This window comes from Haemaphysalis longicornis, unplaced genomic scaffold, assembly GCF_048455015.1.
Source record: "Haemaphysalis longicornis isolate Haplotype H1 unplaced genomic scaffold, Haemaphysalis longicornis Haplotype H1 scaffold_9, whole genome shotgun sequence".
In the NCBI taxonomy this organism is placed as follows: Eukaryota; Metazoa; Arthropoda; class Arachnida; order Ixodida; family Ixodidae; genus Haemaphysalis; species Haemaphysalis longicornis.
In genome coordinates, this window is record NW_027526460.1 from 152,466,380 (window position 1) to 152,610,558 (window position 144,179).

General features: G+C 47.2%; 1 protein-coding gene across 1 annotated transcript; it reads right to left on the bottom strand.

The window, feature by feature from the left end:
• Window positions 1–37,321: 37,321 nt before the first annotated feature.
• Window positions 37,322–75,765, bottom strand: LOC144153499 (gastric triacylglycerol lipase-like). Its single transcript, XM_077685135.1, has 5 exons — window positions 75,686–75,765; window positions 53,925–54,132; window positions 44,340–44,457; window positions 41,182–41,332; window positions 37,322–37,429 (listed from the first exon to the last, which is right to left on the bottom strand). Exons 1-5 carry the CDS (start codon window positions 75,758–75,760, stop codon window positions 37,322–37,324), a joined length of 660 nt encoding a protein of 219 aa, XP_077541261.1. The 5' UTR covers window positions 75,761–75,765.
• Between the last annotated feature and the right edge of the window lie 68,414 nt (window positions 75,766–144,179).

Below are 144,179 nucleotides of genomic sequence, written 5' to 3' on the forward strand. Positions count from 1 at the left end.
GAGGCAGTATTCGGCATGCTTGAACTAGAGGGCCCTTACACAAGACACGTTGCGTACTCTGAGATAATCGCGTCCCGCATCAATAAGTAACGGCACCCTCCCGGGTGGCTATGTTACCCTTTGTGACGATGCCAAAAAACCCGTCATCATATCAGATTCCGGCAAGTATTGGTATAGAAATGCGCGTCACAGGAAGTCGGCATCCGAATACTTTCTACCGATTGAGGTATCTCTTTGGCGTCAATCTCCTGCAGCCGTAAGCCCCGTCATATGAGGCAGCCCTATGGGTCCTTCTAATTAACGAGGCATCAGAGCGGATGCTGGTCTATGACAGCGTAAATGGTCTGCTGTAGACAGGGAAAATTTAGAAATTTGTCATATATTAAGGAGACACTGATTTTGAAAATGCTGAATAGTTCTATTCTTTTTTTCACAAACACCAGCTGGCATAAGCTACTCCTTTGTCTCACATGTTGTTCTTCTGCACGACGATAGTGCCCTAACCTACACTCGCACTCTTACGGTAGGGGTGCGAGTACGTAGCAGGTGCACAAGTATAGTCTTGGCCTGGTGGAGTTGTGCGGTGTGCAGGGTCACACTAAGACCTCATTGTTGCGCTTTGTGTACAAAAGCTTTGACACGTAGATATGTAAATTTGCTCTTTGCGCTTCCACCAAACGTTTCCACCATCTTCGTTTTCGTGACCGCAGCACTGTAACGAAGCACAGAACAGTGTACGCGGCTAAAGGTGGAAACATGAACTTTTGAAGAAAATACCCCTGAAATAGGTAGCAGGGACAATTTAATAAAGTTCAAGCGCTCTGTTTTCAATCCTGATCAAATGTCAGGTACTTCCTAAATAGCAACTCAGTGAGAAAGAAGCTGGCAAAACCCGCCAGCATACATTTTCTCTAAGCTAATCGAGTGCATCCCTATTCGCACATTCTTTTTGATAATCCCCATGGATTCCAGAAAGCCAAATCACGTGCCTCATTCGCTTCCATTGCCGCCTAATCGGTACCTTGACACACACAATGCACTTTAAACTGAGATTATTCCGGCCTTCGTTATCAAGAACTATTCAGTCTCCTAATGTTAATTTATTCCAAAATACCTTCCCTGCTGATCCCTTACCAGTGACGTGCGTTGGTACCGTTTCCTCTCTTGTAAACAGTAAGAGTTGCTAAGAATGTCACCGCTTTCTTATTATATTTTTATGTGTGCCCCTGGAGACCAGTCTCGGTAATATGCCGATTTTTCAAGCGTTAGTTCCCTCGAATAAGCTGCATTCAAATGATATTTTGGGCTTCTTCGGGACTAATCAAGCATTATCAGCCATACAAACAGCAATCGACATTAGAGTGATTTCGATAGGCTCGAACCCATTGTTAGGTGATGTTTTAATAAATATATGGCATACATCCCTTTAAGTGCAACTTCAAAGCCAAGATTTTCCATGCAGCGTCAATGGTAATACGCCGTTCACTGTACATTTCTGTGATTATCTTGGTGTCTATATCATGTAAGGCCTTTTGTGTAATTGTTACTTCACAGCTACCTTCGCGAGGGCTTCAAGGTCACAGGGATCTTGAAGGATTGACCTGAAATGAGTCGCAAATTCAACTAAATTTTTGCGCCTATCATCTAGTGCAATTCGTATATTCATTTTTGTCGTTGGTCGTGCGATTCGCACCATAACCTACCTTTACAACCTCACTCCTGCACAGTCGCATAAAAATATTTCGATTCCCCTTACACGTAAATTTTCCGCCGTACCACATGTGAATAATTTCCCATCTTGAATACGAAAGGATTCGTTTTTGTTTTAGTGGGAAAGCATCAACGTCCACCGAGTGGCGAAGACCACATCAGTATAACGGCTCTTAATGTGGCCGTCCCCGAGGAGAAAATAAAGTGAAAAAGTAAGAAAAAAACCAACCGTGAACTGCGTGCCACACTGTACAGTACACTACTAGATGTGGGTGACCTCTTCCGGCTAAGTATAGATAGATTCTTCAGACACAGGATAACGCATCATTTAGAGGCAAATGACGCCAGTGGTGTGACGTTCCACCCTAGACCATACTAAGTTCATGAACGCATCACCATGAACACGTTACTCCTGAATCGTCTTCATTTCCCGGTGTGTATGAGTCGTACCCAATTCGTCAGCACGGTCGGACCAAAACAAGCTTCCACTATGACCTTGACGATGGGGAGTGTCTCCTCGGACCGCACGGGACCGTCCGCTAGTCGTTTCCACACTGGTGTCGAACCACACACCTCTCCAAGCGGGCGAAACGCCTGTTGAATCTGCAGTGTAAATGGAGGTGGTGCATGCTTACTGGACTCTTATTAGGTACTAGGTCTTGAAGTAAGAATAAAAAACAACGAATTACAAGTGACATTCTGGAGCATTGCTCAGACCATGCAAAGCGTTAGTTCACTACTTCCTAGATTAAAAATACCGTGTTTGTCACCCTTCATAGAGCGATTATAGAGGATCTGACTAGTAGCAGGCCCAACTTAAATCAAGGCAGCGCATTAAAAATAACAATGATTAAGAAGTGTGCTCAGAAACACTCAACTGGCCAACTCCCACCGAATTGGCTGACTCAAACGCACTATGGAGTGGCAGTTTTCTCCAGCCGCGATAATGGGCCTCGTTAGCTTCTTACAGTTTTGGCTATTCTTGAAATGGTGAACGGTATCATTTCTAAGGATAATTTTTGTCTTCACTTTTTTGTCTGTTGTCAGCACAGGCGTGCTTCGCCTATTGACTGTGATATCGGATGCCCTTTTTGTCGTGCAAATATTTGCCTGTTGCAACTATGCCTTTACGTGTCGAAGCTGCCAACGCTGTTATCACACTCGATGAGCCTGCAAGGAACGAAAACACGCAGATATAATGACCGCTGGTGACCAGCCTTCCCTACGTCCGTGCAATAGTGCACAGGTAAGGTGCTGGCATATCTAATTCCACCAGGTTCGCAAAAGTGCCTCCCGGCTCATATCCCCCTATCATTCGGTTCTCCGCAAATACCATAAGACTGACTGCGATTGTACGCAAGATTGGAATGTCAGCCTAAGCGAGGCGCAAGGCAAATGGTTTCGTTATAACGACATAGTTCGAAATAAGGCTTGCAGGCACACAATCCTACATACTGAAGCCGATGGTTGTACTGCGTCTTGTGAAGGGTGGTACGCGCCTATAAACTGTGCTTAGATGCGCCCAGTATGCGTTTAGGCAGCCCACACCTTACTGAAGAAACAAAAGGATGTCTGTAATTCGCTTTTATGTACAATGAATAAACGGTATGTGAACATCGATAAAAAAATTAGTTGAAGGACAGCGAACGTTGCAACGTAGCTCCGCGCCGCGACATTGTGGTTCTCTTTGCTGTTTTATGAAGTCCTAACACGTCTCTTTGAAAGAAGTGCAAGAAAGCTGATACATGATTTGTCTGAAGTGCACATTTAGAAAACTAGTTTAGTCATCGCTTTCTGTGTGACATAAAGCTCGCCCAAATTTATAGTATTCCTGGTCTATCGTTATTTAGGCTAGCCGGGATTTGCTACTGCTCGCTGACCTTTCCAACAACGACACCCGGAGAGGCGCACAACTGCCAACCAAGAAGACTCGAACATACGCAAGTGGCCGAAACTTTTGTACCTTTGGCCCAGCAATTTGGACACCATGTTATAGGACCTGAGGATAGGTAGTCTCCTTTTACTGCAGTACGCACACAGGTAGCTGGGGATGCCAGACAGGCCAATTTGCACACTGTTGAAGCAAAACATCATGCTTTTATTGCGTGCGGCTAAAGCAAATCCCTAAGTTCTGAGCAAAGTGTGTGCTTGACAAGCACTTTAGCCGATTATTTTCTTTATTTAGGTTGGCTAATGGAGTATATTGTATTGAAGCTAAAAGGCAGGATTGGGCCAGTGTTGTCTTTACCGTTTGTCTATTTGTTTATTGTGGTCATCTTTCTCGGAGCAGTTTTAACAGATACGCGATGTCAAAGTTTTATTTACAACAACATATTGAGTTTGCATTTTTCCATTGTGAGTTACATACTGTCAGGTTTGCAGAACATGAATTAAATAAAATGAATAATGAATAAAATAAATAGAATGATAAAATAAAAAAGGAATAATATAAAATAAACCAAACTCTAAACAATAGTCTTCGGTGCGAAGTTCGGATCAGAGACAAAAAGCCTCCTTATCAAGCAGTTGGCTGGGTCAGCACTTTCGTAGGAGCCTTTCTAAAATATTCCTGTAAACCAAAGCTCCATACTAAGCAGTGAGGACAGCGGGGCACGTCATTACACTGTGATGAGGTAAAAAAAGCAGGCGGAAAGATTTTGTAAATCATCGAACAGATACGGAAAAATAAGGTAGAAAAAGCAGGCGAAAATTATTTGGTAAATCATCGATGAGATACGTAACAGAAATAGTTGCATGCGTAATTCATACATAGGCGTAAATGAGAAGAATCGTTGTGAAACGTGGCTAAACCAAGTTCGTCAAGCGAAAGCTTGGTTGTCGCGCTGAGAGCGTGCAGCGGATGCGCACACAATTACTATGCCAGACAAAATACAAGCCATGCTGGGCACAGTTTCCGCTGTATGAGTGAGCGTCCAGTGAGCTTGGCTCAAGCCAGCGCTTTTTATCATTTTCTGATGGGAAGCGGCCTTAATCTTTCCCCCTATCCCTCGCTCCTCAGCCCTCTCCTTGGAACGAACGAGCGTTAAGGCGCTTTCACAACGGAAGCGTTCGAACAGGATGAAGACGAGAAGGAAGAGGATGACATTAAACTTCATTTAACATTGAACGAGGCTTTGGCCTAACTTTGGCTGATCTTGAAAGTGAGATGGAAGCGACGAGGGGTTTTCAGGGTTTGTACCGGGAGGAATGGAGCTTTTCCTCTAAAACACGAACTGTATAGGCTTATTGATTTTTGTAGTGATAGCAACCTATTTTCAGCAATTGGTATGCCGTAATTTGTGGCAGAATTGAGAAATTCATCAGGGGTTTCACTGCACATGTCCTAAATGCTGTTATTCGCAAGTTAGGTTATGCAGCTCTACAATAACTGTTGTGCCCTGATTTTTCTCATTACACTTAAAAAGGAGCAAAAAAATATTTCATTAAAAAAATTTTAAGGACATGTTTATTAATAAATGGTCGTGTATGGGTACCGAATGATTTCTTACATGTTGCGCGTCATATTTTTTCTGCAACGCTTGTTCACGTCGGCAGGAGTGGTGTTATCCGAGAACGAGTGACAGTAGGTAATGTGAGAAAAAAAGCACCTTCAATATCATAACTTTTTTTGGGGGTGGGGGGGGGGGGGGTTTGAGAAGAGTAAAGTGAGCAGCATTGTTACAATTCAAAGTAGTAGAGAAATCCTATCAGTGCCCTTTTGAGTTTGCTCATTGTACTCAACTGTTTTTCACACATGAGAGGAAATCTTTTTACTGCTGAGATTATTTCAATGGGGGATGTTTACTCTCAAGAGAGTAATTATTGATTGATTCTGGGGTTTAACGCGCCGACGCAACGCAGACGATGAGGCGCGCCGTAGTGGAGGGCTCCGGATTAATTTTGACCTCCTGGGGATCTTTATCGTGCGCCGAAATCTCGTACACAAGGGCGTTTTTGCTTTTCGCCTCCATCAGAAAAGCGGCCGCCGCGGCAGGGAATCGAGCCCGAGACCTCGTGCTCAGCAGCGCAACGCCTTAGCCACTGAGCCACCACGGCGGGTAAGAGAGTAATTATATTAACCGGCTGATTGTTCGCTCTGAAAAACACGACATTGGTTTTTAACGACCGGATGCGCAGTGCAATTAATTCATTACCCTTCGGAAGTTCGGTACTACTCCTGGGGCCTGTGCACGGCGAATAAATGAACAAGTTAGTATCATCTGCATCGATAACCTGTTTATGAGCGCGATTAAGGTATATAACGTCAACATTGTAGATGTTAAAATGTACTCGTTCAATAATCGAGATTGCATGCCTGTTAGAAATCATATTATGCTGCCTATAAAAATGTGTGCTAAAATCGCGTTAGGTAGAAGTCTATCAGTCTTCTAAAGCAATTGTCTTGGATATTTTTAGTAATGTAGGTAGTAAGTGCAGTGAAATGCTTTATCGATATTGTTACGGGGAAAGAGAAGAAATGTTATATTGCGTTTTGTACACAGCACACTGGTTCACTAATAATAGAGGCAGAACCGGTGACACGCGCTAGCCAAGTCTGAATCCAAGCATCGTCGTGGTTCTCTTCCTTTAGGGTTAGATCATCGCCTTCTGTATTTTTACAATGCCAAACGCATCAGCCCGGACCGGCCAACCAAGCCATCTCCTTCTACTCCGGCCACTCTCCCCCAATCGCCAGCAATACCAGTGCTTTTATCACGTGACCGGTTCATGTTGGGGCGACGCGTGGTTGAAAACGGCAACCAAGCTATTTTGTTCTGCCTCTTATCATAAGGGTCACTGCAGTGACCACCCATATCTTTGTATGAATGTGAGATTGCTGTTTCGAACCCCGCCTTACCGCCAATACCGCTGCCGTACGCCAAAAGTGGCCGCAGACGCGGTGGAGGCGCTTGAGACCGTTGCAAAGTAACGCGGCGCATTCATCACCTCCGCTCGTTTGTTTTCTGGCCGACTTGTCTCCTTGACAGCAGCCAAGGCTAAAAATGACTGCTGGTAAAGTTGATTTAAGCACCTTGGGGGCTCTGGCTGTCGGCGGCTTATGTTGTCGTCGTCGTTCGTGGTCGTATTTTCATGTGGTCGCAATACTAAAACACCAGGACACTCGTTTCCCAACGCCTCGCGCTAGAAATGTTTCATCTTCGCGGGAAAAACGCGTACTAGAAGAACACACCTGGACACTCTTCCTTTTGCGCTTCCTTTTTTTGCTTCTAATTAGCTCAGTAGTCGCGTTAGTCTTAAAATTTGCAGTTCTCGGTTTCCAGTTTCCCTTCTCTACTGTTATCGTAATTGGGATGTCGGGCGCCGTGTGGCACGAGAGAGATATACAATCTTTGAATACATGTATACACTGCATGCTTCGCCCCTCCCCAGGTTTCGTCTTAGCGGAGATGACCCAGTCGTTTTTATTCATTAGACCCAACAAAAAAAAATCTATCAGGAGGTGTAAGTCTACTGTGAATCTCTGGCGAACTATACAGGGATTCAGAAATAATAATAATAAACAGCGACAAACATGGCGCTCGGCAATTTTTATTTGGAATAATTTTTAAGGGGTGTGGGACTCAAAAATTTAGAAGGAAGTAATAGATAAGAAAAGCGCTTCACGTTTGTTGGTTCCGCAAAACATGCACGCCTAAATCACCTGAAATGCCGACGGCAGATGGGCGGGTTTTGTTCTCTGGTTTGTGCTAATGAAACTGCGGTGAAGTCTAACTGAAACTTTTACACGCATTAGGTTGTTGTCGCAGAAACGTGTATAGGCAGAAAGAAGAAGTATTGAGCTTATTTTATAACCGGTTAAAATTAGTGTATTCGTTTTAACTAAAGCTCTGGCATAATCTAAGATGAACCTCAGACGAAAATTGTTCCCGCAATACTCCAGGAAATAATTCCATGTTATATCATCTTTCGTTTTGTACCATATATTTTTTTGTTTGCTCCCAATGTAAATAAGCCCCTCTCGCCGCGTGTTTTCCGCACAAGGCGCATCTTTACAGCCGCTAAAACATTCGGAGCCAGGTCAGTTTGAAGGAACTGCAAATTGGAACTCTTGCAATACGCTGCCACGGTGAGCCTCGAAGCGAGATTCCTCTCGAGCGTATGCAAAAAAACTTAGTAAGTATAACTTCTGTCGGCGAGCATTGCTAGCTTCGATATAGCTTCGAAGTTTACTGCCGTTCGTCTAGGACGCGCCACGCGCACGAATAAACTAAACATCTAGTTATTAATGGGTTTCGCGTTTGCACGGTTAAACAAAAGTACCTTTTTTTATAAGGCGACGCATGGACGGCTGGTTTAATGGGAACCATATTTCCGCGAATGTCGCACTTTATCAACGAATGGGTTCGAGGTAATTGGTACTGCATGATCAGCAGCTTTAAGACCGAAAATTCTCGGACGGAGGGCGCGACGGGCAAGGACAGCTCTTGTCCTTGTCCGAATGTCCTACGCAGAAAATTTTTCCCGCTAAAAATTGTTGACCGCAATTTTTTTAATAACACCGGCAACGTGAATGTCGTTCTTGGTATTTTCACTTTATTACCAAATAAAAATCTTTCCATGCCTAGCATTGCTTGCCGAGTACCCCCACAGCCCGGATCGTGCAACGCCCTGCATTTCCCCAAAAAATGCACAATTGGCGGAAATAACAACTTTGTTTTTGTATTAATTGAGTAGATTGAGATAATTGTTCCAACAGAATTTCGAAAAAAATAAAAAATATATAGAATGAAAATTTACAACAGGGAAGTGACGAAAAAGAAAAAAATGTACAGCTCTCTCCAAAAAACAAAGACTAAGCTAGAAGCATGGAAACGAACGTTCTATATACAGACGAAAATTTGAGAAAATTGGCAAACCGTGTAACGCCGTGCATTTGCACAAAAATGCAGGATTGGCGGAAGTAACTACTTTAAGCATTATAATTGCGTAAATGGACGTAATTGGTCCAAGCAAATTTCGAGAAACCAATTAATAAGAATAATTCAGAAAATACGAATGTCACAAAACAGCCCTGAGAGAATCATAAATACGCATCTGATACATTTCCTCCAAAAAACGAAGGCTAAGCTAGAAATACCGGGAAAGGAAAAATGAATAAAATATAGCAAAATCGGACGAACTACGCCTTGCATGTGCAGAAAAAGAAACGTAAATGGTGAAGTAGAGGCACTACCACAATTTACATCATTGCCAAAAACAAACAAACGAAAACTTGAAAGCAATAAACCAACATAACGTCTTTGTCTGCTCATAGCCAAATCTGGCTGCAAAGAACTCGCAATGTGGCCAAGCGACATAAGACCTGTACGCATTAGTAGACAATTCGTGCAATTTCTTCCCAATTTAAAGCGAACGGTTTCATAATAGGACCGATGACGTTCTGTCAAAAAAACTATGCGTTTATCCATAGGAGGAGGGGGTCCGATTCCCGGCTGCGACGGCCGCTTTTCTGATGGCGGCGAAAAGCGAAAACATCCGCGTGTGCTCCACATTTCGGCGCACGCTGAAGATCCCCAGGTGGGTTAAATTATTCTGGAGCCCTCCCCTACGACGTGCCTCATTGCTATATGAAGCGCCGGTGCGTTAAATTTCATAACCACTCAATCAATCAATCCCCATAGAAGGGTTGTTCGACCGAAAAGCTCTGATCTCTGGACACACGGCGAGTGCGTGAAAGCGGGTTTCAATTGGGTCATAACTTGAAAATCGCGAAAAAGTGGAAGTTTTCAGTAAGACAATACGCGCATCGATCACGAAGAAGGAAAAAAATAGTCACCTTTATCTCATAAACCACAGTATAGGTATGCATTTAGGTCGTTCGTATATGTCTTTACTGAGCGTGCGAAAAATCACTCCATGGGTTCGTTCTTCGTTTGCCATTTCGGTCGTTGGAGGTTTGACGATCGATTGGACGCACTTACACCTAGGGTTCGACGCTCATTTAGCTTTCGCGTTTCTCTCAACTTTCTTTAGGAAGGATTGGTAGTCATGTTGTTTCACCTACAGAGCCGATAATTAGGCCTTTCCTTTTAAAAAATGCACGGGAATATGGGAATTTCCCAGCTAAGCTGGCCAGAAAGATGAGAGCTAAGTCTGGTTGCACTACATTGTGTGCTTTTTATGGCGCTCTAATATTCTGTGTAGGCTAATGGTGTGTCATACAGTCATTCTTGTATTCTATTTGTACAAAGGGGATGGAGGCGGAAAGCGAAAACGCCCGTGTGTTCGACATTTCGGCGCACGTTAAAGATCCCCAGGTAGTCAAAATTAAACCGGAGCCCTCCACTGCGGCGCGCCTCATCGCCTGCGTTGCGTCGGCGCGTTAAACCGTACAATCAATTTGAACAGCTGCCGTCAGAAGTAATTAGAGCACAGGAGCTGTGGCCGAACCACATAGGAGCGCCGTGTAGCTACAACAGCGGTAAACGAAAGGAGCAGAACACGCATGCGCGCCTGCAGACAGTGATAGCTCATCTATACTTGTCAACGAACTCTTAACGCGGCTTCGAGTATTATTCGCAGCATACGTCTCAGCGATGGCGCTGATAGCACAGGCGGTATCTGTCAGCGGGCTCACACGCTTTAGGCGCACGAAAGCTGCTGGAGAAGCGTCGCAGTCGCAGGGATCTGAAGTGACAATTTTTTGCTTTCTAATATTTTTAGCTGGGTATGCTATCAGCGCCATCGTCGAGACCAGTATACTGCGAAAAACGCTCAAAACCGAGTTAAAAGAATTCGTGGGTTCAGAAGTATAGATGGGCTATCGGCGTCGCCAGGCGCGCATGCGTGTTCTTCTCCTTTCGTTTACCGCCGGCGTAGCTGCACGGCGCTCCTATGCGGTTCGGCCGCAGCTCCAGTGCTCCAATTGCTTTTGATGGCAGCTGTACAAAGGGTACCGATACAGACTACCGATATGGAAGCTCTTCCTGAATAATTATATATGTAACATATGTCGTTATTATTAAACTCATAATCTCAATGTACAATTTCCAGAAGGCTGTTCTAAATAAAAAGTTCTAAATAAAAAAGAACAAAAAATTGCAGTGTAAATTTTGCTGACCGTTTGCTAAAGTTAAGAGACAAGTTAAATTATGGTTCGAAGGCAGCGCGCGTCCGTCAAGGCACCGTGTTCCCGAGGTTCCGCGGTGCGTCCGCACAGACACACGCGGCGGCTTATCGAAACAGGTTGCACAGAAGGACTCGGTTTTTGTACAGCGTCATGTGTAACGTGAAATATGCGTCGTCTTGTTCGCGGATCAAAAAGAAATGGCCGGTTTCTATGGTGACCGAGCTCTCGGCATGAGGTTGTGGAAAGGGAATCGAAACAGGTGGAGGGTTACTATGCCGACGAGCCTGATACTTCTAGGGGTCGAAAGGGGGAAAGGGGGACAAGATTATCACTGGTGCTTTGGTGGTCACCGAGAATCATTTGTTGTTTTGTTTGTGGTCGTTGCCGCGGAAATGTTCCGTCGGCGCGTCAAACCTGCGCCAGAGTTTTTAAATGCATTTCTGGTCATGAAACGTCGCCGTCACGCTAAGAGAGCTTCGTACGCTGCCCAGGGAGGCCGCGCCGCGGCGCTGGTGTTGATCGGAGGGCAGCCGGGGGCGTAGCCAGAGCGCGTTTGGCAGGGAACGGACCACGGAGTAAGATAAAAGAGACGCTTGGCGCCTTATCAGCAGTGCGCTCTCGCTTTACGTGTCGTGGGCCGCTCATTAGACTTATCATTTTGTGAGTGGCGAAAAAATTTGGTGCAAACGGGCATGCTGCTACTGCGTTCCTGCCTGCCGGTCTGGCTACAGAGCAGCGGCGGCCGCGCGATGCCCTCCGATCTGCGGTGGCGCCCCTCGCGGTAGCCTTTGTCCCCGTACGAAACTTGGCCGGGAGTTTCATGACCAGAGAAGCATTGAAGGACTCTGCCTGTGCCATGTACAGAGTTGTGGTTTTCCGAACACTTCAACCTCGGAATCGTGCACTTTTACCATGGGCTGTTGCATTGTCCCTTTCTGCGTTCATAACTTCGCAGAAAGAAACCTGGTGTCTTGTTTCACGAGATCACGGCGGATGGCGTGTTACGTCTGCAATGGCTGGCATTCATCGCATGCAAGGACTGGGTGCTTAATAGTAACTCCAATTCTGCTTTTGTGTGCAGCAAGCTCTTCACTCCCGCGGAATTCAGAGCCAACGTCAAAACCAGACATCTGAAGAAAGGAGCGGTGCTCATCAAACTGCCGGTACGTACACTTCTGTCGCCGCAAGGGGTGCCACAGCAAGGCCGTAATGCAAGCGGATCCACCAGTGCAAGTGGATTCTGCGACAACGGGGACGGCGTCGAGCTTCACGGTGATGTCGCCCTACCATGGCTCTTACTCTTAAAAGAGCATTCACCAGCATCTCGAGTGTGTCGAAGGAACCTGAAGCGCAGCATGAAGGTAGCCCGTTAAAGAAAAGACGGACCGAGGAAGTTCCAAAGGCTACTGAGGTGGTGTCCATTTCCTCTGTGGACACCCACTGCGCCCAATGGCCACGCACTGCTTCAACAAGCCAAAGTAACGCCCCAATCACCGCCACGTTGCATACAGTAAAATTGCATGGAAATTTCTCACGTGCCGTAAGCTCCAGTGCCTTGAAAGCGTCCAGCACAAACCCGACACCTGTCGCTCCACCAACTAGAGCCCAAAAAATATGCCAACCATTGCGGAGCAAACGCGCAGTGACCCAGCCATTGGAAACAAGCAAAGCGCGACTGTTGGCGAAGCGGACCACCGGCACGCAAACGTCGAAATTCATACCTACCTCTAGCATATATGTCGAGCGAAGGAAATGGAAGGCTAAGGAGCGCGCACTCCGAGCGCAGATAAGAAGCCTAACCTGTTCTCTCGACCGATGGAAGACAGAGCTGCAAAAACTGAAAGAGATTGTCATGTTAGTGCATTCTTAGGTGTTTTAGACGCAGCGGAACGGAAGGGTGTGAGGGTTACGCTCCTCATGGACCTAATTTCCAATTTCAAGAGAAAGCGGCCTTCGTGGCCTGACACGACAATCCGGGATTGCATCATTCTAAGAAATATTTCCACAAAGGCCTATGAGCACATTAGGTCCGAGCCGCTCCTCTGCCTACGATGCAACACAACCTTGCAAAAGTACATCGGGTACACGGCGGGAGAAGTAGGCTTCACGTTCTTGGTTCGTCGCCGACTGGAAGAAGACCTCCAGCACCTCACTACCCCTCAGTCGATGGTCTGCAGCTTGGTGGTTGATGAAATGCACATAATGCAAAAACTTACCAGAAGCACCACAAGCAGCGGACGCTTTTATTGCTCATGTTAATATGAGCCCCGAGCCGAGCCACCTTGTTCCAGATGACGACACCCTCGCAAACTCTCTGCTGTGCTTTCTGCTATGTGGCCTTTCCGCCTGTTATAAAATACCTGAGGGGTATTTTTTTCGAAAAGCTGCACTGGAGCAGACCTTGCAGAAACCATAGTGTACGTCATAAAAAAGACTGAGGAACTTGCTTTCGAGATTATCCGATTGGTCACCGACAACCACAGGATTAACGTCACGGCAATGGATATTTTCTACCAAGGACGGGCAACACCGGTGACTGCTCACCCACCCGATCCCTCAAGGTACCTTTTCCTCGCCTTTGATCAATGTCACATCCTCAAGAATGTGAGGTCCCGATTTCTTGCGAAGGAGATGGGGGCTAACAAGCAAAGAACTGCGGCTTTCTTGAAGCTTCTATACAGAATGCAGCAAAAATCAACAGTTAAACGTGTCAGGTTCCTCACCCGAAAGCACTTGTAGCCCTCCAACATCCGAAAAATGCGAGTTGAGATGGCTGTGCAACTGTTTTCGCCCCCTACGACAGCCGCACTGCAGTACTTGAAAAGTCAAGCTGGCCATACTTGCGGTCTTGAATTTGAAAACGTAGGTCCAACTGTTGAGTTCATGCAGATAATGCGCAACTGGTTTGCCTTGATGGATGTGAGTAATATAGCGCAGTATCTCCACACCAACGATCCCGAAAACCGGCATTTCACCGACCCGTATGACGAAAGGTTTACCTGGCTGGAAACTACCTTCCTGAACTACACTTCGAGCCTGAAGGCGAAAAGCCTCGCCGAAAACTACCCCAGCAAAGAAACTGAGCATGCACTCATACTGACGACCACCTCAAATGTGCTTTGCATCCGTTTTCTTCTGAACGACAGGGCCTTTAAATTCGTCATAACTCGAACGTTTTCGAGTGACCCTATAGAGTCTCTGTTTGGTTTTCTGTGGAGGTCCGCAGTCTGCAACGATGCATTGGACATGAGGAACGTTGTGGCCTGGAAAAAATGCTTAAGACCGGCATTGCGTCTTCCTCAATGCACAGCAACGTGAACACCTCGATAACGTTTTTCAGTGCCACGTCTATTACCAGCAATAAGGTTCACATCAAAAGTACTGGAAGTGGATTCTTTCCCGAGGAAGCGGAGCGATGCCTGTTGGAGCACTGCAGTAGTGCATTCCAAAGGCTGCCGGATCCTGAGGTGGACAGCATTGCTTTGATGGGGGGCTACCTTGTTCGTGATGTGCACGAAAAGTGGAACTGCCAGGCCTGATTTGAGCTTGTGGAAAAGACGAAAGCGGATGCTCCTGTGAATGGACTCACAAAGCACCAAGACAGGGGTGGACTTAAGTACCCAAGAAGTGAACTTGTGGCAGTGATAATGGGTCTAACGAAATTTGCGGAGGCAATGCTTCCTCACCGCAGGACCATTACGAAGCCTCTTGACGAGAGTGTCAAATGTGCTGTGCGGGTGCTAAGGAACATTCCCGTACTTGCCTGCGAAAACGAAGAGGAAGGGCACAGGGAGGCTTTCCTGGAACTTTTATGTAGAAAGTTCATCAAGCCTCTCCTCACCAACCATGCTGCGAATACCACACACAAGAACTCTGTTGTGATGTCAATATATTGTAGTGATATTGCCAAGAGATTTCGTTTAGCTAGAAGATTAATGCAGGGTTGTGTGCTGCAGTTTATAATGGCGCGTGCGTCTACGCATGCGCGCCATGCTTCTTTGTGCATGGGGTAAGCGATGCGACAAGTGCACATAGTGTGCGTTCGGTGAACATGGACGAACACGTGTGTTATGCTCATCAAGCCGTCCAGCCCTTCGCATGCACAGGGGAACTCGGTGGAAAGCGAAAGCAGCTATCAAATTTGGTGGACAGTTCGTACGTGACACACTTTAGAGCAGTTGTGTTATCGGACGGGCGGGATATGAGTGACGAGTGGTGGTCGGCTACAGCCATTATAATCCGAGGCACCTGTTGCGGAGTCAACGGCGACCGATCAATGCGGGGGTCCAAGAAACAATAGCTCAAGATCGAAGAGCGAGCGTGGATGGTGGCCCCTGTGTTTGCGCATGCTGCGCTTCTTCATTTGCGATCATCGACACAATCCCTGCCGCCAAGGTGCGCAATCCCAGCTCGGTAACAATACTGGGAAGCTGCGAGTCATCATTTAAGTGGCACCAACTGAAGCCAAAACGCTCCCATGATCCGAGTCAATGCCGCGATTACGAAGATCAGATGGATCACCGTCTTCATGGAGATGTAGGGCAGCACTTAAAACAGAGTACTTCAGCAGCATCGTGCTCGGATCACCGTCTTCACGGAGATGTAGGGCAGCAGTTAAAACAATTAGAGTACTTCAGTAGCATCATACTCAATAACGGGGGTTACGGTACACTGTTAGTACACCTTCGGCTAACCAAGTGCAATCTTGATTGATTGTAGAGTTCAACGTGCCGACGCAACGCAGGCGATGAGGCGCGCCGTAGTTCAGGGCTCCGGATTAATTTTGCCCATCTGTGAGAAATATTTCACGTGCGCCAAAATATAGTAAGCACGGGCGTTTTTTATGTTCGCCCCCATCAGAACAGGGGCCACCTAGGGCCGGGAATTGAACCCGTGTCATCGTGCTCAGCAGCACAACGCCTTAGCGATTGAGCCCCCGCGGCGGGTGCAGGTGTACTCTGAAACGCCAGCTGTCGGAGTACGGGTTGTGTATCACTATCACCAGAGCTTGGCGGCAGACTTAAAAGTGGGCAGGCCGCTGAAGTGACTTTTTAGATAGAAATGGTGTTCCGCAAATGAATTTCTCTTTGATGAAGAGTTAAGACGACGAAGAGTCGAAACGATGGGAGCCGGAGAGGAAATAACAAAAGACCAGATGTTCCGGACACCTGGTTACGGTAGTTTGACGTACATTTATTCGTCGTTCACTGGGTTGGCGCTCCTTTTCCGCGGATTTTAACGCGCCGATGGCTCTCTTGTGAATATGAAGGCGGCGCGTTCATTGGGACGACGCACTAGCGGGATAAACTTTAGAAAGTTGTGCGCAGAAGCCTGAAGGTGGCGAGTCGTTGGAGGGACTTTGTGGTGCATAAAATTGCTGCTGACAACCCGGGAGCTGGTCACTCGAGCTCAGGAATCCCTCGTGCTGGCGACTCGCTTGTAAAAATAGGACATTTTGCTTGAAGTATGACTTGCAAACAAAGGCGTTATGAACTTTTTAACCTGTTAGCAATGCCCCGTGTACTGCCGATATTGTCTTCACACTGTTGGCGTTACTAGGATGTTCGGCTAATTAAATTCCAGCTGTCTTCATAGGCTACGGCTATACGTTTTCTGGGAATGGTACTTCTCGTTAATTAAATTACGAGTAAGTAACTCGTAATTGAACGTAACCAATTTTCTTTCATATTGTAGCAGCCATGCGATATGGAGTTTTCAGTGGTGAATGTTTATACCATAAGATCGTTTTCGCAGACACGATGAACTAAACAGTTGTTGAATACCAGGAGAGACAGTTCGTTTCGCAAAACAGGATGTTTCCGAAACCGGATTATCCAAAGTGTTGTTTGAGCTGTAGTAAATTTTTATTTTTATTTCAAGTTTCAAGAGGAAATATTGACGGAAACGTGAAGGGATTATGGCTGAACGAGCCACAGGACGAAAAGCATGCATGCTGTCTCCGAAGTTGTATTTTATGTATAATGAATCACCTGGGTACTGACAACTGAACGGTACATATAAAAATTAAATAAAATGATCCGCTTTTACTACACTAAATTTACAATCGCTGAACACCTATTTTCGTTGCCTTACCCCAGCAATTCCTAATGGTGTCCCCTTTCGAGTCGCAACATTGATTTTCCGTGAAGCAGCCCAAAACATACTTTCCAGCAGCCTCCTGCAATAAATACGTTTTGGCACAGTAGTTTGTTAAAAGGTGGAAATGAAACCGAAAAAGGTGTGGCAATTGTCGGTGTTAACAATCTTGAAGCATACAACGTCAGAGAAAAAACAGCAGTTCCGTCAGATCACCCATGACCAATTTTCTTGTGGGTAACTCCCGCCTTTCTGTCACAATCAAGCAACATCGAATATTTCATATGACTCAAGCTTAATCTTTATAGAATATTAGCCTTCAGCAATATTGCGCTAAAATAAAACAGCAAGCTTCAAAGTACTAGCAAAATCCTCAACAGTTATTATTTTAGGGGGAGCAGCGGGCGTTCTTGTTCTTCCAATAACCCGGTACGTGTAAGCGGGCAGGCAGAAGCGCTACCACGAGAGGGAACAGCATGGGCTGCGGAACGTGTTTCATTTGGCGCGGTTCCAGATAGATTTCTCTGTTGAGTCGGTGCCCGCAGTTGGTGTCTCAGATGCTATCATGGGGTATCTTCCGGGGCCGTAACTTTCGAATCTGGTGCTGCCGTCTTGCGGTGACGCTGTGAAGCGTGTCGCAGAGCGGTCGGAAACGCGTCCGTAGTCGCTGCGGGGAAGCATGGCCGCTAGGAGGCCCAAGGTGATAAATCAGTGTCGGGGAAGGCCGCATTAAGTCAAGTTACTCCGATCAGATTGTGAAATGCGCAGTCTTTCTTCCGAAATAATGATTGAGGCTGCAGACGCAGCTTCCCAGACGTTTTCAGGACGCTTTTAGGCGCGTTCATAGAATCTGGCTGGTTGCAGTTTAGGAGTCTGGTGCGACGGGCTTGTCTGGTGGCGCGTGTGGGCCGAGTGTGCAGTGCGGTGCGTTAATCACAGCTGGAAAATTTTGCTGGCAACGCCAGTGCTGGAAGCGGTATTGCCCCTGCTTCGCAAGTGTCGATGCTGTCCATTCGCGGTGCTTCTTCAAGGTTCCATGGGAAGGAAGCTTTTGCGAGTTGCAGAAAGGCCCGGATAACCGGCGCTCAAACTTAACCAATTCATGAAGTCTGCATGGTCACCTTGCAGGGTTTTCACATCCGTGATGGAGATGCTGGTGCTCTGGCCATGCGTGAGGACAACGGAGTCTGTGCTCGGTGGTCTGTTGGACGCATTAAATCGTCGCTTCGGGAATATTTTGTACGCGACGGGATCCAAGAGAACAGATTTCTAGCGAGCTGTCAAGGCACCTGGGTCCTCGAGGCCCATATCGCCCTCTACGTCCATTCCCGTTCTGCGGGGTGTTGCGACCCTTGGTGCGTGGCCGATGGTGGACTCGGTATCTGTCCAGTCGGAACGAAGGAGGGCGAAGTGGGACGGAGCTAGGAAGAGCATTATACTGTATTTGCGGATTTCGAGTTTCTCAGTGAACAGTGGGCTCCGCTGCGGAGTGCGCGGGGTTAATAAACACTTTCGTGTACATCTCATTTCCCATTCCCCACGCTGTGGCTAAAAGTTCCCCAAGTAAGAAGAACGTGATAGTTATCACAGGCTAACCCGCACTCAAACTGAGAGAGCACCCGTCGCTCCCACACTCGCACAGGAGATAGTCCTGTCGACTTCGGTGGCGCTATCTTCTGGAAGAAAAACGCCGTCAGGACCACCATTGCTGGGCGTCAAAAAGCGGGAAAAGACCTGTGGACGCTTAAACTGCTTACACGATTGGCGTCCCGCGGACCAATGTGCACAAGTGTCGTTTCGCCACACGTCTAAGGAGAAGCAAACAAGGTCGCCTGCGCCCACAACAGAAGGACAGGGGTTGTGTGAAGCGCTATTATTATTCGCGGGGCCGTTTTCGATAATTAGCCGCGTCGTCAGGTGAACAGAAAGGTTTGGGCAGTGGGAACAGCATTAGGGTGACCGCCAGGTGATGTGTTCATTCAGCGATCGTAAAAGCACTTATCTCGCGCTCACTCGAGAGCGCAGTGTTCTGGCTGCCTGTGGCTTCGCGGACGTGTGGAGTTGACAGACCGGTCCGAAATTCGATTCAACCCAAGGCGTGTTTGCTATTCGAGGTGGACCCAAAGTCCGTTAGCTTCACCGGTCACCTGCAGGGAAAGTAGAGATTTGCGACTTGGGCAGCCCGGCGAAGCGTGCACTGGTGGCAGCGGAAGAGGCCACTGGTTGAGGCGAGTTTACATTGGAGGCACCGTTTGAGCCATTTACGGGCCCTCAACCACGGTACATAAAGGAATGGCGATGATTTTGACCAAGTAGACGCACGTGTGAATCTTGGTATCACTGGCATCGTATTCTTAGCTGGAGACCATGCAGGCGTCAAATTCTTCATCATCGAGCTCCGCCTGGATCGTCTTGTAGAAGGTCTTTCATCTCTTCGCAGTCGATGTGGATCAGGTTCATCGGCGTATAAAGCTTGATGGCTGTCGTGCCGGCATTCTACAGGAGAAGCAGAATCGTCGGAATGTCTTTTGTGATGGCGATCCCCACAAAATCGCAGTAGCGGTGGAGCTTTTTTATGGTGGAACAGGCGGCAAAGCCTGGCGACTGGGTGGCCAAGGGGTCCAAGGAACACCTTCCCGAGCCGGCGGAGCGATCGAGGTTGGTGGTCCCTGTGTTCGTGCGGGCTGCGCTTCTTTATTTCCTTCAGCAAACACCAACGTCGTTACTGTAGGGCAAGCGCCGTTTCGCTGCTTACTGGAAAATCAGCGCGGTACTTTTAACGTGATATATTCTTAGACTAATGGTCCAAAAATTCGTGGCGATGAATTCGCTTGTTCCCCTTCTGGCAAACAATCGTGTACATGTAGTCAGGAACTCAAAATTCACAACTCAATTGACGAAGGAAGAACAGAGGTTTGCCTAAGACCACAAGTTACATCAGATGTACATTCAATGACCAGTGCCATGCGCCACGCACGTTATATCACCGCATGGGTAGTCGTGCACCTTTCACATATCAAGAAAGTTCCTTCAAGGTGAAAAAGAATGTTGTGGAATCAAAGAAAAGGCTTGCGGTTTCGTCCCCTTCACAATCTGGCGGATGCATCTCTGGAAGCCTTTGCGCCCCTCTCATCACATTGCCCGACAGCCAAATACAACTCAGAATGGTGCTCTGCGCAGACATAAAGCTAAAGGGCTATAATATAAAATAAAAGCCCAACCCGTACCACATACGTGTCACGGGTGACGCCAATTAAAAATAAACAAACTGGACCGAGGTCAACTAGAGTTTTGAAGAGAAGGAAATACCCACCGAAGTGGAAAATAAAAGGGATAAATGCTACACAGCGACACCACGGCCAGGAGAGCGGGCCCGGGGAGACTCCCCTGATCTCCCCTGGGACGGTAGCAGGAAAGGTTGGGATGAGGGATGCGGATGGTGGTAATAAGGAATGGGTTATGGGAAAGTGGGTGGGAATGGGGACAGCGAGGTTTTCGTTCTAATCCTTAGAAGTCTGACTCCTAAAATAGGCCTTAGAACTCAGGATGGGCGTCAGACGGTTCCAATTGGAATTCAGCGGACCCCACTATAGGTTCCAACTATCTGAGCTCCGACAGCGAAGAACAGGGAGAACCCGCGACGGAGTGACGACACCTAATCTCCGGACCCTTTTCACAACCAGCCCCCCGGCTAACACCCACCAGGTCCCCCGAGTACTCAAGAGACACCTGCCCAGCTCTGCGCAGACAGCCGCCGATGACAATACCGGAACCGCAAAGGCCTAAATTTAGTACTATCAGGTGCATCCTGAGGTTAACCGATAAATGGAGTCGCGTCTCACAAGCGTGAGGAAAACGCATCCTTTTGAAAGTATCTAATGTTTTTCTCTTGATCCAAGATGACGGAATTTCGCAGTCTTTTACCTTTCCATATTAGCTGGCAAACCATGCTGAATACGTGTTCCGAAGGCTGAATTCCGAAAGTGAGTACGTCTGTTCCCTGCCATTTCTGTAGGCTAAAAAACAGAACAAACCATTTTGTATTCGGCTCCATTTGTTGCTAATTACTGCTCTCGCCGTGGTCACTTACGCACAACGTCGTTTTTTTGTTCACACAAATAAGAGCACCCTCATGACCTCCCCTCAAATGTTCGTTGTTTAATCTCCCTCCATACTCCGGTTCTCAAATCGCACTCATTTTTAATTTCAAATCCTGTCAGTGAACATTCCATTCCGATTCTTTCATTCCCGTACATTTTCGCTACGCTCGTTCCCCGTACCCATCTCCCACATCTATTCTTCATCCAATCTACATCTCATTTTAAAGCTTTTTTTACTTTTCTTTGGAGCACAGGGCTGGCTAGAGTTCTGCAAAAACTCCTTTCTGTGTGGCACTGATAATTTTGTGCCCATCATCCGACATGTTTTCATTTTTATGGATATTTTTATGACTATTTGGCGTAGCAAGCCAGCGCAACGACTCGAATAACATCGCTGTTTTTTATTAGGTTACTCTTTATTTATTTATTTATTTATTTATCTAATACCCACAGCGCCAGGGGCATTACAGTGGGGGGGAAGAACACAACAAAATAACACAGGGTTGCAGTTCGCCGCACACCGACCTTACAGTATTGCAAGCGCACAAAACATCTGTACAATGCAGATATACACCACAAATAAGCACCTATAAAATCGTTAGGTTTATACAACGCAAATAGAAAAACACTCAAAACAACCAAACGCGTTACACCAACTTAGAAAAGAACGAATCATTTGGTATAACCTATACAATGTCATAGGGCAATTTGTTCCAGTCGCGAATAGTCTGGGGGAAAAAAGACGACCGAAACGATTGAGTTTTGCAAAAGTATTCCCTTACCTTAAATGGGTGATCGGTACGTTTTTATGTGTAATGGGGAGGCAAGAGATAGTTTTCACGTACTATGCCTGTTTGACAATGATAAATTGCATGAAAAAGTTTTAATCGAAATTTTTTGCGGCGGGTTTCCAACAAATCCCACTTTAGCTGGTCTTTCGCTACGGTCGCACTAAATCCAACCCCCGATCTGCCGGAAACAAAGCGCGCAGCTATATTTTGTAACCTTTCCAGTTTCTGTTTATCGCGGACTGTCGGCGGATCCCATACTGTGCATGCATATTCCATGATGGACCTTACGTTTGCCTTGTAGAGCAGGTCTTTAGATTCTAAGGGGAAGTCTTTTGCATTCCTACGAAGGACACCCAATGCCCTACCCGCTCGAGCTGCCACATAGTCAACCTGGCGCTGCCAGGTAAGGTTGCACGTAAAATAAACACCTAAGTATTTGTATTCCATTACTTGACATAACGGTTCGTTGTTCATAACATAGGAGATTTCATTTAGGCTTCTTTTCCTTGTAAGCCTCATATGAACTGTTTTACGTAAATTCAAAGTCATGTTCCATTTTAAACACCACTGACTGATTTTGTCAAGATCACATTGAAGGGCATGTAAATCTTCATCTGCTTTGATTTCTCTGTACAGCACGCAGTCGTCTGCAAAAAGCCTTATTCTAGAATTAATTTTGCAGGTCATATCATTTATGAAAATTAAGAATAAGAGCGGAGCCAAAACTGAACCCTGTGGCACGCCTGATGTAACGTCCGCCAAGTTTGACTGTACTCCATTTATTACGACAAATTGCCTTCTTGAGTCAAGATACGCTCTTACCCAGTTTACTACCTGCGGATTAATATTATATGTAGTCATTTTGTCAATAAGCAAACTATGGGACACAGTGTCGAAAGCTTTCTTTAAAGTCCAAGAACACGCAGTCTACAGTTGATTTATTATCTAAAGCTTGAGCTATATCGTGAGCGAATTCGGTCAGTTGAGTTACACAGGAGAAACCTTTGCGGAAACCATGTTGTGCAGGGTTAAGCAGGGAGTTATCGTTTAGGTGCTGTACAATGTTCTTATATAAGATATGTTCAAGAATTTTAGAGGCAACGCACGTCAAAGATACCGGTCGATAATTCTCAACATTGTGTCTAGGACCCGATTTATGAAATCGGACTATACAGTTAAGCTTCCAGTCGTGTGGGATTGAGGACTCAGCTAGCGATTTTTCAAAGATAATTTTCAAGTATGGGGCAAGTGATCGCGCGCAAAGTTTCAGATAGCTATTGGATAAGCCATCAGAGCCACCCGATTTGGAAATATTTAATCCTTCTAATAATTTTTCAATACCACGCGTGCTGATCTCGATGTCACCCATTTCACTTAGCCCACTATAAGGAATATGCCTATTTTTACCGCCGGTTGATAACGGGCTACTGAAAACAGAGCTGAAGTACTGAATAAGACACTGTGCCTTTCCTACATCGTCATGTACGGCAATACCATTTACAGATAAGGACGGAATGGACACAATGTCTTTCCCATTTCTTTTAACGTGTTTCCAAAAATCCTTTGGGTTTTGTATTAATCGCGATTGCATCGTCCTGAAAAAGTACTCTTTGGCAGAGCGAATGGCCACTTTGGCCTCCTGCGTTATTTTTGCCAATTTTATGCGATTTTCCTTTGTAGGTGCCCTTTTAAACGTACCATACATCTTTTGCCTTTTATTTGATAGGTTTCGTAATGTTTTTGAGAACCAAGGCTTGCTTCTCCCTCCTCCATTTCCCTTCACCAATTATTTACCAGCAACTCCCAGCGATCCATTAGTGAGCAAACCCACCAGTAGATTTTGAGGCTTTTTTGAAGGCCATTCAGACAAACAGCTGAAATTTTCAGGTTTATGTATTCAACAAAAGGCCACCGTATTTAAAAAAACATTTTTACAAGCTGTAGTAGTGAAAAGGTGCGCCCCCTTGCGCGCTGGCATCGTTCGAAAAAGCCGCCTGTACTAAAGAGTCGTTCAGCGCCCAGCAGAAAGCCTTGTCGCGGCGGTTAGCCGAACTGAAGTGAACAGGCATGCAAAGAGGGGGCGGTGTTGACCGCCACGCATCGTACGCCAAGGCCGGACTGGAGGAGCGGCGAGTGCGCACTTTCATACGGCCTGCGCAGGAAACGACACAGCAGATTCTCGACAGAGTGAGGGCGCTTCGAACCAACCCTCTACCCTCCCAACCCTCTTTTTTCTTAGTCGGCGCCATAGAGTTTTTTAGTAAGTATACTAGAGAGGAAACTGAGCCTCGTAAGCCATGTCGTCATGGGGGTTCATGGGAATACATCCTTTTTGTCTTGGGCTTGGCATGACAACTGGATTCTTAAGCGGTTTCTTGGGATTTGCTTTCTTCACTATGCATTCACACGTTTACGAGCTACAAGGAAGCCGAAATCCTCCCGTTTCTGTGGTAGCCGTGTTCAGTGAAACAGCAGGCAATGCGTGATCGCACCTGACGTTGCTCATGCCGCAGTCGAAGGACGTATGACTGAGCGGGTAATATGCCGCCGCAAAATTTGTAGCCGACGAAAAGAAACAAAACGAACTTCGACGAAGACAAGATACGGCAGATACGGGTGCTTGTATGCGTCCTATCTTGTCATCGTCCACGACTGTTTAACGCCACGTTTTCATTTTTCTTGTTAAACTAGCTGGCGGTCTCGGTGCACCGGTTCACCACGAAGGCAACGTTTTCATAGGCACGCTCAAAAAACTTTCGAAACTCTTCAAACTTCTTTTTTGAAATAATGGTAAAATTAATAAAATCACAGTCTCTAATGAGTTACCCCCCAAATAATAACATTGTTCGTAACTAATTGGCCTGCGGAACAGCAGGCACAACCGTTCCGGCAAAAATACGGTTTACTTCTCTTTTTCTTAGATTTAAAACAGCCTGTTTTTATTTTCCACTTACATAATTGAACACTATTCTTCTCGTTTTTGTGGCACTTTGTTTAAATTTGCGGTGACTAAAACGTTTCAATCCAAGCCAATGATGAAACTAAGGCGAGCGCGATGTATAATGGCGGTCCATGACGACACCGACGACCTTGATGTGAGCCGCATAGACGCTAGCGCCAGATTCCTCTCTAGTGTATACTGTAAGAAACTCTATGGTCGGCGCATCGCCTCTGGCCGAGCGAGTCGACAACGCTTGCCGCACGTGGTTTGTATCTGCCTCTGAATATCACCGGTACCTTCGCTGCTATATCTCACCAAAAAGAAGACTCGTTGTGCACTTCAGTTGCATGATTAAGAGTTTTAACTGTATGTTTTTGACAGTGCGCTCGCTGCCAGCGGTCCGCTCAGCCCGACCGCAGCGTGAGCAGCACAAACACGTTTAGCTAAGCGATAACCGTATCTCCCTCGGCGGGAAATCATTCGCGTCACTGGTCGTGCCCTGTGCGTGTGCAAACCAAGGCATCATCCGAAAGTAAAAATAAGAACTGATATTTCAGTCACGGAAAATGCCGCGTTTATTGCCTGCCTCACCATTTTCATATAATACAGTCGCTGATGAGATATGAAGGCCGCGCATATTTTTCTTCATGTGCCCCGAGTTAAAATGTTTCTTTCAATTTTTTGATTAGGCGCTTCCGATTGATAATTTTAGGCTGTTTGACCCTATTAGACCGAAAATTCAGAAGGGGGGAAGGGGTCACCTAATTTAATGACGCACATGTAAATTTACACGGACAGGTATCACGTATAGCCACGGCAGGGCTAGGGCAGTGGCAAATGCGCGCGCGGCGGCGCTCTACCCCGCCCGTGCTGTAGGTCAACCGGCGAGGGTTGGTCCGCAGCGCCACGAACCAGCGGCGGTGAAAGGTGGGAACTATACCCGAAGCGCAGGCCGTATGAAAGTGCGCGCCCGCCGCTCCTCCAGCCCTGCCGTGCGTACGCTCTCGAGTTGACATGTTGCCCCGCTAGCCCGCTCCCCGCCCGGTTCAGCTCGGGGCTCTATCTTGTGCGGCGAATCAGCGAACCAGGCGTCCCCAGCCACGGCCGGGCTGGAGGAGCGGCGGGCGCGCACTTCCATACGGCCTGCGCTTCGGGTATAGTTCCCACCTTTGACCGCCGCTAGTTCGTGTCGCTGCGGACCAACCCTCGCCGGTTGACCTACAGCACGCGCGGGGTAGGTAGAGCGGCGGCGCGCGCGCACTTGCCACTGCTCTAGCCCTGCCGTGGCTACACGCGATACCTGTCCGTGTAAATTTACATGTGCGTCATTAAAATAGGCGACTCCTCCCCCCTTCTGAATTTTCGGTCTAATAGGGTCAAACAGCCTAACATTATCACTCGGAAGCGCCTAATCAAAAAATTGAAAGAAACATTTTAACTCGAGGCACATGAAGAAAAATATGCGAGGCCTTCATATCTTATCAGCGACTGTATTATATGAAAATGGTGAGACAGGCAAATAAACACGGCACTTTCGGTGACTGAAATATCATTTCTTATTTTTTATTTTTCCTTTCGGATATGATGTCTTGGTTTGCACACGCACAGGGCACGACCAGTGACGCGAATGAATTCCCGTCGAGGGAGATAGGGTTATCGCTTAGCTAAACGTGATTCTGCTATTCACGCTCCGGTCGGGCTGAGCGGCCCGCCGGCAGCGAAGCGCACTGTCAAAAACACACAGCTGTTCGGCGAGAGGCGATGCGTCGACTAACAGAAAGGCGGGTTGGAAGGGCAGAGGGTTGGTTCGAAGCGCCCCCACTGTAAAGAATCTGCTGTATTGGTTCCTTCTTGGGTGCGCAGGCCGTATGGAAGTGCGCGCTCGCCGCTGCTCCAGTCCGGCCGTGCCCCAGCCACGGCCGGACTGGAGCAGCGGCGAGCGCGCACTTTCATACGGCCTGCGCACCCAAGAAGGAACCAATACAGCAGATTCTTTACAGTGGGGGCGCTTCGAACCAACCCTCTGCCCTTCCAACCCGCCTTTCTGTTAGTCGACGCATCGCTTCTGGCCGAGCAGCTGTGTTAAGTGCGAATGCACTTTATAAGCGACCCCAAACCATCCACCGCCGGCGGCGGCGGCGTCGGCGTGCGCAGTGCTCCTCTATATTTAAAAAAGAAACAGTATCCGGCGCCAGGTTTCGATCCGAGGACTTTGCGGCCGCAGTGCGACGCTCTACCGACCAAGCCACGGACGCGACGGTGATATCAGTGTGAGTAACGCGCCTTATATCTTTAACGCATTCAAACTACGTCGTCAGCGGCGTGCGTTGGCGACTCAGCGGCGTTATAGCGGCTTGATAACTGCGTGGTGTACGCGTGATACTACAAACCCGATGGAAGAGAAGGCGGCGAGGCGGTGGGCTGCGGGGGCCGAGCGCAAGCGCCGCAAGCGGGCCGACAACCGTGCATTCGCACTTTCACATTCTCCCCCTCGGGGAAATGCGGGGGAATTTTTTTTGACAGTGCGCTTCGCTGCCGGCGGGCCGCTCAGCCCGACCGGAGCGTGAATAGCAGAATCACGTTTAGCTAAGCGATAACCCTATCTCCCTCGACGGGAAATCATTCGCGTCACTGGTCGTGCCCTGTGCGTGTGCAAACCAAGACATCATCCGAAAGGAAAAATAAAAAATAAGAAATGATATTTCAGTCACGGAAAGTGCCGTGTTTATTTGCCTGTCTCACCATTTTCATATAATACAGTCGCTGATAAGATATGAAGACCTCGCATATTTTTCGTCATGCGCCCCGCGTTGAAATGTTTCTTTCAAATGTTTGATTCCGCGCTTCCGAATGATAATGTTAGGCTGTTTGACCCTAATAGACCGAAAATTCAGAAGGGGGTAAGGAATCAACTATTTTAAGAACGCCCATGAAAATTAACACTGGCAGGTATCACCTGTAGCCACGGCAGGGCTAGGGCAGCGGCAAATCCGCGCGCACCGCTCCTCTACCCCGCCCGTGCTGTGGGTCAACTGGCGAGGGTTGGTCCGAAGCGCCACGAACTAGCGGCGGTGAAAGGTGGGAACTATACCCGAAGCGCAGGCCGTATGAAACTGCACGCCCGCCGCTCCTCCAGCCCGGCCGTGCCCCAGCCACGGCCGGACTGGAGCAGCGGCGAGCGCGCAGTTTAAAGTGCGCGCGGCCGTGCCCCAGCCATGGCCTCCGCGATCGGCTGCCGGCGGCGCGCTGTCGGCAGCCGATCGCGGAGGCCATGGTAGGTTGGCTCGTGGAACAGAGCCCAACACCTCGTTACAGAGACGTCTTACCAGCCGCAGCGACGAAGACCACTTCTACGGCCTTCCAACATACGAATCCTACGGAGAACGTCTTAAAACAAAAAGACTTGAAGGAGAACGCTACCTGCTCCTCACATGGCACTAAACACCCTCGATGCGCAAACACAAGTAGAATACAAACAAACACATTCCCACACAAATCAAGGCGGGCGCTTATGTTCCCAGACAGATTTTGTGAGGACTGTTTTCAATGTTTCCACCCTTTTCCGAGAGTCTTTCCAGCTGGCAATACCGGCGACAACTTGCGGGCAGTTAAGGCTTGCACGACTCTCGGCGGAAACAGGCTGAAGACAAAACTTGACCAAATCGTCCCGTACTACAGCTTGGATTAGGGGTACGGTTGGCTCAAACCGGGTGTCAGCGTCCGGCAAAGAGATTGTAGTCGGAGCCATAGATTCAAGTTCGCGGCGTATGGGCTTCGTGAGGCCATCGCTCTGTGCTGCACTCATGTCAGGCTTCGCGGGTAGATATGCTGGTGGACGAGGGTCTTCACATAGCCAGGCGGAAGCGGTGTTGGGAAGCCGGGAAAAATAAATTTTGATGAGACGTCCCTTCGCTTGCTTGAACTACAAACATTCCTCGATAATGTAGTCCACAGCAGCTCAGTCTTTGCCCGTCAGGAGATGTAAAGCGTCTACCGCGATTCCTGAAACGCAGACGTTCTCCCTATAACTTTGCTGATATAAGCATTGAAAGTGATTGTAGGATGCTCCGGATGTCTATATAGTAAGCCTCAGTATATCAAACGAGGTGAAAGATCAATCCATACGGAAGATCCAATCGAGCCTGAATATTCACTCAGACGAAAGATCCACCGAAACAGAAGATCCAATAGCGTCTGAATATCCACCCACACGAAAGATACACTGAGACAGAAGATTAAAACGAGCCTGTCTATCTGACGAGATGAAGGATATACCGAGACAGAAGATCCACTGTTGGATCTTTCGCCTCGTTGCACCTTCAAGCACTCAATCTTCGCTACGCGCTATCGCCGCCTTAAGCGAAATTTAGTTCAAGCGACTTGCCGGCATTCAACCACACATGAATTTTTTAAGCAATTCTACCTCAACCAGCCTACGGTTTTGTTGCTTGTGCCACCAGAAACGCCGAGCCAGGCTAAATAAAGCTGCGGGCATCGCCAGGGTTCGAACCTGGGCCCGAAAAGAAGCGGAGGGAGAGCCGGTCGCCTTGGCTACTAAACCACGCCCGCACGTGAAGACGGGGACACAAACGCTGGTCTTGATTCAGCAGCTGAGGAGGTGGAGGGCGCTTTGGAGGCGGCACATGAAACAAGAGTGACGGGGTGGCAGTGAGACAGATGAAGCAGGTGTCGCCCTGCTCCTCACCCTTCGAAAGACGCTCATTTCCGTTCTCTTTCTGCCGACGCACGGCCAGGCTACAGCGTCGGCGTGCGCCGCTCTAGCCCGGCCGCGGTCGACGCTGTTGCGATCGCGTCACCGCCCCCGCGTTTTCCAGGTAACGGCTAAAGCGGAACTCATCTAGCGGCGTCTTCAGTTCATCGCAGGCTGCCACAGGGAGACCACGCAAAGTTAAAACTGCAGAAGAGCGAGAATACAAAGCTGGACGAAAAGAACAGTACCCTCTCTCTCTAGAGCTCCGTCAGCAGGATTCGATACATGCTGCTAGAACCACGTGTGTGAATACAAGTGATGTCGCTTGGCGAGCTGTTGTGGGTGTCGTTTACAGATTTGCTTTCCAACCACCTTCACACCGTGAATTGGAGAAATTTTTGTTAAGGTCTTCCTGTCCCCACAGTTCTATAGATGCCTATGTCATTGCAGCTGCCTACATTGAAGGTTCCCTAAATTACAAGCGTTGAGAGGACCTAACTGGGACATTTTCGATGCTCTTTTCGAATGAAAGAACAAATGCTGTCGGGTAAACGACAAATTTAGCGGAACAATTGTGTCATAGAAATTTCTACAGAGCAAAAGCATTCCGTGTTTAAACCCTCTGCAACGTGAAAACTTACCGTTGGTTTGTTGGTGAGTGCCAGGATCTGCTTGCTGCTCGCTGCGAAATTTGCGTTGGCTGGGGCAATAATTGGAGCCAACGCGATGAACACGGCCACCTGCATGTCATATTCGGCGGCTAGTAAACAGAGCACTGAGCTGCATCATTTAAAAGACGCTAGGGTCTCTTGCGCTATTTTAATGGGAAATTTTGGTCTGTCTGTATGTATGTCACTCTGCACCACGATTCAGTCGTCCAGCCAAAGATATTGTTGACATTGAACACTACGCTTATATAGCCACAACAATTTCTAAACATCGAAGTGCGTTGGCGGTGTTCATTCTGGTCAACATTGTTGAGCTCAAACCAAACATACGCATATCTGAGGCAAAAAGCAATACATTAGTGATATTTGCAATGTTCAAAGCTTTAATAAAAATGCAATGATGCCTGGTTTAATAAAAATAAACCCAGACAAATTCAAAAGCGGGCGCCCGCGGAACCCGTAGCGGCGTTCCAAGAAAAAAGCGGCAACCGTAACGAAAGTTTCCAGTACTTGGCGTGTGGAACGCAAGTGGAGTAGGGTACCTCGATTTACGCGCGTCTGCGCCGTAAGGCGGCGCTGTCATAGGGGCTCCAACCTTAATGCGGGGGATCGCAATAAATTTAAATTGGCTTGAGGAAACCTGTAGCGTGTTTATCTAGAGAGGACCGAGACGGGAGAGGAACAGGCTTACAGCTGAGCTGTAAAGAGAAAGGAGACATTTACTTGGCAGGGGCGCAAGACGACTATCATCTTTTGACGACATTTGCTACGAAGTGAGCAGTTACGCGGCCGATTTTATAAAGTGAGACACGGTGGTGAAGGTGCTGCACAAAGAAGGAAGAAGGCACACAGATGGGTACTGGGCTTACAACTGTTCGATTGAAATGAAACTACCAGAAATAAATAGAAACACCATGAGCCAACAGGCCTAGCTACCGTAATTGGTAAACTGCATCGTTAGTTCAGGTGTGAAAATATACCGCGTTGTGTACGTCCGAAATAAAAGGAAGTGCATTAGGGACAGTACTCTGCAGACAGTTCATAGGAAAACAAAGAGCTCGTAGTATACCGCCACAAGGGTTAGAGATTAATCCGACTGATAAATATCGCAAGTTCCCATTCATCATTGGTAATTTTTATGCCCACTAGTGTTTTGCCAGTTCATTCAAAGGATCAGTAATCTGTTATTATGTTCAAATAAATGATTGCCGGATGCCCTTACGCGGTTTACATGATCGAGTGACAATAATAATTACAGCGAAGTATGCCCTCGAAGCACAGTTGGTGTGGTGGTGGAGGCAAGAGTGCCCTACTGAGCCCGTGAATAAGCGAAATCGTTGGTTTGTTATACGTAGAATTGAAACAAAACGCAATAAGTCTTTCGACGATAGCGGAATACTGAACTGGGAATGGACACACGCCCAAGGTAGGTCTATTCGTTCGGCTTTAGGAGCGAACCACATTAGGCGCTCGGTTTGCCGGCGTCCCGCGTTGTTTGATGTAGTCACTTGTTTTCCAACGCCTCGCGCCAGAACGTTTCATCTCCACGCGTACTAAAAGAACACAGCGGGACACCCGTTTTCCGTCGCTTTGGGCTATTTTCTTGGCATACTTGTGCTGCGGCGTGCAACACGAAGACAACATAATGCCAGTCTGTCTCCCGTTTATTTCCTTAAACCCGGTTCAACGCAAGAGAGGGCGCCACTGCCTTACCAAGCGTGTAATTGCTCCTCCCGCGGGTGCTTCTCCGGCGCCCTATCAGAGCGCGCCATGTGGTAAGAGACATACGATCTTTGAATACACTTATACGCGGCGTGCTTCGCCCCTCCCGAGGCATCACGTTAGTGGAGATGGCCCGGAATATTTTCTTCGTCTCCATGTTTGCGGAATAAGGAGAGAACAGATGCGTTTTGTAGCGTTGCGTGTACGCCCATGATTTGCGGTAACGGGATTTCAGTTACACATAGGCTCATTCATATCAAGATATATAAGCATTTTATGGTGCAAATTAAGACTAGGGGCTCACGAGTCACATCCGCATACAAGTGCCCCATTACGTGCCTAGATAAACCGGGCAGACCTTTCAAACAAGCATTTATTCATATCTTACTAATTGGTGCTGCTTTCCTTCAATGATTAACATGTGGCGCGTTCAAGCCTCGTCCTACGGGCTCTTCACCCGTGCTGGTTCGTCTTCTGTGGCGGAGGGTCGTTGTTGCCCCGTGCACGTGCCACCATCCAATTGGTGGCCCTTTCACGCCATCCACGCCTTTCCGTCTCACTAACCCACTGCACTCATGACAGCCGCTTTTATGCGGGACGGAGTAGCTGCACACGTGTTCCGGGCTGGATGCAAACTACTCACGTGTTCGTTCCGCATTCACGGTTCCCCATAACAAGCACGCACGTCTCACATGACAAGTGGAGCACTGATGCTTGTCGTGCGTGTTTGTCCTTCGCTCACTGCGCTGTCATCATCACGCACGAGGCACATCGCACACAGGCGCTGCATCCCTACAGCATACATGTCCAATTGCTTCAAATTGCCGCAGCTTATCGTCCCGGTTTGCTTATTTTTTCTCTCTGTTTACTTCTTTATTTTTTCAGTCCTTTTGAGGGCAGTGCAACACATGGCACCACCTGTAACACAATTCTTGTCGATACAATTCTTGACCGTTTTAGCTTAATTCTTGTCGGTTGTTGCCGATTGTTATTAATACATTCTGTTCATTAGGGCAACAGCGGTGTACCAAATGTTGCCATCTGCTCTCGTGGACTTGATCCTGTGCACTGTAAATTCTATTTTATTGCTGACGTGGTCATGGTTCTTGTAAATATACATGTTTATTTACGAACAAAACGTCAGTTTGAAATAGTGCTTGTCCATGCGGTCCACTTTTGTCCCTAGTCCAGATTTATCTCTTTAATGTGTGGTTCTGTTTCTATCCATGAACTCACATTTATAACGCATTTACACTTTCAGGTTGGCGAGTAATAAAAATTAATTCTGACAATGAACAGAATATGATATGCAAGGAAATATGAGATCTTAGCACTTTGTCAAGCTTATGAGATTGACGAGCACATTGAGCGTGTACGTCCTCGTCGATGTCTGTTTCGTCAAGCTGCTAGTCTCTTGTTCCTGTTAAGTCCCAGGAACAAGAAACTAGCCCCTGAAAATACCCCCTCCAAACACGCTGTGAATATATTTCGAGAGATGGTATCTCTCTGCCCTACTCCCTTTCGGCTCGGGAAATTATCGCTTTGCTTGTGGAGGATGATCTGGCCCGAGCATTCCTAATATATGCCTTCTAGAAGTCTTATGTAGGTCTCGTATATTCCCTGGTATTTTAGTGCTCCTAGAAGGGCTTCGGTGACTACGGAATCAAACGCTTTCTTATAGTGTATAAGTTACTTGTGAAGGGTATAGCGTATTTGCAGAATTCATATAGATTGATAATGGCGGTGTGACCAATGGTCGAGGTCCCCTTCCTAAACCGAGCCTACTCTCTGGGCTGTTGGCAATGCAGGCTGTCAAACATCTTACACACAAGTAAGGATAGGCTGATGGGTCTGTAATTCTTGAGGTCCTCTGGATCTCCCTTCTTATGAATTAGGAAAATGGGGGCGTTTTTCCAGGTTATCGGCACTTTCTGAGTTTTCAAGCATTCCGAAAAAAGTACAGCAAACTTTTCTAGTACAATATTTCCTCCCACCTTCAAAAGATCGATGGCTATGCCGTCGTCACCCGCAGCTCTTCCTATTTTAATGAATTTTAAGGCTGTTTCTACATCCTTTTTAGTTAGTAGTTGTACACCGCAAGTCGAGCTTCTACTCAATAGTTTCCCCCGGCCTAACGTCGCTAGTATATAGCCTGCTGTAGAATCGTTCTGCTGCCCTTATCTGGTCCAACTTGTGTATAATGTCACCCTGCTCGTCTCTGAGTGGGTACATCCTATCTTTGCTGAGGGCTAGCCTTCTCTTAGTTGCTTTCAAGCTTCTCTCCGTTTCTAGTGTTTCCTCGATCACTGTCATGTTATATGCATGAATTTAGTTGGTTTTACTTCGTTTAAAAAGTTTCGACTGCTACGCTAATTACATCTGATCTGCCGTACTTGGCACATTCATGTTTTGACATTTGACAATTAGTTCCTTCGTTTTCATAGTTAGTTCTCGAGTTTCTTCTCGACACGTTGCTTCTCCCACATTTGCTGCTGGTTCACTGATTGCCGATGTTAAGTGTTCATTTAGTCTGTCTACACTCACCTCGTTCGGATCATCTAGAAGCACAAATTTGTTTTGAAGGGCTATTTTAAACTCCAGCTATCTGCCTCTGACAGATTCTGTGCGGCGTTTCTTAGGTTTTACGAGAATCCTCCTTTCTAGAATGAGATTCAGGCTCAGTGGGCACCTAAAAAATTGTGATTACTGCACCGAATCTTACTTAGAACCTCTACGTCTTGCACAATACCTGTGTTGGGAGTTAGAATGAAGCCAATTTCGTTTTTTTTTGTGGTATCATCGGGACTTTTCCATTTCCAATTTTTATCGTTTGTAAAAGAATGTTTCCATTAATCTCAGGTTATTTCTCTCTACAAATCCCACCACTGTATCTCCTCGATTATGGCGATTCTCTATTCCGAAGTTTCCCACTAACCTTTCTCCCATTTGTTTCTTGCCGACCTTTGCGTTTGTCTCCAATCAGAATCGTAAACTGCGTTGTTGCCTTCTTCCTAGCTGATTCGACATCGTAGTAAAAGCTGTCTAAAGCTTCATCATAATAACTGGCTGTTGGCGCATAGGCATGTACTGTTTTTAAGCAGTATAGCTTGTTTAGCTTGATCACAACCCGCACGACTCTCTCGGTAGTGCTGAAAAATTTATCCCTGTTTCCTGCTATTTCTCTGTGGGTTAAAAATCCCACCACGTCTTCTTTCTTCTCTTGTGGTTCACTGTAGCACAGAATATACCCGCTAGAGATCTTCATGAAGCCTTTTCATGTTTTTGTAACTTCGCTTAGGTCTATCCTATGCCACCTAATGTCCGAGAGCTCTTCGAGTAATACATCTGAGATTCACTCGCTAGACAGAGTGCGTGCATTGAACGTTGCCAGGGGCACGTTGCAATGACGGCCTGTCTGGACCCAGAGCACCCTCTGCTGTATCGCTATTTTTACGCCGCCGTTGACAGGTTCTGTACAGCTGTTGGGGACAGAGTGCCGAGAAATGAGTTTCTTAGTCATGGGGAAGCGGCGGGCATCTAGTACACCGTGGAACCAGATACATCTCTGGTGAGCGAGTGCTGTTTGTGTCCCTAAGATCCTTCCGTGCATGGTTGAACATTTCTAGTGAAGTCATTTAGGTATGCGGCATGATGGTTACTTCCGAAGCAGGCGGCACTCCATTCCTGCATGGGTATAGCATAGAGCCAGAAGAAAGAGAAGAAGCAAGAGAAGGCTCCCGCAGACGACGTAGCTGGGTACACCTGCAGTGAAATCGAGGCAGCGTTTCTCGGTTTAGCGTCTTTTTCTTTTTACATACACGCTCTTCTGAAAGAATAAGCTGAGACGACAGCTTACGGATGAGCGATACCGTGATGTCTGACGGTTCGAAAAGCAAGCCAATGCTGCGTTTAGTCTGTAGCTACGATAAATAGCCAGTTTGAAGCTCAGCTGAAAAAATGGTCGCTGATGGTGTATTAGTGTCCTTCCAGGACGTTTGAACCATATTTTCGGCCGAAAAAACTGTTTATCGGAACAATGGTGGCGAGGGATCGCATTACAAACTCTGGAAAACTACTTCTATAATCGATGTAAATCAATTGGCATGAATGACATATTATCTCCGAAATGAAATTGAAACAAGGTTCCCACAATGATCCCTACTTGGCCCGTTATTATTTCTTGTGTACATAAATGGTATTGTTAATATACCAGGTTCTTCTGATATTATTATGTATGCAGATGACACGAATATATTTTCTCGTCAAACAGTTTAACATTTCTGAAACCTATTGTAAACGAATATCTCGTGCATCTTTCAAACTGGTTAAAACAAAACAAGCTGTGATTAAATGCCACAAAGACAACCTGTATAATTTTCCTCCCAATCAATAGACGTAGCCCTTAAACGAAGATATAAATCTCAAATACGAAGGTCATGTTATTGCACGGATAGGTGAACAAAAGTTACTTGGTAGTTGGTTCCAAGAACAGTTAAACTGGTCAGTACACGTATATCATTTAGTTACGGCTCTGGTACGAACAGCTGTGTGCCTTTATAAAATATCACACTTAATACCGCTTTGGTTTAAAAGAAACGTGTATTCTTCTCTACTATATTCAAAACTAACGTACGGAATCTTGGTGTGTAGAACAACCTCACAAAATAATAACAAGCTTGTTGTCCTGCAAAAAAAGGTATTACGGTGTTTCGAAAATTTTCAAGGGAAATTCCGAGACCTGCCAACTTCACCTTGGTTTTCAAAACACCCTATACTTAAATAAAATGATTGCGCTAAAAAGGGACACGGACGGAGTGGGGACAGACACACGCCACGTGTGTCTGTCCTCACTCCGTCCGTGTCCCTGTTTAGCGCAATCATTTTATTTAACAATCGAGTACCAACGTGCCCAGGACGCTACCCTTACTCTATACTTAAAACTGACCAGCTGCATAATATTAGACTTGTACAAATGGTACACAAAAACAAGTTATACGAAGGTCACGACGCAGAAACCCATTAGTACTGTGCAAGGCGACCAATAAGACATACACCTAAAACTAGGACTAATTACGGCAAACATTCGGCAAAAGTACCACATGTCTTGAAGATGCTAGCGGATAATTTAAAATTCAACACTAGTGCAACGTATTTAAGGTTGAAACCAAGTTGATGTTTATAGAAAAGAAAGTGACATATGACAATCAGTAGGCATGTCTCATTCTAAGCAATTTAAACTGTATAGTGTGTACGCGTGATTTTTTCTATGGACATAACGGACAATCAGTCAAGAAATATGTGGTGTTCTATTGTATCTGCTAGTAACAGGTATTGCAGACATAGGTTTAATCTATATCGTATAACGTGTGATTCTCATTATTAAAAATGTAGGATTTTTTTGGCATTTTTCTTAGTTTACTTGTTTTTTCTCTCTGTATATTTGATTGAAGCGTGTCCTCTGTTGTGAACTCCAGAGGGTCAGGAGCCCTCTTCAGGCACTCAATGCCTTTAGCTGCTGCCCCGTCAGCAGGCATTGTAATACCGCCTGCTGAAAAATAGTCTTCCTCTTCTTCTTCTTCTTCTTCTTCTTTTGGAAGGGCTGCGTGAAAGTTACGAAACCTTGTGCCCTAAGTCTGAAATTTTCGGGACCGCGACAGGGTTTTTTGGGGGAATTTTAAATAAAAGATGAGTGCCCATATTCGTCGCCCTTGTTCGGGGTGTTGAAGCAAATAGTTTTAATTATTCGTGCGCCCAGGGGATGGCGAGGTATTCAGTTCTTAAAGAAGTTGCACGCGTCTCCCCGGATCGGCCAGCTTTTTGAACGATCTTTTTACTCTATCTACGAAATAGTGTCTTTTTTTCATTTTTTAATCCCGTGGTTGGGCCGGTGTGGCTTGTGGCTACTACACATTGTATACATAGCGTATCGACGAGCGCTGTTACTATTTCGGCCTTTACTTGTTTCTAAGTACCTGTCCAAAGCAGCGGAAGTGTTTTTAACCTTTTGCACGTGTTTAAAGGTAACCCCAGGTGAATTACGTGCTTATTCTGCGATTTTGCACGGGGTGCTTTGCGGAAGAGAACTACGGGTTCTGTTTGTTTACATTTCGTATTTAGGGATGTAACTTTACGAAAAATGCGTCTAGCGAGCGTGTGTAACTTCTCAGTCTATCGGATCAGTCCCTCGATAACTCTGATACGGCGTTTACAAGGCCACCCTGCCGCGGAAGTTAGCTAGGTTTGTTTTATTTGCAGTGACACCAGGCCAGACTCAACCCGGCCACCCCCACGGCAAAAAAAGAAAGCGTTTACATCTGCAAAACTATTGGTGCTAGGATGTACACATTTGGTAGAAATATGCTCCAGAACTCTGTGAAAGAGGAATGCGAAAGGATTAGAACTTACATGGAGGATTTTCTGGCGAACATGTGAAAATGCACGCAGCTCGATTCAAGCGCGTCCGCCATGAATGGAAGGTTCTCGAAGCTACAGTAGTGTGTTTCAATCTCGGCATCTGGCTTAACATTACCCGAAAAGTGTCTAGAGAGCTGATTTAACTTCCCAAACTATGGAACAGCAACGCGATAACGTGTATACGGCCTTTAAGAGGTCACCTTGTCCCGGAAGTCAGATATGTTTGTTTTACTTGTGTGTGAGTCAATGTTCTGGGCCGTCTCCAGCAACGACATAACAAAAGGTTTATAACTCTAAAGCTAATCGTGCTAGGGGGTTCACATTTTGTGCAAAGGTGCTTCTATAACTTGATAAAAGAGGGCTACGGAGAGTTTAGAACTTACAAGATAGATTTCCTGACGAAAATGTGAAAATTTGCGCAGCTCGGTCCAAACGCGTCCGCCACAAATAGAAGGTTCTCGAAGCTACCATGCAGGCTAACTAATAAACAGCCAATATTTGGAGGTTCTCAAACACAGACGAGCGTAATATGCTTGACAGGCGTGCCTAGCAATACAATTTAGCTCTTGTATAATATTGAGATCGCTTTTTACATGATCGAAAACACCCCGGTACTTCTACTAAACGGACTTTTATTGATTGAGACACTGGCGGATGTGAGGGGGAGGGGGGTTTGGGCTGGCGATGAAGTTTGCCGCTGACGGCCGGAAACAGGTCTTGACTAAGGGTGTGTGCGCAACTTTCTTTGCTCACTGAAGGGGCCAAACAACCGTTTTTGTCGTCGTCGGATACAAAATCGATAAACAACCAGATTTCTACGATAGGAACTACTAAAAGTGGTAGGTGTATTTCTCGTGATGCCCGTACAAACAGAAAGGCGGATGGAAAAACGCATCATAGCCTGATCATCGAGGCACCCCGCTGTGATTGCTGCTAATGTGCTGCTCCGCTCAGATAGCGTGGCAGTCTAGAAGTGCTACATTCCACCCGACACGTCCACATACTAGTCAGCCGCGTAACCGCGACTCGCACGCAAGCCAAAGCAACCTAATGCGAAAGGTGCTGAGATTCGAAGACTTTAAAAAGGTCTTTTAAAATAAGTCTTTTAAAAGAAGGCTGACAATTTTGATGCACAACATTCTGTGGTGATAAAATAGGCCCACTTAGTGAAGACTTCGAGGACTTTTAAACGAAGGCTGACAATTTCTATGCACAACATTCTGTGTTGATAAAATAGGCCCAGTCAGTGCCTTTTATGGCTCCAAACCATGAGCATGCGTTCAATCAATTTTCGCCTTCCTTGAAATGCGATAAAGTGCCAAGCAACTCGTTTATTTGCAGACCTAAAAGCACTGTCCTTCATCATTTACACCCCTGTCGCCATGTCTAGAGAACTGAAGGAACTGAGACCATAAAAAGAGGTTTAATGTCTTGTGGGAGGGTCACAGCTTGCTAATTGCACTAACATTGCCCCACAGTCGCAATTTCAATCGTTTTATGGATCTTCTTCTGTGTTCTGAGAGCTTAGTTCCCGAATAGAACATTCTGCGGACGTTCACGATTTTGATAGTGCACGGTACGCGAATTGTTGGAATGCGTTGTTTGTGAATTTTCTGATCACTGTAACCTCACAGCATCGTAAAATACTCTAAAATATAATCAGGTAGTACCAAAATTACCGAAACTTAAGGCCTGGCAGTCCTTGCATGTGAGCCAACTAATGCAACTTATTTTCAGCCGCACTTGACTAAACTGTCATAAAAGACCTAAACCTTAACGGTCGTGCAAGCAACGCTTTGTATTTTACAATTTCAGGTGTGTGAAGTAAGCAGTTTACAGCATATTATACGTCTTAGGTATTTAAAAAAAAATATCCTGCACTATGGGAAGTACGCGGGGCACTCCACTTCGGGGTGCCACCCGCCGCGGTGGCTCAGTGGCTAAGGCGTTGCGCTGCTGAGCACGAGGTCGCGGGTTCGATTCACGGCCGCGGCGGTCGCTTTTCTGATGGAGGCGAAAAGCCAAAACGCCCGTGTGCACGAGATTTCGGCGCATGTTAAAGATCCCCAGGTGGTCAAAATTAATCCGGAGCCCTCCACTACGGCGCGCCTCATCGCCTGCGTTGCGTCGGCGCGTTAAACCTTACAATCAATCAATCAACTTCGGGGTGCCCATAACTTGTAGAGACCAAGCGCGGCGGCTTCTGGTATCCGTGGGGGTGGTAATCTACACGTAGTTCTTTATAAACTAATATTTGTGTCCTATATTGGAGTCAATTACACTATCGCTGCTGTTATTTTACGGCCGTTTAACAAATATTTCGACCAACAGCAGTGCTAAGTGTGTTACTCTTAACCAATAATTCCGGTGAAGTGATTAGAGGAAAGATAAGTAAATTAGTTTGCTTTAAAAATGAAGTCCTAATGTATGAGCGTTCTGGATGTGATTTGTTTATGATTGTGCCTGGTCTGTTTTTGCGTGCGAACGCGAACTGATCCGGAGTTTAATTCGCGCTTTGCTCTTTGAAGTTTTATCCAGGAAAGCAATAGCTACATAACCTCTCTTTTGAATTTTGTATACCCATACAAAGTTGTGCGCGCCTGTGCCTATAAGATGGATTATAAAACTACTAATGCAATATAACTGACTCTTCTTCGGGTGTCCTTAAAGGCCTAGCGGCCGTTCCTGACTGAATAAATAACCCAGATAGAATAAAAATATTATTATTAGCAACATGATATAATTATTATTACTACAGTTTTACTTGCGTGGCATAATATCATCATCATTACTGCAAAAAACTTTCCGCCGTTCTGCTAGAGCACTCTGACAAATCCGCCCTGGGTTGAGGCTGCATTAATATGCCCTACGCATTTCTTTCAGGCTACCCACGAACACCCCAGTGACGAGAGGTATTCACAAGTTCGGTTCTATCACCTTCTTATTGTATACGGCGTTCGACGACAGCAGCCCGAACATAACAAGCGTTCCCTGGGAGTGACCCACATAGCCTAGTTGAGTGCGGCCCGTCTTCTCGAGGACGTAGTCGATCATGAGTGGAACATCGTGCTCAATCATCTCTTGAAACCTGCAGAAATATAAGACAGAGTTGTGCGCTATTTGTAACTACACTTTAGAATTTAAAATTCGGCAGTGGTTTTCCAAGCTGCCGTCCTTTACTGAGCTTCCTCACTTACTTAAATTGGGCTACGGTTACATTTATTCCTCTTTTACAACGGAAACGCAAACAAGGAGTCAGTGGTCAGTTGTTGGCATAATATCATGTGTGTTGCCTCCGAAAAGTAGAGAATCAACACCAAAAGGAGCTGCAACACATGCAAAAGTGTGCACTGGATGATATTTGCATTTCAAAATAGTGGTTATGAGGAGATCAAAACTTGCCACTTGATTGTCATAAACAAATAAACACTGTTCATCTTGTCCTGTGTATCCGAGTATTCCATATTTATTTGATTTTCTGAAAGTGATTTGAAAAAAATAACAGATTTTCTGAAATGGTCATGGTCGATTGCACCGGAATCACAACTTGCACCGTGGCCTCGCACAACCATGCAACCACTTATGCGTTTAGCGTTAAAGTCTCTTACCCCACGCAGTTCTTGCAATATTTTATCAAAGCCATTCCGTGTGCCTGAAGTTTCACAAGACGAAAAGTGGCATTTGCCACATGTCCTCTGCTCGCCGTATGCTTTGCGATCTCTCTTGGAGCTCAGGAGGAAAGCCGGAAACAAATGCCTGCGTCCAGTGCCTTTTGATACCCACAGGACTGGGCAGTTTTTTTGCTTTTCGCGTTGCGGTAGAAACTGCCACCCTGTCAGCCGGCTTGTACATGCGGTCCCGCTATCACCATGTTGGCGTTTGTGTTAGTGTTGCGGAAGTACACCATCCGAAGTTCGCGTGCATTTTATGCGACAATTCATTCTTCACTGCGGCTACAACTGCAGGTAGTAACCAATTAAGAGACTCGGCCCGTAAGTATCCAAGCCGCGGGTTACAGTCGACACACCAGGCGACTCCAAGGTACGATGATGTGTTATCTGCCCAGGAAGGTTTCATGCGGTAACGCTTCGCCCAAGAGTGTATCTGCATAGTCCGGTCAAAAGTTTGTATTCGAGAGGGGACACTACGCTGATGTGAAGGTCGCATCGGTGGCATTTAATCTGTTCCCTGTGACGGCTTGTAAATTCAAGGTGCCATGTCGTGGCCTTGGCAGAGCATGAATCGGAGTAGAGAAAATTTCCCTATATCCCTGTTACTGATTCAATGTATTTTCTAGCGCACGTGGCATATTTATCCCATGTGGAAGGTTTGTTACATTGATTTGATAGTGTCTAAAGACGATTGATTGCTTTCAGAATTTATTTGAGGTGCCTGTTGAGTTATTGGTTGCTCGAGTCAGATGTCACGGTTAACGTCGAAGTGAATTTGTTTCGTAAACTAAGAAACTCATTTTTGAAGAGTTCCCAGTTTGCGTTTATGGTGCGGGTAAACTGCGAGTATTCGAATTGTTCAAAAAAGCGAAAACTTTATCATTGATGGCTTCATAGTTCCCTCTTTTAAAATCAGTTACTTTGTTCATAGGTAGTTTTGTTCCTAGTGGCAGAGATACGCAAATATGTAAAAGGGTGCGGCCATTTATGGCCAGCAATGATGTCACGCTTAAAACATCACCAGGGTGCGCCGTTAACAGCAAGACGAGTTTATTATAGCCTTTAATAGGACATTTTATGACGATGTAGGTTAAAATCAAAGAATAAATTGACTAATTGGTTTGCTTCGTTAGATGGAGATGTGCTCGGAACTAAGGGCTGTGGCCGAATATTATCCGAAAAATCGAAGCCGCCAAATAGGAAGATACGAGCGTCGGTAAGTTTTTTGTAATTCGAGTTCAGAGTCGGCTGAGTATATTTTTTCTGTATTTATCGCGATCCCCACAGCGCTAATGTTGGCATTACACGGGAAAAAAGGCTGTTCGCTGTTGGGCGGTCTTTAAAATATGCCGATAGTGGTTTAGACTGCGTGAGAATGCAGTTGTATCCTTATTAGTTAAAATGTGTCGTCGGGACATATAACTTAAGAAGCAATGATGTTTTTGATAGCAATGGGAACGACTCCTCCTCTGCGGCGATTTGGAGGACAGGGTGAAGTTCTGAATTAACGGATATACTTCGCAGCCGAGAATGTCAGCATATAGCCACGTTTCGCTGATGAGGACAATGCCAGCATTGGTTTCATCTGTAGGCGTGGTTTGTAACGCTGGGCATCAGTTAGTTTTTTTCCATGGCGTCATTCCATGATTCACCGTTTTCTGTGGCGTTAGAATGGGATTTTGTGCAGTCTAATATGGAGTCAGAGAGGGCGTCGTAATAGCAGCACTTTTTTGCCAACCTCCAACTTGTCAAACCGAAGTTTGTATACCCATTTGGCAGGGCAGGCCGAATAATCTTTAGAAGCGTACAACGCACATGAGGAGTGGTGGCGGCAGGATCCTCTCCTATTGTAAAATTTGTTTTTTATTTTGCGGCCGCAAGACAGAATTTCTTCTTTTGCCGGACATTTCCAGAATTTCAGGATTATTGGGGGCTTTTTACATTTTGTTGCTTCTTATTTTATTTACAACTCTAACTTGTTGTGAATGAAAGTTTGTTTTCTTCAAACGTGCAGCCCCATCTCTTATTATTTCTAATGTGAATGTTCCGGCAATGAAAGTGGCTGCAGCGTTGTTTAAGAAATATTGGGCAAAGCATATTGCTCCTAACTGTGCAAACGCTGCACGTCACGACGTAACGCATCTGCTGACTGAGACCTGTAAGTAGGCAAGACGATGACTATACGCTGGTTGTGCAGGACGGTGATAGGACACTCGGTGATAGAGCGCCCGAGATAATTTGTGTCAACATAATCAATGGAGAATAAACACAAGAAAAAAACAACAGAAATTTCTAAATCTGTTTTGTTTACTTCTGATCTAGCCATCAGAGTCCTGTTGCTCAGGCTCATGCAATACGCCGTAACATGATGTTGCAGTTCCGAGCATAAGTTAGTGTTACCAATGGCGATCACCGATTACGTACGTGAAATTCCAGAATGCAATGTCTCTGTCGGGGTTGAGGGTTACGTGCTTCCGCGATAGACTGCAGCCGCGAAGGTTGCCCAACCAGACGTCGTAGCCGGCATTAGCGAGTACGAATCCTGGAATACATGGGATTGGTCTCTGTGAGCGGGCAATCAGGAGCATGTTGTGCCAATTTGAACGGAGCTATCAATGCGATACCGCTGCGTATATGGCCAAGTTCGAGAAGAAGGGTGTAAAAACAGCCGACGTTTGCTATAAGTGGCTTTCGTCAAAAACGTGTAAAAACTTATTCAACATAGAAATTTGAGATAACAAAGCAATTAAATCACTGTTCCGCGACGTTGACTAGGTTCGGTTTCGAAAATTGGGGCGATCCTAGCGGCATAGTGCTGCAGCGTGGCCCTCCTTTCCCTTTCCTACAGAGTTTCTTACAATATAGACTAGAGAGGATTCTGGCGCTAGCGTTTATGCGCTTTACGTAAGCCGTCTGTGTCGTCATGGGCCGCCATTACATTATGATGCCACCATAATTACATCATCCGCTCGCCTTAGTTTCATCATTGGCTGGATTGAAACGTATTGGTGACCACAAATTTTAAAAAAGTGCCACGAAACACCAATAATAGTGTGCAAATATGAATTGTAAAATAAAAGAGGCTGTTTTAAGACTAATAAAAAAGGAAGTAAAGAGTATTTTTGCCGGAGCGGTTGTGCCTGTTATTATTCTGCTGTTTAATGTGGTAGTTACGAACAATGTCGATATTTGGGGAAATAACTCGTTAGAGACTCTTATTAATTTTACCATTATTTCTAATAATAACTCATTTGAAGAGTTTGGACTGTTTCTTGAGCGTGCCTATGACAACTTCGCCATCGTGGTGAACCGCTGCACCGACCGTCAGCTACAGTTTAAGAAGAAAAAAGAAAACGTGGCGTTAAACAGTCGTGGACGATCCAACAGATTTAATGGAAATCCCCCAGGTGGAGTACGTTTCTGCGAATGAAAGTTTGACACTCACCTAAATGCAGCCAACGGCTCCAAAGGAAACCTGTACATCTTTCTCCGAAACTGCGCAGTTGAAAAAAAATTCGTCCTGGTCCATAAAAATTCGTCCTGGTCATGATCCTGAACCTGAACGATTTTTTTTTCAACTGCGAAGCTTCTGAGAAAGCTGTATAGCTTTCCTTTGTAGCCGTTGGCCGCATTTAGGTGAGTGTCAAACTTTCCTTCGCACTCGTGGACGATGACAAGGTAGGACGGATACACTAAGGCGTTGCGCTGCCTAAGGCGTTGCGCTGCTGAGCACGAGGTCGCGGGTTCGATTCCCGGCCGCGGCGGCCGCTTTTCTGATGGAGGCGAAAAGCAAAAACGCCCGTGGGTACGAGATTTCGGCGCACGATAAAGATCCCCAGGTGGTCAAAATTAATCCGGAGCCCTCCACTACGGCGCGCCTCATCGCCTGCGTTGCGTCGGCGCGTCAACCCCACAATGAGATGAGAGAGAGAGGACGGATACAGGCACCCGTATCTGTAATATCTTGGTGTCATCCAAGCACGTGTTATTTCTTTTTTTTTTCGTCGGCTACAAATTTCGCGGTGGAATATTACCCGCTCAGTCATAAGCCCTTCGACTGCGGCATTACCAACGTCAGGTGCGTTCACGCACTGGCTGCTGTTTCACCGAACACGGCTACAACAGAACAGGGAGGACTTGGGCTTTCTCGTAGCTCGTAGACGTGTTAATGCGTAGTGAAGAAAGCTAATCCCCACAACCGCTTGAGAATCCAATTGTCATGCCAAGCCCAAGCCTCTTAGCGTTTCTTTCTTTCCACAGCGTCCATGCTTCTGCGCCTCCTGACACATGCGCAACAGCGCACCAGCGCCGATTTTTTTTTTTTTCGTTCTTTTGGCCTGCACGGCGAGCCAGTTCGTTGCGTATACGCGAGCGAGCTGGCGGTCGAAGGGTTGCGCGGGTGCCCTAAACGTCTCCGCGGGCTAAACGTTTCGCTGCATTATAAACTATATTGGAATGTATTCTAAACGTGGGGCCGCGGAGGAAGGAGCGTCACCAGCCTGTGCAGCTCTGTGGTGCAGCAACACAGGACGAAACAGTTCGTCCAAGTTTTTCGTCTTACCGAAAGATGACAGGTAATTAAATTAGCTTTGTACAATTACAGTGAATTCAAAAACAGCCGACCGATGGCACTCTTCTGTTTTCAAAATACTTTGCGCATGTAACGTGAAGTTAATGAGATATATGTCAGTTGTCTTGTAGTGGAAAATTATGTGCAAATGTATCGCAGCTATTACAGGTTGGCGGAGTTTTAATAAAAGTGAACGCGCCTTGGGCGTGCACTCTCTTGCTGGTAAGCTGAATTTGTGGCGGCGTTGTCGTTTTATGATAGTCTTTGGAACTGCTTAAACGTCGGTTCACGTTGCATATGAATGTATTTTTTTCTTTCTTTCGTGCAGCATATTTGAGGCTTGGTTAGGACATCACGTCCAGGACGGTTTGAGGCTTCATTGGACGTTTCCTCCGATGACTCTCCTCAACCACTCCGAAGTCATCGCGGCGCACACGCTCACGAAGAAGGCAAGCTCAACTCTACGCTCTTCTGGCCTTTCACTGCGTACCTGCTACCACGGCGATGGGTGGCGTGGAGGTGCTGCGCCCTAACCAATTTTTCCTGCGTCATCTTGCTCCAAATATATTTGCGGCTAAACTGCTACCCAGAGTTGCTTCAGTGCTCCAAAAAATCTGACAGACTACCGTGGTCTTCAGTGACAGTCGATTTGCACAGGGAGCAGTGAAAGGTCAACCCAATGGGCATGCGTTGCAGTGTTGTACACGTTCCACTAAAACAGGAACTAAAGCTCGTTACTCGTTACTCCCAAATTTTGAAACGAGTTCCCGTTACAATTTTTTTTTGTTGCGAAAGGAACGCATTCCAGTTTCACTTCGAACATTGGAACTTGTCGTTACATTACCGTTACATTACATTAAAAACACGAAGATTTGTACACAAACCATCACGTAATCTACCCTCTCCTTCTCACTCAAATGCCCAGGTACTCGTCAAAGTGAGAGTATAAAACAGGTTGAAACCGACCAACTAAAGCAACTCCGAATGCTAGCCGCCCACTTTCGGGTATTGTCCAGTTATTGTCCATATTGGTATTGTCCATACAGAGCGATACGAAATTACGGCCAACAGAGATGAAATTCTTGTCTTTTGTCAACACGACGCGTGTAATACAAAAGGACCTGGCACTCCCGTCGACCCATTCCCGCCAGATCGGCGACAGACCGCACCGTGACGATTTGTGCTTGAACTTAGTAACTTCAGGACAACACCCCGAGACACTGCGGTGCGCCCAGCTCTATTGATAGCCGGTGACGGTTCGAATGACCTCACAGAAAGAGCAACTCCCCCGACAACAACGCACCTGCGCCTCCCGCGCACTAACGCGGTGCCCCTGACAACGTATAGATACTGCGGTTTCACAAAGCCCCGCGAAGCGCCGCCCGGACTTCGAAAACCTTTCTACGGCAGGGAACAATTCTGTCGTAGCGTCACTAATTAAGGTACGCTTTTATTTATTTAGTGAAGCCTTTATTTAGTGACGCTATTCTATCGGCCATACGCACATTCTGGCCTCCCCAGACTAACGATAAAAGGTGAAAAGCATCCTCGCGGCTGCGCTAATCACCCTTTCGAACAGCGCGTGAGCTCAGCCGGCATGAAAGCAACCACAAGCTGCGGCCCGCTGTGTGATTACTCTTCTGCCTTTGACCTTCGAGGGAGCCCGTTCCGCTGAAGCGCAGGAAAATTGTCCAGCTTATAGGAAGAAAAACACAGTAGTGACTTGTGAAGTTATAGCTGTTTTTTATGTCAAAACTCGAGTACAAAGCCTAGCGGTGTAACTTTTGCAGAAGGAACGCCGTTCCTGCCGTTCTTTCAAAACCCTAACGAGTTACCGTTACAGTTTCACCGACCATCAGTGGAACGGTGGCGTTCCTCCGTTCCTCCAAAAAGGAACTAATTCCAGGAACGCCGTTTTTTCGAACGCTGTTTCGTACAACACTGATGCGTTGTCTGCAGCCGCAATTGCAATCGTGTGGCTGATTAAAAAAATATCATCACCGGCTTTGCTGTTCAATCTAATCTTTTCAATACTCTTTCTTTCTCTTTAAATTCCTCCTTCCCCACTTCCCATGTTTAGGGTAGCCAACCGGACTGTGACCTGGTTAACCTCCCTGCCTTTCATGCACTGTATTATCCTTCCTTCCTTCCTGGGCGCCTGCGGCTTGTCATCTTATCGCGAGTGGGTTTGCGGCTCCATGGTTTTCAAGCTAGAACCGTCGTGCCGCTTCGGACAGGATGAGATAAGAGGCGCTGCCCAGCACGACCTAGAGGTAAATTGGGACAACCTAGCCGATATCTGCAAGCAATGAGCTCGGTAGATGCGGCTGACAATACAGGAATGCTTTTTTTGGAGGTGTCTTCACTCCTGCCGCTCCCCCGTCCCGCCGCCGGGTAAGCAGACTGTTCATGCGCCATTAAAAAAATACGGGTGCGTTCGATTTTTGTGCTGCGAAAGTACGACGTAGTTGCGCATTATATTTGTACGTAGATAGAATCCAGTGGTGTGGGGTCAATACTGGGGGTATTGTGTTGTCACACTTTCTTCTCGCTGCACTTTGTTGGTGTGAACATGGTTTCTCGGAAGTTTATGCAGCTTAATGGTCGAATCAACGCTTTCTTTCAGAGTTAGCGTAAAATGGCCCAATTGCAGGCGTTGAAGGGTACCTGGGCATCTTTATTTTTATATAGGTTCCCGATTATTGTGTCTCTGAATCACAACGAACTCTGGAACACAACGAACATTGAGCGAAACTTTAAAGTTCTGTTCTTCTCCCGCCGAGATGTGCGCGAGCGAAAATCTGTGTAGTGACTAGAACTTTTGAAGTTAATATTACGTAATCAATTATTTTGTGCTTAAAGGGACCCTGCAACACTCTTCGTGCTGTACAAGTAAACGTGCGCGACGTTAAGAGTACACTGCCAGGAACACCCGAGCCAAATATTACACGTGCACCAACCAACCGCGCTTTCGTCAATTCTCCTAATTATGCACCACTGGCATGGCCTCTACCACGTCACTCGGGTCATGGCTGTCCTGGTTGTCCTATGGGCGGTCGCTGGTAAACTTCGCGGCTAATTTCTGGCATTTCCTGTTACGATCTGCCGTCGTCGGCGCAGTGTATCAACCTCTTCTATGTCTGAACCTGTCCGCATACTTTTGGTGTTTCTTTTGTTTTGAGTGCGCGTGAAGTTTGAGTGACGAACTAAATATTCCGCTATCAACGAGCCCACTCCACAACAAAAGTTTATTGCTTTAAAGACGCCCTACCAGCCTAAGCGCTTGCTTGCGAGTAGGATGCATGGCTGCTTTTTTGTGGCACCAGACCGAAAATACACCCCTCCCCCCTCTCCCCGACCCCCCCCCCCCCCCCCCCCGTTGCGGAGAAAAGGACAAAACTTCCCGGCCTGCGACATATCGAAGGCCTCCCAACAGAACGCCGCGAGCCGCCCCCCTCTCAGGGAGAGAACGCGCAGCTTTCGTGGCGTTGTCCGTGATTGAGTTGAGAGGGAAGAATTATGCACGATATTTCATCATCCGTAGTTTCGGTGATGGTGGACGGATTTTCATAATTCTTAAGGGAGGATATTGCTGGGACAATAGACTTTACCCCAAAGTATATTCGGAGTAGTCGATGGTAAGTGTTGCAGGGTCCCTTTAGGTATGTCTGTAGCACGTTTATTCCTATTGTGCAATATTGTATGCCCAAATTTGCATATGTCATATTTTTTCTTAGAGTTGAATAGTGTTTACATAAAATGTATATGCAATATATGAGTGTAGTACATGTGTTTTTATGTCTTCGAGTCAAAGATGTTCTCATTTGAATTTAGAATATATGATAAGGAAAAATAATGTTTGTATAACCCTCCAAATAATACCGCGACAAAGAACAATTCGACGCCAGAAAACACACTATATTACCTGCAGGTTTTCTACGTTCAATTATTGAACACGTTACTGCACACACATACCAAACGACGGGCGGCGGCCATTCCGAGGCATGGGCCGGCGCTCGCCGAACGTTCGCGCCTGTTGCCATTCCCCATGGAGGAAAGAAAATGTTCCATTCCCGAACGGCGGCAGGCGCGAAAGTTGTGCCAGCGTCGGTTGCTGCAAACGGCGCGCGGACGTCTGGCCCAGCCGCCACGGTAAAATGACGTCAGCAGCGCCCGCGACGTCACCAACCTCCTTTCTGCCCTTACCACCCGTTGCCATGACGATTAAGGCCACGTTTTTTAGATGCAACGTGCCACCAGGAGAGGATTTGGCGCCCCTGGCGTGAATTACGCGGGACAACGCTGGATGCTACACAGGCCGCCCCGCGGTTAAATTCTAACACGAGACACAAATTCCGTTGTGTATAAATTTTATTTCTCTACGCTGTACGTGACTTGATCCTTGACCTGCTCTTGATTAGTTTATGTCACGCTTTCCTTTCTAATGAAAGCACGTAGTTGCCCGGATAATTGCGGTATGATCTAGGTAAAGGCAGTTGTTGGCAAAACTCGAGCTGACCTCTTGTTTTATTTGAGCGCGACAGCACTATTAGCTCCCCTTTTTCGTTTTCGCAAGAAACAGTGGAAGCCTGTTTTGTGAAGCATCACGCAAAAAAACCTCTTTCGTGAAGCCACCCGTTTTTATTTTATTTTTTGCACTTGGCAGCTTGCCTGTGCAAATGTTGATTCCTGGCCAAGGAAGGGGCTACTGGCGTATGGTAAGACCTGACGTTGTGCCTCCGATAACGGTAAGTCTCAACGACGTAGCGTATCTCGAGGTACCGTTAGTACGACGTTATTTGGCACGTCGGGAACTCTATCTCTCAATTAGAGCGGCAAATATGCAATGCATAACGACGGAATAATACCCAAAAAGAAACATAGACGTGTTTTTCTTTTAAATGCAGAGCATTTCCTTAACTCACGATGTCACAAGGCGTTGGCGTGCCTCGTTATCCGCAACAGCCATTCCAGGCGCGCCCTCTCCCCCACTCCTCGCCTGCTCTCCGCTGCTCCTCGCGTGTTCTCTGCGTGCTCGGATCGCGTTCAGCAATAGGTGGGGCGCGCATGCGTCGTAGTTTGGCGCGGGAGCAACAACAGTTGTGGCGTGATCGTGACGTATTCGGGACGTGGTCGTGGCGTGGTCGTGCCGTGATGGGGCGGTTCTCGGCGTTCGCTCTCGCTGTCAATTTCTTTCGAACCAGATAAAATGCCGCAAAAGCGGCGCGAAGAACGCCTTTACAAGCGCGCGCACTCCGTGCCAGAGAAAAGGAAAAATAGAAGACCACTTGCACGCACTAAGTGTCCAGCCTGGAAGCGCTACGCTTTAAAAACAACCAACAGCAACAACTGCAACAACATTAACGTAACCCAACCTACTTAACGTCGTGCGCCCCCCGAAAATGCTCTGCATTTGACCGTGCCCGTCGCGAGGAGGATGTTTTTTTTTCGGTCATCGTGCCTTCGTGTGTGTCTCGTCTCGTCTCATGAATCACCCTGCCCATATCGGCACTTTACGTGATAGATAGCAGTGTCCTGGTTGCAAAATCAGTTAATTTCGGTTCATATGTGTGCAGTGCCAGGACGACATGGACATCCTTGCCAGAAAAACTGGTTATCGAGTACACATTTTCTCCAGGTTCTGTTCATACTGTTGGTGTTTCTATGCGTGCTAAGTTTCTCAAATGCCGGCTGATAAGGGTCGATGGTGGTGATGATTAGTGGCTCTCCCTTTAAATCGGGGCGTCGATTGTCAGCTACCGACTCGCCTGTTTCATAACGCGCAGTGGCCCTACTCCCAGCTAACCTAATATATTAGCTGAATAGAATATAATAGAATAGAATTAGAATAGAATAGAATAGAATACAATAGAATTAACCGAATAGAATAGAAAAGGGTGCCATATAGCGTCAGATTGCAAAGGGAAACAACAAAGTCCCACAGGGCCGTTACAGAGCGCCCAAATACGCATAGAGGAGTCAAAAACGTCGGAAGGAACTAAGAAGAGTAACGTTGAAATTTTGGCGTTGCCAGAATTTTTATTAGCGTGCAAACCTTATGTGGCTAATGAGCGGGAAAATCTGGCGTTATCTCGAACGAATTTTTTAACAGTCCATGTGCTGCCCGTAATAACGCAATTAAACATACAAAACACGAGCGCCCTCATCGCTGCATAACGCGCGTACGAGACGCTATCTAGCGAAAGTATGAATACACAAGGATTACAAGGGAAGAATTGGCGTTAAGATATTGGTTTAGCGTGCCCTTTTTAAGGTTAAAAGTGTGATTTTGACAGCGCAGTTTCACGTGACCATGGTTGCGAAAATTACAGGTATGATATGTGTGTTTGCGTGCATTAGTTTCGGCTCAAGTCAGAGAATTGAGAGTGGTTAGGCCTGCCTTTGTCGTGTGGGTGCTTGGATGCTTGAGCCTGAATCAGCGAAACTTTTAATACAAAGTTTGTAAAGTCCTTCTATCCGAGCTATTGTGAACATAAACTTGTTCTTGTGCCATTCATTTCATCGTTACATCGTGGTTAATTTGCTACAAGTAAATGTCGGCCCCCGGTTGCAATGCGGATATAATCTGCTGCCCATGATGTTTACTAATGAAACTGTAGATTTATACCAAAATAAAGGAATATCAGTGAGTTCGTTTTGTCACAACCAAGATAATATTGTTGGTTCTAATAAAGATTCAAGTACTCGCAAGCCCTCCCAATCATATAGTGAGGGCGAAATTATTGATGTGGAATTCTGTAACAGTTTAGCCGGTATTCTGTGCAGTACCATAGTTGAGAGCTGCTGTCGTTGTAGATGGTTCAGATTCTATCTCCGTATAGATGCCCTCGGTGAAATTTGTAGAACAAATGTCCCGTGGAAGGCACCGTATTCAGGTAGTGCGCATTCGTACTCTTCTTCTGATTACCATTTTTTCATCAGAAAATTTTCATCCTTTCCTGGTTACTACATTGAATACGAGGCTTGGTCACGGGTCATCGTTGGCTCTTCAAGGGTGCTATTAGCCGTAATGTGATTTCGTGCTCACCGAGTTGTACATGTGAATCTCTAACCTATGTTCGTACGAACAATGCCACAGCCTATTCGCTAGGCTTTTGTTTAGTCATATAAAATCCTAGGGCTGTGGTGGTCGAGAGGTTCCGTGTTGGTCTTGCGTTGCGGTGGACCATGGTTACAATTGTACTCAGCGCTAAATTGAACAATTTTTGTTTCTCAGCTCGATTTGTTACGTCGTTTATAATAAAATGGGTATTTATATGCGTTAGCTCATTTGTATTGGCATGTGTCATTATTCGTAGTAGAGCGACGGCTTTAAACATTGTTTCAGTGTAACAAACTCTATACAAGTTCTCATGAACTCACTGCAGCTCAGGCTACATGTCCACAAAAACAGGTCACGATATCCAGCCATTCTGTACCGAGGCTCTGGCTGTCATAGTTGGAGACCCACGTTATCGCTGAACCGCAGAGTCCGTGCACCAGGAGCACCGCGGGTCTGCTCCGCTTGTAGCGATCAGCTGGTTCTCCCTTTCCTCGTGATATCCTCTGCAGGCCGAGAACGTACCCGTCACGAGTGACTGCTTTGTGGCTTTCCACCGGGTATCCTCTGCCCACGATGAGCTCCTCCTAGGGGAGAGGGCGGGATAATTTACTTTGGTTGAAACCAATTTTTTTTTGATAACTCGATGGCATGGTTTTAGCGCTAACATAGACAACCACATGAAAAGAGAGAGGACACGCGTTGTAAAAATAATTATTCATTGAAGTACAATGACATTTATAGAATAAAAAATTACACCATCTTCCCGTGGGGAACCCTGATGAGGATTCGAAGAATCGTGGCGGTTCTGTGTGGTTCCATTGTGTTGCCGTTATGTTGAGTGATGTGGTTTTTACTAGCGCCAGAGGGAATTCCGCGTCCGGGTCCACACCGGTGGCAAAGACACGCAACTGTTGTTGTGTTACGGCGAGTAGGCGGTGGTTCTCGAGGCGCCGAAACTCGTCCATCATGTTCTTGTCGATGTTGTCTCTGAGGTAGAATCGGTAGTCTTCGTCAGCTTTGGTGAGGTAAAGGTTGTTGACATTGGTGCACCGGCTGAGAGCAATGTACACGCCCTCCTCTTCGCAGATTTGTCTTCTCGTTCTTCTTCTTCTTGGGCGGTTCCCCTACGGGAAGATGACGACGGTGGTTGAACGCGAACCTATCTCGTGATGGATTCTTTGGTTGGCCAATCCCTAGGCGCATCCTGCCACAATCAGCATGAGAGGCGCTGCGGACTGGGCTGATTGAGCTGCAAGGCGCGTGGCGCTTCCCGCCACAGCTTTCCCACGGGAAATTCAGCATCCCCCTCTAAAGTTTTCAGTTCGTCGTGTCCGTTGACGTTCAGCTTCGCGTGCCTTCGTTGCATCAGTAGCTTCTTGGCGTAGTTTGAATGAGTCAAGCACATAAGGCGCGTTCGTAGCACTTGCTCCTGTCCCGCATGTGTAGCGTAGTGGGAAGAGCACAATAAAGAAAAAAAAGCGTAGTGGGGAGAGCACCGCGTACCTCCCGTTGCGGCCAGAGAGTCGTGGCATCGAAACTGGGCGCCGCTAACTGTTTGTTTTTTTATAGTGTAGTATCGCGGAGCTGTGGTTGTAAGGAGGAGAGTTGCGCATGCGCAGTGAGCGTGTGGACGGCGCCGCCATCAACTACGCAGGACCAGGCGAGCCTAAGAAATGCTCCGCATTTAAACTCTCCAGACGAGGCGTGCGCATGACTTCACAGAGCCACTTATTACGTTAATGATCGGCGAATAGAAGAGCATTCCACACTCGTAAAGCAACGTGGACATGTCGCTGACACAATCAGATCCTTTTTTCTTAATGCGGTAGGCCTATTATGGTCACGTGCTGTTTTTGTGCTGCTTCTACGTATATATTTCTGGTTGGTTGAAAAAACAGGCTCACCCGTGCACGTTTGGAAGTTAATGCTGAAAGTTGGGCTAGTTGGTGTTGACTTAGAACTAGGGTTGTGCGAATATTTGAAAATTTCGAATATTACTCGAATATTAGTTATGTTATATTCGTATTCGCGTCGAAAACTAGGTATTCGAAACTTTCCCAATATATGACAGGGTTCGAATAGCGGGCTATTATAGAATATTTGGATTGATTAGTTTAGGGTGAGGGGAGGGGCGGGGCTTTCAACTTCGGAATAATTACCGAAACATCGTTTCTTCTGAAAGCCACATTTTTGGCTTCTACGTTTGCTATCCTGTGCGTTTGCAGAGTTTTTCCGCCGAAAACCGTCGCAAAGTGGCATAAGAAATACTTTTGCTAGCCGCGGTCACAAAATGTCAGCGCAAAAATAGAAAAAAAAAACTGCATTTTCTGAGCGCTGTATCCCCGCAACGGTGCTGCCGGGAATGGTTATTTTGGTACCATTGGATCGGCACAGTGCATGATCCCCTTTCCGATGCTGGCCGTCTCTTTTAACTTCGTTCATTCGCAAACGTAAGAACGACAGTAAAAAAAAAAAAAAAGACGCACACACGAAGCCAAAAATAGATGCTGAAACGCGGTTGGCCTTCCGGTCGGCGCGCGTTGAAACGGTCCTCCTGATTGGGCGTCTCTGCGGCAATGCAAGGTGGCGGCCCCCTGAACTATTTATTGCGCGTTTTTGAGTTCATTTGAGCTGCTTCGCTCAGCCAAGTTTCTGTTCACTCATTTTATCTGCGGTGGTATTCAACACGGGTGTTATTGCGATGGGAATGTCTGACATCACGAGCCAGATTTTGGGAAGTTGCCTGGCTCGAAAGGCGGAGGTGATCGAACGCTTCGTGGTGTGCGTGGGTTTACCGCGGAGTGTGAAACGCGGTGTCCGCTCTTGTGATATCGGTTCGCGAAGTGAACTTTTCGTCTGATTTGCGATGCTTCCACGATTAGTTCTTGCTAAGCTTGGCAGTAGGCTCGCTATACTTGGGAAAGGAACGCCCGTTGCGTCGAAAGCTGCGGCGCGCACGGCGTAGCCGCTGTGCATTTGAACATCGGCTGACTGCGCAACAGGGTACGATTGAACGCCGGTAGTTGTAATTAATGCTGTGAGGAGGAGGAGGAGGAGTAAACATTTATTGAGCAAAAGTGCGGGAGTGAGGGGTGGTGGACAGCTTCCTACGTCCAGGAGGCCGCGAGCCTTTGCTGATTCCAGGGCCCGTTGCACAAGCGCTTTTTGGCGCTCCGGTGCCGAGCTGGTCAGCGCAGACTCCCACTGCTCAGGGGAAGGGGAGGGGACGGGGTCAGGGTGGCGTGGGCAGGAGTAGACGAGGTGATAGGTTGTGAGAGGAGTGTCGCAATGCGGGCAGTTGTAGGGGTATGTGGATGGAGATATGTGTGCGAGGATGGTGTGATTGTAAAAGGTGTCAGTTTGTAGTCGGCGGTAGATATATGCCTCGTAGTTAGATAACGTGTGGTGGGGGGGAGGATATGTTCTTCTCGTGTGGGTGTAATGTGACAAGAGTGAGCTGTAGCTGTTGTCGAGGGGTGCCAAGTGGGTAGCTCCACTCTCCGTGCCCCTCAGGGTAGCTTGCATTGAGGATGGGAATGCCCGGGAGTGGAGTTCTCGGGCGGAAGCGTGTGCCGCTTCGTTCCCAGCAAGACCCGAGTGACCAGGAGTCCAGACAATGGATACTTCTATGTCTTCAGGCAATCGCTGTAGGATCGGGATGGCCTGGGGTGGTGCCAGCCCAGCTTGGTACATTCGGCAGGCTTCCTGACAGTCCGAGATGATGGTAAGATAGGGTTGATTGTGGTGAGTGGTGGTTGCATGGGCTATAGCTAGAGCTTCTGCCGATCTTGTGGATAAATCAAAGTACGTTGCTGCAGTGGCAATTTCTCCTTTGGAATTGACCGTGACCAGGGTGGTGCCGGGTATCTTGGGATTCTGAGCGATATCCGTGTATCGGGTATGACAGTCGTCTGCGCTATTTCTTCGTAAGCTGGCGGACCCTTGCCTCACGGCAGCCTCGATTAAAGGCTGGGTGCATATGCTTGGGAATGGGAGCAACCTTGAGTTTCTTGCGTATGTGTAGCGGGATTCGTTGAGGTAAGTCGTTGGTGGTTGGGCTTGGTCTTCCGATGTCATGAAGCACCTTCCTCCCTGTAGGAGTAAGTGTTAGGCGATGAAGTTGTGAATTTCGCTGGGCTTCAATTAGCTCTTGAAGAGTGTTGTGTAGCCCCAACCGGAGTAGTTTTTCCTTGGAGGTGTAAGTGGGGAGGCCTAAGGCCGTTTTGTATGTTTTCCGTATGAGGACGTCCAGCTTGCTGATCTCTTGAGGTTTGAGTTCAATAAAGGGAGTCGCATATGTTATCCGGCTAAGTAGAAGGGCTTGTACCAATCGGCATGTGTCAGTTTCGGTGAGACCATGCTTTTGGCCTCTTATTCGGCGTATGAGGTGAGTAAGTTGGGTCACGGTTCTGTGAAGTTGCGGTAACAGGGCTGAACCCGAACCATCATGGTGGAAAGGCACGCCAAGAATTCTAAGTGTTCGCACTTTGGGAACGGGCTGCCCGAAAATTGTGACGTCTGGGTCCGGAGTGCGAGGGGGTGGGCGCCCTCGCGTTCTTGCCCTGAGGATGAGGAGTGCTGATTTAGAAGGCTCACATGTCAGTCCCCTTGGTTGAAGGTATGAAATAGTTTCATCCACTGCCTGTTGGAGGGCGTCCTGCTGCTCCCCGCTGGAACCTTCGACTGTCCAGAGGGTTAAATCGTCGGCATAGAATGCATGCTTGAGATTTGCTATTGCATTAAGTTTTTCGGGAAGTGCCAGTACCGCAATATTAAAAAGTAGAGGGGAAATTACAGAGCCCTGGGGCGTGCCTTTGGCAGGCGTATTAAATGTAGGTGACACAAGCTGCCCAAGTTTGATGGTGGCTGTACGGTTGCCAAGGAAGGCTTTCACATAGTTGAAAGCCTTGGATCCGCAGTGAGTCTGGTTAAGATTTTCGAGGATAGCTTGATGGGTGACGTTATCGAATGCACCCTTGACGTCGAGTGCCAGTATTGCTTTTGGGGTGGTGCGGCTAAGATGATCAATGACCTGTTCCTTCAGTTGCAGGAGTACATCTTGAGCGGAGAGTTTCTGCCGAAATCCGAACATTGTTAGAGGATATAAGTTTTGTTCTTCAAGAAAGTTGACCAATCGTTGATGCACGAGGTGCTCGAAAAGCTTGCCTACGCATGAGGTCAGAGATATTGGCCGTAGTGACGTAGGCGAGATGGGTTTGTTCGGTTTCGGTATAAGCGTTGTAGAAAAAGAGGTAGAGGAATAAAGAGAAGAAGAAGAAACTGCTCGGAACGGTGGCCTCCTGCCTCTCTGCTTCTCTTCGCCCGCCCCTTTCTTAACATTTGGTGCCGAAAACCCCGTGCGGCAACGATTGACTTCAACGCACGACCTCAAGGGCCCGTCTTTCATCTGCTCCGCCCCTTCGCGCTGCGAGTGGGGGAGGAATCGTTTAACGAGGTGGTCCTGGAACGTCACGGCTGGGGGGACGATTAGGTGCAGCCTACCGCGTAATGGAGCGACTGAAGAGCAAGATTTCTCCGCGAAGAACCAAGAATACGAGGCTTATAAAGGAAGCTCGCTCGTTGCTCGACGCTGGATGTCAAGACATCACCAAGCTCACGGGCTTGCAAGATCGACTCATGGCCAACCACGCCGAGCTCTTGAAGATCAGCGAGGAGCTCGAGGCCTTCCTTACGGCGGAAGAACAAGACATCGAGTATCAAGCGGCCGAGGAATACAATGATAGGACCCTCGACACGTTGGCGGAAATTCGATGCAAGATCGACTTTCTTGAACGAGCCGCTCAGAACGCCCCACGTTCGCCGGCTGTTAACGAAATGGTCCCGTTCAGACAGGAAAGTGCGGCCACGACCTCGGGACCTCGGCTTCCGCCGCTGGACGTACCGGTCTTTCGAGGTGAGCTTCAGCTTTGGACGGGTTTCTGGGAGCAGTTCGAGCAAACCATCCACAACAACAACGCTCTGACGCCCACGTCGAAGTTTTATTATCTGCGCTGTTACGTGATGGGGGAGGCGGCTGCAGCAATCGCAGGCTTACCGACCACAGACGCCTGTTATGCGGATGCTACAGAAATCCTCAATCAGCGATACGGGAACAAGCGAAGGATTCAGCAGCATCATCTTTCCGCACTGAGGAATCTGTCGCCTGTAAAATCGTCTGCGGACATACGGGGGCTCAGGCAGCTCTACGATGCGGTGCAGCTGCATAGCCGCTGCTTGAACCCTCTGAAGGTGCCCACCTGCAGCTTCTCTGCCATGCTCGTAGATATCTTGCAGCACGCGCTCCCGCACGATATTGTGCTGAATTTTACTAAAGAGAAGCGGCATCGAGAGCTGACCTCCTCCCCAGGGTACGGCCCTCCTCCAGCCAATTCATCGGGAGAGCTGAACCCTTCCCCAGCAGACGAGGCACTCCCAGCCCGCTCATTGGCAGTGACAGCTGAAGCGGACGATGAATTGAAAGAGCTGCTCACGTTTGTGAGGATGGAGCTAGAGAGCCGCGAGCAGTGCTGCGAGTTGCCCCAGCGACAAGTTGCTGGCAACCGACCAGAGAAGCAGCGAAGTTGCCCCTTCACGGCGTCGGCATTACACGTCACTGCCCGCAAAGACCGAAAGGAGGAGTGCTTCTTTTGCCATTCCCAGAAGCGCAGCACGCGTTCATGCACCGCCGACCTCTCGCTGGCTACTAAGAAAGAGCATCTCGCAAGGGACAGAAGATGTTTTAGGTGCACGACCAAGGGTCACCAAGCGAGAAACTGCAGGGCCAGATTGAGTTGCGCGTCGTGCCACGGGAGGCATGCAACCACCATGTGTGACCCTTCGTTCAAAGGCAATAATGCAACCGAGGGTGCACCGGGAACAACGGTCTGCGTATCGGCCCCGGTTCAAGCGTCTGGAGAGAGCAGCAACGAACAGTCGAACGATCGTTCTAAAGACAATGGGGTGTACCTTCAGACGTTCCGAGCATGGTTGAGCCACGACGGGAGGAGCCGACTCGTTCGAGGTATACTCGACGGCGGAAGCCAGAGGTCGTTCATCACCGAAGACCTCGCAACCAAGCTGCGTTTGAAGGTTGTGAACGAGACGACGGTCGCATTCAACACGTTCGGCAATGCTTCTACTCCGTGTGCGCAGAAGCGAAAAGTCGTTCAAGTTCCCCTTCGGAGTCAACACGCTACAGATGTCCACTCCATCGAAGCGATAGTGGTACCTGTCATCTGCCAAGATGTATCAGCACCATCAGCTGATATCTCTTTCGCAGAAGATCTGCGAAGGCAGGGCAAGGTCTTTGCTGACCAGCAGATGTTCATAGGAGTAGATTCAGAGCCCGGCCTCGGTCTGCTCATTGGATCCGACTACCTTTGGCGTTTGCTAACGGGAGAAGTTATTCGGAGCCCGGATATCGAAGGCGTGGCGGCGATAAACACTATTTTTGGGTGGACGCTTCAAGGTCCGTCTCGGCAGAAGGCATTCCTAGATGGGGGAACTCACCTCATGGTCTGCGTTCTGAGGGTGAGCAGCGTCACGGAGGACGAATCCGCGTCAGAGCTCTTGCAGGCTTTCTGGCAACTGGAATCAATGGGCATAGCGGACTCGAGCGAACAATCTACTGATTGCCTGGTACAGTTTAAACAAACAATTCAGAAGAACAAGGGAAGGTACACTGTTGCACTCCCCTGGAAAGAAGGCTGGAAGAATTCCTTGACGGACAATCGTGACATCGCACTGAACCGGCTGCAGAGATTAGTAAAGCGACTTTCTCACCAAGAAGGGCTGCTTCAGAGGTACGACACAGTGATCAGGCAGTACGTGTTGCTCAACCATGCTGAAGTCGTACCCAAAGTAGTTCCTGACGATCGGGTGGTTTACTACATGCCGCATCGCGAGGTCGTGCGCGAGGAGTCACTGACAACCAAGCTGCGAGTTGTTTTTGACGCGTCCTCGCATTCACAAGGTGTACCATCCCTCAATGACTGTCTCGACAAAGGAACGAACCTCAACCCAGAGTTACTTCAGGTTCTGCTGCGGTTCAGGTGGTATCCCATAGCTATAAACTCGGACATAGAAAAGGCATTCCTTCAAATCGAAGTGCAAGAAACGGATCGGGACGCTTTCAGATTTCTCTGGTTTGAGAACATTCCCACCAGTTCCTCGGAAAAGATGGTCGAATAGAGAATGACGAGAGTGCCATTCGGCTCAACCTCAAGTCCCTTTCTGCTCATGGCCACTATCCACCATCATCTGGATACGGCGAGCGAGGACGACCATGACTTCGCCAGAAAACTGAAGAAGTCGTTTTACGTGGATGACTTACTCATAGGAGCGGACGCATACAACGAAGGGTTGGACGTTTACGAGAGATCGAAATCTATAATGAGTAAAGCTGCTATGAATCTTCGTAAATGGAAAACTAATAACAAGCAGCTTCAGAAGGTTTTTGACCAGAAAGAGGAAAACGTTGACGGAGCATCAACTTCTGGGACCGTGCTGGAAATGCTTTGGAATACAGAGCGTGATTGTTTTGACTTATCGCCCAAAGCAGTAACCCAGTACTTGGCTTCGGTCACATCTAACTCGAAGCGTTCTTTGCTGAAGACGGCGGCCAGGATCTTCGATCCACTTGGAGTTCTCGCGCCATTTGCTGTCACAGCTAAGATCCTGTTTCAACAATTGTGGATGAGGCAGGTGTCATGGGATGCTGAGCTACCCACCGATGTAGCTATGTTGTGGAAAGCCTGGTGCGCCGATTTACTCCAGCTGGTTTCGATTAGGATCCCACGGTGCGTGAGACATGGGCTTGACACAGTAGTGAAAGCTGCTGACATTCATGTTTCCGTAGACGCCAGCTTGAAAGCATATGGAGCGTGCGCATACCTCAAGGCTTCAGACACCAATGATCATGTTGTCACTTCCTTGATTATGGCCAAATCTCGAGTGGCACCGATGAAAGCCTTGACTCTTCCGAAACTGGAACTGATGGGCGCAGTGGTAGGAACGAGAATGGTGAAATACCTGCGAACATCGTGGGATACGTTGTCGCTGAGCGTTGTCATGTGGACGGATTCTACAACCGTACTCAACTGGATCCGAGGGCATCTGAACAAACAAAACCAGTTTGTCCGGAACCGAATACTTGAAATTACAACTGTAACCAAACCAGAGGACTGGATATATTGCCCAGGTGAAGATAACCCTGCAGATTTGTTGACGAGAGGTGTGTCGGCGACTACTCTACGTGAGAGTCGAATATGGTGGAGAGGCCCAGAATGGCTGCCGAAACCGCGTTCTGACTGGCCTACTGACCCAAGCAGATTAAAAGACGCTTGCGGGGAGCAGATGGTGCCCCCACAGCCGGGTGATAAGGTCTCTCAGTTTGCAGGGGTGCTTCTTCAGACACAGGGAAATTCAGTGCCCATTTTATGCCTCGAGAGATTTAGCAGTCTGCAAAAGCTGCTGCGTATCACAGCACAGGTCTTCAGGTTCATGGAACGTTGTCGACGTACGCAAAGGTCGTTTCCTGCGTCGATCACCGCCGAGGAGATGGACAGGGCCGAGATTTTCTGGATACGGCATACCCAAAATGAAGTTTTCGGCCGAGAGATCGGGCAACGTCGATGTGGCCATTGTGTCGACAAACAATCTGTCCTGCATAACCTCCACCCATTTTTCGACAACAACCGAGTTCTTCGTCTAAGTGGTCGTCTTCAGGGAATGAAAGCTGCCTACGAGGAAAAGCATCCGGTCGTACTACCCAAGCGGCATGCCTTCACAAGGTTAATGGCTGTTGAAGCCCACTGTCGTGTATTTCATGGTGGCGTAGCGAGCACTATGGCCGAGTTACGTCAACGTTTTTGGGTTATTCATGCTCGGCAGGAGGCGAAGAAGGTGATTCGTGCTTGCTTCCTCTGTAAACGATTCAGCAGCAGACCTGTTAACGTACAACATGCTCCGCTGCCTGAGGACAGACTACTGGCTTCCAAACCATTTGAGGTAACTGGACTCGACTTCGCCGGTCCACTTTACGTGAAAAACACCCCGGGCGCAACTACTTCAAAGACTTATGTATTGCTGTTCACGTGCTCTACCACAAGAGCTGTGCACCTGGAGTTAACAACCGGACTCTCTTCGGACGCTTTCCTTCTCGCTCTCGGTTCCTGGCGCGCCGAGGGGTACCGTGCACTTTGTACTCCGACAACGCGCTCGCATTCAGAAGAGCTTCAAGAGATATCAAAGAGGCACGGAGGATAATGGGCACCTCTCCATTATCCTCATTTCTCGCCACCAACCGGATTAAGTGGAAATTCATAGTCCCAGCAGCGCCGTGGTGGGGAGGTTGGTGGGAGACGCTGATTCGCTCCGTAAAGTCAGCCTTGCGGAAGGTGCTTGGAAAGACGAGCCTGAGCGCAGAGGAGCTGACCACGCTTCTTACAGAAGTAGAAGCTGTCATCAATTCAAGGCCTCTTACTTATACGTACACCAGTGCGGAGGAGCCCTCGCCTATATGCCCTGCGCACTTTCTCATTGGAACTTCCTTGCTGAGCATACCTGGCCCAGGCAATGAGGACGACTCCTACATCAACCAGGTGACACGTGAAACCACAATTAGCAAGCTTCGGTACCGGAAGAAGCTTTTGGACCACTTGTGGAATCGCTGGAGAAGAGAGTATATCCTTGAGCTGAGGTCCTTTCATCATCATCCAAGTGCGTCCAACCGAAGTTTACAAGTTGGGGACGTGGTCTTGGTGGAGGCAACTGGCACCCCCAGGAGCCTTTGGTTGCAGGGCCGTGTTACAGTTTTTCCTGGACGAGACGGGCTCACTCGGGCCTGTAGCTTGAAGACGCAGGATGGGAAGATAATTAAGAGACCGGTGCAGACACTTCATTTCCTAGAAATGGGACCTCCATCTTCTGGTGTGGGGAGAATGTAGAAAAAGAGGTAGAGGAATAAAGAGAAGAAGAAGAAACTGCTCGGAACGGTGGCCTCCTGCCTCTCTGCTTCTCTTCGCCCGCCCCTTTCTTAACAAGCGTTATATCAGAGCGCCTCCACTGTGCCGGTAGCGTGCCCTCGTCCCAATGGCAAATGAAGAGCTCAAGTATCGATTCCAGTGTTTCGTGATCCAGGTTGCGAAGAATGCGGTTAGTGATTCGATCCCTGCCGGGTGTGGTGTTCCGAGTGAGATTAGCAAGGATTGATTGCAGTTCTTGAAATGTGAAAGGAACATCAAGTCCTTGATTTGGTCGGCCTGTGTAACACAGTGTTGGGGGAGCTGGCTGGGTTGTGGGAGTTCCAAACAGGTTGTTGCGGATAGTTCGAAGTAGCTCTCTGTGGTGGAGGTCACAGTTTCTTATTAGTTGCTGTATCTTGTGGTTGACTTGAGTCCGAGAGCCGGAGCTGTCCAGGAGATGGCGAAGAAGGTGCCAGGCTTTTTTGGTGCTTAGGGTGCCTTTGAGTTTGTCACAGAACGAGTGCCAATTTTGTCTTTGTAAGGTGACGGCATATTCTTGCGCTTGTTGTTTGAGGAGGGCCATACGTTTCTTAAGCGTTCTATTGTGTTTCTGGTGCTTCCATCTCTTTGTCAAGCTCCTTCGCGCTTCCCATATGTTTAGGAGATGTGTGTCTGCAGCTGGCGTGTCCTCAGTAAGAGCGATTTCTTGCGTGTATTTTTGCACCCGCTGCTCCAATGCCTGTGCCCATTCGGTTAGGTCTGTTTGTATGGGCGGGAGCGGGGTGATATCCTCGCGGAAAGCGGACCAGTTTGTTAGTTTGGCTACTCCTATTTTTGTGGTTTTCTTCTTCATGTATAGCCGCAGAGAGATAATGTGATGGTCGCTCCCTAATGTTTCCGGCAGGCATAACCATTGCACATTTCGGCAATTTCTCGTGAAACTCAGGTCGGGGATAGTATCTCGGTTTACGCTGTTGCCAATTCTGGTCGGAACGGTGAGATCGTTTTGAAGCGTAAGGTGGTGGTTTTGTGTGGCGTGCAGTAATTGCGTTCCTTTTTTTGAGGCGTGCACGTACCCCCATGCATAGTGCGGGGCATTGAAGTCACCAACCAGGAGGAAAGGCTCGTTTTTCGTCTTCTGTGTGGCTTCGTGGATTAAGGCGTCAATTGCGTGAAGACTACCGTTGGGAGGGCTGTATATGTTAAGTATGTATGTACTTGGACAGGAGGGTTGTGCAGATATGAGTTCCACAAATGTGTTGGGTATTTCTTGGCTCAGCTGGTGCGGTTGGGCGGCAAGCGCGTTGTGAACAAAGATAGCTGTCCGATGTTGCGCGTCCTATGTGAATGCGGCGTACTATGGAAGGCGTGGAGTCGGGGTATTCGTTTCTTGAAGTGCAATAATGTCCGGAAATGAACATGCAGCGAGGAGGGCCAGTTGACTTCGTTTGCTATTCAAGGAGCGACAGTTCCATTGGTAAACGGTGATTGCATCGCTACTGTCCTTAGTCATGGTAAGGGTGATGTTTCATCTTTTTTGAAGGGTGGCTAGAGTGAATAGTTTCGTAGAGGCTTTGGATGGATTTTTCTAGCTTATTTTGCCGCTCGGCGAGCCCTTTGAGGCTTTCGCAGAGGGGAGCGATGTTTGCTGCGTGCGAGTCAGTAATTTTCTTCACAATCTGTGCGATTTTGTCGTCAATTACAGCGTGGATTTTCGCGGGTTCGAGTGTGTTGGTTGGTGGACACGGAAGGGGAGACGTGATGATAGCGTTAGTTTTCGTCGTAATTTCTGTTAGTTGGCGTTGAAACTCTTTTTGTTGTTGTTGGAGTTGAGTTAGAGCGTGGGAATAGGAGGGGGACGTGTGGTCTGGTTGTGAGGGAGGTGGGAAATCATGGGACCTGCGAGCAGTGGGAGCATTTGAAACTGCGTCTGACCAGCTCACCTGTGGTGGGGTTATCGGGCAGTCCTTAGGCCGGGTGGTTGTGGGGACGGGTGGTAGAGCTGGATACTCGTTGTCGTAAAACTTGGGTTGTTGCTTCTTTTGCTGGACAGAGGATTGCTTGGGCTTCGTTGTTGCAGGTGTCGGGAGATGTCGCCTTGGGCAGTCTTTCCCCGCCGTGACGTGAGGTTCTTCGCAGAGTTTGCAACGGGGTGTGCAGAGGTGGTCTTCCTGGGGGTCCGAGAGGCCGCAGACCGGGCAATGGGGCTTTTCCGGATGCGGGCAGATGTCTTGGCGGTGGCCGACGTCTCCGCACCGCTTGCAAACTTGAATGGTGCGTCGATATGGACGGCAGCGTATGAGCTCACAGTTCACTTTTACATAGTATGGGACGCGTGTGCCGTTGAATGTGAGGAGGGCTGATTTGGTACGGCCCATTAGCCTAGCGTGGATGAGGTACGGGCGATTGTTCTCGGTGTATTCCAGGAGCTTCTCCGGAGTGATGTCGTCCGGCAGGCCGTGAATGACACCACGGGACGTGCCCGGTGGAGGCTTCATGTAGGCGGTGATGTCATAGTTGACGTTGCGGAGAGGGATGCTTGTCAGTTGTGAGAGCCTGTCAGCGACGTAGGGGTCAGGTGTACCGATGACGAAGAGATTGTTTGCCGGTTGCACTTGGGTAGTAATTAAAGCTCGGAACTGTTTTTCTGGAATCCCGCTGGCCAGAATGAGCGCCTGGGAAAGCTCTTGGTTGGTCCAATCATGAACGCGGAGGCCGTTGAGTGGCCGGAAGACTGTGACATAGTGGTTAGCAGGAATGCGTGGCGGCGGAATGGCGCGCGTCGGCGGAGTAGGCTTTGGAGAAGTGGTAATGCTTGCCTGTTTGTCGGTGCGCTTGCTTTTGTTGCGGGAGGATACGACTTGTAGCCATGGGTTTGGTGGGTGGATGGCGCGGCCGCTTAGGGCGTCATATTCCATCGGTGCGGCGCTTGTTGAGGGCGGTGGTTCTGCTTGCGCGGCGCAGTCGACTGTTGTAGCTTGGGGAGGCCGAGAATCGCCTTCTCGAGCGGCATTTTCGTCTCCTAGCACGAGCGGAGTCGGTTGTGAGTGCAGCTGTGAGGCTTGCATGGTCGGGCTGCGCCGTCGTGGCGGGAGAACTGCTGTGCTCGCTAGGCCTGACGGTGAGGCCTAGCAGCGAGCCGGCGTGGTCGGTCGTTCAGGCGGCTGTAGTTTCGCCCCCCGATTGTCCTGGGGGGCAATTCCGCTGTCCTGCGATTCCTCTGGACGTCAGGAATCCCTTGCTCCGTGTGGCGTCGTGGTCGTTGGACAGCAGTCGCGTCTTGAAAGACAAAAAGCGGAAGCCGAAACAGTGCACGTCCTACTGTGTCGGCCCCCTGGTGGCGAATCCATTAATGCTGTGACGTTAGATTTAATCTTACGAGTGACGTGACGGGCGATGCAGGGATAAAAAAAAAAGTATGATATGTGCGGTATATGAGCGCCACGATGCGGGCGAGCCACATCGCTTTCTTGCGCAACGTTTCCCATGCACTTCGAGTAATCACGGAAACAGGGTTTAGTTCGGATTAAAAACGTGATTGATTGTAGGGTAACGCGCCGACGCAACGCAGGCGATGAGGCGCGCCGTAGTGGAGGGCTCCTGATTAATTTTGACCACCTGGGGATCTTTAACGTGCGCCGAAATCTCGTACACACGGGCGTTTTTGCTTTTCGCCTCCATCAGAAAAGCGGCCGCCGCGGCCGGGAATCGAACCTGCGACCTTGTGCTCAGCAGCGAAACGCCTTAGCCACTGAGCCGCCGCGGCGGGTGGATTAAAAACGTCTTGACGGCGTTAATAATATACTTTACTGTCGTAGAATTTAGCAAATTCATTTTTGTAGGGGAATTATTAATACGATAGTTTGGTGCATATTGGCTGTGGTGCGAAGAACATTGGATGCCGTTTATTTCAAGAGTACTAAAAATATGCATGTATTGAAGTTGGAGTTATTCAGAATACTATACCAATCTTCAAAGCAGCTCATTTGTATCCTTGTGGCATGTAAAATTTTGAAATCAACACCTGCACGTAAACTGCTGCTCCAAGCAACGTTATAGTTGAGCATAAAAGAAGTAAAACTCCGTTTTCAAATTTAAGTAAAATAAAAAAAACAGTGCTTCACTTGTTATCATGGTCAAAACACTGGGGAGGCAAGTTGTCCAGCGCAATACAAGCAGCCAGCTACCGTACTTTGCATTGAAAGCAGTACCCCCCCCCCCCTGTTTTGGTCTGCAAAATACTGTGCCACGGGCTATGTACTCTTCACTGAGGAGTTTTATGCAAAGACAAAAGCTGCGAAACCCTCCAATTTCAAGGCACGGCATTCCAGAAGCAGCGTGTTCAAAAGGACACGAAAGGTTACGACCCTAGCGACTTTTGATGAATGAAATCCAACGACGAAACTAAGCCCTTTTCTCTAAAGTTTTTTTTGCTACCTACGTGGCTTGTTCCAGTGACTTCTGCGTGACCGTTCGGTCTATCTTGATTCCGTTCTTTGCGTTACATTCCTTGATGAACAGTTTAGGTCGTGACAGTCTTGGTTTTTCCGGTGTGCTTTTTGTGAATTTTTTATTGAAATAGTTGAAGGTCTGTATGCCTGTTGTACATTCTCTAAAAAAACCTAAAACTAAAAAAATCGTGTTTTAATAAAAGATATAAGACTGTCACGACCTCGTTTGTTCATTTTGGAATGCAAAGCACTCCGAACAAGTTTTATATTATGTGTTTTATAAAAATCACTCTGACAGGCTAATTGGTCTGACACATTGGAAATAAAATTGCGCTAAAAAGCAGGGCGAGCAGAATAAGACGCACTGAGCTGTGGGGTGTGTCTTCTCTTCGTCCTGTACTTTTAGAGCACTTTATTTCTATTATCTTTAATAAGCTCGGTACAAAGTGACCAGAAAGAATATTTTTAAATATAAAAGTTTCCAAAATATTACTTTGAATATTTTATGGTATTATCACAGACGCATTTCCAGCTGCTGTGCTAAGTTTCATCAAAATCCACAAAGAAATAAACTTGATCGCGAAATCGACGTCAACCCCTTAATTATTCCATTTTCGATTCGATATTCGAAGCTAGATATTCGTATTTTATTGGTATTCGAAAATTTTGATGTTCGCGCACCCCTAAGAACCCTTTTACCAGCAAAAGCCAGACAGGGACCTAGAAAGAAGTAGACGGGACACTCGCTAGAGTTCAACTGAGCATCTTTTACTTAAGACATGTAATATATGAAAATGCTAACAGACCGGACTAAGAAGATGATAACACTTACAACTGATAAAAAAATGATAAAAAACAATCTCGGTGATAGATGCGTACCACCCAGAGGGTGAAGCTACGTCCCGCGCATGCACTCTAGCCTGGGCGCATGCGCGGGACTTAGCTTGGCCGTGTGGGCGGTATGCATCTATGACTGTAGATTGTTTCTTATCATTTTTATCATTTGTAGGTGTTATCAAATTTTTAGCCCTGTCAGCGTTTTCTTATCCCAGGCGGCACAGAAAGTGTGTCCCAAGACCGGCCCGTCTATGGCCGCTTTCTGGCATGCCCGGCCAGCATCCAGGTTCTGGCAGCCACTGATCATGCGTTGAACGGCCAATAATTCGGCAACCGGCGCTTTGGTATTTCTGCGTCCGCCCGTGTTCGGACGCACAACGGCAGCTAGCCGGCTGCCATATTCAGTTCACTTTCGGCTGGCCGATGTTGAGAAAGACAACAGCCGAAGTACAGGTTTAGGGCATCCGTGTTTCCTTCGGGAAGCGGTGTTCAGCCGAAGCACGGCAAGCGAGCGGCCACAGAATATCCATATTCTTGCGGCTGTTGGTGTTCCAAAGGAGACCTGCCGCAGCGCGGATGCAGCGCATTCGCTCTTTCAACGGTGAACCGCGCCTCCGGCGGCAAAATATTCGTTTTTTTCGGGCAACCGGTGTTATAAAGGACACCGGCCGACGTACGGCCCCAGAATGTACGTTTTTCATTTTTCCAGCGGTCCTCGGCCAAATTACGGCAAGGGAAAGGCCGAAGAATATTTGGCAACCGGTATTCAAGAGGAGACCTGCCTACATAAAGTCTCAGGTTGTACGACATCCTTTCGGCAAGCGGCATACAGCCGAATAAAGGTATGCGTCTGTACGCCGGAGCTCATGCACTATCAACAAAGAGCTGGTTGATACGCTCTAAAACATACCGAATATGTCAGCGGACTAGTATTAGGTAATTGGCACTGTCAACTTAGCATGATGGAAAGTAAAAGTAAACTTAACAAGTAAGACGTGAAAGATCACAGACTAAGCCTCAAGTTGAAATGTTTTCGTAATATCTATCATTTGAAAACTGGAATAGAAGGGGAGAAGCCTATCTAAGCGCCATTTTACATATTCCAAATTGGGACCGTTAGCTTAAAGCAAATTATTAACTTTCCTTGAAAGGTGATGCCTTGCGCGATTCACTTTATCTTAGATCAATACGAGAGTGTAATTATCTTCCACATATGATTGCATCCAGTGTTTATAATGACAATTTTCACCACACTTTGCAGAATTATTCTGTTATTTGGTCTCATATTTGATGCTTAGTGTCTGGAACCCTCACCAAGCGTACCTAATCAACTCCCTCGAAACTGTGCAGAACCGCGCCGCTCGCTTTATCGCTTCCAAATATAGCCCTCACCACAGCATCAGCTACATCAAAGTATCCCTTGGAATCCCCAAACTGATACTCCGGCGCAAGATCGCTCGACTTTGTTTCTTCCATTCACTTTTCTTTAGTTCCCCAGACCTCCACACCACACTCCTGATACCACCAAACCTTTCTTCGCGGCGCCTTTTTAACACCCACAGCCTACAGCGCTTACTTGGCACCACTAATTCCTTTAACAAATCTTTCTTACCAGCTGCAATTAAGGCTTGGGATGCCCTATCCACTGCAAACGCAAATGAGCGCGATTCAAAGAAATTTCTGGAGCAGATAACCAATTTCTTCGCACCTACAGACCTATTTTCTTTTCTTCGTTGTGCAATCGCTTATAGAACCAACACTATGTACCTAATTCGCTGCAATGCTTATCTTCAAACTTTCTTTGTATAGCCATTACCGCTTAAAAAGTGGAAATATGCCCTTTGTATGTTTATGTGTCATTACCGCCCAAATGTTAAAAATGTGCCTTTTGTGCTTCTGTGTGTCAATCGTGTGTTTTATAACCAGGTTTTATGAGCTTCCTTACTGATCTTGCCCCCCCCCCCTTATGTAATACCCCGAAAGGGGCCTTTAAGGGAAAAATAAATGCTGATAATGATGTATCTCACTACTGTAATCCTTGCAAAGGCAAAGCAGCTATGAAGTAAACAAACTAACTAAATAAATAAATAAATAAATAAATAAATAAATAAATAAATAAATAAATAAATAAATAAATAAATAAATAAATAAATAAATAAATAAACTTGTTGAGCCGCAAGTTCGCCTCCGACGGGTTGAGAACTTACGCCTTCAACCTGAACAATGAAACATTTATTGTTTTATTTGTTGCAGAATGTAAGGTTTGCTGCATGAAAACTGCCATTGCTATGTTATTGGTTTGAAAAAAATTATGAGCCTCTAGTCTTACGCCTTTCCTTGCGTGAAAACAGAGGGATACAACTGCAGCCACCTGAAGCAGGGCGTCATCCGCCACGCGTCTAGAATGTTTCGGTGTAGAGTACCTTAGCACCGCGCAATATCCGCCCGCGTGCATCCGTACGCACACGCACAGCACCATCAATCGAAATTAAACCGAAATTCGATTTGAGCCGTGAGTTGCAAATTCATTTCGGGAATAATCAAGGTACAATTCTCACGGCTCAAATCGAGTGACGGTCGTTGCGCAAACCGCATGTCATTCGGGGCGCAACTTGGAAGTCATTTCGAGTCCCCGTACACAGCACCCTCACCATCATCCACGGAGTGGAGATGCTGCCATTTTTTTAACGTGGTACGACATTAGAGAAAAATTAGGGTCTTTTGGACTATTAAATGGTGTGCACGTAACTAATGAAAAGAACATGAAAAATAGATTGAAAATGAAAGTACCTGTTTTATCTCGCCTAGGAGCAGCCCTGTGAAAGATCATCAGAAAAGTTGATCGAGTAGAAAATTTCTTTGCAAGAAAAATGGGCAAAAACTGGACACACTCTTTGTATGAAGGAAAGGATATTGAATGCTCCTGAGTGTTTTGTGGAGTACCAAAACGCTTCGTAAAGGCATTCGTGCCTGTTTTATATAATACAAAACTGGTCAAGCAACTGCTGTAAAAATAGTTTACATGTATTTAGTCATAGCATCAAAGTGTTCAAAAATATTATCCTAAAAAACTTGGCTAAAAGCGGTGCAATTCATCTTTGTGAAATTCAACCCACTAAAGTGTGCGCCTTCCGTCCTCCTCTCCCCCTCCTTCCCCGTTTATTACAGGTTATCCGCCCCAGAGAAGATATCAAGACTTTGACATTACATCTATTCCAGCTCTGCAAAGAAATGAACACTTTCTGTATCCGACAGTAAAAGAGGTCCAGCAATAAAGGAACGATCATTTGTGAGCACTGTTTACTAAATTAATTTTGGTATCAACTGATGCTGATAATTAAGCAAGACTGTGCTGAAGGGTGGACGGCTCGTGGTGGCGCGCAGGCTCATTTTGTTGTGGGTGCAGTGGACCCAAAATTGTTGGTTTGTGCTGCTGCACAACGCGACTGAGTCATCTGCTTGCGCTTCATGCAGTGGTCATCTACCGGCCTCAGTGTACAGTTAACGTACTGTGGCTGAACTCCAATGCCCGTAGCAAGGCCGAACTTCCGGCAGCTGTAGTCCGGCTGGAGTTCGACGATCGCATCTCGGCTGTCCTCCGGTGGCCGTACTTCGGCCGCACACGGGTGGCATGGCCGTATGAATGTAAGCCGGTCGACTGGCCGGCGGACACTGGCCGTTCTACAGCCATGAGAGTACGGCTGTGAACGGCCAAAAGGCCCACATTTGGACACGGCCCGAACACGGTTGCCGGAAATAGGCCGGACAGAAAATCACCGGCTAATGTACACCGGCTTAAGTTAGGCCGAAAGGTCCTGTGCTGCCTGGGTATTGCATGTCTCAAGTAAAATATGTTCACTTGAAGTTTAGCGTGTGCCCCGTCTACTTCTCTGTAGGTTCCTCTCCGTTTTTCGCTGGTAAAATGGTTGTAAGTTTCGAAGTGGGACCAAAGATGGGCGACATCAACTTTATTTGAATTTTCCGCATGCTCCCTTAGCTGGCCATTAAGGCACTGGCCAGTTTGCCTAATATACGACTTTCCCCACGGCAACGGTATGTCGTAAACAACTTTTTTGCACAAACCACAAATACGGCGCCGCAGCCTTCTTGAAGAATCCTGCCATGTTGGGCTGTCCATTTTGTCGTGCACGGAAAAATCCGCGGACGTTTGTTCGGCTCCGAGATGACCACCGCGACACCATGCCGACGGGCAACCTTCTTCTCAATGTGCAAAACTGTGTACACATGGTACAACTTTATGTTGTGCGCTCTTTTTCATTTGGCACTGCACTTCAGTTCTCCAAGTAGACCTTCCACCACCATCGTTACGACGGATTTTGGGAATCCGGTGGACAATAGTCTTTCCACATGTTTTGTAAAGGCCTCATGAGCTACTTGTGTGAACGACTTTCGTGGAGCCTGCTCTAGCCTGGGTACTGAATTGCTCCCATCAACAAGCGTAGACTTTCCAGAATCCTACAGTGAAGTTCTTTCCGTGCGGTGGTAGATTGCATTCAGCAGATTTTCCCCTTCACATAGCGCCAATTTACGTATAAAAACTGCGATGTATTCTCTTTGGCAAGCTAGCCTCATAAGGTTCACCCCTAGCTGCCTTGTGGCCTCGCTTGCCATCAAATGATTCTTGCTTAAAGGAACCCTAAGGCACGTTTTGACCATGCAAACGAACTTTAGGGACGTTTAGATTACACTATTCCTTCATTATGCACTGTTGTAATTCCGTCGTTACAGCGGTGGCTGTTTTATGGGCTGTTGCTGAACGAAGGCATTGTTTATTTCTCGCACTTCTGACGATCCGCTGTCGTCGGCGCTTTGCACTAACATCTTATAAACCTTAACCTGTACGTAGTTTTGGCGTTTTTTGTGTGTTTCGAGAGCGGTGGGAATTGGAGGGACGAATTCAATCATTCACTTCGAATGAGAGCACACGGCAACAAGCCTGCATTGCTTCAAAAATTCCCTTCCAGCGTGAGCTCTCCCTTGGGAGCAGAAAGCAATGCCTCCTTTTTTTCACACCAGACCAGAAATAGACTACTCCCCGGTGGCAAATACAAGAGAAACCTTTTCGGTCTGTAACATATAAAGAGCCGCCAAATAGAATGCCACGAGCCGCCCATCTCTATGAGGGAGAGCGCACGGCCTACCTCGCGTAGCCGAAACTCGAGTTAAGAGGGAACGATTATGCGCCATTTTTCATCTCGTACACCTACAGTGATACTGGGCGGATTTTTATGTCTTGGGGATGAGATTGCCGGGACAAGAGACGTAACGCCAATATGCATACGGGATAGTCGAAGGTAAGTGCTCTACGGTCCCTTTATGGTTAACAAGAAGTCTATCATCTATACAAAAAACTGTCTAACCTTGGTGGTAACTTCGAAAATATTTGATAATCTAGTATTTTCGTTTGATAGGAGCAGTGGGAGCGCGTCGAAATCAGGCCAGTGTCACAGTAATGTACCTAACAGTGTTAACAAGCTTTCTGACGCTACGCATGAGCCAGCCGTAGTTGACACTGCGGGGGCGGGAATGTAAAGCAGCAAAAATAAGTTGCACACATTTGAAAATATACTATCGAAGAGGGCAGAAGTAGTTATTGTGTTCTATTTTCCTTTTGCACCCACTCGCAATGCTGCCATTTATTTGGAAGTCTGTCAAATTTCAGTATTGAAGCATTTTTTCCGACGCCTCATCCTTTCGTGTGGAAAATAAATAAACCCGAATCTGCAGTTAAGCGCAAGCAAGACACAATATACTGCCCCTAAATTGCGTGTACTCCTGGTAAAATATCAGTGCTTCTGAGTTCATAGTCAGTCGAGGATTGTGGGAGTGTACTGGTAAAGACGAGATTAGGAGAAAGCATTCACAATTGTCTTATCGGCATCAGGATCTCTTGGCAGCATCCCTGCGCATGTGCATACAGGTCCAGCATTGGGAAGCATCAGCAGGATCACTGGCGCCAACACGGAATACCTGAGCAAAAACGCCACAGTACCATGAGCGTCAACGTAGCCTGTTTAGTTTGGAACATTGATAAAGTTATACCCTCTATACACACTGAGAGATTCAATATTTGAGTGCGTTTAGTTTGGATTGGGCCCATTGGCAAAGTTTAGTGGTCGATCTGGCACTGCACAAGCAACACCAGTGGAGCCAAGAGAGGGAGCGAAAGAGCACAACACTACAAATAGGAGAAAATCGGTGGAGAGAGCAGCTGCTTGTGGAAAAGCAGGAATAGGTGCCTTCGCAATGCTGGCGACGTTGCCAGACAGAGTACAAGCAGAGTTACAACATGCTACCTGGCTCAGCCTAATGCCCTTTCAGTGACACGCGATCAATCGGCCTGCAATATTCCTGACACCGTTGGTACACGTTGTAGGATCGATTCTGCGGACAGTTCGGCTAGCAAACAAAATAAATGGAAATAATTGCAGTGAAACACGGATGCTGATTGCCTAAACGACGAATGACAGGAAGCCAATGTCACTGCTAACTCAAAGAGAGTAAACGTAACGCCTGAGGGGGAGAGCTGAGCACGTTTTGAACGCTATGCGGGGAACATGTGAGAAACCCAAAGTTGCGGACATATGAAACAGCAGGACGGCGTGCGCATCGAGCAGACCCTTAATTTCACAAGGAAAGGGTCGAGGCGCCCACCCACTCTAAAGGGTACACCATTGAATATTCTCCTAATTTTGTCAAGATGTGCACCAAACTCAACTGTCAATACTCAAAATAGCAATAACAAATTTTTACCATACATTTTAAAGGAACTCTAGCCTAACTGCATTATTCTTAACAACGTAGGTAAACTTCGTCTAGGCTTGCATGGGAGTAGGCGGGTTGACGCGGGTGAAGCTATGTGGAGAAGGCATAGCCTAGCGAGGGGGTGAGCAAGTGCCAAGCACGGTTCATGTGCCCATGTTCGTACCTCCTGTAGCGTGCGAGTGCAAGCCGGCTTCGGAGAAGTAGCAACGTGCATGCGAGCAGCCGGATGGCGGGCGCCTCGCTCTCGGCGTCATTCAAATATCGGCGGGTGCAAACGCGACGTGTAGCGACTTATCTCTGCGGGAATACGCCCAAGCGGAGATCCCATTTCTCCCCTCTCTACGACTCCGAGTGTGCCGCTAATACCTACCCCTCACGAACTCCGGCAAGGTTGTTGTGTGTGTATGTAATATGTTCGTGCCGTGTGCACAAGCAGAAGGAGAGTTATTTGACCGTTAGCGCTTTGGGCATAAATACGGGCCCCGATCGCAGAAGTTTATTCGTTTTGGAGCAGCGAATCAATACAGTCACTCATCTCGACTCCTGAACACCTCGCCCGGAAGGGTGGTGTTCCTGTGCTGCTTCAGCTCGCCTCTCACCATGCAGTAAACGCAAGTTTGCCTTCGGCTTCTTGTCGTCATCTGAAAGACAGCAACCTTTGCTGGTCCATCACCACAACGCTACGTCACACGACGGAGGCGACGGTTCCCGGATAAGCGACGCCTTCCCGAATGTAGCAGGGTCTGAATGCAAATTCTTGGGAACCCGGATGACATTCCAAAGACTGCAATAATTACGCCCTGAAGCTTGCTAGAAAAGCCTTTTATGAGGATAGGGAGCGCCTAGATAACCTGGAGGAGGGCATTAAATCTGAGAATAATACTATAATATTCTTACTGTTTGTTCATTATCAAGGAAAACATACAGAAGCAAAAATGGGGCCTCCAAAGCCTACAGGTAGGCTTGGGTGGCGTCGCCCGGCAGCAACGGCCTTCACTTCTGTAAAAAACACTCATTGACAGTGGTAACTGAAAAGGAAGGTAAAAAAAGATAAGCAAACAAAAAAAGAGAAAAAGAGAGAATACGAAAAATTAAAGGGAGGAAAGAAAAAAAGGAACGCTTAAGGAACAGTAGTTCTAAGCTTTTAACATATATGAGCCATGTGTGTGTTCCACCAAAGAGTCCCATCAAAATGTACACCTATGTATTTAACAGACTGGACAAAGGAAATACGGGTGCACAATAGAAAAAGATGCACAATCTGATGAATGTATTGTAATGAATTAGTCGTTCGGCACTGGTTTCTGTCGATTTCGGAAACAAACTAGCCGACTTTTTACAGGGTTGAGTGTTATTAAATTTGCTTCAAACCAATTCGCTACCCTTCTGGCATCGTCTTGAAGATTTTAGAGAGCGAGAGAATAACCAGAGTTGCCAAATACCAGCAGGGTGTCCCCAGCGTATTGATAAATTTTCGAATTTTTAACAACAGTAGCTAATTCATTAACATACAAATTAAAAAGAAGAGGTGACAAGATAAACCCTTGCGGGACACCTCTCTTAAAGGTGTTGTGCCACCAAATTTTAAGTCTGTAAAAAGCCTGCTGTAGGCTTTCTCTGTATGCAAGGACCATCAACACGAAGTGCTGGGTACAGCAAGCGCTTAATATATATTTTGATTCGCTTCTAAAAAGTACCTAAAAGCTCTTCTGGAGACCGGGACCCATCGCTAGCGCTACTAACCATGACGTCAGTGAATTGCCAGTGTGGCGACCACTGCGCACAAACCTGCGCAGCGTCCGTCTCGTCACTGTTTAGCCCAGCGTGACACGGCCACTCGCTGCAACACGTTTCCGATAAGGGACAGCGACACCGCAGTTTCGCCGGAGGCTTACGTCACCACTGGGGTCGATAAAACCCAAGCCGCTAAGCTCGAGATCATGATTGTTCCTCTAACCTTTCGAGCGCAGGCCGGCATGCTTGCCCCGCTGCTGCTTCCACGTTAATAAACAGTTATGTTTTACGTTGGGATGCTGCTTTCTACCGACGCGGCACCCCACACCAGCATAACAAAGTTTGTGACGTCATACCACGTTAGCGACTCGAGCGACGTCAACGTGAACTCCAGTTATCACAGTTTGTTTGGTCGCTTGGTCGTATCAGACACACTAGGCCGACTCGACGGCGACAACGACGCGACGCCGACGAGTCTAAGCCATCGGCGAACTGAGGAATTGCCAGACCGCGTTGTCACACTACGCCGACGGCGACACAGACACGTCGGCCGATGGAAAGTCGCCGTAGTGTGACTGACTCGCCGACCGAAGACGCCAACAACACCGGTCGCCTGACTGGTCGCCCGACGCGTCGTCGGGAATCGACCGAGGAGTGAAAACTGCGCCCCGACAATATTCGTTCCGCAATGAACGCGCCTCTATTTTGTTAGTTTCTGGAGTGTAATAAACTCAGTAAGGCCCATGAAGCCCATAAAACTCGACACTAGCGCTATTGCTATCCGTAGTTTGGCGTTCGACGCTTCGGCCGTGCTCTTCGGCGACGCCGCTACCCCGGAATGCGTGTGCGATCGGCTCGCCTGTAGAAAATATAAGGTCACTATCGTGCAGAAGACGAGTTACGTAGGGTAATTTGGGTAGTAAGAGATCAGTATCGGCAAAGGTTTTTAACGTAAAACGTAAAACCAAAGTACGGCAAGCACTATCCCTACAGTGCAAAATCGTAGTCGCAGCCTGGCACACTTATTTTAAATGCAGAGCATTTCAGTAACTCACGATGTCACCCGCGTTGACATCCGTAGTCCGCACCGTCGTTGTCCATACTATATATATAAAAAAATACTATCCGGCGCCGGGTTTCCATCCCTCGACCCTGCGGGCGGAACGCAATGTACATGGTGCTCTACCCACTGCGCCACAAAGCCGACACAGAACGGGACCCTCCGAACGCGCTTTATATCGTTGACTCATTCAAATTACTGCTGAAGAGCGCTCTCTCGTCAGCAGTTGCCATAAGTGCAACAACATTAACGTAACGCAAACTACTTAACGTCGTGCGCCCCCGGAAATTCTATGCATTTGATCGTGCCCCTCGCGAGGGGGATGTTTCACTGCGTCTTCTCTCGGTCGCGGGACCCGTGGTGCCATCTTTTGAGCAGGCTTCCAAGTTATCTGATGGGCGTAGAGCAGCAATTTTTTGCGAGAGCTTTCGCAAAGGAGCAGAGTTGATGGCAATAAGCTATTACGGGGGCTTCGCGGAACCTTGCTGCGCAAGCAGCAAGGTTCCGCGAAGGTTTTGTTTAAGAAATTTGAGTTTACAAGCCAGGAATTCTGTAAACTAGCTATTAAACGCCGACGTACGACTCCAAGGATGGGCCTCCATCTAGTACGCCGGCTATTTCGCAGTGTGAAGCCATTTTGTGCGGTGCCTCAGTGGTCTCGCGCGTCGCGCCCGCTCGGTCAGCGTTGAGGGTTCAATTCGCGGCGGGGCAGGTTTTTTTTTTGCGTTTTTTTAAGGGGCATGGTTTGCATATCTAATTGCATTTCCATGGTTTGCATATCCATGGTTTTCTTTTTTCTGCATTCAGGGATGCAGACAAAGAGTCCGTGTCGGAGCTGTCGCGGCTTGACATGACGAGTCGGCGTGCTTACTTCCGTGGTGAAGCACGTGTGTGCGGGAGCAGACACCGCAGTGAAGTCGCAGCGTACCGCAGCGCCGCATGGTAGACACACGTGGCAGAGCGTCCTCGCAACACTGTGACGTCACTGCTTGAATCGGCGACCAGAAATCCAAACCGAATCATGTTCACATGAATCGTGCGATAATAATTTTTTTACTCAGAATATGTGCATGTGAGAGCATGTACCATGCTTTCTAACGAAATATAAAACGTTTGCAACAAAGATTGCACAAGCAACAAATTTGGTGGCACAACAGCTTGAAGTCTGATACTATCACTCAGCACCGATCATAGTGACACCACTTGAAACGACCCCGAAGGTAATTTTGAAGCAGAGATAGAAATGGTCCGCGGGAGCCATAACGGTATAATTTAGTACAGAGTATACCATGATTCACAGTATTAAACGCTTTCTTAATATAAAAAAAATAACCCAAACGAAATTTCATTCGTATCTATGCTGTTATGAAGGGTATTAGACAACTTTTCAAGTAACACCTGCGTGCCCGCGCGACGATGAACCCTTATCGATGTTCACTCAGTAACTCACGTTTTTGTTCAAAGGAAGTCATGACACCGAATATGTGCTTTCCAAGAATTTAAGAAAAACAAGATACAACTGAAATAGGACGGTAGTTTAAAGGGTCCTTTTTTGCCGCTTTTATAGAGGGGAACCATGCGTGCGCACTTTAGACTGTCTGGCCAAGAGCAATTTTCAATTTTGTTGTTCAGTATAAACAAAATAACACCTTTTAAATACCCAATATTTCTGCAGAGATCACCTATGTGTATGTTATCACACCATAATGATTTGTTGCGGCTTAAACTAATGTCTATCCAAAGGAGATCAGGCTCTGTCAAAAACTGGATAAATGCAGACGATGACACAAGTTTTGGTAGTATCTTGTTACTTGCACACTGAACTGGATCATTTTGTTGCAATAAAAACGATTCATTGAATTTGTTGGCCAGGTCGCAAGTAGCATAAACAAAGAACTGCCGGCGCATGACAGTCGAGGCTTCGACAGCGAAGCGCGAACAAGTCGTGCTCTGCCAGAGGCGCTACAATCAAGGGCTCAACGAAGTCCCGGGACACGGAAACCAAGAACGCCAAGATGCAGATCATCAAAGCAGCACGCATGCCGGTTCTACCTAGAGAAGAATTCAAGATCGCGCTGAGGCCGCAGGGTGGCCTCAATGTCGCCAAGGTGGGATCTCCCGCAGTATCGGAAGCCATCTTACCAGCTGCTAACATCTCAACCAATGACAGCATGGGGTGTACCATACAGCAAAATACTGCAAAATACAGGAAAATGCACCAAAATATTGTGGTCGTCAGTACCCCAAAGGACGCCAACGCCATTCGCTACGCAGCGATCAAAACGACCGTAGCCCAAGGCAACCGTCATGATGTGAACGCCTACGAAACCACAAAACCGCCCCGTACGACTCAACCAAGGGCGTCGTACGTGGAATTCCCATAGAAGATAGCCCAAGGGACATCGAAAACAGCATCGTCAACCCAAAGAGCAGCCCAAGGGACATCGAAAACAACATCGTCAACCCAAGGAGCCCTTTGGCCCTGGGGGCCAAACTCATCGACACCACGACTACAGTGATCATCGCTTTTAGCCGCCACAACGTTCCCAACTACATTTGTTACGGTGCGGCGCTTATCCCCTGCCACCTATACCGCAAACTTATCGACATGTGTCACCACTGCGGCCGGTTAGGCCACCGTAAGGGTGTGTGTCCCACTCTGACGCTTCGTATGTGTAGGGGATGCGGCACGCAAAACCCTGAGCCGGACCACAGTTGCACCCTAAAATTTGGACGGTGTGGAGGAGCACACCTCACCACTGACAGTAAATGCAAGGCCCGCTACAAGACGCCGTACATCGTCCGCAGGAGGCAATGGGAGAGCCTAAAGGTCAACGAACAACTGCCACCGCGCAAGGAATTCCCGGCTCTCCACCGGAGCTCAAGCAAGTCAAGAACGCCCTCTAGGGACCGCTCCACCTCCCGTAACCGCAGCACTATAAGAAGAAGCTGCTGTTCGAGAGAGAACAGCTGCAGTAGGAGCGACGCAAGCACCGACAGGAACTCGTCGAGCGACGGAGTCACCTGGGCCGGCACCATAAAGGTGGGAAGAAAGAAGCACTAGGAAAAACCAGTGGCAACCAAAATGAAAGGCAACCACAGAGACACGACGAAATCAACGTGCTCAAGCAAGAAAATGGACTCATGGGAGCCACGATTCAGAAGCTCACTGAGGAGATCGCGGCGATAAGAAAAAAACACCAGTCCGCGAACGTCGCAAGCGTCGCACGTCCGCCTAAACCAGGGAAACGGCCTACGCCAGTGGCCGATGAAGACGACTACACCGACGAAGATCAGCACAGGGAAACTCCAGCGTCCAAGAAGAGGGCTGTGTCTGAACCTTCATTCAAGAAGCAGACCCGCGTAGCGATCAGGAAGCTGCGAACAGAAAACAAAGAGCTCAAACCAGAGATCCAGGAGATCAAAGAGGCTCTCACCAGCATGAAATCAGCAATCGAGGCCACCATGAACCACCCGATATTCACCCAAAACGCCCAAGTGCACGGCAACCAAGGCAATCACCCTCAACCCACCTTCCAGCTAACACGGCCTCCAACGCACCACGATTAACAGTCTTGCAATGGAATTGCCGCAGCTTCAAGGGCAAGAAAGCGGCAATACAACAGCACATCAAATACGCCAAGAATGCACCAGACGTCATACTAATCAAAGAAGGGCCGAGGCGTGTGCACCTTCGTCAAGAAAGGGCTCTCCTTGATAGACCACAGCTACAAGAATACCAAAATAGAGCATACCTTCATCCAACTAAAACCAACAAGGAAAATGAAGTGCAGCATCTTCATCCTCAATATCTATAGCAGTCGCACACAAAGATTTCGACGCTTCAGGTCACCCCTGCACAAAGCCTGCAAGACGGCAGACCGGCATAGACTCCTAATTGTGCGAGACTTCAACGCCGCTGACCCGCCCAGGAGCTACAGCTACAGCCTCGCCAAAAGAAGAAACTTATCGCATGAAGTACACGAGCTCGACCTCGTCCTCATTACGGAGCCGGCTCACCCGACAAGGATAGGCAATTCGGTGTCTATAGATACCACACCCGACCTTACCTTCATCAAGAACTTTGGCTCGCCACCAGCAACGTGGCACAACACATCCACGGACCGGGGCAGCGACCACTTGATCATAGAAATCAAGATCTCTCTTCCTAGGGCACACCATGCTGGCACACGTAAACTTATATGAATTGAGTGGAACGACTTTAGGAAACTAAGAGAATCGCAACACGACCAAAACTCAAGCCAGATCACGGACATCGATGCATGATGCCGAGACCTCACAGGCCGCGTCGAGGCAGCAACTAAGGAGATCGAGACTGAACTTGAAGTAGACAAGATGGACAGCCGATTGGCACACATTATCAAGGCCAAGAACGCCCTACTCGCGCGTTGAAAGAAACAACGTCTCAACCGCAAATTTCGCAAGAAGATCGCGGAGCTAAATCGCAACATGCAGGAGCACTGCCGGGAGCTTTGCGAACAGCAATGGCACGAGCTTTGCAACGCGATCAACGGCCACAAAGGCAAAGCGTGGAACATCCTAAGACAGCTACCAGACGAAACGAAGACGAAATCGCATCAGCGTGACCGACTGGCTAAACTAATACACAAGGAGACGATGGCCAAGTGCGAGACGGCTGTCAAAATGCATCTCTTGATCAAGTGCGTGCCACAGCCTACTGCAAAACAACACGACCCTTATACTGGCGAGACTAATGAAGCCCTAGATCGCGCAATAAGAATCGAGGAAGTCAGAACGGCACTCTATGACCTCAACAGAACATCGGCGCCCCGCCCTGAGCTGGTAACGAACAGAACCCTTAGGAACCTCGATTACCAGTCAATAGAAGCCCTAACAGATTACTACAACGAATGCTGGAAAACAAGCAAGCTCCCGCGACAGTGGAAGAAGGCCAAAATGATTGTAATCCCGAAGCCGGGCAAGCCCACAGACCCAGAAAAGATCAGGCCTATACCGCTTACGTCCTGCGTTGGAAAAGTTCTCGAGCACGTCCTCCTCAATCGGTGGCAAAAGTTCCTCGAACGAATAGAAGCCTTCCCCCGCCCGATCATCGGATTCAGGCTACACCTGGGCACCCAAGATGACATGCTTCAGCTCAAACACGAAGTAATACACGGCCAGACCAGCGGTAACAAAGCCCTATTAGGTCTTGACCTACAGAGCGCAGCTGATCAAATCGAACACGCTGCAATCCTAGGACAAATATCGAAGCTCAACCTGGGAGAGCGCGGCTACAACTACGTTAGAGGCTTTCTAACGGACACAAGCGCCGAACTCGTGGCGGGAGACTTAAGAGTCGGCGAACGTACCATAGGGCACAAGGGCACCCCCCAATGGTCTGTAATCTCCCCAATGCTCTTCAATCTCGTCATGATAGGAGTGACCGAGAGACTGTAGAAGCTTGAGGATGTCGAACATACGATCTACGTTGACGACATTACCCTATGGGTATGCAAAGGCAGCGACGGACCCATCGAGACAGTACTCCAGAGAGCGGTCAACGAGATCGAAGATTACGTCCGAGACACTGGCCTCAAATGTTCACCAAAGAAGTCGGAACTACTCTTGTACCAACCAGCAAGAAAACATTTGAGTAAACCAGAAAGGGAGCGGCATAAGAAACGATACACACCAAAGATGGTACCATCATAGCCACGGTACCTAAGATCAGAGTCCTCGGAATGACCATCGCATCTTATGGGAAGAATGGGGACATGGTCAACCATCTCATATACAAAACGGCCAACGCCACCCGGCTACTCAAACGAGTAACCTCGAAACGGGGCGGCATGAAGGAGCACAATCTAGTCCGCCTAATTCAAGTGTTTGTGATCTGTCACGTAACCTACGTGGCTGCATATCACCACTGGTACCCAAGTAAAATGACAAAGATCAACATAGTGATACGCAAGGCTCACAAGATCGCCCTCGGCCTACCGGATACCAGGAACACCGATCTGCTGCTACAACTAGGAATCCACAATACGCTCGAAGAAATAGCACAAGCGCAGGGAGTGTCTCAACTCAAACGGCTATCAGCAACAAAGACAGGCCACAAAATCCTCGAAAAACTGCCGATCAGATAACACCGACAGCAAGGAAACAAGAGCACGCTCAGCAACGAAGTTCGCCAAGCTCTACGCATAGACCCAATACCCAGGAACGTTCACCCAGAACACAAAAAAGGCAGGCGCCAAGCCCGAGCCAAGGCCCTCATGGACAAACTCAGCGAGGACCCCGGCGCTCGCTTCATAGACGCTGCAGAATACACGGGCGGCAGCCGCTACGCCGTGACGGTAGTTGACGCTGCTGGCACTACAAGATCCCCTGCAAGCATAACTTCCGTCATAAGTCCGAGGAGGCCGAGAAGGTGGCCATAGCCCTGGCGCTTGCCGACCAAGGCTGCACCACAGTCCTCAGCGACTCACGCCAAGCAGTACGGAAATATGCCAAAGGGGAGATCTCACCCACAGCGGCCCGCATCCTGGAGCGAGCCCACGTTCATAACCGTAAACACATCACTTGGCTCCCAGCACACGAAGGCAAGGTCTCAGAGTCAAAGGAAAACAGAAACCAGTCGGCCCACGTCGCGGCGCGCGCTGTATCTCTCCACGCTGGCAACGAAGAGGCCGCACAACTCTGGTTCAGCACTAAGGACAGACTCGTCAACTACCACGAGATCACCAAAGCGTATTGCCTGGCTCACAGGACTCTCCCTCCACCCAGCGACAAGCTGGACAGCGCCGAGGCCGTAATTTTCAGACAACTTCAGACCGGAACCCTCCTAATGCCGCTACTTCTACACAGACTATACCCCGATGCCTACCCAGACAGCAAGTGCAGGGTCTGCCGATGGGAGACGGCTACTCTAACGCACATGCTTTGGAATTGCAACGAACACCCTTAGAAGCAAAGTAAGGAACCCTTCCTCCGCGACTAGCAGCGGTGCTGACATCCTACGACCAAGGAGAACAACTCTGGGCCGTCCAGCAAGCCCAAGAGGTGACAGCGAGGCAGCCTTCCGACACCCCGCTTTTGGGGGAGAAACCTGGCCAAGTCGTCCCCCCGACGGTGACCTAGGCCCGGTCGACTAGCGTGTGTGCACGCGAGGTTTGCAGGCACATAATAAAGTTTATTCCACTCCACTCCATGGAATTTGTTGGCCAGGTCGGAAGTAGCGGAACCAAAGTTGCGTTCTATTGTGCTTTTTGTAGACAGGCGTTTGTTACCTCGTAATTGATTTACTAAGGACCAAGTTTTAGTCATATTGCGACTAGACGCTTTGAACTGTTCGCTACAGGATTGCCTCTTTGACAAACGAATCTGCGCGGTTACTCTATTTCTCACCGTAAGGAACTCGTCGCACAGCGCTGTGTTGTGAGGGGCTCGGCGATATCTTGCCCAAAGCATATTTTTTTCTGTTATCAGTGCAAAACACCAGGGATAAGCCATTAATGCTCAGCCCTCCGTTTTTTATTACTACCGTTTTCTTACACGCCTCCTTCATCTGGCCTACCGTACGAACGAAATTGTCATATTCAGTGGCATTGTTAATATCTAGAATGAAAGAATTCCAGTTAAAAATAGCAATTTGTTTGTCAAACTTTTTTTTATCTAAGATGGTGACAGTATGAGAATGGTCCGATTGTAAAGAGTTGGATTTTGTTAACTGACCCACAACAAAGTAGTGATCTGCTAATTTCTGCATAATTATAGCCCCGGCCGTACAAGAAAGGTCGGATGCTCGCACGTTGATATGATCAATACATATACGGGTGAGATTATCTTTTAGGAACTCCTCCCATGTGGGTTCCCAGATAAGAGGCTTAATACTGAATTCATTTCATTTCATTTCATTTCATTTCATTTATTAGTTCCTTAAGGGCCCGAAGGCATTACATAAGGGGGGCAAATACATATAGGGAAGGCAACAAAAAAGAAAGTAAAAAAAAATAGTGACTGACATCCATCAGTCAGCAAAACTAACAATAAAAACAGAACAAAAAAAGGCAGATCAGAGAAACCTAATACCAAATTACCAAATGCACATGTTCAGTTATAAGACATAAAAGCACAGAAAAAGAAAAGACAAGCAAGAGCAATTGTGCAGGTTTCAACTAGCAAGGATCTATATTATGAATAAGCATTGATGTTCGGAGTGGTGATAATGGTCGTCCAATTTTTTTCGAAAAGATGCGCGGTCAGTGCATGATACTATATTGTCGGGTAGCGAATTCCAAAGGGTTATTGCATTGGGAAAGAATGAACTTGTGATTGCCGATGTTCGACCGGGTAAGTGTGCTATTGGCTGGGTGTGATTTAGGCGCGCTGACGTGCGGTGGGCTGGTTTTAACAATTCATGCCTGGATTTTGTATGATAGTAGGCCCCATGAAGGAGGCATAAACGTGCGATATGACGGCGCGATACAAGTTACTTCAGAAAGGGCGTTCAAGTATTGCTCAACAGCTGACAGCTCGCTTCGCAGCAAGTCGATGTTGAAGTGCCCGATTATGCACAGGTGGCCTGAGCTGAAAGTTTTCCTGCACACCTCCCGCAATTCTTATGTAAATCAAAGCGCACTTTCGGAGGGAGGACGATAAACAACTAGTAAACGAGTTACAAGATCATTTTTGGTTAGCTCAAAAGCCAGAGCTTCTGCTGATGAAAATACAATACGTTAATATTTGAAACTGACAAACTGCCACGGTAGTACCACCACCCCTGCTATTTTTGCGGGTGAGGAAGTGTTTGCTGTAACCAGGAAGACCACCCCTGCTGTAACCAGGTGCTGGACAGCTCGTCAATGACCTTAATTTCAGTGAGTGCAAAAACGTCAACCGTGTTTAAGAGAAGGTTCAAGATTAGGGCAAACTCATCCAAAGGTTTTCGAATGTTCCGAACATTCACATACAGAACATTGCATGAGGTGGAACACAATGGTTGGAAAGCGTTGAGAAAGGCCAGAACCTTTTGAAATGACGACATTTTTTTCTACCAGAGATTAGTACTTAGAACACGCTAAGTGTCCTTTACAGCTTGCCTGGTTTCGCATGGGTGCAGATGATAGTCGTGCAGGGTCCCCTCGAACGGTTTGAACAGACAATTTTTGGGCCACAGGTTAGGATCCTTAAGGCGCTGGAACGCCTCGTCTTCGTAAGCAACGTGGAAAGATGAATATGAGGCCTAGCACGTCTTCAGTCGACGACAGGCCAGAGGCTGTACTCGAATGCTGGAAAAGTGTTCTTGGAGCTGGGCCGGTGTGGTATCCGAAGACAGCTTCGAGACAAACATTGCCTTCCGCCGAGGTCGTGACGCTACCACCGACAGTGCACTGGTCACGCAAACACCAAAATGCGCAGAAAGCCGGGTCTTTCCTGTCATGCCGTAAGCAACGCCTGGCTCCTGCAGCCCCGCCGATGCCGTGCGTCCCTCGGATTCAGACGAGACACGCTCTCCGTCCTGATTTTTAGCTTGAAGAGTGGGCGACAAAGAGGAAAGGAGGGGAAAGGCAGCATTCTGGGCAGAGCCGGGCGTCTGCGGGGCAGCGGGTTTTGTTTCCGGGGCTGTCCTGTTTGGGAGCGGCGGGAAATGAGCCAGCCGTGGTGGCCCCCTCAGCCGAGCCAAATCGCCGCACAGAGAATGCCCCTCTTGGCGCAGCGAGTTCACTGCGGTGGCGTGGGCGTCGGCCTTTGCTGCACTCTCCCGGCGGAGCCACTTATTGTCCTCCCCTCGTAGAGCGACTTGGTCGGACAAACAAGAAAAGCCCTCCAAGGAGTCCATGAGAAGGGCACGCAGCGAGACAAGCTCGGCTCCAAGGTCAACGGGCTGGATGACGGCTGCTGCGTCGAGAGGGGTGGACGAAGAGAGGACGAAGGCGGACGAAGGTGTACGAAGGCGTAGAGGTCGCTGCCGAAGAAGTTCCGTGGTCGTCATTAGGGTTAGGCGGTGACGATACAGTCTTGCACGAACTGCAAATGAAGCGCCGCGCACCTGACTTGATTAGGCGCAGGTCGTCGTCGGGCAAAGTCACACATTTCACATGAGCGCGTTCGTTGCATTCCCCGCAGCGAAATAATTTCTGTTTTGCGGAGAAACGCAAGAGCACAACGGGCACACATCTTTACTGGGCGCCATCTTGAATGCCGAGGGAAGAAGCAAAGGGGAGGATGCTCCCCTTGCCTTTCCGAGGTTTTTTTGACTGCCAACCACCCTTATTTCTGCCTTAATTCAACGAACCCCTTAGTTGCCATTGTGATTCGCTATATGCCTAGCGAGGGCCTCTGTTCTGGCAGTCTTGGTGCCATAGGGAGCCTAAGAGGGTTGAACGCTGGTCGACCACTCTCCGCATGTCACAGACACTCGAGTGACGGCCCGGGGGTTAAAAAGAAGGTCCCCTTTACCCCGAGTAGTCCAGGTGGCGCTGGCTAGCACCCCTAAGCGCAGAAAACAAAAACCTTAAAATAAATACCCCAGTAAGTGGAGGGGAAAATTGCCCCACCGGTAGCGCAGTGGTCATCGCACCAGGCGCGTATTCTGGAGGTCGTGGGCTCAGACCCTACCAGGCGGGACCCACCAGGTCCCGCCGCGGGTGGTGGTGGTGAAAACATTTATTGAACATTTGTTAGCCGAAGAGCAGCCTCTATGAGTGGGGTCCTCAGTCCAGGACTTCAATGGCGGATGCTATCCGGCGGTCCCGCTCGATCATCCGTTGCTGGTCTTGCGGGGCAGTGCTGGACAGAGCATCCTCCCAAGAGGAGAGGGTGGGGATGCGTATAGGGGTGAGCCCGTCTAGTGGACACGGACACTCCCATGCAGAGTGGTAGAGGGTGAAAGTGGGGCTCTGGCAAGGCGGGCAGATGCTAGCGTATTGAGTGCGGAAAAAGGGGTGTTTCTGGTGTAAGTTTGTGAACGTGTGTGTCTGGAGCTGCCACCATGACGTGGCGTCGGCGCGAGATAGGGAGTAGTGGGTTGGAGGTAGTGTTTTTCTTTGTGTGCGGTAGTAGGCGAGTGTGAGTGTATAGTTGAGAGGTTCGTGAGCAGGGTTGATGGAAGCTGACGTGTTGGAGCCACCCTGGATCTGTCTGTCCGCTTCCTCTGACGCCCGGTGGGTCATTTCTTGGGCGAGCGCGTGTGCGTGCTCATTTCCAGGAAGGGAGGCATGGCCAGGGGTCCAGACAACACGAATGAAGGGAAGCTTGGATGGATGGAAGTGTCGAAGAATGTTGTTTGCTTGGATGGAGAGGATTCCAGAAGAATATGCGTGCGGCTTCGGCCCGTACGGGGGACCTTCATTGAAATAAAGAAAATAAAGAATACGAGCGACATGGCAAACGAAAAACATGTACATAACTATAGCACTAAACACAACCAAATATCTTAACAATACAGCGCAACAAAAAAAAAAGACTTAAGCTGAGGCAGACAGGACAAGCGCTGTGTGCCTCAACTATATAGATAATCATAAACTACGCAATACCGTAGATTCAACCGTAACAATACGCGACAGATTAAAGACAACCGAAATGTAAACAACAAAATACAAGCACAAAATCTAAGCAACCATATTACACTAAAAGGAAGGATTATACTTCAAGCAGGTTGTTTCTAAGTAAATTTTTAAACTTGTACAATGATTTTGTTTTATACTGGTAGGCAAAGAATTCCAAAATCATATACCAGAAAATTTTATTGTGTGTTTACCATAATTGGGTCGAACGGTACGGAGGAAAAGATTGTTTTGGCTGGAAAAAAGCCTGTTATTTGTGTTTGTCATTAGGCGAACCGGAAATATGCCTTGGACGAGTTTATGATCAAGAATTTTGAAAGAACAGGGTACCAAGGCTGCCACAATAAATTTGAGTCAGAGGCAAAATCTGATGTCTAAAAATATTGGAAACGATGGTGATTGATGTGGAGCAGAGTTGATAACGCCAACGGCTTTTTTCTGTAATGTAATGAGTGGTGGCAGGTGAGTTGTGTGCGAGCTACCCCACGATGATATACAGTAGTTCAAATGACCGTTCAAGAAGGCGAAATATAAGCTACGAAGGGCTGGGACATAAAAGTATGGGAGCGCGCAAATGAACGCTCTGAGGCCGAAGGACGCCAGTTTAACAATGGAAATCACATACTTATTAACGTAGACGTAACAAAACTAATTGTAACTAGTTGGTTCATGCTTATTGGAAAGAAAAAAGGGGCGCTAAGCAGACGAAGACGAAGTAGACACCACACCACATATAAGCGCCAACTTCAAACTCATCGTTTACTTCGTGTTCGTCTGCTTAGCGCCCTTTTATTATTTCCAATAAACAGAGTCGACGACAACAACTAAAAAGGTAGCACTGCTGCAAAAGGCGAGCTTTTTAGAAGGTAACTGAAGATTTGGAACAGCGTGAAGGGATTTGTTAGGGGAGCAATGGAGCATAAAGCAAGTCGTGCGAACGTTTCCAAATAATTTATTTGGTAAACACCATTTTTCTGGTGAAAGCAAGTCAGTTTGAAATTTACAGACTAAATTGTTAGTATCGTTGTCACAAGAAAAAATAGCAGTGTCTCAGCATACAGAAACAAAGACTTAAGCTGAGGAACACAGGACGAGTCTTTGTTTCTGTTGCGCTGTATTGTTAAGATGAATCACCAAATAGCCCAATACTACACTCTACATTGTGAAGTTGTTAAACACTGGGAAAAGTCATCAATGTTCATCAGGAGTAAAAAAGGAACCAGTATTGACCCTTAGGGCACGCCTTTTTTATATTTCCGTGTATGACGAGTGACCATTAACGCAAACGACGTTGCGCCAATTCGTAAGAAAGCTCTTCAAAAGAGTAAGTGGTGGTCCAACAACTCCATAAACTTGTAGGTCATTTAGGAGGATGGTATGATCAATCGTATCGAAAGCCAATAAAGTCAATAAAGTCTTTCGATAAGTCCATAAAGACGGAGGAGGCATATTTACCACAGTCAATAAGACTTCATTTTATCTGCGAAAACAAATAGCGTGTTCAGTAGACAAAACATAGCGAAACACAAAGTGACAACTGCTGAGTCAACGAAATTTTGTAAAATACCGGGAGATTCTTAGTTCAATTAGTGTTTAAAACACCTTATCGAAAAACTAGAGGATGGAAATGGGCCTGTAATTTTCAATGAAGCGGTAATCCACTTTTTTGAATACTGGAACAACTTTCGCCCATTTCAACTGCGTTTGAAAGACACCCGTATGAAAAACCAAACTAAAAATGTTACTAAGAGCATTAGAACAAGGATTTCCGGCAAGCTTAATATGTGCACCATGTGTGCCATCTAAATCAGGGCCTTTAGCTTTAGGCAGCTCAATAACAGACTCGACTTCTTCTGGAGAGGTAGGGCGACGGTAGAAGGATTTATCGGAGCGACGAAACAGAGCCGAATATGTATCGGAATGTGAGTCAGGGATAATATTCGCAAAATATGTGCTGAAGGCGGTAGCAATGCCCCTTGGCTTAACAATACTAGAATCATTATAAACGATTGAAATAATTACTTTCTTTTGATCGGCGTTATTTAAAAATTTACTGAGCAGTTTCCACCTTTTCCTAGTGTCATGGTCGCACAGCTGCAGCTGACGCATATATATTGCTGTTTGGTAGGTTTAAGTATGGACGACTGATTTCAAGAACAACGTTTGTAGCGTTTTTAAGGTTACAGTTAAAAGGTTGACGCTTCGTTTTCTTGAAAAGGTTGTCTTTCTACGTAAGCAGCGTAAAAGCGATTGCGAAAGTCAGGGACTACGAGGGGCGTCGTCTCGCCAGTTTGAAGTTTTACGGTAGTGCAACTGTTTACAAGATTCGTTAAAATTGATATAAAATTTCCCATAGATGCATAAGCGTCAGCAATTGCGTACAGATTAGAACACGTGACATTTGAAAGGGCGCCTACGAACTTTTACTTGTCAAAAATGGATCTGTATCCAAATAATGGGCCATTATTTTTTCTTTTGCTCACGTGAAAAACAACACGAAAATGATCTTGAACGTCACAATCAACTAGGCCAGGGTGAATAGGAACATGAAGTTTGGAAAGAATATATTCCAGCAATGAGTCAGTAGCGTGTTAGACTGTACGTGTAAGGACTTTAATTAAGAATCGATAGCCATAGCTTGAAAAACAGCTTACGTAATTTGCTGTGGTGGAGTTGGAGGTATCTAGAAGCCTAAAATAAAATCGCACATGATCAGTACATTTTTTTTTATTTTTAAAGGAGAGCTTATCAAGCAAGTTAGAAAAAGAAAGGCAAAAGTTGATTCAGTTGGATGATGGCGAACTGTTAACTGATCCTAGTATTGTCTTTTTATTGTTGTTTGGAAGGCAGACACCATCGCCGAGGCAAGCATCATCAATACAAATGGATTCGCACTTAGGGACATTGATCTGTAAATCAGTGCGCCTAATATAAGCAAGCTGCTGGGAAATAAAAATAGCAGACTCTCCGTAAAGGGCTGCTGCTGTGTGGGTATATTCTATTGAATAATCTGCAGTCCCTATCAGCGTCGGAAAGCTAGGTTTCAGATGTTGAATGGCCCTTGACGCTTGCTCGAGCGTCGCATATAGTGATTAAGCATGGAAAAGGGTACTTGATATCCGGTAATAGCTATTAAAAATAGCGCTAATACTTATGTATGCCTGACGCAATTTAAGACAAAACAAAAAGGGACAGAAATTAACATGTTCCTACATGAGGACAGTTAAGTACAACACAAGTAATTTTCTCACACAGAATGGTCCCCAATTTGCTCAGAGAAGACGTCGCAACCCTGCCAGATACACTTCCTCGTATTTCAAAAGCATTGTTAATAAAGGTGTTTAGCAGCCGAATAGAATTTCGGTGGAAATCGTGTTTTAGATCCCGTATACCGTGTGAATTTCAAAGCTTAAAGAAATGCAGCTGCACCGTGATGTTTCGCCATTGGGTTTTCAATATAATAATGATGTGCAAACAAAGGTGTGTTCAAAGAGAAACCGTTACGTTGAAAATGTAATTGATTTGAGTATGCTCCGTGAAACGAGGGAGCGACAGCACATGTTTTAAGAAACCCATTTGAAGAGCACCCGCAGCGTACCCTAGAATGGCTGGAAAATTTGCGGAAATAATAGCAAACTACCACCATCTCAAGATTTTCGGATTGAGAATTGCATTCCGTGTCACGGAGACGGAGCGTCCCATTCCATTGCTGCTGGAAGTTTTTTGCGGGAGTTGCCTTTCCTAGAGCACTAGGTTGAATCGAATAGAGTACCGAACTGTCCATGCTAGCTGCCAGGTAACATAAATAATGATTAGACACAGCTCTCGAAAGCGAAAGTTGAGTGTAAATGGTGTTTATATAGGGGCCGATTTTGAAAATGGGCCTTTGTAGACATTGAGGCACAGACTCCAAAATGGGCATTTAGAGGCACTATAAAAACCGAGTGAAAGCCCTCATTAACTTCTAATTCATGCTCTTATATGCAAGCAGGACGATAGGAGCGCAATGAACAAAATAAGCATTTAGCTTAAATCCAGTCTGTAATCATCACTAAATTAAAACGATTCTGGACAATGTTTTACCATCGAGTGCTTCCCATTCGAATACCAAAGAAGAAAACGGCGGGGTTACGCTAACAGAAAATGGCAACCCTTTCGTGCATTTAGCTCTAATGAACGGGGAAGTCGTCGTGCATCGAGCGTTAGTAAATAGCATGCGATATACATTTTATCCAAAAAAACTGAACATGTTTGATTTCCTAGGTATTTTCAGTGCATATTACGTCAGTTATCCTGAACTTTCTGGACTTGAGTGCCATCTCCTTCGAAATTGGAAAGCATCTTGCCTGCCCCGTTAGAATGCTTTGGTGGTCACTCAAAGGGGCGTTTCCTAGGCAAAGATAGTATCCCCTGATATCCAACTGACGCACCTCGGTTGCCAAAGAAAATATTCTACCTCAATACCGCATTTTACTACTTGGTTTCACATTTCGCTTTACTTCAAATATATTATAAGGACATGATGTTACGGCTGAAAAGGCGAGAAAGGCCGCGTACGTGGAAATAAACAACACTAAAGTTATGCGAATTCGCCATTCACATGGCGCTCAAAACACTCACATAGTGCCTCTTCGATGCGGCTGCTTCCTGGCTTGAACTAAATTCATCAAAAGGAGATAGAGGTACCGATCGGCGAAAAATTCGTCGTAGCCTTTCCCGTTCTGTTAGCACGGCGGCGACAGCACATCGCTCAAAGGTCATCGTGTGTCGGCTGGCGATCACTCACGAATTCCTGCCCCAAAATATTTACCTGTTTGTTCAGGTGGCAACGGGCTCTCCCAAAGGGAATCACTAGCAATAAAATTGAAGCCAGTTCAGTCTAAGAAGGTTGAATGCCAGCGAAGCTCTCTTCGACGTGCCGAGTTGGCCATGATATAACCGCTCGTCCTTTTTCCGTGCGACACCTTTTGTGTTTTGCATGATCGGCGGATGGCAGTGCACCCGGTGCTGGAATCGCTTTGACGCTTGCCCAACTGTTATTGTAGTAGTAGTAAGTTATTTTTCAAAGCAATAAATGAAGGTTATTGAATGTTAACAAAGGCACACCTACATTGAACATATTTCGGAGGTAAGGGGTGAGGTTGGAGGCAGACTGGTGGAGATTGAAGAGAAATAGGGTAACAAAACCGGACCCACAACCCGAGTGGCTAGAGGCGTTGGTTTAGCCACATGGCCCCGAGGTAGTGAAGCAGGCTCTGGAAGGCCGAGGTCAGGGCCTCTCGGGGAGAACGGCCCGTCGATGCTGCTGGTTGAAAGCCCCAGGCGTAGGTATTCGGCTTCCAGGTGGGACCTTGCTGCAGCAGGATGCGGGCAGAGGGGGAGCACCTTCTCGACCCTTCTAGACTCCAGGTAGTTGCTGCAGGCGGGAAAGGCTACGCGTTCATGATGGTGAAGCCGGGCGGCAGTGTTGAAACAATTAAAGCGGAGGAGGGCCCGTTCCTGGCGCTCTGTGCGATGTGCAAGTGGTGCAGCGCACTCCCACAGACTATTCGGCCATCTGGGTGGCCGTGTAGGATGATAGGATGACGGGGTTGACCACAGCCCGTACGCCGTCGAAGGCGCTGATGCCTGTGCACATAATGTTGAATAGCCAAGGCATCTGCCTCTTCGTAGCCCACGATGCCGCAGTGCGAGCGAACAAATGAAGTTTTACTCCGCCGCCACTCTGTTTCCAACTCTCTCCGCCACGGTCTCTACTATGAGAAAGCCGCCAGTTTCTCTTCCCAAGATTTGTTCACCGTCGGTTATTGATACTGACGCAGATGAACCAACTGATGCTTGCTTGCACTGTAAGAGAGCTCCGCATCATACCTTCCCGTAACACTTTTACCTTCTCTGCAGTGTAAAAGTGTGTGTAGCTCGCCTCTGGAGCAAATCTTTACAAGGACAAATCAATGGAACCTAGAATGGAAATTGTGAATGAGAAGCCCCCGCAAAGGAGTTATACAGAAATGAGACCTGCGCAGGACTATAGCGCGCTGCAAAACGCCATGCATGTCTGGCCGCTGGTCCGTGCGCAAATCCACTTTCGAGTAAAATGCTATAATGACCCTCAAACTCGGCTGAATTTGCACCTTTTGAAATACTATTAGCCATCTCCTAATATTGTGGTCAAGCCAACTTGGTATATCATGAAGTTTCTTAGGGATGCCGTAGTGAAGGAAGGCGACATAATGAACATGTTGCTTCTCGGTATAAAGGCGTATAAATATATGAAAACAATGCGGAATTCTGTCTCCTATAAAAACGCTTCTCGCCATTCAGTTACAAGCATGAAAATGAAAGAAAATGCGTTGTCAAGAAAATCAATAACGGATGCTTTTCACAATCATTTCAGTAATGTCTCGGTGAAAGTAGGCTGTATAACGATCTGAATTATTTTCCCCGCATTGCTAGAATACACATCCTTTTTGCTACAAGTGGGGCGAACTGAGTGATAATGCCAGGAATCTGAACAGCAGTTGCGTATCTTATACAAATAATTTTGAATTAAAGGGAAAACCCAATATTTTTTTTTCTTTAAATCATGCTTTACGCGAATTTGAACTAATTCCTAGTGATGCCATTTCTCCGGACAAAATTGAAGTTTTTAGTGCTATAGTTCTGCGCGAGAAAATTTGTCGTTCAAGAGACCAATGTAATTCTAACGATATTTTTGAAGGTACGGGTAGTACAACTCTAGAACGGCCCAATACGTTTGGGCAGAAAGTTATAAACTCCTGGATGATTAAGGAGATTTTTTTTGCAAAGCGTAGTGCAAAGAATACCCTCTACAGGCAAGGAATGCCCTCTTCTGCCACATATAACAATTTAAACTGTGCTCGCCCTTGTTCAAAAATTTGTCAAAACCGCTTAAAAGATTATTCAACAGCGGCTCATGCAAAAATGAGGCCTTTATATGACTTGGAGGGTCAGTGGGACCCGAAGAAAAGGTAATTGGCTAACCTCACCCCGATTGTCAACTTGGGCTGTTGGGTTGCGTTTCTGGCTGTTTTCAGGTTTGTAGTAATGTCCGGCACGCAGTCTGCTCGGGCCTTTCGAATATATGTTCTCCGTACTACCTTTCTTGGTGTGCTTGCCCTTATTAAGTTGATGAATTCTGCTCATTATACGAGAACACTTTAAAGCCCCCGACCAGGCAATGTAATTGACACTGCTCAATCACAGTTCGATGGATAGATAACTGGAAGTCATGAAGAATGAAGCTTCAATAGCGACATTCTTGAGTGATCTACTCAATAAGAAATGCTGTTAAGCCAGAATAGGTGGGAGGACCCCGTCAGAAATTTTTGTTTGCATTTAGCCCACCCATCCGAGACAGCATTGAATTGTCTAAAACAAACCGATACAACAACAAACAGATATGACAGCATGCACACGTTTCAGTGATGAAACTATTGTGTGTAGTTTGAGTAGTTATTAAACTAGGGAAAAACAACGAAGATTTATTCGAGATATGTCAATGGACAGTGTTAACGGGACACGGTTAACTACATCGAGAGTTAGATAAATCTACCTCAAAAAGGAATCGACTGAAAAAATAAATGTTGACAAGTTTCTATGCTACAAGAAGGTTCATCCGCTGTGTAAGGGGTATAGGAGCTCAGTGTCGTACTGTTTCTATATCCGCAAACACAGCGCAGTAAAGCGAAGAGGAATACGCAAAATTCCTCTTTTAGGTGCGGGGTACGTTAGGACCGCACAATGTCCGTGCGCGTCAGTGCGCATGGCATTTACAATCGCAAAAAATCACACAAAAAGCGGCAGGATTCGCGCCTGTGTCTGGTAGACCAGACAGAGTTAGTGTCAGTCGTCTTACTGATTGGGCTACGACGGTGAGTTAGTACCCGAGAGTCAAACGGCTTACTCCCTCGCCTCTAACGATGCAGAGTATACCTTAGGACCTTCCAATGTCAGTCCACGTCCATTCGTGCGCACACCACCATCAAGCAAAATCAAGCTTAATCAAGCTAAGTTGGATTTGAACCGTGAGTTGCAGTTTCATTTAGGGAGTAATCAAGGTGCAACTCACGGCTCAAATCTAATGGCGGTCGGGGCGCAAATCGGATGTCACTCGGGGCGCAAGTTGGATGTCTTTTCGAGCCCCCGTACTCCGCAACCTCGCCATCATCCACGGAGTGGAGAGGCTGCCAGTTTTGTAAAAGCGCCACAATAGACTACAAAGAGTTGGAAATGCTTACTAACACTAGGAAATAGTAAAATGCAGTGCTACCTGGAATAGCGGAAACCTGAAGTTAAGAATATGCAACAGTTATGGAGAATGCAGCGGTTGTACATCTTGCAAACACAATTTTCAAGATTATTCCACATGCAAGCGGAAAACCATTAAGTTTTAGGAAGGAGCAAGCTTACATGGCTGAAATTGTTTGCATTGCATTGGTAGCCTGTAACAGGGTGATCAAGGCTACCGAAGAATTGAACTTGAGTAACCAAATTGTGAGTGTGAAAACGTTCAATAGTTCTTACTCTTACTTTTACAGTTTTCCTACTCACGGTCTCAGTATATTTTTTAGGACGATGTTACAACTTCTATTCCTTGAAAAGAAAACGCTTCACTGTTTCGGGTTTTTTCTGAGCACTTCGAGCCTGCTTTTAGTCGCGCGTTTTCAGCTTTGTTTCCGGATTTTTTTGTTGTCTGTCGTCGCTTCCCACGAGACACAAGACACTTTTCTCTAAGGCAGCGCTCCTTGCTCTCGCACATGTTCTCGGCTGCTGCCTGGCGCCCGTAACGCTCCACTGCGCCGACAACCCGGATGGTTGAAAGGCACCGCACCTCTCCTCTGGGAAACGTCCAACGTCAGCCTGCCAATGGGGCTTTTTGGTGAACGACGAAAAGTGGTAAAAAGGCAAAAACAGAACACACGCTTCAAGTGCCTTTTACGCACACACACTTCCGGATAAAGAAGTCCTGAGCAATCCAGGCGAGAATTCCCAAGTCGACGCCCGCAGCGTCACCTACCTCTTTTCCAGCGTGCACGCATGCACTGACGAAAGAACTTCGGCGTCCCAAACACACTTCGGTGCAGCCCGCCGCAGCATGCTTTTGGCGCATTTCAAGACTGCACACTTTGTGGCTCATTTTTTGTGCGTTTCACGTTTTGTGGCTCCTACGGCTTTTCCCTTGTTTCTAAGAAGCCAAGACCACGACTATGAACGTGAGACCAGTGAGTTTTTTTATTTATTTATTATTTATTTCCATACCTACTTCGCCCGTTGGGCATTATAGTAGGCGGGACAAATAATCGATATAAAATACAACATTGCACACTCTTTGAAAGGTACATTGCACACTGCAGACCGTGAGTACAATACTAATCACACATGTGGGACATTCTGAGGGAGCACATGAGACAGCACTAAAAACAAGTATCGGCCAGGTAACAAGATACATTCATTTACACAGCACGCTTGCTAACATTGAAAGGCATAAATATCAAAGAAAGTTTCAAATGGGGAGTACATTTTTATCCATAAATATATTCTTGAAGGACAGTGGGGAACGTCACATCAGAAGCAACTTCGATTTGTTCACGAGGCAGCAGGTTCCATTCGCGTATTGTACGGGAAAAAAAAGGAGTTTTGGTATGTGGTTGTGCGCGCGCACATTTCTTTTATCTTGAGTAAGTGATCGCGGCGCCCGGATGTGTATGTTGGTGATTGTAGATAAGTCTCTTTGTTTAGTGGTATGCGATTGAAGACGGCGTCTCGAGGGAAAGAGAGGCGGGAAACAACACGGCGCAGTGAAAGATCTTCCAAACATATGTGCCATTTTATTTCTGTGACACTGCTTGGGAATGAGTAAATGCCGGTTATGAATCCGGCTGCACGTTTCTGTATCATTTCTAAGCTATTAACAAGAATTTGTGTGTGCTGGTCCCACACAACGGACGCGTATTCCAGAATCGGGCGAACGTTGCTTAGGTAAAGTGTTCTCTTGACATCTATTGGCGCGTGCTTAAAGTTCCGTTTAATGAAATTTAGTACTCGTCCTGCTTTTAAAGTGATGCTTTGAACGTGACGATTCCATGTCAGATCGGCGGAAAACGTGACACCTAGGTATTTTGCTTCGCTTGTTTCTGATAATGGGGAGCCGTTCAAGCAGTACTGTGTACCGATTGGTTAACGCTTGCGCGTGAAGCAAATATGCTTGCATTTTGAGATGTTCAGGGACATAAGCCACTTGTCACACCATGAAAAAAATTTATTTAGGTCTGTTTGGAATGCTACTCGGTCAGAGTCGTTATTAATTTTTTTTTGTAAAGGACGCAATCGTCTGCGTACAGCCGGATTTTCGAAGTGATTCCTGTGCCAATGTCATTTATATATATAAGAAATAAAAGAGGACCTAAGACGGAACCCTGCGGAACGCCAGAAGATACGCATGCATATTCTGATTCTGCGCCATTAATTACCACTCTTTGTAAATGACCTGTCAAATAGTTTTTGAGCCAAAAAAGGATGTTATCTGGTAAACCAAGAATAGTATGAAACCTTATGAAGTAAGAGAACATGGGACACTTTGTCAAACGCTTTCTGGAAATCTAATAGTATGCAGTCTGTTCGTAAACCTTTATCAAATGATGTAAATATGTCATGGGTAAATTCCACTAACTGAGTTACGCATGAATGACCAGCTCTAAACCCGTGTTGGTAAGGAACAAAGAAACTGTTGTTTTGAAGGTGGGTAAAGATGTTAGTGTAAATTGTGTGCTCCAGGGTTTTGCAGCACACAGATGTTAAAGATATGGGTATAGTTCATGACACTGTCACGAGGTCCACTTTTATGAATCGGAACAATGTCACCCATCTTCCAGTCTTCAGGTAATTCTGAGGTTTCAAGAGATTTGTGATACAGCACTTCTAAATACTTTGAGATGACATGTGCTCAGGATTTCAAAGCAAGATTGGGTATCCTATCTGGACCTGGTGCCGAGTGTGGTTTTAATTTTTGGAGAAGGTTGACTATTCCAGAGTAGTGAATAGCAATATCCGGCATATCATCAAGTGCGTTGCTCAAGAAGACTGGAAGATGTTGAGGTACTAGCGTGGAATACACTGAGACAAAGTAATCATAAAAACAGCTTGATTTATCTCTATCATTTATTTATTTATTTATTTATTTATTATACCCTCAAGGCCCGGGTAGGGCGTTACAGAGGGGAGTTGGTGTGATGACTGCATATAAGGTACAGGAGAAAGAAATGCAACAGCAGAATGAATGATTACACGACTGAAAAGGCAATACGCGCGCAGAAGAGTGCAGAGCACCATGGTGCCAAAACAAACAACAACAAGAAAAGAAAGATAGGACACTGGTTGCAAAGGCATAAAAAAAAGACACGCAGATTCGCAGAAATGTACAATTCCAAAGGCGATATTGATAGGCTAGCAATAAAAATAGGCGCACGCGTTATACAATGAATAGCTTATTCAAGCGTAGAGACATGTTGTAGCGGCAAAACAATAACAAAAAACACACTAAACAGCCAGCTGAACAATATACAGCCAAAATGGCATAGCCAATGCACACAAAGATGGTTGAAGCAGTTTACACAGAGAAGTGGGCGGATAAGGCCGATTTAAACAATTTATTATCAGGTATGGACACTAGATCTTCGGGAAGGTGGTTCCAATCTCTTATCGTGCGAGGCAAAAAAGTGTGATGAAATGTGTTGGTGTCACATGCGAATGGTCGGATCTTGTGGCGATGATCAAGGCGTCCGGAAATGTAGGAAGGACTGGATAGGAAGGTATCGCGTAAAGTGGGATGATAGTAAATTTTATGAAGCAAACATAAGCGCATCAGTTGGTGTTGTAGCGAGAGATCTGGTAGTAGTAAAGTAGATTTCATATTGGAAACGCTCGCAGTACGGTGATAATTACTTAAAACGAAACGCGCCGAGCGATTTTGTATCGCTTGAACTGCGTTTGTTAGTAAATTAATACCGGGGTCCCAGATAGCGGCAGCGTACTCTAATTTTGGTTTTATTAATGTTTTGTAAAGGAGTAGTTTTAAAGATGATGGTATGTTGCGAAAGTTCCTTCTTAGGTAGCCAAGTGTTCGGTTGGCGGTAGCAGTTATGTAGTTAGTGTGCTGTTCCCAAGATAGGTTGCTTGATATATGAACGCCGAAATATTTATATGAATTCAGTGATTGCAGTAGGGTATTTTGAATAGTGTAATTAAAATTAGGAGAGCTCTTCCGGGATACGTGCATTACTTTGCATTTATTAATGTTGACGGTCATTAGCCAATCTTCGCACCATCTGGTGATGGTATCAAGGTCATTCTGAAGTAAATTAGCGTTAATATTGTTCGAGACTTCACGGTATATAACACAATCATCGGGGTGGCGGGTTCGATTCCCGGCCGCGGCGGCCGCTTTTCTGATGGAGGCGAAAAGCGAAAACGCCCGTGTGTACGAGATTTCGGCGCGCGATAAAGACCCCCAGGTGGTCAAAAAATCTGGAGCCCTCCACTACGGCGCGCCTCATCGCCTGCGTTGCGTCGGCGCGTTAAACCCCACAATCAATCAATCAACACAATCATCGGCGTAAAGATTAATTGAAGAGTGAAGCTTAGCGGGTAAGTCGTTTATATGGATTAGAAATAAGAGTGGGCCGATCACGGAACCTTGCGGAACACCTGATAGTACTTTGGACATAGGCGAATCAGATTGGTTAACTGTAACAAATTGCGATCGACTGGTTAAGAAATTGCGCAGCCAAGTAAGGACGTTGGGATCTAGATTAAGTTTACTTAATTTGAAAAACAAAAGGTTATTCGACACCCTGTCAAATTTAGAGAAGTCTAGGAATACACAATCAGCGGTTGAACCCCGGTTCAAAATGCTATGTACAGAGTGTGTGAAAGAAGCCAGTTGGGTTTCACAACAATGGTGTTGGCGAAAACCATGCTGAGATGGATGAAAAAATGAATTAGAATCAAGATGAGCTACAATTTGAGATGATATGATGTGCTCGAGGATTTTGCAAGGAATGGTGGTTAGAGAAATGGGGCGATAGTTGCTAAGTAGTTGTTTATCACCAGATTTGTGAATGGGCACCACCTTCCCTACTTTCCAATCCTCCGGTATTTCACCGGTTCTAAGAGGCTGTTCGAATATTTCCGACAAAATTACAGATGAGTACACTTTAGTATTTTTTAGAAACTTGGAATTTATATTGTCGATACCTGAGGCTGAGGAAAGTTTCAAAGAGTAAATAATTTTAGCAATACCAATGGCATCAATCAAAATTTCAGGCATAGGTAGAAATGATGCGTCTTTGAGTGACCGATGTGCAACTAGTGAAACGTTTGAAAAAGACCCAGCAAAATAGTCGTTGAATGCGGAGGCAGTCTGCTTGCCGGACAGCAGCTCACCAGCACTCGATTTAATAACTATTGTGTCGGCTTCAGGGCCAGTTACCACTTTCCAAAATTGCCGTGGGTTATTGCAGAGCAGAGAAGGAAGGGTAACGTTATTAAAATTGTCTTTTGATTTACGCAATGCCTGAATGTAAGAGAAATTAGCTACGCGATATGCTTGCCATCGTTGCGGTTGGTTAGAACGTTTGGCACTGCGATATAAACGGTTTTTCTTATTAGCTAGTCGCTGGAGGGATTTGTTGTACCATGGTGATCGTTTTGCTGCAGTTGATCTAAGTGGGATGTGCCTATTTGTTAATTCTGTAATTTGTTCCTTGAATAAGTTCCTGGATTGATCGTATTTTAAAGTTCTCTAGAAAGTTATCAACAAAACATGATACGGCCAAATTAATTGCTTCGTAGTCAGCCCTTGAATAGTCTCGAATATATTTAGCTTTCTTTTTAGGACGCAACGTAGGGAAGGTTAAATCAAATTGAATTATTTGGTGGTCGCTGAAACCAGGTAGGACCGACAGCGATGTAATGGTGCTGGGGCAAGTAGCTAGTACTTGATCTAGAGTATTTGCTGTGTTGGCCGCTATTCTGGTCGGCTGCGTTACCACCTGGCTAAGATTAAACGTGCTACAAAGTTCAACAAATGATTTCGGTTCAGCTCCTACAGCGACTGCGCAAGTACCGTCCGCTGTCCAAGTGATGTTAGGGAAGTTAAAGTCACCCAGAAGCATTATAGGACAGTTAGGGTAACGTACCACTACCAGGTTCACTACGTCATGTAGATTAATAATGAATGAGCTGTCACTAGAAGGCGCACGGTAGCAAGCGCCGATAACAACTTTCTTGTTCCCGATTGCTAGTGATACCCATGAAATTTCTAGATCGCTCGGGACGTCAATACTACAAGATTCAATTTCAGAATTTACCGCAATCAGTACCCCGCCCCCAGATCTGTAGTCTCGGTCCTGTCGATAAAAGTTATATTTATTTTTGCACTCCAGAATTTTGGAATCTCGTATTTTGTTTGACAGTCAAGTTTCTGTTAGTACAATGATGTCAGCTGAACATGAATCAATGAATGAACTCAGCTCTTCGCGTTTTTTTTAACGCTACGGATGTTAGTGTAGACGACGGATAGCCTTTTGCCTAATCCACTTCCCCTCAAAGATTGCTAACAGGTTGGGTTATTAGACTTAGGCGAAGAGGTGGAAACGTGGGGGGTATCTTCGCTGGTTGACGCAGCATTGGTAGACGTATATGACTGAAAGGAAGTTTCTACGGCAGTTTTATTGGTGTGATCGTACATGTAGCACTTTCCGTTTAAATGTAATTTGTGGACTTCAGTTGCGATGAACCAGCTTGGGCTTTCGCATATTCCAAAAGAGTTTTCCTCGCGAATCTGGTAGCAGGACAGAAGTTCTCGCTTACGGAAATGTCACTGTTTTTTAGATTTGCACGGTTAGCCAAAATTTGAGATTTGGTTTTGTATGAACAGAATTTACTATTATTGGTCGGTCACGATCGTGAGTCGCACGTCCAAGGCGGTGCGCGCGCACAATAGAATCGGGTGCTTATATTAATACCTAAAGACTGGGACACCAATGCAAGTATCTTTTCCTCGGCATCGTGAAATGATTCTTGTGGCGACTCTGAAATGCCGTATAAAATTAAATTATCCCCACGAGCCCTATCCTCGGCATCATCTAGACGCGAATGCAGCGTTTGGCACTCTTGCTGTAAGGAATTTACAGTCTGCTGTGTTGTTTGCAACGCGGCCTGCAAGCCATCGATCTCCGCTGTTTTTTCTTCAAGATTTATTAGGCGGTTCCCGATGTCAGCAAGTTTCTGATCTATGTTGTCTTGTTTCTGAGATACATCGGGGATGGATGTTTTTAAGACATCTTGGCCGTTCTGGAGGTCAATCGTTCTGGCCTGTAAGTCGCGGAGCAGTTTTGCTATCTCATTCATGTCCATTGTTTCCGAGCCGGAGCGGGTATCGGGACCAGGGTTCTCCTCGACATCCCCGGCCATTACCAAAAGCTGTCGTGTGACAGCCGCACAATCGCAAAGAACATGTAGCAACACTTTTGGGCACGGAAACATCAGCAGGGTACGATCACTAGTCTTTTTACTAGAAAGGGATGGGAGGTAACTAACCTGCAGAGCCAAGTAGCAGATGGGATCAGCCACCTGCATGGTGATTCTGTTTCCGTGCCCACTAAACCAGGAGGCTCCCAGGTGGTCCTTTAAGTACCCGGTGTTGCTTGACGTCACCGATGACGTGGATGCATCGGCTGTAGGCATATCACGATAGGTGTCGAGGGGAGGGCCGTTGAGCATGTCTTCGATGCGCCACGTGTGCTGATTGATCCATGATAGTTGTGGCGCGGCGACAAGTTGTGGCTGGATGCTGTGATCTTGGCAGGAAATCCAGGGCAGAATCTGCAGAGCGACGTAGCAGATAGGATTAGCCACCTGCATGGTGATGCTGTTTCCGTGCCCACATTGGTAACAGCTGCGCTATTGTGGATTAACGAAGGGATACCAACATCGTCTTTGCTGTTAGATTTCACCCATTTCCAGAGTTCCTTTGGATTTTCTTTAATTATAGAACCACGAGAGTCAAACTACCGCTTTTTAAAGCAAAGCTTTTTACCTCTACCCCCAACGGTTCTTTCGCGACCGTTGGTGTCACCAGAAAACTCCAGCGAACAAATAAAACAATTTACTGGCACCGCCGGGAATCGAACCTGGAACTAACAGACTAACAAAACGAGAGCCCGTCGTCTTACCGATTTATCTACGAGCCCACACGAAGACAGGGAAGACAGGTGGTGTACTAACCAAGTACATCTATGGGTTTACCCACTTCGTTCTCGCTGAATGCCACGTGAAAGCGTCACGCGACCACTCACGCCCGTACAGCGGCACTGTGCGCACCTTGCTCACGGGTTTACCCCCTTCGTTCTCGCTGAATTCCACGTGAAAGCGTCGCGCGACAACTCATGCACGTCTAGCGGCCCTGTGCGCACCTTGCTCATGTGCTAAGAGTTACAAAAATTAAAGGAAGCTCACACCAATGCATGTCATCTCATTTCTAGTACACCAATGTGCTAAAGCCTATGGCCTCCAGTGTTTACGTAAAAAATCACAGCTCCTTGTCGTCCGCCCTCACGCGAAATCAAGGAATACATTCAAATACTCCTTGATGGCCAGACCATCACTCCAAGCCCCAGCATCAAGATCCTGGGCCTACATCTCGAGGTTAACACCAAGAGGGACGTCTCCTTGCATCGCCTCAAAAACAGCATTAATCAAATCATGCACATGATCAGGCGACTTGCCACCAAGAAGCGAGGCCTAAAGAAATCCGGTACCTTTCGATTAATTGAAAATTTTGTCCTCTCGAGAGTCACTTACGTCAACCCCATGTCTTCTTCTCGACAAGGAAGACATAGAGATGCCTTATATAATGATTACAAAGGCCGTCGAGCAGGCCATTGGTCTTCTCATGAGTGCGTCCACACAGAGGCTGCTAAGCACGGGACTCCACAACACTGTGGAAGAGCTGATAGAAGGCCATCTTTCAAACCAGAAGGTCCGACTCAGCCGCATGCTTCACCAGATTGGCTGGGCAGCCCAGAATATCACTCCGCTTGACGTACGCCCAGACTCTTGGCGACTAAAATAAAGATGCTCCCTTTGCTTAGAAATATGAACCCCTCACGTGACGAGGGTCACCGAAAATCACGGGCTCAAGCGCCAAACACCGCCCTCGGTGGGGATCACGCAGTTATTTACACAGACGCCTGCAAATATCTAGGGTAGCAATACGCCATCATCGTGGCTACCTCCAGAACCAACCTCCTTGCGTGTACCTCGCTTAGGACCCAAGAAATGACGGCAGCATAAGAGGCAGCCATCACTTTGGCTCTCACTCAACCAGGGGTTCGGAGGGTAGTCACTGATTTCCAGCAAGCCTACTGGAATTACCAGTCGGGTTGGGTGTCCTGACCTGCACTGCGCGTGCTAAAAAACCGCTCCCCAAACGGTTACATTCAGCTCATCTGGACACCCCCTCACGCTTCAATGGAGGGCAACAAATACGCCCAACCAACAAGCCTGCGCTTTTACCTCCCGTGCTATGGAGCTGCGCGAGGACAGTCACCCGCTTGTCACGTTCAGGGAAATAACCCAGCATTATCGCCTTCTGAGACAGACCGTACCTTCGCCTTACCGTGACCTTTCCAAAGAACAACAAACTACCCAACGATTCATACAATCGGGGCTCCTTCCCACAGCCTACGCGTCTTCACTTAATGCATCCGAATCGCTACGACGCTGAATGTAAATTTTGCTCAGAAGTAGGAACACTCCGCCCCGTAATCGGGGTGTGCGACTTTAGCCCTAACACCTCCTCTCTTTCTGTCAACTACCCAACAAGAGCAATGGGAGATGCTGCTGTCCAGCCCCTCTCTACCTACCCAACTTCAGCGGGTGGACGGAACACAGGCCGCGCGGAGTGCATATGGGCCCCACAGAAGAAGGAATCACTCCCCAAGGCTGCACTGAGGGCCGTTCAGAAATTTGAACGGAATTGTTTCTTCCTCCTCCATCTCAGCCGCAAGTCTCGTCGCCTCCGTCCGCGGCGCAGAGACGGAGAAGTCAGATCGTCTAACACCTGGTTGAAGCTTACTTTGATTTTATAAAAAAAAGTTTACACTCTTGCTACACCAATACAACTCAACCAAACACCGTTCATGCATCATGCATTGATTTAACCTTACCAAGAAGATCTCTTTGAAGTAATAAATGGTGTGGTTAAGTGCATTTCACTTCTCTCTGGTTTTACTATTTGTAGAGCGATGTGAGTGATTTTAAGTGACGTCGCATGAGTAATCGTTATGGGTGCCGTTGTAGCGCCCTCTGGTTGGCGCTCTTAGCCGGCGCCTTGGCGCCGGCTAGAAAAGACGAGAATAAAGAGACGAGCGGCGCGTGCTTGGTGCGCCAGCACGGCACGGGCAGTTCGATTCCGAAAGCCTGCCACGCTGGTACTTTCTCTCTTGCGCTGCGCTGCGACCCCGCGGTTCCCGACAGTGGTGACTCCGGACTAAAACATGACCGACCCCAGCAACCTCGCGCCCTCGGGCCCTCTTTTGCCTGACGTTTCCTCGCGGCCCCCGGACGTCGCAGTCATACAGCTCCGTCTGCCCACCTTCGTGCGCAAGAACCCACACGTCTGGTTCGCCCAGGTCGAAGCCGTCTTCGATCTGCACCGCGTCACCTCGGAGACTACTCGGTTTCGCCACTTGCTTTGCAACCTGCCTCCGGAGGTGGCTGATGAAGTGGCAGACGTCATCGGTGCACCTTTGAACGATGCTCCGTACCAGCGGCTCAAGCAGAGTATTCTGGACCGAACCACGGCGTCTGAGAGCGCGCGCCTCCGGCACCTGCTCACCCACGAAGAGCTTGGAGATCGCCGCCCTTCCCAGCTGCTCAACACCATGCGACAGCTTGTGGGCGCGAGCAACGTGGACTCCAACGGTGCACTTTTAAAAGAACTCTTTCTGCAGCGCTTGCCACAGTCCACTCGCATCGTTTTAGCTGCTGCAGGGGACTTGACCCTCGACCGCGCCGCCGAGCTTGCTGATAAAGTTCACGACGCGACTTCTCCCTCAGTCACCCCCCTCGCTTCGACAGCAGAGTCATCGGCCGTTTCCCGCTTAGAGACTCGGATCGATCAACTCGCCGCTTCCATTGAAGCGCTTCGGACGTCCTCTGATTGCCGAGGCGGCTCCTCCCCACGTCCTAGCGGCCGTTCGTCTTCCCCGGGTGGTTCTTGTTCGCGCAGCCCTCGAAGCTCGGCTATCTGCTGGTACCATCGCACTTTCCAGCACCGCGCCCGTCACTGCACTTCCCCATGCAGCTGGTCGGGAAACGCGCCGCGAGATCACTAATGGCGGCAAGTGACCTCACCTTACAACCTGGCCGCCTTTTTCTGGTCATGGATCGCATTTCTGGTTTGCGCTTCCTGGTAGACACGGGTGCTGAAGTCAGTGTACTACCGGCCACCAAGGATGAGCGTACTTCTAAGTCACCTGGACCTACACTTCGTGCAGCGAACTCTACCTCTATCGCCACGTATGGTCTGCTGTCCCTCACCCTCGACCTTGGTTTGCGACGCGCCTTCCGGTGGGTCTTCGTAGTAGCCGACGTCAATCAGCCCATCCTCGGCTCCGATTTCGTCACCCACTTTGACCTAGATGTCAGCATGCGTCACCATCGCCTGATTGACAGCAAGACGCGCCTTTCCATCCTGGGCATAGTGTCTACTGTCGCTCCAACTGGCATCCGCACGGTGCTTCCCTCATGCCCGTACGCAAGGATCCTCGAAGACTTCCCTGAGGTCACGAGACCCTGCAACTTAAAGCAGCCGCCCAAGCATAGCGTTACCCACCACATCGTCACGCGTGGTCCACCAGTCGCAGCTCGGCCGCGCCGCCTCTTCGGTGAGCGTCTGGCGACTGCTAAACGTGAATTCGAGCACATGCTGGAACTCGGTATTATCCGCCCATCGTCCAGCAACCACGCGTCTCCACTGCATATGGTTCCTAAGAAAAGTGGAGACTGGCGTCCGTGCGGCGATTACCGAGCGCTCAACGCTCAGACTGTCCACGACAGCTACCCCCTACCCCACATCCAGGATTTCACAAGCCACTTGGAAGGGTGCACAATCTTTAGCAAAGTGGACCTTGTCAAAGCGTATCACCGAATCCCCGTCGAGCCTGCCGATATCCCGAAGACGGCCATCACTACACCCTTCGGCTTGTTTGAGTATGTGCGCATGCCCTTTGGGCTACGCAACGCAGCTCAAACATTTCAAAGGTTCATTGCCGAGGTGACGCGCGGCCTTCCGGCTGTATTTGCGTACATCGACGACATCCTAGTCGCGAGTCCTACTCCACAAGATCACGAGCGTCACCTCCGAGAACTCTTTGAACGCCTTCAACGATTTGGCCTGGTTGTCAACGCCCAGAAATGCGTCTTCGGTACGTCCGAGCTCGAGTTCCTGGGCCATCACATCTCGGCGCAGGGAATACGTCCTTTACCCTCTCACGTTCAAGCCGTGAAGGACATCCCCGAACCTACCAGCCTCCGCCAGCTTCGTGAATTCCTGGGCCTGGTGAATTTCTCGCGACGCTTTATACCCCACTGCGCCGAGCTTCTGCATCCACTGACTGAGCTTCTTCGCACAACCAAGAGCTCCTCATCCGCGATTTCCTGGTCTCCCGAAGCTCAAGCCGCTTTCAACGCTGCTAAACAAGCCGTCGCCGACTCGGTGCTTCTCATCCACCCGAGAACCGACGCGCCCACTCGCATCATGGTAGATGCATCCAGCGTTGCAATAGGCGCTGTTCTCCAGCAGAGAGTCGACTCCGAGTGGCACCCGCTGGGTTTCTTCTCTCGGAAGCTCCAACCTGCCGAGACGCGCTACAGCGTTTTTGGTCGTGAGCTGCTCGCCATTTACGCCACCATCCAGCACTTCCGGCACTTTTTGGAGGGCCAGTCCTTTCACGTACTTACGGACCATAAGCCTCTGGCGTACGTTTTCCGCACGAACTCCTCCAAGTACGTTGCACGGGAACTCCGTCAGCTCGCCTATATATGGGAATTCACGACGGACATTCGGCACATCAAAGGCACCGACAACGAGGCGGCTGACGCGCTTTCACGCATTACCTCCATCGGCAGTGCTGCATCTGCTGTGGACTGGGAACGCCTAGCTCAGGCGCAGATTCACGACCCTGAGCTGCAAGCACTGCGGGACCACCCGGATTCCCTTCGTCTACAACTTGTGCCTCATCCGTTCGTGCCTGGCTCACTGTGGTGTGACATGTCAGCGGCGGCGCCTCGACCCTTCGTTCCGGCTGCCTTTCGTCGTGCTGTGTTTCACTCGCTCCACGACATCTGCCACCCCAGCATCCGAGCCACGCAGCGCCTCATCACACAGCGGTACGTCTGGCCGAGCATCACCGCTGATGTCCGCCAGTGGGCCCGTTCGTGCCTCGCTTGTCAGACAGCCAAGGTGACCCGCCACACGAAGACCCCAACGCAGCCTTTTTTGCCACCTAGCTGTCGCTTTGACCACGTCCATCTTGATTTGGTCGGACCATTTCCTCCCTCCCGTGACTGCCGGTACATTCTCACAATGATTGACCGCTTCACCCGTTGGCCCGAAGCCGTACCAATTCCGGACATCACGGCAGAAACGGTCGCAAAAGCCTTCGTTTCGACATGGGTTTGCCGTTTCGGCTGCCCCGGCATTGTTACCACGGATCGAGGCAGGCAGTTTGAATGCACCCTGTTCACTTCCCTCAGCCGCTTGCTTGGCACTAAACACTGCCGCACCACAGCATACCATCCCTGTGCCAACGGCATCGTTGAGCGGCTCCATCGCCAGCTAAAAAGTGCTCTCACTGCGCGCTTGGATAGAGAGCACTGGGTTGATCACCTGCCTGTAGTGCTTCTTGGCCTGCGTGCCGTCCTTCGTCGCGACCTCGGCTGTTCAACTGCTGAACTTGTCTACGGCGCACCCCTGCGGCTTCCTGGCGATTTGTTCGTCCCTACGGCCTCCTCGCCCCAGCCGCTTGAGTACCTCCAACGCCTGCAGGACTGCATGCAGCACCTGCGACCGGTCCCACCTCGGTTTTCAGACCACCGCATCTTTGTGCATCCCGACCTGGCGTCTTCGACACACGTTTTCCTCAGGCGGGACGCCGTAAAGGCGCCTCTTACCCCCTCCTACGATGGGCCGTACCGTGTCCTTAACAAGACCCACAAGTCCGCCACCATCCTCTTGAATGGCCGCGAAGAAGTCGTCTCGTTGGACCGCCTCAAACCGGCCTACCTCGAGACGCCAACCAACGAACTCCGCGCAGACATCGCAGGCCTAAGCACTCCACTGCTCGCCCCCAAAACCAACGCCCGCCAGCCTCGCCGTCACGTCACGTTCGACATTCCGTCTGGGCGGGGGGCCTTGTAGCGCCCTCTGGTTAACGCTCTTAGCCGGCGCCTTGGCGCCGGCTAGAAAAGACGAGAATAAAGAGACGAGCGGCGCGTGCTTGGTGCGCCAGCACCAAGCACGCGCATCGTTCCCGACACCGTTTACAGCTTTGCTTTCCAACCACATTCACAGGGTGGATTGGCGCGATTTTTTTTCCTTCTGTGATTTTGACCTTGATTTGGGAACCAAGCTGTCCAAGCTTAGAAAATTGCAGTGGATCGGCATTTTTTCTATACCGTTTGAATATACGATTCCTCTTATTAAAGGAGCCATGAAGAGAAAACAAAAGTTTGTTTTATTCGAAAGATTAGGTGTTTCATAGTACCCCAAGCGCTTTCCCGGAAGCAAATGATGCTTTATTCACTGAGAAATAAGGCAATTTAAGCCAAAATTTTAAATCTCCCGCTAAAATTGCACATTTGGTGACGTGAGCAATGGTGTCACACGGGCCGGTCCATGAAACAGATACTTAGTATGTCGACTCCATATAGCACCCACACGCGGGAGTCGACCGAGACGGCGGCCATTTTAAAAATGCTAGTAAAACCTAGTGCACCCGCAGCCCTAGTCATGGAATCGCCTGATCCGGAGAACAAAACTCTCGCCGAGGAGCTCGGGCTTGCATTTAACAACCTCACACCACTTGAACGCTCAACGCTTCTAAGTGCACGAGCGGCAAGAGTTGTGGGATACGCGGTGGACGGGAAAGTGACCATTCCGCGATAGCCACAACAGACGAACGCCCTGCCGTCGGCACCGCTGCCTCGTCAGCGCCGTCGCCACGGACGAATACAGACTGGTACGTATGTGCCGTATTTTTATTACGGTTAATAATGGTTCAACTTCAGTAGCAGTATCGCTTATGCCAGTTGGCCGGTGTCGTGTATGGAAAGCCGTTCGCGCGAGCTCTCTGCTTCGACCAGAAAGATACGAGCGTCAATGCGCGGTGTTTACGGCATTTTTCCTCCAAGGTCAGAGCGCCTCGAACCCGAAAATTCGTCTGCGCGACGGCGAGATGTCGAGCTCGGCCAGGCGGTTGTTTCGTACGCATTGGCGCACACGCTTGCGTGTTCGTTCGGAACTTCAACCGTTTACTCCACCGTTGTTTGCCATAAAAAGAATGTGCAGTATGTTTCACGGGCATTTAGCTCGTTATGCAAACTGTAAGCCCTGCCTAACATGCGTTTGCTTTTGCCGGCCTCCGCCAATCGCAGAGCTTAGCCCATGTGACGGCATAGGTTCTGTTGCGGGAAATGAGCTGGTGGGTCGCATGACCATTCCCGTTTTTCCTAATTATGTAGCTTATTTGAGCGAAGTTTGCGTTATAAGTGGTGTCGTTATGGTTCTAACGAGGCAATCTTTCGAATGAACCAAACTTGTGTTTTCTCTTCATGGCTCCTTTAAGTAGAACCTTTATGTGTTTATCAAACCAAGGTTTATTTTTTCGGTGTTTCGCGGAAAGAAGCTTAGAGGGAATATGCAAGTCAATGAGCTCTAAAAGTTGCACTTTAAACAGCAGCCATAACTCAGATACAGGTACAGTGCTGCTTTGTTCTGTGAAACTATAGAAGCTTGACTCAAGCGCTTCAGAAATACGAGAGTAATTTCCCCTATCAAAGAAATAAACTTTCCTGGGTTTCGGAGGCGGTATGTACGGGTTGGAAGCAACAAGACGGGCAACCACTGCATCATGGTCGCTTATTCCGGGAACTATGGAAACAGATTGAAACAACGAAGGAGAGTTTGATATCAGAATATCTAAGGTGGAAGCGGCATTGCTATGACGCCGTGTTGGTCCCTCCACGAATTGATAATGACCATGCGTTGCAAAAAGATCGTAAAAAGCCGACGACAGGGATGAGCGCGAAGGAAGTACTGGAAGTTTGTTAATCCACTGCGCATCCGGCATATTAAAGTCACCACCGACGAGATAGTAATCAGTTGAAACCGTAAGTAATATTTGAGAGAGGGTATTAAAGGTATGGCTGCTGTTGTCATTAGGCGCACGGTAAAATGCTCCAACTATAAGCTGTTTGTTTTGTTCGAGAACAACTTTACACCAAATAGATTCACAGCTGTTAGCCTCAAAGTTAACTACAAAACTGGGCAAGCTGTTCTTGACCAGAACAAAAACGCCCCCACCGTGCGTATTGCGGTCTTTGCGATAGGCCACATATTCCGCAGGAAATACTTCAGAGCTGGAAATCGATTCATCCAACCAAGATTCAGACCCGATAACAATGTAAGGGCCAAAAGATGATACGAGCCCTGTTAACTCGTCAATTTTGTTCTTAAGGCTTCGGCAATTGATAAGCATAATGTTTACCAGTGACGGACGGCATGGCTCATACCCAATAAGGCTGCATCGAGGAACGCTGACGGAATCGTTAACTGCGGTAACAGGGATTGCTCGACTCCGTTTCAAGTTCACGTTTTTTGCAGCACGACATCATCCGTATCAGCGTCGTAAAGGAAGTCTCGTCCGTCCATACGAAGCTTATCATGCCTTAATTTATAGGAGGAAGAGCGAGCCTTTGCAAATTCGGTAACTTTCCTGCGGGCTAAGCGCACTGAACGAGAGAAGTCTTCCCTGATGGAAATGTCACTGGACTTCAGCTTCGGACCCGCCCCCAACACCGCATCTTTATCTTTGAATCTAACAAAGCGAACTATTATGGGGCGGTTTTTATCTTTATCTCTTTAAGAGCCCAGTCTATGCGCTCGATCAATAATATTAAGTGGGTCAAGCGATACACCTAGCTTAGTAGAGCAGAACGCAAAAACGGTTTCTTCGGCTTGCTTCCAGGTTTCGGACGGGTTATCCTCAAAACCAAAAAAGAGAAGGTTGTTCCTTCGTAGCCTATTTTCGGAATCATCCGTGGAAGCTTTCAAAGCAGCTATTTCTGCAGACGGTGCTTTGGAATCGGCCGAAGAGTTACTGGACTTCGAGCGAGCTTGTTCTAGAAGATTGACACGTTCAGTCAAGCTCTTCACTTTTTCGTCAGTGGCGAATTGTCTAGTCCGTATGTCCGCTTAATCCGACAAAATTCTTTCTTGACCTGATGCGAGCCTGGTAAGCATCTGCATGACAGCAGAGATATCTCCGGCGTCGATCTGCGTACTAGATTCCTGAATGCTACCAGGGCCTGGGTTCGACTCCACGTCGCCCGATAGGGCTAGCAGCAATTGTGACAATGCAACATGGCACACCGCGGACGTACAACGGTTAACAAACCAAAATAGCCAGTCTCTGGTGTCACTACGGCACAACCAGTTAAAGTCGACACCTTTTCTTTATGTTATTTAGTTTTTTTTATTGTAGATGTGTCACCAGCTTTTTTTCAGATGCACGCCCTTGGCTTAGCGTGTGATTTACTCCGCCCGTGCAGCTTCGCTGTTCTGTATTTGTCAAAAGCGTATGTGCAGGTCGATCTTGATGAACACTCGCCGGTAATTCTTATGGTGAACACACGCGGCGTAGGCTTGTTTTGGTTCAGTCCTCTACCCTACGGCGTAGCAAGCCCCCCTGCGTTGTTTCAGATAGTTATTGACGAAATTCAAAGGGCATTCAGGGTACTGTTTGCAGCATAGGAAACGTCTGATTGCAGAAAAACGTGAATTGAATGCCACGAAACACTGGCCACGTTCGATAAGAGCTTCAGAATCATGGAATTCACGCAAATGCCGTTAAATGTTTTTATAGCGGCGTTAGATATTTTGGGCAGGATATACGCGGGTAGGGGCTGAGCATAATAAAAGAAAAGAAGAGGTTGGGATATCTGCTTACAGCGGAGGCACGGTAGCACTACGACCAGCTTACGTTTCATTCCCCATCCTGGAAAGAGTCGTGAACGACCTATAGCCGCCTAGCTTTATCGTGAGCTTATGCGAAGCGAATTCAAATTGTTTTAGCCCAGGGGCTGTATTCTCGAGTTTTGTCCCTTTTACGTCCCTTTCAAAAGTGTCTCTTTTGGCGAGCCCTGATTGGCCAAAAGCAAACAACCGGAAGTGAAGTAACGCAAGCGCAACAAACCTACTGCCAACGCCCACTGCTTAACCGGAAGTACGTCACGATGAAAGGGACTCAAAAGGGACGTTTTCAAAAGGGATAGTGACGAGAATACCGCCCCAGATATGGCGGTTGGCTAAACTGAGCAACAGAGAAACACCACAAGGTAACAGGGCTAACCTGTTTATTCTCGCGGCTGGGACGGACGACACAGAGGTGGCACACGTGGTGTTGTACCCACTGAAAAATGGCCTTTGGGCGCCTACCTAAAAAATTTTTTGTGAGCTTCCGCCGCCTAAGGATTCCTATTATCACCCATAAAAGGGCATAAAAGATGCTCTAGCCAGCTATTAAAGTTTTTATGCAGCTTGCGGAAAATACTCTAAACTATAAATTTCTCTTCAGACGACTATAGAACATCATAGTGTCTAAGCTATATAGTCACAGCTAATCGAGTTACTTTAGCCAGCTAAAGCAGTTTTTACGGCTGTAGTTCTATCGACCAGCCGCAAAAAACCTCTGTTGCTTGGCTATAGACCGTTGTTTAGCTTTAGGTCCACCGACGTGAAATAATACAACTGTCTTCTCCCAGCAATTAGGTAAACTGAGGCAACCATAAAAGCTCTTTTGGCTGGCTTTAGACCGTTTTTACAGGTGTACATGACGTGGCTTCAAGTCATTCAGCTTTTACCCAGCTACTGGAATGAATTTGTTCTAACCCTACAAAAAGACAGCCATAAACGCTCTTTTCGGTAGATACAGACCGTTCTTTAGATCTAAATCCACAGACTTGAAACAATCCAGCTGTCTTTTGCCAGCTATTGGAAGAATGTTGCCCTAAAGCTGGACAGAGACAGCAATGAAGGCGTGTGCAGCTTATTATAGAGCAAAATACATGACGGTCAACTTTTAAGCATGTGACCATTTAGCAACATTTAGCCGGCTTTAGAAAAGTGTTTGGCGCCATAAAAGCTTCCTTAGGTAGCTACAGAGTAAAATAGTGTCCAAGGTACCAGCCGAATATAGCCAGCTCTAGCCTTTAAAGCTATAAATCATCATCATCAGCCGTTCTACCCCCTCTCCCATTGACCTTTAATTATGCCGTTTTTGTGCTAATGGCGCCCAATTTATCCCCGCAAATTCTTGATCTCATCTGCCCACCTAATTTTCTGTCACCCCCTGCCACGCTTGCCTTCTCTAAGGAGTCACTCTGTTGCCATTAGTGAGTAACGGTTATTTTGCCTCCACATTACATGTCGTGCCCACGCCCATTTCTTCTTCTCAATTTTTATTAATAGTGTGTGCTTAACAGGCGTTTGCTTCCTGACCCACTACGCTTTATTTTTGTCTCTCACGCTTACACCTTCCATTTTCCGGTGAGCCGTCCTTAATTGAAGATGAACACTTTGAGTGAGCCTTCAAGTTTCTGCCCCGTAGGTGACTCCAGGTAATATGAGACTGTTATACAGTTTCCTCTTCAGGGACAATGTTAGGCTGCCATTCTTTATATGAGAATGTCTGCCGAATGCACTCTACCATGCTCTTGTCCTTCTGTTTATCCCTGCCTCGTGGTTGGGATCACGGGTCACTGATTGTCCAAAGTAGATATAATCGCTAACCACTTTCACTGCCGCGCCACGTGTCTGAAACCGCAGCGCTCTCTCGAGGCTATTGAGCGTTAATTTAGTTTTCTGCTATTAATTTTAAGGCCCACGCTACTACTCCGCTTGTCCAGTGTGGAGCTTCTTCAAGCTATACATCAAGCAACCATTAACAACAATTCTGCTTGTTTCAGCGACTAATAACGCAATAACCTTATGCTCATGATTTACCCACATCTATGACACGGGTTGGGTGGCAATAATGATGTTATCAACCGGTTATATAAAATTATTTGTTCAATAGGGTTTGTTACGGATTATACCATCAATATGCGACAAGTAAAATTGAAGGAAGATAGTGATAAACGCTGAAATTCAGTTTTCAACTTTGCATACTGCGCGGCGTAATATTTTGCAAATGAACGTTGAGCGAATGACCTAAGCACGGAGTAACTTTCCGTGGGATTTCACTCCCTAGGCCAGGTAAAAAAGGGGCAGAGAGAGAGACGCTTTTCATTGAAGAAGGCAATGCAGAGATTTGTCAACATGCCAACGTCAACACGCTCCTCTGGAGGAAGGGGAATGAGGAAAATGTAGTAGATTAGTAACTAGAAGACTAGTAGGGGAAAGGAGAGAACAAAGAGACAGCGCCATATATAAGGGCATTGGAAATAGCGTGGACTGTCAGCGTTAAAGGGGACGATAATATCTCAGCGACGACAGTATCTTCAAGGTAGACAAATAATTCGTCCACGACTTTTCATCGAGATGAGGGAGAGTGCCATCGTAGAAGTATCAGGCTTAGCGCTAAAGGTCCAGAGCGAAGGCATTCTATCATCTGCTGTAAACGGCTCCTTGCGTCGGTGTAAGCGGAGCAGTCTCGCAGGACCTGCTCGACGGTTTCGAGGGAACCACAGTTGTCGCCCTTTGGGCTTGCTTCGTTTACTGCTCTCTCAGCATCCACACGGATTGCTTCACGGCGCACGCTACATATGGACGCGGCGAGGGATATGGTGACCAGGTATGTTTTGCCCGAAGGTTTTTGTTTTAAATGCAGAACATTTCAGCAACTCACGATGTCACCCGCGTTGACGTCCCTCGTAGTCCGCACCGTCGCTGTCCGCAGCCCTCCGCCTACACTATATAAAAAAATACTACACGGCGCCTGGTTTCGATCCCTCGACCCTGCGGGCGGAACGCAATGTACATGGTGCTCTACCCACTCCGCCACAAAGCCGACACAGAATGGGAGGCTACGAACGCGCTTTATATCCTTGACTCATTCAAACTACGTCAAGAAGCTGCTTATACAACGCATTCACTACCACCAACTCCTCAAACACTAAACGTTAACGCAATACACCCACCCCCTATGCGACGCATTTACTCGAGCCCCCCTCGCGGGGAGATGGGCCAATTTTTTTTTGTACAATCGAGACATCTATGACGCATGGCAGCAGTTTTGTAGTCTTAGAATGATAGCGCCGATATATATTTCTTGAACAAACGTTGTTCCAACTTTTGTTAGTCTGAATGAAGTGACAAACAGACAGACAGGCATATTGACGGGCCGACATAAGAACCGACAAGCGTTCTCACGTTTACGTAGCACGACAAGGACTACCACCATGAAAAACTCTATACGAAAAATAAAACAGTAATATTGGTCTCCTGTGGGAGTAAAATCTGTTTTTGCTGGATGAAAATCTATGCCAGCATTTCTGTAAATATAGCCATTATTTCACCTAAGTTATTTCAATTTCTTTTTTGCGACAATACTCTGCCCATGTTTCTTTTTTCGCGCTTCCTTATCCTAAATTTCAGCAAGGAACAACCTTGTTGCTGGTATTTTTTTGCAACCTGCGCGGACATTTAGTTTTTGTTACTTCGGGTCTCTCTTATTATGACTAGACCTGGAATAATGTGCCCGAATACGAAATACAGAAATGTCGGTGCCGGCCGAGAAATTTTCTTCGATAAGAGCTCGCGGTGCCACATCCCTTATTCCCTCTTCAAAGCAGTTTTCAGCACTGATCTTTCTCTTTGTCATATTCATGTTGTACACTCTACACAGTCAACGGAAACCCATCTCCGTATCTCAATCGACGCTGCTATGGCGCGTCTACAACTGAGCGCATTCACGTCTTTTCACTGCACTTTGCTGTGTCTGATGCCGCCCGGACCCAAACGACTGGAAGACGTAGCGGAATCTGTCACTAGAGCAGAGGTTTTCGAGACGGAGCCCCAACGTGCGCCGTCTTTGAAGCTCCGATTTTAGGTGCACTCCTGTTTCAGTTCTGAATTGTTACTTTTATCGGTCTCCTGACTGTAAGCTAGCGCGCATTCCGGGATCATTGTACAAAATGTGTATAACGGTATCCTACATTGGCCGTCGTTTTTTACGTCACTGAAAAAGAGCTTTTAAACGGGATTAAACGGGACGATTTTTGTAAATGGTGGTTTCAAAGTTTTTTTCTTCTGAACTATTTCAATGTGATATTTCTTTCACTTTACCTTTCGGACAGGTAGTTTTCTCTTCGAGCCTGATACGATAGCCCTTCCTTCCTGTCGCAGAGAGATATACGAGCTTTAGTGTCGAGGCTTTGCTTTTCTTCAGACGTGTGTTGATTGGCGCACTAGTAGACTTACTTCAGGATTCCCCAGCAGGCGACGTGCACGAGGACTTTTGAGACGGCTTTGGTGGTCTTGTTGTGACTTTGGCGTCTTTTCTATTTTTTTTTGTTTGTTCCACTTGCGTTGATGCCGAGTGCTACGGTACCCGCGCCGTTCTTTAAAATTTGTAGCACTATTCTGAGCATCGCAACTCGAAGATGAAACGTTTTCCTTTCCTTTATTTAGAAAAAGCAATTTTGAAAGCGCCACTTCACTTACTCGTAGAATGTTTTCTAAAGAATGTTTTCTAAACTAATTAAAAGTAACTGAAAGAATGCGCATTTTCTACCTACTCACCTTGCGTTTGTAAATTTGGGCTCTGTTTGAAATGTTGCCGGTATAAATTTTGGCGAGAAGAGACAGTTCCCTTGGCGTTCTTTGCCTTAGCTACTCTTGTTCCATTAAACACAAACTATCATCACCTTCATCATCGAGAAGGGGCAGGAAGATTCATTAAATTTGGGAAATGCATCAACCAGAACTTTAAGAAATTTGAGACGACCAAGAAAGCGTTCTTTCACATTTGCGTTAATGTTATCTTTATCTCTCATTATGCTCTCTCCGTGTTTTCGCATGTCAGCTCAGACAAACGTAGAAACCAGCATAAGGCATGTGCTAGCAAGATTAACGCGTTGTACACCGAGTTATTAATAGTAGTTTAAGCGGATTATATTCTTCAAGGCTGTTCGGTGCTTTCGTCTCTGAAGCACTTAAAAGGCGACTCCGTGACACACAGTAATGCCTGACATAAAGCAGCTGCCAGTGTTATTACGTTGCTGCAAGTTCATTCAAAGTAGGCCCCTGAGTTGTATGAAGTAATACATCAGTGAGTGAGTGAGTGAGTGAGTGAGTGAGTGAGTGAGTGAGTGAGTGAGTGAGTGAGTGAGTGAGTGAGTGAGTGAGTGAGTGAGTGAGTGAGCGAGCGAGCGAGCGAGCTGGTGGGCGGCTGGGTGAGGGAGGGAGTTAGAGGAAAAGGGGGAGTGAGGGAGTGAGAATGTAATTTCATACAATAAATGTTTTTCGCATTCAAGTTATTCTGACAATTCCCCCCCTCCCTTGGAAGCTCCTGTAATATGTGCATTAAGAAGCCCTTACCAGAATCCTCAAACCAGGGCCCCTTTCAAAGACAAAGGAGTAAGCCAGAACCTATTCCTAGCGCTTCCGACCTAGTCTGTCAGCGCTGAAGCATTCCACAAAAAATAGTTTGTCCGATATTTTTTCGTGGGTTAGTATATGCATTACCAAATATAACAGGTATACGCAACTTATAGCGACAAGATACATTATCCTTGTTGCAGTACCCCGCAGCTCATTCACCTTGAAAGTTATAAATGGTCGGGTATAGACGTAACCCATGTACAATGTACCAAGCTGTGTGTCTGAAACTTTTATGCGCGAGTAATTATTACTCCTAATCTAAAGAGGGAAACCTGGCTCAAAATGATTGGACTCCTCTTACATTGGAGTTATTTGAGTTTGATTTTTGTAAAATATTTGCCAAAAAGTACATATCCGGCTTCATTTACGGTTAAAGGGGCACTGAACTACTTTGTATGCATTGTGATATTATTTGCCCATATTAATGTGCGATGTCTCTAGGCCATAATTCGACCACTTAGGGGTGCGTTTACAAGACTCTTGCACTAGAGAAATTTGGAAGCGCTGTTTTCCTTTCGTAACACTCTTTTCGATATGGTGACGTTTGCTGTGACGCGCAGTGTTTTTTTCGCATTGAGGTTTTTGTGCCGAGTGCGCGGATCGCCGAGCCGCCACAAAAAGTCAATCGGCTGTCCATACCATGCGTGGATCAAGAGAAATCAATCACGGAGTCACAACTGAGCCCCGATAAGTTTTAGGGCCTGAAAAATGTAACTTCGTTTTGTGAGTTTGTAGACTGTTAATATGCGTAAAATCGGTGAAGACAAAATAACTACCCACTGGTGCATATGCCGTCGGTATATTGGCTGAAAGTGCTCCCATGCCTCCATTTCAGTGGAGTCGTGTGGTTCATGTACGTGCGCCACTGCTTGGCGTGTGAATTAAACGGGCCATGAAAACAAATTACAACATTATTTTATTCGTAACATTTGGTATTTTATAGTGTCCCCGGCGCTCGTGCGGGAGCAGTCGATCTTACATTTACAGAGAAATAAATAACTTAAGCTAAATCATAAATTCTCCTTCTGCATGGCATAAGCAATGACGTGTCCAGGGCAGGTACTTATAACGGACATATGTTGACTAAGGCTGATGTAATCGGCATATGTGTCATATGTGTCAGACAGCAAAATGGGGCCAGTGGCTTAAGAAAACCTAGTAATTGTTGCGGGGTAGGGTTCAGCAAAAGGGCCAGCGCTACCACCGCCTCTTCCCCCGGTTGTGGATGATCGTCCGGACTGTGATAGAATCGAGCGTTTTGGTGGTGGGGTAATTATCAGCAGCGATTTCGCTGAAGGCTTCATGATGTCTGTACACCACTGAATCGGTGCAAACGACTAGTTTTTGCACTTTCTTTGCAGGGAGTGGTCCGAAGTTCCCTCTGATTGGTGTGGTACGTGGGATTCACATTGCGTGGTAGTGGTTGGGCCAGAGTGTAAGCGTAGATATTATGTAGGCAATTGGTGCCACACCCCAATATAGGCTATGGTCTTATTCCCAGTTTTAAATGCAGAGCATTTCTTTAACTCACGATGTCACCCGGCGTTGGCGTCCCTCGGTATCCGCAACAGCCGTTCCAGGTGCGCCCTCTCCCCCACTCCTCCTCTCCTGCTCTCCGCGGCTCCTCGCGTTTCGCACTTGATCTCACCCCCACTGTCTCTGCGCGTGCGCCACGTTGCTATGGCAACGGAGGCGCGTCGCCTGCGTCGTCTGCTTCCTCTCCGCCGCGGCTGCGCTCCGCGGCGCCGAAGTCAAACGGGAGCGCGCGGCCTCGTCCGCAACAGCCGTTCCAGGTGCACTCTCTCCCCCACTCCTCCTCGCCTGCTCTCCGCTGCTCCTCGCGTGTTCTCAGCGTGCTCGGATCGCGTTCAGCAACAGGTGGGGCGCGCATGCGTCGTAGTTTGGCGCGGGAGCAACAACAGTTGTGGCGTGATCGTGACGTAGTCGTGACGTGGTCATGGCGCGGTCGTGCCGTGATGGGGCGGTTCTCGGCGTTCGCTCTCACTGTCAATTTCTTTCGAACCAGATAATAAATGATGTCACGTGACCACTTAATTACGACTCCTCATTAATTACAATAATAATTAAAACAACAACAACAACAATAACAACCAACAGCAACAACTGCAACAACATTAACGTAACCCAACCTACTTAACGTCGTGCACCCCCCGAAAATGCTCTGCATTTGACCGTGCCCCTCGCGAGGGAGATGTTTCATAAAATTTTTTGGAGTATGTGCCCTCCTTTGGGGGGGCCAGCGAGGCGTTCGTATTTTTCCACTAGGAGAGCTTGGACACGATCACTGGCTTCGCTGCCGATACCTGGCCCTTCTTTTCTGTCAGTGAACGCACCGGGGGGGGGGGGGGAGCGGCGGGGGGCGATAGCACCACCTTGTACGTGCGTCTAATCAGGGCATCTGTTTTGTCGGTTTCTTTTGCTCTCTGAAAAATGTAGTTAATGAAAGAAGTAATTCTGCTGACACCGAAGGCTTGGAGCAAACAGACCCTGTCTTGCTTGGTCAGCTCTCACGGCTTACCATTGGCACTTTTCATCAAAGTAAACTTTTCGTTGATACACCGTTCTTTCGTCTGCAGAAAGTTCGCATTGCGTCCGGTGAATTGCATGGCCCTGCGAGAGCTCACTCACTTCGATGTGGAGTTTGATTTTGGATAGGAGGTTTTTTTAGATTCAAGAGAATGACGAGTAGCTCAGACTTGGCTGGGGAGCAAGCCAAGCGCACTCTCCCTGTCTTCAGCACCGCCATTTTTATGCATCTTTGTAGCGTTTGTTCAATGTGGTCATAACTTTCCCGGTTAATCCAGAGGGTGATGTCGCCTGGGAGGTGAGTATGTGGGCTATATTTGGGGTGATATCTATTTTACGAGTAAGGGTGACAGTATGGCTCCTTGTGGAGAGCTTCAACTGTCTAGCGGGAGAGTGTCAGGAGACGAGGCTGTCTAGCAATATGATGGACGCCGGGTTTCACAAGGAGTCCTTAATGTGATTGCAGGTGGTTCTCTCGCCAGGGTGTATTGAACGCGGTCTTGATATTCTGAAAACGTTTCTGCCAGATCCAGTTCCGGAATCGCCGCCATGTGTAGACCGCTAGAGGGTTTGATGATTTTGACTGATGGTTGTTTGAGTACATCTTCAGTTGAGCAGTATCACAGTGTGGAGTACTTGCTTCGTGTCCATTATGTAAACAACTAAAATACCCAGAAGTTGTGAGGTTACGAAACTCAGGCAGCTATTCAGCTTCGCTACATTACATCTCACACACTTTTTGGTACGACATGACATTGCACATAATACTAGGACACTGTCATCGTGCCCACGTCATAGTGCCTCGCGGCCATTTCATTTCAAGATTTTGCGGACAAGCCCAACCCCATAACAAAGGCGTACTTTGAACAGAGTTTCTACTGGAAGATCTCAGACGCCATGCGCTGCGTATTGCAAATGTTTTGAAGGTATTCTGCAAGAGGGCTCGATAAAGATAGCGTCCCAGCACTGAACGAAGCCGTGTTCTGTGTCAGGGGTCGGATGGAGGAGGTAATTAGTGCACTAAGGTAAAAACAATGCCTGCGCCCGCATTGTACAAAAATCGCTTGAATAACATACAAGAGAACATCTCTTGTACGGGCGTGGTTAAAGATTTTTTACAATGGTTGACAAATACTAATACAAAATCGGCAGGCACAAAAGTCGAACAGCCCTCATCAATTCTTTTAGTCCGCCTTTCAAGCCACAACAACGCATCGAGGATTCAAGGTGATTAAAGGTGAAAGAAATCAACGGGATGAAGCGTTAGACTTTTAAACCTTCGTTATAGATGCAAACTCTGTTATGCACGATAAATTTGGCCACGGTTGTTATACAATTACGAATTAGTGAGCTAAAATACACGTTGTCACTAAAAGCGTACATCTACGGCTGACGCGGTCTGCTGGCCTAGCACCACAGTAATAGTGAAGCAAAATAAATGAAAAATTCGTGATGGGGCACAGGTTGACAAGGATAAGGAGATGCCACATGCGTTCTAGCGCACACGTACCAAAGTAGACTCCACGTCATTATAGTATGAACGTGCTGCCACCCACACAATTTATTCTACATGTATCTTTCTTGCAGGCGGACGGCAATTGACTGAGAACTTTTCACGTAAGCTGCCGCTGTGAAGCATAGCGGTGCACACAATACCAGCATATTTGTTGTACATTTCAACACATAAACTACATGAACTACTTTCACATAAACTACAATTAAGGAGTGCCTATTTTTTATTACATAGGCCGGATTCCTGAAACCTGTGCGATAGACTCGCACATTGGAAGTTCATTTTTCATTTTTTTCTGTGGAATAGAGAAGGCTTATGTATTCGGAAAAGCGCCCTCGCATTTCCCATCACTCAAGGTCGTGAACTACGCCGGCGCCGAGAAGTAAAATTTAATCAATCCTGTAAAGGTACAACCCTGTAAAAAAAAGTAAAACGTTCGCGATGACCCATAAAACACACAAACCCAAAGTTAACAAAAAATGGCTTGAAACTAGCGTAGATGGCGTTTTGATAAAAGGCATATTTCTTCTTCAAGGAAGAAAGATGGGACATGCCAGCCTTAAACACCTACCTTCGATGGTGGAATTCATAGGCCACCTTAACATTGTGGCTTTAGATTTGGCCATGTTCACGTTTGTGACCGTAGCATGCAGTTCCAATAGGCCACCAGGGTTGTTGAAAAAATAAATGAACCCAGTAAAATAGTTTTGTTTTGCGGAGCAACTTGCATTGTTTAGCTGAAACTTTGCATTAAGGGCGCATGTCATATTCTACTGTGTAATTGTTACAGCAGTAGCCTGGCTCTGCTTTTTGCAAATGAAATAGAAAAGAATTTTACGGCACCTCAAAATTTATGATGTAACAAACACGAACACATTATTTCAAAGACATCAATATTTTATGGACAGCTGCAGAAAAGTCGCGGGAAAGTTGACTAAGACGCAAAGCGTTGTCTGTCTGTTGTTCGTACGGAAACCGGCTACAATTCCGCTATACGATGTCATCCCTATGAATTTTTGCTATGAAAGACTATGAAAGTGTTTCGGGAGTTCTTGAAACTTTTGGAGTCCGGTTCAAATAAGAGTGTTCTTTTATCTTACCAGTATTCTTACCAATGAACGCAAAGTGTTTTAAGGGTTTGCCGTAACGATACTGAAGAGGAAGAATGCATTTCGGTCCCAATTACGTGCTTGTACAAATTACTCAATATGCGTAATATTTTTACTACAATTGCTGATCCCGGCAGCACCGGGTATTACAGCTTGTCGCTTGATAAAGTTTGCCGAACTTTTACGGCCAATGATGCGCGACGAAACACGTCGGCTGCAGCTCTACTTATAGCGATCGCTTGCGACGTTAAAAGTAGTCTGTCATACTTCTCTTATTCTTTTGTCTTCCTGGTGCATCCAGGTTATCATTGAACTAAACATCCTTTGATGTAAAGAACGCAGAGTTTTTAGCGTAGTGCGTTTAGCCTGCTGCCATATGCAACGCCCAAACAGCCTTTTACCTCATCTTTGATCTCTCACTCCTATGGACATTGGGACGCTCCAGGAAAATCGATAATTGCTGGGGTATAATGAACGCAGATTGTTACAACTAGCAACAGAATTGTTGAAAATTCTGATAAAAACATCAAAACGTTTCCAGGAACCGAAAAAGCAAGCACCACAGCACCCCCTCTTTCAGCCTATCCATCGGTGTTACGTCACCTTAAATCACTTGTTTAGAATTTGGGATGCTTAGATCACATTTTTACGTCTACAAAATAGAAGAGAGCTTCTTCCTTTTTTTCGTAAGTGTAAGGAAAAAAAATGACCCGTTGTCTCTGCGCCAATTGTTCGCCGAATATCTAAAATTACGCAATTTCAAGTCGGCATATGTTGTTACCGCTTATATCGTTTCGGAAAAAAATCACGCTTGTTTATGTACGCTCTGGCCGCCTTGGTATTCGTCAGAAAGCACAAAAAGTAGTTTTATAACGGCCAGTCATGTTATTTCTACCATTACCTATTTCATATGCAATAACAAAAAAGATGAAGCCCCAAGTGACAATGACTGCAAACACGTTGGACCAGTTGTCCACTTACGAGGACGCTGGTAAAAGCAAAATATTTCTATGCAGACTCTGCATAAACCTGTCTGTCCGTACTTAACACTCCATGTGTCTCACTATCGGCGCCCACGACATTGCTCTAGAGGAAATAAAATCGCGCGAAAGCTCTGCTGGGAGTTATCAAAATGATGCGAAGCGCGAGAGAGAGAAAAAGAAAGAGGTTTATTTGAAGCGACCCATGTACGACTCCTGTGGGCAGGGCATGTAATGCAAAGGCAAGGTAACCGTTGGTCATTACGGGCAACAGAGTAAATCCGTAGAGAAAGGAAGCTTTCAGGGGGCAGCAGGAACGTTAGGTGGGCAGATGAGATCAAGACGTTTGCGGGGATACCTTGCTCGCAGTTAGCAATGGACCAGGATAATTTGAGATCTATGGAGACTCCTTTGCCTTTAAGTGGGCGTATACAGGCTGATGATGATGATAAATGCACTGAATGCCAGAAATGGGGTTCTGGTGGGCTTCGAATAAGCTTAGACGGGTACTCCACAGGCGTCCGGGACCCTCACGTAGGTAATGGGCAGGGCAAGGCGAAACCAGGGGATGTGGTGAAAATTCGGTGGAGGAGGGGCTCAGTTTCCCATGAATATGGAAGGTTGGGTGGTAGAAGCTGAGGGTGAGGAAAGTGGAGAGATCATTTGGTGCAAGGGCAAGAGCATAATTTAGGCGCCTCACACCTGACAGAGGGAAGTGCCAGTTTGTGTCATCACATTTGGGTCACAGGGAAGGGAAAGAGTTTGTTCCTGGCGGATAAAAGAATTTGATGGAAATCTCCTCATGTTTGCTGTCACGTGCTACATGCTTCAGTGTAGTAGCTAGAAACATCGCAGAAGAATCATGAGAACAGGGTAGCGCGGTAACTAAACAAAAATCTTAATTATTCCAGCACGAGACGAAGAGTAAGCTGCAATAGGAAGCATTGTTTAAGCATCGTCAAATCTTCCACGTGAACTAAGGGTAATTGTAAAGGAAGAAAAAATAGAATATTACGGAAATGCAAGGTTCATGTTTAAATCTAATGAAATGCCTTTATTTTTGCGGTTACGATAACCAGATGATTCCACCGAAACAGGCTTCAGAAGAGAAGTTTGAAACTAATGCTTCTCTACGAAGTTACAGATTAAGCAATATTGGGAGAATACTTGCATTTCGCAAACAAATATTCGCCTTTCAGAATAGTTGCGAAGCTTTAAATACGTAGGCCTCAATTTGTTCGTAATATAGCAATCAGATGGTCGTTCTTTCACGCAATGTCGTTCAAGACGCGACGTAAAAAAACCTGACACAAAATGTATAACATGTACTGGGGCTACTAATTTCAATGCTCGGTGCCAAGGAAGGGGACCACGCAGCGAATTGTTCATCAAAACATAAAATAAAACAAAGAGCACGGGTTCACCGGGATTGCCATAAGGGGGAGTAGAGAGGTTTTGTGTACGTCGCAGGGTTCGGTAATCTTCGGAACACCGGAAGAGACTGAACTAAATCTTTAGAGCTCTAACTGACTTACCTCGTGTTTCTTATGGGCTTCTCCCAGGTAAAAGAAGAGCATGGGAGTAGAATTCGATAAATCTTCTTGTACTACAGGAGGAGCATGCTTACGGATTCCACCCAAGCTGCGCCCGTGAAATCGTTTTAGGGCGGGAGCATTTTTCCTCTTTTTTTTTTATTGCCGGTTTCAGACATTACAAAAAGGTGCTACAGATAAAAACGCTAGCTTTGCCTAAGCCAGCGTATTATGTCTAAAAACGGGGCATAGGCAACACTTTCCATACTTCCTGCAGCCACTCGGGCGTACAAGGTTGACCCATCCACATTTCTACAATGCGATGGACGCTTTCACAGAAATACTGCCTCGCGGCCCGTCCATCAACGCCCGAGTAACGAGCTGCCAATCGAGACCTCTCTATTCCGTGGAGGACCAGCAACATCAATAGGTCGTAAGACACTCCATTATCGTTGTCATCTGCCAGAAACCATATACCATGAGGATCCAAGAGGAGATCCTTTTTCAAAGTTCTCTAAGAACATCCCACAGAAACACCGCATGCCAACAGTCAAAAAATACATGTTCAACAGTTTCCAGCTTCTCGCATAGCCAGCAGTCCGCTCCCCAGGGCACGAACAAACCCTTCTCAAGCATCCACGTTTTAACCGGGAGGATACCAACATGAAGCTTAAAGAAAAACGCTTTAACACCCGGCGGAACAACCATTGCTTTTACACGTTTCAAAACATTTTGTCCTGGGCCGCTTCCAAACGTGGGTCTGTATAGTGGCACTGGAAAGCAGATTTCAACGAGATCTTTATACAACTTCCTCTTCGACACTGAACTCAAATACTCCATGGAAAAACGCAAACATACAAATTGTGTTGCCTGTACGACTTCCTTTAAATATCCGTGAACTGCTCCGGTATAACACAAACATGACGTAATAACAAACTGGGGCAGAAGTCTACCTAACCTAACCTGAATTACAGTGCGAAGTAGGGGGTCCTTCACCTCACGCAGAAAATGGCGGGGCATGTTTCCTCAGCACTTTGTAGCCTCGCAAATGTCGTTGTGCCTGGTTGGCTGGAAGGGGTAGAAACATTTCAGTTGATACCAGGGCACAGCGGCGTCACCAACAACATAAAAAGTCATACAGCGGCCCGTAAAGAACTTGTTAAGTTGTAAGGAAGAGCGTCGCCAACACCATACTCGTTTAAATAATGTAGGAGCGTGGACAGCACTGGTTATTCGCAATAAGTGGGTATGTGACACAGAAGCCACACAGGGAAGAGGCACCAACTCGTGGATGTCACATCGCCATCGCTGGGACGAAGAAGAAGTCTCGTCTCGTTGGCTCTCCGTCTCGACTTGCTGGACAGCGCGACTTGGTGCCTCGGTGCTACTGCTGCTGCTGGTGCGGCTGAAGTATAAAGCCTGAAAACCCTCTTATAAAGTGAATGTATTTGGAGACGACCCATACGCAACAGTATATTCCAGCAAGGGCACACGCTAAACATATTCGCCCCTTTCGCATACTATATACCCGGAATTAAGCCAATGCTTCCAAGCGCTTTCTCGTCTATGAGATGACTTTTGAAATCACTTGCTCGTCAAAAAGATCACTTTTGAAATTGCTTCCTCGTCAATGGAATCACCTACGGCCACATCAGCTTACAAAAATATTTTACTCCTCTGGTTTCCAAACACGAGAAATCGCTAAGATGGAAATAGACGTATTGTAGCGAAAGAGGGACAAATGATGGAAAACAATATTTGGCTGATCCTCCAAAAATACCGGCCTCGTTAGAAACTCGTGGATGGCAAGCGGCGCATCAATTCGCATTTTCCAGGGTGAGTAAGAGGGCTCTCTTGGACGCTACCTCTCTGGAGATACCATCAGATGCCAGCATCTGTGCAGGGTCAGGTTTTTCACGTGTACATTACCAGACAAAGCAGCACAGCGTGGCCAAAAATGTCAGTTCGGTGCAGACTGAGCACATGACCCAGTGACACGTGCTAATCGATCTGCTGCCGCAAAGCAACGGTCACCCAACAAGTCCCGGATAGTCCTGAAGGCCGAGCGAGCGGCTGCAGAGGGACTATGACAAGAGGCAGTGGATGTGCAGGGAACCTGTATGCCCGCAAGTAGCCGACGAGCGAACGTAAGCACAGCAGCGCAGCAAGCGAAGATGCCGTAGCCACGGCTACGGGAGGCTATGCAGTGAGACGCAGCGCAGAGTCCGCGAAAAGCAGCACTGAACTCAGCAACACTTCGCCCAAACGCCAAGCTCAGTTACATACCTCCGACAAGTCATGCTGTTTGCGGTAACTAATTTCGTTCACTCTTCCTTCGCGTCATTGAGAATTTCTTAGATATGACCAGTCAGAATAAAGAATATTCGAGAACTGTGAACTTGTCTAACGAAGCTAAGCAGTGCTATGAGTATTTTATTTACACCTCAGACAAAGCTTACCGAACGTGGAATGTGTTATGTGGCCCGCATGAAGAAACGACATCTGGCGTTTGACCAGCATACACCATACCAGGCTAGCATTCGCGTACTCCCTTTTCTTTCCTCGGCCGGCTGTCTGTAGTGTCATTTTTCCTACGTCATCCACCCGTAAAGGAGAAATGGTTAGATGCCCTGGAAGGCTCTTGAACCACCTTTTAAGAACGGACCCGTCCTCTTTCTCTCTTGTTGCACGTACTGCCCGAGGATAGACGATCAGCCCTTCTTTGACGAGAAGCATCCTCTGCAGTGCACAGTTCCGAGTCGACGAGATTTCCTCCGAAAATGCGACTTTTCGGGAAGCGACACAAACATTCCGGCCATCAAAGCGACGCCCGTTTCGATTCGCACAGCGGCAAACGCACCCGCAAAGCGCTGCAGCAGTGAAGCGCTAGTAGGCAAAGCGACGGCGATTCCCCGGAACGAAATAGGCACTCAGGCATGAGACGTACTTTGAAGAGTGGGATGCAGAAATCCTATCACTGCTCGCTTCGCTGCTTCTCCTAGAGCGGCTCGCTCTTTCCCACCGCTCCCAGATTCCGAAGGAGAATAAAAGACGCGTCGCGCTTGTAACCTGCGTTGGAAATGAGCTCGTTCAGCCATGTATACCCGCCAGAGCAAGCTAAGGTATTTTATTTCCGTTCGGCTTCAAACTAAAGTCGAACGGACAGAAAATATACCTTAGCTTGCTCTGGAAGCTGAAATCGATTGCATCTATGTGCGAATGAAATGCATTCGATCTTTTTTTCAGCGAAGTACATAATAATCCACCGTATAAACTTCGCTTTTACTGATGGTACAGCGGCAATATTTTATAAGTAATTTTATTTTACTGGTAGGAATAACTTAGCGTAATAACATCCGCGGAGTTCACGAACACAATATTCTTCAGTACTTTCTTCTAGCACAAAAATACCGTTTTTATTCTGCAATATGAATGGTTACAGCGGTTGTGGCAAAAAAACTGCCTTCGTTCGCGTCGGGGCGACGACTGCTGTCGCGTCTTCTTGGCTATGTCTCTAGCTGCATTCATTGTAGGATCTCGCACAAACTTCGCAGCAAGATCACTCACAACAAATAAATACCTACCCGCACACGTGAATACCCTGCAAAACAACCGAACCACCAACCGGCCACCGACTATACCCAAAGCGACAACAGAGAAAAGGGGCATAGGCGGCTAGGCTGTCTACGCTACTTCACATGAAACTATAGCTTGGCGGTGGCGCTAGCAATCGGCACTCAACATGGCTATGATGATAGTTACTCCACCTTGGGGAACACAAACAGAGATGGTGGTTTCTGTTTCACGCGAGATGTGCGGCGGTGTTACTATACAGTAATTCGTAATACTGATGTTCCTCGGCTATAAAGGAATGGATTGGAATGGATGATTTTATTATAGGAGGAGGCGAATAAGCCCTGTTGGGGGACATGGGAAAAAGGGTAGGGGAATATGGTTCATATAAAGTCTTCACTCCACTGTGAGGGTTCACTTAGCACGGTATGCACATTTGAAGTTGAAGCGAGGACACTCTAATACGACCATGATCGGGGTGTGCGATTCGAGCCGTTCAGGAGCCACAAAAAATAAATTGCCTGCGTTCTTCTGAACTATTGACTATCCGCCTCGAGCTTCGCGATCGCTGCGCCGCCTGCCGCCGCTTCTCCGCGGCGTTGACGGGCTTTGCGCTGCGTGGGTGATAGTGTTTTGGTGCAGTGTTTCGGTCCTGTTTTGCTTCTTTTCGCCTTTCCGCGCCCTAAAAAACTTGTTACGGTGACGTTGATAAGCAAAGAGTACGTTTATGTCACTGCGACTTCGTAGCTGCGTCTTCGTAGAGTACGCGATAACCTGCAAGAGCTACCCGGGGAGGCGGTTCTGCGCACTTTGTCACCGCTCTTCCGGGTGTTGGCGACGGTAGCAGCCTTTTCACCACTGTCACCTCCAAATACGTCAAGCACAAATGAATTCTACAGTCGCCTCGTTTAGACCTGATACTGGCGCAGTGAGAGGTTAACTTCCTTTTGGAGCGCGGACAACGAATGCGGCTTCGTTTCAATTATATACGTAACAGAAAAATATGTTCCGGGGATATGATTACCCAATTCCGGACCATAACGTATGCCTTTTATAAGAATAAAAAGCATGCGACAATAATTAGTATATTCGCAGCCTGTGCGTCGTTAAATATTTGCCCACAGACGCCCTATAGCAATAACCAAGGCAAGTTAAGGAAACCACGGAAAAATAAATGCTGTGCACGTGCGGAAGAAGCGTAATAGTTCTGACGGAAATGAAAAAAAAAACAGTGCAGCTTCTGGCATGCTAAAGATGTTCGTCGAAACTTAAGCCAGGTAGGGTTCACCAGACCAACTATACGCGAAATGCACTGCTATTTTGCGAAACATAGGTTGGGGAAGGGGAGGGGGACGCTGTGTACAAATGCGGAGCGGAATCAAGCAATGAAAGTTTTAGTAATCACACACACAAATCTCGCGTGCACTGTCCTTTTGTTTTTCGACTTCAACGAACAGCTGATCATACGGCGGACGCATTTTTGAAAGTATACAGGGTAGGTAGTTCAAGAAGCGATGAAAGGGGTCGTTGGAAGAGTGTGGCATGTGATAAGGCCCCCTGATTTCCGTTTCTGCTTTATTCTACAGGCTCCCTGTGCCATATGACGATATTTCGAAGAAGCATTTAGTCGCGGACGGGGATTATATTCTAAGCCCATGTCCGCGCTGCTCGCAGAGGTTATATGTAGCAGATGAATATTTGCGGGCGCTCACCTCACGACAAGACGACTCTCTCGTGTGCTGATCCCCGAGTATAATTATGCATTGTCCATCTTACTTTTGTTGAATATTCGCGGAATTAACACAGACTAGCTTGTAAATGGTGGTTATCAATATCTGAGGTATATTATTGGCAAACGTAACTGGCGGGCTGTCATAAAGGTATGAGTGCTCCGCTGATAATTTTAGAGCACAAAACTGATTTAAATCGTAGTGCATAGCCGTAGCATGCACATCTGAGGAACCGGTCGTTACGGAGACACTGCTAGTAAATTCAGGGCAGGGTAACTACAATCGGCTCCAACATACGCCGGTTCCGCGACGCTGGCCTGTGACACACACCTGGGGCTTATACAGACCGAATATACCACACTAAGATTGCGTCAAAAACATTTACACTCTCGTAAAGAAACACACCCCATTTACGAACAGAGTGACTGCTGCACATAAACATGGTTTTCAAACGCCCGCAAACGGTGAATCTCGGTCGTGAACGTGCCGCAAAAGCAGCGGCGACAGTGGGCAGCGGGAAGCGGACTCCCGCGGCTGCTTTGGAAACGGGCCGCTTAGAGGGATTTCAGTGGCGCCCCTACAGGCCGCGCTCGAAGCGTATACTGAAATTCGTAGTTCTATAATATTTTTACATTATAATTAGGCGATGCGGCGGGGAGTTTGAAAATGTTCGTAAATATGAGAAATTCGTGAATGGGGGTTCGTAGTTACGATATTTGACTGTATCCGCTCCACCCGTCACGTCGTTGTGTCTTGAAACTCTGCTGATAGGGCGGGGGTAAAGCCTTAGGAGGACATACCACTTACGCGATGCAAGCACAGGCAAACTGGAGCGCGAGGAGTGCCTCCACTATCTTAAGCCATTTTGAAACCCTCTCCCACATTGTGTCCTCGACGTGAGCAAAAGAGGTGCTAAAAATCTCCGTGTGGCTGCAGTGCCGCCAAGACGACCTCTGGTGACGCCATTGTATTCGTCAGCTCTGCTTAGGAGGTCCTTAGCGGAATGATAATACTGCCGGGTTCTACCATTTGCAGATTTTACTGTGAAGTGCAATTTTGTTACAGCATTCGGCAGCACAACTGGTATTTAAACCGTTTCCATAGCCACTCGCTTTCACAACAACTCCGGGTTTACTCTAAATCTGCTAATTTATTTACTTATAGCAATGTAATAAATAAAATTGAGAATATTTCTAATAAATATAACCTGCTCTCAAAACGTTATAGTCTACATTACTATTGTAGGGTAATCCAGTTTCCATAAAGGTGCGTGTATATTAAAGTTGAAGGGCATGGATTCCAACCTTTATTCAAAAATTGGCCACAGATCTGTTCCTTTTGTTGCAAATGTCGACAAAAGACGACAGACAGCCTTTTTCGACATTTGCTAAGTAAATGCCTCCCTTTTATTTCCCGCTCACCTTTCATGCTGTTCCTCTGCCGTCGCGCTTCTCCCCAGGTAAACGCACTAAAGGTTTGCTCAAGGCAATTTAAATTTACCGCGTTCCACTGCTCCAGGGCCGGTGCATCCATGCCAGCGCTGCCATACGGCGGAGACGTGCGTGAATCAAGGCGCCCTACTTCAACCTTTATAGAACCCCGTTGCCCAACTACACGTGCGTTCCAAGGAGAACGTGAAATTTACCTAGTGGAACCTTTCGTAACTGTTGCCACTTGATTTCTTAAATAGCCGCCAGAAGCTATAGTGGCGCGGGCGACAGCAGTCGACGGAGTAATTGTTTTTTCTGAAGTGGATGTAGTATTTCATTTCACACAAATTAAGGAGTCTATGAATTTGTTTTGTAAAGGAACGCTGTAAATATCACTTATGCGTAAATTTTTTGTCTAATATTTACATAATTATTTGTTCTTGTTCAACAATGTTAACAAGTATGGACATTGACACCGGACTCAGACGCATAAATTTGGCTTTGATTATATTTAACTATAGCGCAAATTTGGTTTCACTTCGGCCGGATGGCTGAATCGACTCACAGACAGACAGTCAAACAGACACACAGGCAGACAAAAATTGTTGAAGTAGCCAAAGAAAGACTATCCTATACAAAACAAACCAGTGACCTAATGGTTTAACATTAATAAAATTTTCGGGTGTTCTAGCGCGGGCTTATCAGTGAAACATGTTATGGTATGTTTAAGGGTAAGTGCAGGAAGAGATACAAGCATACCTGGCAACTTGGCCACCCTGTTGCCTTCACCTGACCACTAACATAGTTCGCAACCGTAAACTCTGAAAAGTGCGCACCTTATATGTCTCTAAATAAAAAAAATCTCGCATATATGTTCCCTTCACTGCGAATTTTCCCTAGAAAGGCGATTCTTCACCTGCCGGGGCCGCAGCCCCCCCCCCCCCCCCCCCCCCGCTATTCGCCTTCCCTCTCACTCGTCTCATAATAAATTCAATTGAGTTTTGTTCAAGGCACTTCACTTTTCCCGCCTTCGCACGGCTCGCCCACTATCTGTTGGAAGCGGGCGTACCTTTTAGATTTCCTTTTTATTTCTTGTTCTGCCTGAAACCACGCGGGCTCGATCTTTGGTTGTATTGTGGTTGCTTTTTTCTGGCAGTTTCCATACGTTACTTTTTTGTATTCGCAAAAACGATCGAAGCGTACTTTCGTAATTTAAACAGCACCAACAATCTCGGTTATGTGCTCACATTGCGCCTTAAGAGCACCGACAAGTGGGCAAGTTGGTATGGAAACATACTAAATAAAAGCGCAGAAAAACGCGGGACAAAGAGAAAAACTACACAGAACGAGCGCTTACTAACAACTGAATTTAATGAAACCAAAAACGACAAATCTCGATGCAGCACACCCTTGTCCTGTGTAGTGCTTCTCTTTGTCGCGCGTTTTTCTTCGCTTTTATTTAGTATGTCACATTGCGCCTCAAATACGGCTGAAGTTTCGGTTGCGCTGGGCAGTGTGGGCCCGTATGACCCATGCCACCGTTTGAGTGGTTTTGAAAGGTTCTGTCTTGAACCCACAAAAGCTCAAAAAGAACTGCAATGACCACACGAACAAAGGAAGTGACAAGTGAGCATGTGTGCAAATTTGTAATCTTCGCAGCCTTATGGCCATAACCGGAGAGCCCATATCGATAACATTCTTTTAAGCTAATAAAGGGGATAAACAATGCCTAGTACGGTCAACGCTGCTTCGGAAGTATTTAGCCTAACCATTATTACCCGTGGCGAGTGTGTGGTCAGGTAAGTTGTACAGAGCTTGGGTGGGGCTGAAGTTTGTGAGGGGGATGGGACACCTGGGGAAGAAATCAAGATGTGTGTCTCACGAAACTTTTGCCGGAATAAAAAGCATTGAAATCGCACGTCAGCACACGTGGAAGATCAGAAAAAGTGTCGTTCTGAAGTTTTTCGTATCCTGTTACGTTAGTGACATAATTTTGGCGATTTTCAGGGAGTTTACCGAAATACAATGGCGGGTACTTGGCTATGGGGACAATCATGCCCGTTTTGAATAGCCAGAAAGGTACACAGCAAGTGGGCGTCCAGGATAGTACAACGCAATCAAAAGCAATTATAATTCTATTAAACAATTCCGACTTCACAGGGAGCCCATTCATCTCTATGTGCAGCCGTTCACGCACATAGACCACGGTGTTTCGCATATCGTGGCTTATCTTGCATAGGCCGTTTAGGCACGACTAGCTAACCTTAAATTTGTCAACACCTCGCGAAATTTCTTTTGAACAGTTTAAATAAACGGAGAAATTTGGGCTAGTTGTTGATAGAACTTCGACATGGTAAAAAGCGCACTAGACGGGGACACAAGAGAAGACAGTGACAGTGACATTAGCGCTCGTCCCGTGTCACTGTCTTGTCTGGTGTCCCCGTCTAGTGCGCTTTTTATCATGTCGAAGTTTAATTAATTTTTTTGCAGGTGGAGATCAATTAGGCGGAGTTCGCTTCTCGAAGCAGGTGTATAGGCTCCTGTGTCTTGCATTCGTGCGCAGGCCGGAAGTTGGCGAGGGTCGTTGACGGCAGGCATGATTGTTTAATTACATCGATCCATTCGGACGTGGAAGTAATGCGTTTTTCTTTGTGCAGTTTGTAAGGCTCTCTGCGTGTTGCAGTTTCTATAGTAGCGCGGAATTTCGATGGTTACTCAGCCACTGCTGCTTTCCCTCATTAAAATGAACGTTGACTTTATTAATAGAGTGCCTACTGTGTTTCTATAGTTAATAAAAGATCAAAACATGAAGCTAACTGGCAGTGATCGCTCGAACGTCAATAAACGTTTCGTTGCGAAAGCACAACAAGCGTCGAATTGCGCTCTAGAAGCACTTTAATTAAACTGCGTATTGCACTTCTGTAGCCATCGCGCCTTGTGGCGTAGCAGACGATCTCGCATTACGGGCACTGCCGCGCGCCCAATCCGAAGACAAACTCGGTCGTGTCGCAGAAGTGGTGACAGAAGCCCGATCACGTGAATTGCCGAATAAGTTACCGTATGGCTGTTAACTAGACTGCTCAGGGCAGACGAGTCCGCAGATTTCGCGAAAACTATTTGATAGTATCATTCGCTCTCTAATACGCTCCCTAAAAGCGTCTTGTAGCTTGGGGAAGACTACACCAAGAAATATCCTGTCTACTAGATTCGAATGAAAATTAGTTCCGTCTAAATTGCCTTCCAAAAATCAGGGCCAGGTATGTGTTCTGACTTCTTTCAAGTGGAGCTGTAATAACCCGTTATAAAAGTCACGTATTGGATCCACTTGACATTCAATAGCACAGGGCGCCCCTCACTTTTTGTTGCTTATTTTGCCTTTATATTGTCGCGAAGCGTAGGTCTGTTAATGTTTTCTGGTTGTTTGTTCGTTTTTTGAGTTCTGTTCTAGGTTACCAGCGCCGCAGTGGCGCCTCCGACCCCCCGTTGCGTCTACGCGGGCCGCTCCGTTCTCCGAACCCCGGTCTCGTTCAAACGGCCGCCTGTCTTTTCCCCTTTCGAGTTTGTATGCACTACTTTATTCTCACCAGTAATTCTTTTGCCAGAAACGGGCGCCTTCGAGTTTGAACTTGGTGCCTCGTGTGTTTGATTTTTTCTTTTTCACTTCGGCGGGGATATGTCTGATTGGAGCTAAGAAGCGTCTGCCCGATTGGCTGCAGAAAGCCTTGTTCCATTGCGTCCACACGCTCCAGAATACACTTTTTCCCCGAATACCTCCCCCACCAGACCGCTTGAAGCGAATATAACGTGGCTCATCCGGCTACTGAGAGCGGCGGGCGACCTGCACCAGGACTCACTTCAGAAACTCTGCCGCCCGTCGTCGTGCCCTCCCGCCGGGAGAACGAGATCCAGTCAGCCATGTCCCGCTAAGTACTCTTAATGTTTTGACTGTCTTTCTCATCTATGTAATAAGTGTAATCGTTTCAAGTGTGTGTGTACTAAATGTCATTCATGTTATGAGTAAATTAAATCAGTTAACTTTAAAACCTCTTCAACGCCTTGACTGCTTCACTCCGATCGGAATGCTACCGTAGCGGCAGGTCTTGGACCACATTACGCCGTTACAATATTACAAGTGACACCATACAAAGTGCTTTACATTCTCAGCAACCAGCAAGCTTCTTAGGTGCGACTGAGCTCACAGTTTGAACCCACACTCAACTGTTTTCAGGTCATATTGGCTTGGAAGCTTCGAAACCAATATTCAGCTTGTGTTGCCGCTCGTATTCGACATCGAAGCCCGAGCTGTCTCTACGCTAAACATATATTATTTAAAAAATGGGGGGAACGGGATCAGTGTCATTTCTTGCTCCTCTTATTTCTCCATGTACCGGAGTCTAAAAGTAACGCGCAAATACACGTTGCATAAATATGGGAAAACAAAAGGTTTCTGCTTCTAATGTGCAGAAGCATACAAGTGGTTTCGAGAGCAGTGTTGTCTCCGCAGGCGCGTCTTTCTTGAACAGCGGCAGTGCTCGGCGGAAGAAGGACAGGACGATGACACAACTAAGGACTGGCGAGCAGTCTGCACTTGTGAAATGTCTCATAAGAAGGCGGTACGTGATTCGAGAGACGAAGCAGGAGAAATATAAGAAATTTTATTTCGAAACAACTTGCCGGGCCCGTGGCCATTGGTGACAGCTGGTCCTGGCAGATAAGGTGCAAAATAAAAATGCGGTACCTGGCAAATCTGTCACGCGGAAAGCAGTGGTGTTTAAAATTCTGGCGTCGGAACTTGGGCTCGTTACGACACCCAGATGACATCCGTTTTGGATTTTTCATGAAGCTATTTTTTGTCTGTCCTTACCCCTACACAATTGCTTTTGCTGTGTGTACTGTACAATTATATTTCTGGCTGTGAATGATTGTGCAAACGCTTCCAATACGGATTTAATTTTTCAGTATATGTTTTCACAAATTTTATTCCTTAATTCTTCCATACAAAAGAAATACAATATTGCTGTAACATTTACAATCTACTTTTTATGTCTCTTGAAAATAGCTTCTACTGCAATCGATACAGCTTTTTAAATGAACTATGAACCTTGCTGCACAAGGTCTAAGGTGATACCACCCTTGACGCTGGCAATACAGCAGGGAAAATTTTTGCTAGTAAATATTGGACCTCTTTGAATTCGAGGAAAAGTACTTCTGGCGACTCTATTCAAGCTGTTCAAGCTATTCAAGCAGTATACAAGCAGTATACTGTTCAAGCAGTATACACTCTGGTCAGAGTTCCAATATTTCAACATTTAGACGAGCGTTTGAAGGCATTTGAAGGCGTTTGAAGATTCGATCCGTTTCCTACCTTTTTCTTAACAACTCAGCATTTGCGAAACCAAAACCATATATATGCGCTTTTGTCACTATTGCCTTCCAATATACCATGATTAGTTCGGCAAATACTTCAACACTATTATTAGAAATCACCAAAAATTACCCCACCTTTCCGCGAGGGGAACCCTGTGGAGATGCGACGCATCTTGAGGGTTCACTTGGTGTTTCCGTTGGGTTGATTCTCTAATTGCGTGAAACGTGTGAGGAAAGCTCTCGCTTCTCGCGTACGGCAGCGGCTTCGCGTTGATAAAGTTCAGCATTGGCTGCTCGCTTCAACCGTTTGCGTTCGGTATCACGTTTACGAAGTTCGGAACCGGCAGCTCGCTTCAATAGTTTGCGTTCAGCATCACGTTCACGCCGCGTCGCAGCCTTGTCTTCAGTGGTGCTAGCATTCCTGTTATCACAGTGATCGGTGCTTGTTACGGTTGCGCGGGCGATAGCAGAATTGTTAGGCTCCACTCAACGCATCGATGGAAATCGGAACGCCGGTGCTGGAACGACCGCGGCTATGACGCAACGTGGCGCGGCTATGACGCAACACAATCCAACACAATCCACTTTAATCCAATCCAATTCAAATCCGATTCAATCCAAGCCAAGCCAAGTCAACCGAATCGAATACAATCCAATGCCCCTCGCGAGAGAGTGTTCGCTATCGGAGAGGAGAGGGGGTGAACGGCGGAGAGCGCAGCTCGCGCGGCGAGGAGAATGGGGGAGGGGTGTGGACGGACAACAACAACGCCGTATGGAGGGACACGGCGAGTGAATGAGATGCAGTCGCATCTAAAATCTACCAAACTTGGAGAGTTTACAATTCAACACCTCAGGCCTGCGCTCGTGTTCGCGTGAAAACGGAATCAAATGCCTCTGTCGCGGATAAAAGAGGTGTACGGTGCTGAGGCATTAGCTTGCTCACTGTGGAGGTAGCGAGGAGTGCTGCCTTCTTCAAACTTTTGTATGTCGGGAGTGGAAGGTGATGGGGAATGAACGGTACCAGTGACTCAGCGTATCATGTTATAACGAGTACCGACCAATATTTTGCCGTCGCAAGTGATGCAGCAGGCTCACTGGCCTTTGATATCGGCTCTCGTCACAGACTCCAGCTATGGTGCAGTATCCTTAAGCAAAAATAGCATTAGCCGCATTCCCTCTTCATTTAAATGAATTAGTTGAGTGTTTTTACGCAAGAGAGTGCGCTGTACATTCAGAAACTTCAGGTGCTGCAATCCAGCGGAATTCTCGTTTTTTTTTTTCGCGAATTAAAATTCGGCAAGAATTACAACATTCTTGGAAAAACTGACGCAGGCTGGCGAACTATCATTCCAGGGGAGGTTTTACTGCCTTTCTTCCACCCGTTCAGAGCCGCCCGGAAGTGCTGGTTTCATAAAAATGCAATATAAACAAAAATGGCTGCGGCTGAGCACCGCTAGCATTGGATAGGCAAAGAGAAAGCTTTGCTAGCCTGGATAAGTC

Excerpts from the sequence above, each read along its gene's own strand:
- LOC144153499 (XM_077685135.1), bottom strand. The coding sequence starts at position 75,760 with ATGCTTCCCAATGCTGGACCTGTATGCACATGCGCAGGGATGCTGCCA. Across the intron at positions 54,133-75,685 it reads CTGATGCCGATAAGACAATT|GAGGAGCTCATCGTGGGCAG; the intron begins GTGAATGCTTTC and ends CCTCTCCCCTAG. Across the intron at positions 37,430-41,181 it reads ACGCCGTATACAATAAGAAG|CCCTTCCAAAAGAAGAAGAA; the intron begins GTGATAGAACCG and ends ACTTTCACGCAG.